The 141,013-nt window shown below is 48.8% G+C and overlaps 6 protein-coding genes across 12 annotated transcripts in view; 2 read left to right on the top strand and 4 right to left on the bottom strand.

Moving 5' to 3' along the window:
• Positions 1–1,606: 1,606 nt before the first annotated feature.
• On the bottom strand, positions 1,607–22,082 carry LOC115078332 (lens fiber membrane intrinsic protein-like). Its single transcript, XM_029581215.1, has 5 exons — positions 21,954–22,082; positions 15,179–15,388; positions 10,783–10,923; positions 8,996–9,130; positions 1,607–5,100 (listed from the first exon to the last, which is right to left on the bottom strand). The coding sequence occupies exons 2-5, from the start codon at positions 15,351–15,353 to the stop codon at positions 5,033–5,035; spliced, it is 519 nt and encodes a 172-aa protein (XP_029437075.1). The 5' UTR covers positions 15,354–15,388; positions 21,954–22,082; the 3' UTR covers positions 1,607–5,032.
• A 16,744-nt stretch (positions 22,083–38,826) lies between these two features.
• LOC115078331 (CD276 antigen-like) lies at positions 38,827–70,517 on the bottom strand. Of its 4 annotated transcripts, none has more exons than XM_029581211.1 (6): positions 70,388–70,517; positions 64,366–64,426; positions 52,538–52,680; positions 43,751–44,095; positions 40,127–40,483; positions 38,828–39,425 (listed from the first exon to the last, which is right to left on the bottom strand). In XM_029581211.1, exons 3-6 carry the CDS (start codon positions 52,635–52,637, stop codon positions 39,328–39,330), a joined length of 900 nt encoding a protein of 299 aa, XP_029437071.1. In that variant the 5' UTR covers positions 52,638–52,680; positions 64,366–64,426; positions 70,388–70,517; the 3' UTR covers positions 38,828–39,327. The 4 variants fall into 4 exon arrangements, with proteins under 4 accessions (XP_029437072.1, XP_029437071.1, XP_029437074.1 ...); XM_029581213.1 differs by having other exon boundaries at positions 38,832–39,425; positions 52,574–52,680; XM_029581212.1 differs by lacking the exon at positions 64,366–64,426 and having other exon boundaries at positions 38,827–39,425; positions 70,388–70,491.
• Positions 70,518–83,846: 13,329 nt separating this feature from the next.
• On the bottom strand, positions 83,847–100,574 carry LOC115078296 (V-type proton ATPase catalytic subunit A-like). 2 transcript variants are annotated; one of them, XM_029581153.1, is made up of 15 exons: positions 100,263–100,574; positions 97,297–97,389; positions 96,750–96,878; positions 96,086–96,300; positions 95,432–95,569; positions 93,847–93,998; positions 91,926–92,088; positions 90,469–90,577; positions 90,254–90,376; positions 88,993–89,107; positions 87,837–87,900; positions 87,309–87,512; positions 86,897–86,991; positions 85,102–85,273; positions 83,847–84,294 (listed from the first exon to the last, which is right to left on the bottom strand). In XM_029581153.1, the coding sequence occupies exons 2-15, from the start codon at positions 97,376–97,378 to the stop codon at positions 84,202–84,204; spliced, it is 1,854 nt and encodes a 617-aa protein (XP_029437013.1). In that variant the 5' UTR covers positions 97,379–97,389; positions 100,263–100,574; the 3' UTR covers positions 83,847–84,201. The 2 variants fall into 2 exon arrangements, with proteins under 2 accessions (XP_029437013.1, XP_029437012.1); XM_029581152.1 differs by lacking the exon at positions 100,263–100,574 and adding an exon at positions 99,034–99,056 and having other exon boundaries at positions 84,161–84,294.
• Positions 100,575–108,677: 8,103 nt separating this feature from the next.
• On the top strand, positions 108,678–120,842 carry KLHDC9 (kelch domain containing 9). 2 transcript variants are annotated; one of them, XM_029581127.1, is made up of 5 exons: positions 108,678–108,759; positions 111,882–112,404; positions 119,223–119,391; positions 119,671–119,869; positions 120,448–120,842. In XM_029581127.1, exons 2-5 carry the CDS (start codon positions 111,896–111,898, stop codon positions 120,612–120,614), a joined length of 1,044 nt encoding a protein of 347 aa, XP_029436987.1. In that variant the 5' UTR covers positions 108,678–108,759; positions 111,882–111,895; the 3' UTR covers positions 120,615–120,842. The 2 variants fall into 2 exon arrangements, with proteins under 2 accessions (XP_029436987.1, XP_029436986.1); XM_029581126.1 differs by lacking the exon at positions 108,678–108,759 and adding an exon at positions 108,799–109,208 and having other exon boundaries at positions 120,448–120,836.
• Positions 120,843–122,618: 1,776 nt separating this feature from the next.
• PFDN2 (prefoldin subunit 2) lies at positions 122,619–130,592 on the bottom strand. The gene is made up of 4 exons (XM_029580636.1): positions 130,268–130,592; positions 129,366–129,454; positions 127,987–128,110; positions 122,619–122,912 (listed from the first exon to the last, which is right to left on the bottom strand). Exons 1-4 carry the CDS (start codon positions 130,322–130,324, stop codon positions 122,733–122,735), a joined length of 450 nt encoding a protein of 149 aa, XP_029436496.1. The 5' UTR covers positions 130,325–130,592; the 3' UTR covers positions 122,619–122,732.
• A 42-nt stretch (positions 130,593–130,634) lies between these two features.
• NIT1 (nitrilase 1) overlaps positions 130,635–141,013 on the top strand; it is an 18,642-nt gene continuing 8,263 nt past the window's right edge. The window contains exons 1-3 of one of the 2 annotated variants that reach the window (XM_029580635.1): positions 130,674–130,786; positions 140,189–140,255; positions 140,654–140,758. In XM_029580635.1, the coding sequence (XP_029436495.1) occupies positions 140,694–140,758 (65 nt within the window). In that variant the 5' untranslated portion in view covers positions 130,674–130,786; positions 140,189–140,255; positions 140,654–140,693. Of the gene's footprint in view, positions 130,787–140,188; positions 140,256–140,653; positions 140,759–141,013 lie in introns of both variants that reach the window. The other variant, XM_029580634.1, reaches the window with a different exon arrangement.

Here is a 141,013-nt window from a genome sequence, read left to right on the forward strand (position 1 = left end):
GATGATTATTATATGTATTTTGTTATTTATTGCTTTTATTCCGGAAATCTCTTTGATTGTATGAAAAGGAAATGTACAAAAAATAAACTGAACTTAATCTTGTACCCTATTTTTTTTTTTTTTTTTAATACCCAGCAGCTCCTGCAAAGCCTTCTGGGATCTGGAGAGAATTTTCATGTTCTTGTTATTTGTTTCATATTGAAAACGTACCATAAACTCCATAAAGCTAGGGCCCTGGTGTCGTAAAACCAGGCAGCCTCCGCCATCCCCACGATCCCGCCCATCGGCCAAACAAAGACACGCTCCCTCCCTCCCCCGAGTCCCTGCAAACAGAAAAAATAACCTTTGCTATCATAGCTTTGCACAACTCGACTGTAAAGCTGCTCTTGTGTTAACAGGCAGCCCTGCATGGCTGGGCGGCTCGCCCCTGCTTCCCTGTGAGTTTGCCTGGGAGGATACCAGACTAGCAATTGGGTATAATTTGTGACCTCAGTGTTTAGAAGGCTGAGTACCTTTAACCACACTCACCCACAATATATACAGGGGCAGGGGTAGGCCACTCTGGGCCTCGCGTGCCACAACCAGGTTGGGTTTCAGGATACACACAATGAATATGCATGAGAGAGATTTGCATGCACTGCAACACAGTGATCCGGGAAACTACAGACTGGTAAGCCTGATGTCAGTACTGGAAAAAATAATCAAAAGGATTCCAAAGAACAAAATTACTGAAGATATAGTCATAGTTTAATGGGACAAAGTCAACATGGATTTAACCGTACGAAGTCTTACCTCACCAATCTGCTACAATGTTTTTGAGGGTATAAATAAACATGTGGATAAAGGTGAGCGAGCTGATATAGTGTACCTGGATTTCCAGAAAGCATTTGACAAAGTCTCTCATGAGAAGATGAAAGAAATACAAAATTCATGAGATAGGGTGCACTGTCCTATTGCGGATTGCAAACTGGTTAAAAGACAGAAAACAGAGAGCAGGGCTAAATGGTAAATTTTCCCAATGGAGAATGGTGCTTTTTAATATATTTATAAATGACCTGCAAATAGGAACAACAAGTGAGGTGATCAAATCCAAAGATGTTAATCAAAGAGGATTGTGAGAAACTGCAAGAGGACATTGCAAGACTGGGAGACTGGGCATGCAAACGGCAAATTAAATTTAATGTGGACAAGTGCAAAGTGATGCACTTAGGGAAGAGAAACCTAAATTATAGCTACACAATGCAAGGTTCCATATTAGGAGTCACCACTCAGAAAAAGAATCTAGGCGTCATCATTGAAAATATGTTGAAATCTTCTGCTCTGTGTGCAGCAACATCCAAGAAACCAAACAGAATGCTAGGGATTATTCGGAAAGAAATGGAGAATAAAGCAGAGAATATCATAATGCCTGTATGTCACTCCATGGTGCAACCTCATCTTGAGTATTGTGTGCAGTTCTGGTCACCACATCTCAAGAAAGATCTAGCAGAATTAGAAAAGGTACAGAAGGGGGTGAATAAAATAATAAAAGGGATGTAACGACTCCCCTATGAGGAAAAGCTAAGGAGGTTAGGACTCTTTAGTTTGGAGAAGAGACAGCTGAAGGGAGATATGATAGAGGTTTATAAACAATGAATGGAGCAGAACGGGTAGACACAGATCGGTTGTTTACTTTTTCCAAGAGTACAAAGACTAGGGGGACACACAATGAATTTGCGTTTAAGACAAATAGGAGAAAATATATTTTTTTACTCAGCACATAGTTAAACTCCGGAATTCATTGCCAGAGGAGGTGGTAAAAGGTTTAGACAAGTTTCTGAATGTTCATAATGCATTATTAAAGCAAACTTGGGGAAATCCATTGCTTATCCCTGGGAATAGAATCTATTGACCTTTTGGGATCCTGAAGGTATTTGTGACCTGGATTGGAAACAGGATACTGAGCTTGATGGACCTTTGATCTGACCTGGTATAACAAATCTTGTGTGTTCTCTTTCTCATACACATACACACATCTATGTGTTAATATGAAAAAGCACATTATATCATGCACATCAAAATCTGAGGCATGCTGGAGTTTCCTTTTTTTTGCTGTATTTTTTAACTTTAAAAAAAGGAGCTCTGTACCTGACCCAGGTCCACCCTGAGAGGTCTCTCCAGTCTTGGTTTTGCCCCATTGCATTTATGGTAGTTCCAGTTTGGCCAGGCAAGGCAGGATCACCCTATGCTTCTCAGGATGGACCTGGGTCGGAGGGCAACTCTGTTTATATATAGGGTTAACCAACTGGCTCCCTATTTTATTCAGGACAGACAGATCCAGTCCTGGTTTTACTCCAAATGCATGCTGGGACTTATAGTTCTGCTTTTCATGGGAAACATGAGCAAATCCATGCATGCACTGGGGCAAAACTAGGGCTGTCCAATCCTAGTTAGAAGCAGCATTTTAACATTCTTTAAATCACAAAACTATTTAACACATAATGACGATGAAAACAAATGATCGAACCAGGAAATGTGTCATGTCCAGGAACTAGAAGCTAAAACCCATCTAAAAACAGAACACCATTACAATACCCAGGAAATGAAAAATGCCCTTCAGCTGCAGCTGTTACTACTCACCACTAGAAGGGGTGCCTTACAACATCTGTAAAAACCAAAGTCAGCAATTGGGCAGAGAGCATCATGTGACCCTGCACCAAGGGCAAGGTGGAAGCCCATAGGTGCAATACTGGAGTGGGGCTAAAACCAGAACTAGCTCTGTTCCTTCCTTTTGATATGGAGCCACTAGGTTGTCCTACCCATCAGGAAAATCCTTTAATAATATGTAGTCTTAAGTAATTACTTAGCCTTTCACTTATTGGCTGCTGCTTCTTTTTTATTGTGGTCAATCGATACTATTTTAGGGTCTAGTCTTTTTTTAAAACTGGATTTAAAGAGAGATTTTCATGATTATTATGTATTTATCATTAGGCTTATTATTCTGTTGATGTGCAATTGTATTGTTTTAGTTTGCTTTTAAATACTATGTAGATTTTTTTTATGTTTAGAGAGATGTATTGAAAACAGATTGGGCCCAAATGTCCTGAAGGGTTTGTAGTTATTAACAGGGACAGGAGGAGGGATTATTGCCCAGAGAATAAGAATAATCACTGCTATGCACGCCTCAGTGCTTCTGTTATTCTAAAGAAATAATAGATTTGGATGTAAAAGGAAGGAGAAGTGGGAATAAGACAATCAGAAGACTGCACTGAGCTAAGAAGCAGCCAAATTGTTCACCACTGTAGCGCTAACAGTGTTGAGATACTAAATGGTTAGCAAAATGCTTTTCACCTACACCAACAGAAACTTTCTGCATCACGTTCCCAGTGGTTTGATTTGTATTTGTTATTTGGAGAGAACCTCTCTCGTTTCCTGTCTCTTCCTACTGTGCTCTGGGGTCGCCTGGCTTCATTCTCCATTTCTTCCCAACGGGTCTAACCCCGCATTTCCCACCCAAGGATTCCTGCGCTCATCGCTGCGGACCAGCCAGTAAGAGCTCATGTCCCTAATACAGGAAAAGCGTGGATTCAAGTGTCAAAACAATCTGAGATGCACTCTGGTGGCCCTATTTAAAGTAGATCCACAAATAAATAAAAACCGAGGCACGGTTGTTTCTTTATTTGCTCCCGGTTATGTGCAATTCGTTAACACTAAGTCGCTTCCATACCACATCCAGCGCATTGGCAGCCCACCCCACTCAAAGGTGGCTCCGTGCGTACCGGGTGCGGGGCTTTTATTGCCGTTACCGTAGGGCCACTGCAGGGTTAATGCCAGGAATATTCAATAAGACGCGAGTCTGAACGAATTAAATTAAACTAAAAGCTATTTCGCCCCAGAGGCCCTAAGAGGCGCGCAGTGCCCGGGGGGGGGAACCCGAGGTATCTCCCCTCTCTTTCGTTCTGACTGCAGCTAGTGAGGGCCATGGGACAAGGCTGCCGGAAGTTCCACCCGCCTGATCGCTGACGTCATCTCTCCGCGACCGACGCGAAAGGAGCGTGTCAAAGGGAGCTGCACCTTTATGAGAACCGAGGAGGAAGAGAAGGGGAAAGGGTTTCTTTTCTCTACTCTCCAGGGTTTCTAAGTATTGCTAGTTTGAGGTGCTAGGTTGCTGCAGGACAAAGTGTTTGTCTTTACCAAACTGGATTAGACACCATAAATCTCGCTCCCACGGTTTCATTGCAATTCCATTTCATCTTCTACATCCCCGTGGGTGGGGTGGATCAATGGGAGATCGATTGTGATCAATTGACAATGAACGCATGGCCACCATGTCCAGTCCCAGAGTATGAGGAAGGCCATGTAGGCTTCTGGTCTTGACAGCTGATTATATTTTGATCAAAGCATGCCGCGCCTGCTTCCGGGCTTGTTAACGGGCAAGTAGCCAGGACAGTCAGTATCGCACAAGAGTGCCTGTCTTTGACCTGGCACTGCTCTGGTTGGTGGATTGTGAGAAGATGCTCCTACCTCACTGTTTGAGGTGTGTTTATTCAGTAAGGGGGATCGGATCATTCTGTGTGATTGGGGGTCAAGTCTTGGTTTGCCCAGTTGCTTTCTGGGAGGTGTAGTCCTTACTCTTTTAGTTAAATATATATTTTTTTTTTTTAGGAGAGATTGTAACTACAAATTTGTATATGCAAGTAGGTGCAAACTCAGGCGTTGCGCTGCCTTTCCCAAATGACCTGGAGTCATTATGTAATCCTATCATTCCCAGCTCTCAATCTACCCTAGTTTCATGAGTGACACTACCCATCCCGGATCATGCTGGGGCTTGCCTTCGTCTCTGCTTTTAAAATGATACAGGAATGACTGGGAGTACCAGTATGCTGTATGGGAGTTAAGCAGCCACAGGAGGGGCTGATCTCAGTAAGGTTAGAAAAGAGCCTTGACTACAGACAAGCTTCCGGACAGAGAAGATTCATGAAATGAAAGGGGGGGCGGTAGTTGTCTCCAGGGAGGTCCACACTGTACACCTGGGCAGGGGTGATGGGGAACTTTAGCCATTGGAGGCAACAACAGTTTCTTGGGAATCGTTCCTGCTGAAGGCAAAGATGTGGAGAATGCCTAAGAAGGAGAGAAGAAGAAAGAAAGATGGATGAGTGACAGATTATGTAATATCGTGACAGCGTTAGATTAAAAAGGAGAATAGTGGGAGAAAGACTATGTGCTGAACAGAAAACAAGGTGTGCAGAATAGTTCCGGTTTATAGTCCCAGCTCCCCACATTACAGTCAGCAATTCCCTCTGTCTGACCCCAAACGATAGCTCCCTGTACCTCACACTACAGTTAGCACTCTCTGTGTCTGGCCCGAGTGATAACTCCTGTTACACTCACTGTGTCATTTGGTTTAAGACATAGGGAGTGCTGGCTGTTGTGTGTAGTACGAGGGATAGAGACCTGTCATTTGTGATGAGTCATAGGGACTGCTGACAAATGTGAGTGGTGAGGATCTGTCAGTCGATGTAAGACACAGGGGTTGCTGACTGTAGTGTCTGGGGTGGGAGCTATCTTTTGGCATAAAACATGTGACCCTTGAGATGACGCCATGTAATCTAGTGAGTCAAATTCCCATCACAGGAGCAGACAGAAGGATGCAGAGAGAGATGCGTTTAGGGCAGCTGGAGCTCAGCTCCCCAGAGTAATCTGCCAGGGCCTGGCACCAAGGTGTGTCTGAGGGCCCTGTTGTGTTTATGCTGGAGCCGAGCAGAGCTTGAACAATAAGCTGCTTCACAGGGTCGTGCCGCAGTGTTTTCGGCGGCCTGTGCTGTGACAATGGTGGATGTGTGGTGCTGCAGGAGGGGCTGCCTCCTGAGGTGGCGTTTCCTGAAAGATGGCGGGCCAGAGCCAGGGCTTGACTGTTAGCCTAGGAGCACTGCCAGACCAATGTTATTGCAGAGTTGGCTCCCAGGACCTGTTTCTAAGAATCCATGGGAACTGGCATGAAATAGAAGGGAAGGAAAGATGCTATAATTGGGAAAATGGTTATAAAATACAAATTAACGGAATGGAGGTAAAGAACAAGGGAGACAGAGCAAGAGAGGAATCCTATCGTGAGAAGTGATAGGAGGGGGAGAGGCCGCACGAGAGGGATCCTGGGGCAGAAGCAATGGGAGGGGGAGAGACAGCACGAGAGGGATTCAAGGGGGAGAAGGATCCCAAAGAGAGAAGCGATGGGAGGGGGAGAGACCGCACAAAAGGGATCTCAGGGAGAGAAGTGATGGGAGAGACCACGAGAGGGATCCCAGGGAGAGAAGGGATGGGAGGGGGAGAGACCACAGGAGAGGGATCCCAGGAGAGAAGCAATGGGAGGGGGAGAGACCGCACGAGAGGGATCCCAGGGAGAGAAGCGATGGGAGGGGGAGAGACCACAGGAGAGGGATCCCAGGAGAGAAGCAATGGGAGGAGGAGAGACCGCACGAGAGGGATCCCAGGGAGAGAAGGGATGGGAGGGGAGAGACCACAGGAGAGGGATCCCAGGAGAGAAGCAATGGGAGGGGGAGAAACCGCATGAGAGGGATCCCAGGGAGAGAAGCGATGGGAGGGGGAGAGACCGCACGAGAGGGATCCCAGGGAGAGAAGCGATGGAAGGGGGGAGAGACCGCACGAGAGGGTTCCCAGGGAGAGAAGGGATGGAAGGGGGAGAGACCGCACGAGAGGGATCCCAGGGAGAGAAGCGATGGAAGGGGGAGAGCCCGCATGAGAGGGATCCCAGGGAGAGAAGCGATGGGAGGGGGAGAGACCACAGGAGAGGGATCCCAGGAGAGAAGCAATGGGAGGGGGGGAGACCACAGGAGAGGGATCCCAGGAGAGAAGCAATGGGAGGGGGAGAGACCACAGGAGAGGGATCCCAGGAAAGAAGCGATGGGAGGGGGAGAGACCGCACAAAAGGGATCTCAGGGAGAGAAGTGATGGGAGAGACCACGAGAGGGATCCCAGGGAGATAAGCGATGGGAGGGGGAGAGACCACAGGAGAGGGATCCCAGGAGAGAAGCAATGGGAGGGGGGAGAGGACCGCACGAGAGGGATCCCAGGGAGAGAAGGGATGGGAGGGGGAGAGACCACAGGAGAGGGATCCCAGGAGAGAAGCAATGGGAGGAGGAGAGACCGCACGAGAGGGATCCCAGGGAGAGAAGGGATGGGAGGGGGAGAGACCACAGGAGAGGGATCCCAGGAGAGAAGCAATGGGAGGGGGAGAGACCGCACGAGAGGGATCCCAGGGAGAGAAGGGATGGGAGGGGAGAGAGACCACAGGAGAGGGATCCCAGGAGAGAAGGAATGGGAGGAGGAGAGACCGCACGAGAGGGATCCCAGGGAGAGAAGGGATGGGAGGGGGAGAGACCACAGGAGAGGGATCCCAGGAGAGAAGCAATGGGAGGAGGAGAGACCGCACGAGAGGGATCCCAGGGAGAGAAGCGATGGGAGGGGGAGAGACCACAGGAGAGGGATCCCAGGAGAGAAGCAATGGGAGGAGGAGAGGGCCGCACGAGAGGGATCCCAGGGAGAGAAGGGATGGGAGGGGGAGAGACCACAGGAGAGGGTTCCCAGGGAGAGAAGCGATGGAAGGGGGAGAGACCGCATGAGAGGGATCCCAGGGAGAGAAGCGATGGGAGGGGGGAGAGACCACAGGAGAGGGATCCCAGGAGAGAAGCAATGGGAGGGGGAGAGACCGCACGAGAGGGATCCCAGGGAGAGAAGGGATGGGAGGGGAGAGACCACAGGAGAGGGATCCCAGGAGAGAAGCAATGGGAGGGGGAGAAACCGCATGAGAGGGATCCCAGGGAGAGAAGCGATGGAAGGGGGAGAGACCACAGGAGAGGGATCCCAGGAGAGAAGCAATGGGAGGGGGAGAGACCGCACGAGAGGGATCCCAGGGAGAGAAGGGATGGGAGGGGGAGACCACAGGAGAGGGATCCCAGGAGAGAAGCAATGGGAGGGGGAGAAACCGCATGAGAGGGATCCCAGGGAGAGAAGCGATGGAAGGGGGAGATACCGCACGAGAGGGATCCCAGGGAGAGAAGCGATGGAAGGGGGGAGAGACCGCACGAGAGGGTTCCCAGGGAGAGAAGCGATGGAAGGGGGAGAGACCGCATGAGAGGGATCCCAGGGAGAGAAGCGATGGGAGGGGGAGAGACCACAGGAGAGAAGCAATGGGAGGAGGAGAGACCGCACGAGAGGGATCCCAGGGAGAGAAGCGATGGGAGGGGGAGAGACCACAGGAGAGGGATCCCAGGAGAGAAGCAATGGGAGGGGGAGAGACCGCACGAGAGAGATCCCAGGGAGAGAAGGGATGGGAGGGGAGAGACCACAGGAGAGGGATCCCAGGAGAGAAGCAATGGGAGGAGGAGAGACCGCACGAGAGGGATCCCAGGGAGAGAAGGGATGGGAGGGGGAGAGACCGCACGAGAGGGATCCCAGGGAGAGAAGGGATGGGAGGGGGAGAGACAGTACGAGAGGGATCCCAAGGAGAGAAGGGATGGGAGGGGGAGAGACAGTACGAGAGGGATCCCAGGGAGAGAAGCCATGGGAGGGGGAGAGACCACAGGAGAGGGATCCCAGGGAGAGAAGCGATGGGAGGGGGAGAGACCACAGGAGAGGGATCCCAGGGAGAGAAGGGATGGGAGGGGAGAGACCACAGGAGAGGGATCCCAGGAGAGAAGCAATGGGAGGGGGAGAGACCGCACGAGAGGGATCCCAGGGAGAGAAGCGATGGGAGGGGGAGAGACCACAGGAGAGGGATCCCAGGAGAGAAGCAATGGGAGGGGGAGAGACCGCACGAGAGGGATCCCAGGGAGAGAAGGGATGGGAGGGGAGAGACCACAGGAGAGGGATCCCAGGAGAGAAGCAATGGGAGGGGGAGAGACCGCACGAGAGGGATCCCAGGGAGAGAAGCGATGGGAGGGGGAGAGACCGCACGAGAGGGATCCCAGGGAGAGAAGCGGTGCTACGCAATTCAAGTCACCTGCAGCAGCAGTAAGTATCACCCCAATCCAGCCCAGGATATAGGACCAGGAAAAGCGCCAGTCAGCATAGCGTTTGCCAAAGAAATTCACAGTCACTCCCGTGTACACCGACACCGCCAGGAGAGCGAAGAAACCTGAAAGAGGAAAGTGTAGATTGCGCCTGGAAATCTCATCCTGCTAGTTTGGCTTTCAGCTCAGTCAGAACCGACCTTTATTGGGTTATGGTGCCGAGATTCATTTGCAGTGAGCCGGGGTTCCTCCCCTGCCATTGCAGCGATAGCCCTGGGACCAGGGGCCGTGCACCGTCCCTCCCCCTCCAGAACCCTGCAGTCATGAGCCCCATGTCCAGCCATTAGTGTCGGCAATGACTGGGACTCCCTCTTCACTCCTTTACCAGGGGCCATGAATGCTGCCTCTGCAGCATCCCCAGTCCCAGCTGACCTGGGAATCACATCCAGGGTCCTGCGAATGGTAGTACATGGCCACTGAAAGGCTGGGCTGAGACCCGGTGTAACTCATCTCGCTGATACAGCATGGAGGAGAGGGAAATGACTTGATCCAGGGAAGAGTTATCCGATCAGCCCCTACCCAGATCCTGAATCTCAGCACTTGGAACCACTAAATGAGGTGAAAAAACCATCCAAAGTAGAGAATGTTTTCAAACTGCAATCTCAGGTCACCTCACTGCTTTTCATAACTGCAATTACTGCAAACTGTGGAACACAGCAGCCTCGTCAATGCTGTGTGCACCTGAGCACCACTGTACCGTGTGAGAGGAGGAAGGATTATTGTGCGAAGGGGGAAGATCATCGATGCTGTGTGCGCCTCAACACTGCTGGGTAATGTAAGTAAGAATATTGTGGAAGGGATGAGGATCGTCAGTGCTGTGTGTTCCTCAGTGCTGCTTTATAGCTTGAGAGGAGGAGGAGGAGGAGGGAAGGGCACCTTAGCCTGTAGCCCAATAATAATCTCGGGCAAGGGATTAATAAGAGTCTGTTGGTAATGCCCTGACCAGGCTATTTCAGAAAGGCACTGAAGTAACCAGTGTGGAGCAGCAGTCTCAGCCCTAGCACAGCAGTGGTATGACCGCCTAAGGCTGCCAAAAAAAGGCGACAAGGCCTGGAATGGCCTATCAGCGAACCTGGATCTACGCACATAGGGTGTGAAACAGTTCCACCTTAAGTCGGCGCCACCCGCGTCTTTCTCCAGGTGTAGTCCCCACACTAGGTCACTGTGAGAATCGCCACTGGAGCCGGGAGCCAAGCTCCAGGGGCAGCACTGCCTTGCAAGCCTTGAACGTTTGCCTGGGGAGGGCAAGAAAGGGAAGGGCCTGGAACCAGCACTGAGTCGCTGCTTAGGGGCAAAAGCAGAGGAGAAAATCCATCCCTGCCTACAAGTAGAGATGGTGGAGGCCTTTACTGTTAACAGATTTTGGGCCTGCTTCGGTCAGATACTGCGGGCATCGCTAGGAAAGCGGGTGAGAGGCCTGGGAAAGGAACCTGGTGTTGGTTTAGATGTGAGAATTTATATGTGCAAAAGTGTAGGTCAGGGCGTCCCAAACCTGTCCTGGCAACCCCACAGGCAATCAGATGTTCAGGATCTCCACCGTGCATGTGCAGGAGACAAATTTGGGTCTTCAATGCATGCAGATTTATCTTCTGCATCTTCCCGGTGGAGATCCTGAAAACCCGACTGACCCTAGGTCAGTTTAGGGAAGCCCCCTGCTTTAGGCTAACAACGATGGACCCTCTGCACTTTCCGTGAGGCGACGGTGCCTCCTACTTACCAGCCACCAGCAGGGTGATACCCGCGGACCGCAGTCTTGGAGACTTCGCACCACCAGAGAAGGCTGTGAGTGCGAGGATGATGCTGGCAAAACAGGAGAGGATGGAGAGCAGCATGAAGGCCCGGGTGGCATCCCAGAAGGCTGGAAGGAGAGGAAAGAAGTCATGTAATGGGGGTCAGAGATAACAAGGAGTCTCTCAGGCTGTGCTTAAACTGTGTTCACGCCTAGAGCCAGAATGAGCTCACAATCCCTGAGCCAGGGTGATTCCTACTAGGCCACGGAGTTCTTCTACCAGCCAATTAAACAGATTTTGACTTGGACCTTGGGCACTCTTCCTTCTGCTAAGGAAACTCCCTCTCTGACCCAGTTGCACACGATCACAGTAAAAATCAAGCTTAGCGCCTCACTCTTCCAGCTGTGTTGCTTTGTTCTGTGCACGATACACATAGGCAACAGGAAGGCTGCTTAATACAGATTCTTCCAACACCGATCAGGTTGCTAGGACAGGTTTAAATTCCTATATGGAAAGCAGCCCCACCTTCTTTCTCCCTTTTCCAGTGTCATACCTGAGCTCTCTACCTTCCTCCTGCCCTCCACATCTGTCACAAGCGTATCCAAGCTCTGCGGAGGGCTGGCCTAGTGATGGGAGCAGCGGGCAGGGTTCAAATCGGAGTTGCGCAATGCCCGCTGCTGCACTGACAGGCCCACAGGACTCACGTCCAGGATATTATATGTAGGCCTCAGGGGTGAAGAATCCAACCGGGGTTAGGGTTGCCCACTGGCCTGCATCTGGCTGACCTGGCCGATTGTAATGAAGGAATGCCGGCAGCCAGCAGGACCTTTAAACCAGCAGTGTAAGTGCTATTATTCTGCCTGCTGGCTGTCCTCTCTCTCTCCTCCCTGACCCTCCCCCTGTGGAGCAGTTCTTAAAGCAAGGGGTCAGTCCAAAGTCCAACTGCAGTGGTGGTGACAGCAATAAGTGATGAAGACTTGCAGGCTTGGGACAGAGTCCACACAGGCTCCACCTTCAGGCCCCACAGCCGCTCTTTCCCCCTCTGGCTTCCCTGCAGGAGGGTGTGGTCTGGGACCGGAGCATGGGCTGCTTTTTCTGAGCGTGTGCAGGAAAGGTTTTCCTTTTTTTTTTTACTGTGGGATTTTGGGCTATTTTTTTTGGGGTGTGTGCATTTATTTTGGACTGCTTTCCAGAAGGGGGCTGTGGTAGCTGGAAGGCTTATTTCTAGTGGTGCTTTGTTGTGTCTTCCTGACAAACTGGTGCCAATTTGAAGCTTGAGGGTGAAATGGTGGGAGCTGCATCTGGCGGGAGGGGAAGGGGAAGTGAGTATCAGACAGCCTAAGTTTGCTCATTTTAAAAAGTCAGAGAGATGAATATTACAAGTGGACACTTCTCTATCCATCTTACTTCTCCCATCAAAAGAAAATAAAAGACTAAATATAGTCTATGGCTTATTCTAGAGAGACCTACAGATCGCTGTTGACTAAGGATCATCGATATCAAAGAGGGTGGCTTTTCGGTGCAGTGGCAGGTGGCTGTCTCTTGCAGTTCAGGCTTCCCTTTCTCATGTGAACTCCCTGAAAGGCTGCCAGGTATCCCTGGGTGAGAACCACTACCACCTGCAATGCCGTGTCCTATGGCAAAATAGTGCTGTTAGTTTCACTCAAAAATACAGCACTGTTTTCAGTGCTGAAGGGAACAGAGCTGTCAGTGCTAACGGTAGCACCTTATAAACGAGCCCCGGGCTATTCTATCCAAGGGTGATCCGCAGTGCCGGTATAGTGCAATAGCAAGCAATACAACTGCATTGGGCTCCGCCATTCCTGGGATCCCGAGTGGGCCGACTGCAAATTGCAGGAAGATACAGCTCCGAAGGCAACTTGCATCACTGTTCTGCTGCTACTTTCGCCCTGCCGGGGTCTTAAATGCTTTCTTTGCTCTGCCACCTCATTTCCACCCTGCGGGGCTTGAAGAAGGAAAGCTGCTTGTTTTACTACCCCTGAGCAGGAAGGGAACAGCAGTATTTAATGCCCTAGGGGGGGGTCAGGTCCCCAACCTGGGCTTGCTTCTAATACATCTCGATTGGCGCAGCTCTGCCCAGCTCTCAGATGAACCTTATGTTACGGCAACAGTGAACATGACAACCTTGATTTTTTAGACATTTCTAGCAATAGTTTCTCACTTTTTTTATATACATTGTTAATTTTGTAAATCTGTCTGCATGCAATGCAGGAATTTGTGTAAAATCGTGCATAATGAAAATTGTTTTTGCAACTTTTAAGTTCTGGGCTAGATTTGGTGATTGATTGGGCTCTAACCATTTTTGGCATCTGGCAACCCTGTGGCTAAGTCACTAGCGTGTGCTCCTTCATAGTCTGTGCTGCTGCTGCTGCCTGGGCAGTTGGACCTCAGACCAGCCCCCGTTTCAAGACCAAAAAGGTTCATGGGGATGGGGAAGCTGTGAAGGGGAGAACGTTAGGGCGGGGTTGGGAGGTTGCAAAGGGGGGAAAGGTTCAGCTGGAAGGGATGGGTGACGGAGAGAGGAGGACCTCCTGGCCATCTTTTAAATGTTTGAAAAAGTTGGCGACCCTAGCTGGGGGTCGAGGTCATTAACCTCCCTGCAGCTTACATAGACTGTGCAGGAAGCTTGGCTGCTCTGGATGCAGCCTGACAGAGATCCATCCGCTTCATATCCAATGTCTACCAGGGCTCTCCTGCCACCTACTGGAGCCCGCTGGGTACACTCCCTGCGACAGTATTATTGTGTACCAGCATGACCAGTAAGGGGGTTACATTCACGGACACACATCCCTGCCTTGCAGTACCAGGCACAGACATCCACGCTGCTACACACACAGTATCACCATCCTCCGGACCCACCCATAACAGCCCGTATCATCACCAGATGCTCACGGCCTATCACACACTCATACACAAACACCCAGTATCACCAGCACGCACTTACACACACAAATAATGCCTAGTATCACTAGCACACGTGCGCGCACACACACACAGAGTATCACAAACATGACAGCCACCCTCACATCGCACATACACAGTATCAGACACAATCCAATGTCATTGGCTTACACGCCCTCGTATCACAGAAACACATGTACAGTAACGCCCAGCCACCACCAGCCAGAGCTTTATTTAAACCCATGATCCTGGATCCTTACTCCCCTGTGCCTAGGTCCCTGAAATGAATGTCACACCTAACACCACCTGCCCCGCGTCCCGTCCCTGGAGATACCGTTTCCATTTCTTTTCCATTAACAGAAACTTTGGCCTGCATAATTTCAACAGGATGCTTGCCGAACAGTGACACCTTATATCATTTGCAAATTTTACTGCGGGCCAGGATTGGGAAGCTGCAGGAAGAGCATTCCTGATCCCTGGGATGGAGGAAGGTCCTGGATGTCATTTTGCAGCTAATCAGTGGTCAACCCTGAAAGTTCGATCCAGTTCTGGTTTTGCCCCAGTGCATCTATGGACGTGTAGTTCCCTGCCTACTACAGGAATTGGCACTACAAGTCCATAGATTCAATGAGGGTCAAACCCAGGAAATGCTCAGCCTGTCAGGGTTGATCTGGGTGAGGTGGCAGCCCTAGGTCCTTGGCTCCAATGAGAGCCTCGATCTGTCCTTGGCCACAGACCGTCACTGGAAAGGACAGGCTTTGAGCAGGAGGGGGATCTAAAGGAATTGGAAAGCCAGTAACTGTACATGAAGACTCATGGTCTTTGATATTAAAGGCTACTGGAGCCAGAAACACAGTACCGAGCCACAGTAGCCACTATTATATGCTGCTACCCCCACATGTAATTCCCCCAAATCCATGGAAACAACCTGGTCACAGATGACCTCATATAAAATGGAACCTGACATCACAGCCAGCATGGACCAATCAGATCTCGTGTATCTCTGTGGCTAACATGGCTGTCACCAGGGGGTCCGGGGTTGAGGGATAGAATCAGGGAGTGGACTGCTTAAGGCAGGGATGGCCAACTCCAGTCAGCGAGAGCCACAAACGGGCCACGTTTTCAGGACAGCCTCAATGAATAAGCATGAGCTACATCTGCATACAGTAAAGGCAGAATATGCAAATCTCCCTCATGCATATTCATTGTGGCTATCCTGAAAACTTGGCTTGTTTGTGGCTCTCGAGGACTGGGTCTGGTCACCCCGACTGAAGAAACTTGAATGATAAGAGCCTTGCAGGCAGGTTTTGAATTGCAGGAGGGTGACCGTTATCTTTTCCCACGTGTGCTCTGCGAAATGCGGCACAGAGCGGGGGCCGTGGTATTCTTTCCCCGGGTTTTCTGTGTGACCGCGGTGCGGCTCCCCCCCCCCCCTGGCGAGAGAGCGGCGTGGCTTCTTACCGATGGTGATGGTGTGGGCGTGGCACTTCCCAGCCACGCAGAACCGCCACAGCCCCTGGTTGCTCGGGCTGCCCGCGTGGCGGTACTGCATCCAGAAGTCGGTGGCCGTGGCGACAATGAGGAGGACCAGGCCGGAGACGGCGCACAGCAGCCCGCCTCCCATCAAAGCGTTCATCCTTGGCAGGGCTCCCAGGCAGAGCTGTCCCTTTCCTGAAAAGGAGAAGGCGGTCAGGGACCTTGTTAAAAGGCAGTGGCCCAGCAGTGCCAGCTCAGAGTCCTGGCAGGCAGCCACAGCCTGATTCAGAGTTCGGCATTCCTTTCTGCCAGGGAGGCCATCTGTAACCTTCCTGACACATTTTGGTGCCTTTATTGCCCTGCGGCCTCTTAAAAAGGGGCCATAGGGCCAAAACCCCTCTCGCTATTTCAATATTTTGAGTGTGGAAGAGGATTGAGGAAGGGTCCAACAAGGAACATCAACATTATTATCCTTCTATAGCCACTGAAATTGCACAGGGGAAATGCAATGCAAGACTGATGCGAGTCATGCAGGTGCAATAGGTAAGGCAGGTCCTTACCCCAGAGAGCTTATGATCTGATTGGAAAAGGCCAAGGCTAAGCAAATGCTAGGGAGGGACAAGGAAGTAAAACTCAGAGGTTTCCAAGAGATTAGTGTTAATAGAGCACTGATGGAAGGCTGGCTCCAAATTAGGATCCCAAAAAGTCTTTTTTCACTTATGCTTTGTTAAGACATTATATGCATTGTGTTGTTTGGATTATGAATCAGTAAAGACAAATGAATTGAAATATGTGTGACAATAATTGGAGTTTGATGCACACCCCTTCCCAACTCTTCTCTCACACACACACACTCCCAGCTTCCCCTCCACACACACACACATCCCCAGCTTCCCCTCCATACACACACACACACACACACACATCCCCAGCTTCCCCTCCACACACACACACACACACACACATCCCCAGCTTCCCCTCCACACACACACACACACATACACACACACCCAGCTTCCCCTCCACACACACACACACACACATCCCCAGCTTCCCCTCCACACACACACACACACACACACACACACATACACACACACCCAGCTTCCCCTCCACACACACACACATCCCCAGCTTCCCCTAACTCTTCCCCTCCACACACACACACTCCCAGCTCCCTGTGTTGTACAATTTCTCAATGTTCAGCCAAAAGGCAAGAATGGAGCATGCAGACCTCAGGGATCAGACCCTACTCTTGGAATTCATCCAAAAAGCCTGAGAAGCAATGCACAGCAAATCCAGAGCATAGCAGCAGAGAGCCTGTGGGAGGTGCAGGACCACCTCAGTGGCTGCCAGATTTCAGCTGTTTATTATTATTATTGTTATATACCAACAATGGATCTGTGATATCACACTGGTTTACATTCAAGTACTGGAAATATTTCCCTATCCCCAGAGGGCTTACAATCTAAGTTGTTGTACCTGAGGCAACGGAGGGTAAAGTGACTTGCCCAAGGTCACAAGGAACGACAGCAGGACTTGAACCCTGGACTCCTGGTTTGTAGTGCACTGCTCTAACCACTAGGCTATTCCTCCTCACTCTGTTTGGCTCCTGTTGTGAACTTCCACACCGTGGTAATTCACGCAGGCAGAAGCTGAGATGACAGACATATAAATACCTGCACAAGAGGCAGGCCTCTTTCAAAGGAGAGGAGGCCCTAGAACGAGAGTAAAAAGCAGGTAGCCTCAGCAGTAATTTTAGGAAATACTGCTTTATAGAGAGGGTGGTGGATGCGTGGGACAGCCTCCCAGTGCAGGTGCTGGAGACAGGAACGGTTATCTGGTTTCAGGAAAGCATAGCATACGCAGGGGGAATCTCCGAGGGCGTGGGAGGGATTGTAGAGTTGGCGTGGACGGTCTTTTCCTGCCGCCACGTTTCCGTGTTTCACTGAAGCAGGTCCTGGGAGCCTCGGCAACCCAAAGCCAGTCTCCGACCAGTTCCAAAAGGGGCATTGCGTGCGGCTTGCAGGCCATTCCTCATGCAGCTCTGAACTGGCTCCCCGGCTGCTTGGGTCAGAAAGCCACACGGGAAACCTCACTGGCAGAATCCCGAATGACAGAATTTAGACTGGAAAGTGCAGAATTCTGACTGAGGAGGTGCAAGGAGTGGCCATGACCACAGAATTCACTTACAAACTGACAGCAATGTCTTTATCCTCAATCAAACAGTTACTCACACATTTTAAACTAATATTAAACGTCAACAAAACGGAAGTCGTTCTTTTGGACAGAAGACCAACCATTGGTACGCCGCCACCCTTAAAACTTGAGAATCAATCAACTGCATTAACGCCAGTATCACATGTTCGCGACCTTGGGGGTCACCATTGACTGTGAACTAAATTTAAAAAAAAAAACACATTTCGCTGAGATTAAAAGAAGGATACCATAAAACTCAAACGCTAAAACGGTTAGACCCATCCGATTTTAGAATGGTCCTGCAGTTACTTAATTTTACCAGCATTGATTATTGTAATTCACTTCTGCTAGGCTTACCATCATCCACCATTCGGCCACTACAAATTCTACAGAATACTGCAGCCCGAATTTTAACAGGAACTAAGAAACATGACCACATAACTCCCACTTTAATTGTCACTGCATTGGCCACCAATAAAATATCCAATAGAGTTCAAGAGTCTATGCATTCTGCATAAGATCACATAGGGGAAACAAAGGGACTGGTTTTCGACTCCATACCCCCCCCCCCCAAAAGAAACCTTCGCTCTGCCAATAAAGGTCTCCTCTCTATCCCTTCCGTTCATACCGTCAAGTACGAGAACGCGCACTGTCACTGGCCGGACCTAAAATCTGGAACTCTCTCCCAACAGAGATACGTCCGTGGTCTGAGCTAAAAAATCATTTAGAAAAGAAGTGAAAACCTGGCTGAGCGAATCCTGATAGAAACAGTACTGGTGGTAGAGGGAGACAAGGAGGATTTCCCCACTGGGATCCTGCAAATGAGATCCAGAGGTACAGAGAAGGAAATGGGTATAACCAATGACTTTTGGGAGTGGTGCAAATTAGGGCAGGAACAGCAGATCCCATGTTGACAATACAAATTAACAAACAACCTTATACTTTTCTATTGGATTCAGGGGCAACCAAATCTGTGATTACCAGACTTCCCGAGGGTGTTGCATTGTCAGATGAAACTATCTGTACTATAGGATTTAATGGACAGAATAAGCTAGTACAGAGAACAGAAAAAACTAGTGTGCAGTTAGAAGGAAAAGAAGTGATGAGTCAGTTTTTGTATGCTCCAGATTGTCCAGTAAATTTGTTAGGAAGGGATTTGTTACAAGCCTTAGAAATATCATGAAGGCCTAGCAGGATGCAACATAACTCATAATCTGCATCGACCTATCTTTTTAACTTTACATGCCCTACAATTACCCTCGCTTTTACAGTACTATCTGAGTATACATTGTTTTAAGATGTATATATATTTTAGTTGTTGACTTTGATTGTTAGTATTTGCTTGTAAAGTATATTGTTTTTCTGTTTTCCTGTTTTTACAAACTTATGTAAAGCGTTGTGATGGTCCCGAACGAAGGTATATACAAAATTATTAAATAAATAAATGAGCTGAGCTGAGCTCTGGGCAACCTGTTCAGCCTTGCTCTGGCTTTCCCGGGCTGGCAGCTCATGTTACATAGCTGCGTTGTCCCAGTTTTTTCTAGGTTGCAGTCCACCTAACCATTAGCATGCTCTCCCCCTCCCCCATTTTCCCTGGCAGGGGGGGGGGGTTTCACTAACAAACCAGAAGCCATAGGGCTTCTTACGTCTTTCTGAGCAGCCGCAAGATGAAGGGGACAGGGTGAAGGTGAGGGTTTGCTGGCTCGTCCTCACAAGGTGACAGCCCTTCCTCTCCACGAACGTCTCTTATGATTCACTTATTGCAACCCCAGCACTGGTCAAGTCATTCTCTGCTTTTTCTTTTCTGACCTGAAGACGAGTGCATTGGCTCTGGAAAAGCTCGTCAAGGAAGAAGTTTGTCCCGTAAAAAACGGATCACCTGCTGCGCCGATATTTGTTTTTAATGTCAGTCTTTCATTTCTGTGCAGCCACAAGATGTCAGCACTGTCACAGCGAAGAGAACAGAATTACCCATTGGGAGGAAAGATTATCTTCTAAATACGGGTGTCCAGAGGTAATTTCTGGCATGCCCTTGGCTGCTTGTGCCAGGATGACCACTGGCTACCAGTTTGGAGGGGAGGTGGCCCAGGAAAGCCTCATGGTTTAGACATCTCCAGTTATAACCAGTGAAAGTTGCAAAAATCTTACTGGGAGACCTTCGGAATCTGCCAGGCTTACAGCTTTTTTATTTATTTATTTATTTTAAGTGACTAACACGGCTTCCTTCTGCTTCTTTGGGCTCAACCAGAACCAGCTACTGTGGTGCCACTCAACTTAACACACCAGGGGCTGTGGGTGCTGCCTCCGCAGCATTGCCAGCCAGTCCAGGGAACGGAAGAACTGGGCCAGGAATGGCCCGCGGGGCCACACGCAGGAATGGCCAAGCAGGCTGGCCCTGACTTGCAGGGGTCATCATTCATTAGGTTTACATAGGTATCCCTCTGTAGTCAGTGATGGCTTTTTTGTTAATTATGATTTCAGGAGCTGGTGCTTAGGCAGGCCAGGATGCCTGTTACACAGCTGCATGTAAGGGTCCCTAAATTTCCTCCCTGAACTTGGCGTCCTTTTTAACCAAAGACAGGTTAGGAATGGTACAATCCATTTGGTACGAGTAACCCCAGGGGAGGCGCCAGAATGGATCATGGCGAGAGCAATTAAGACACCCCCCAGAGTGTTCTGGAAAGTTCTGTCAGAGCGGGAGCCTACGACCTTGGGGGTAATGTCACCACCTGGGGTTAATTTTGCGCCCGGCTTGACTGGAATGACCCTCGCTCATAAATCGATATCTCGGCTTCAGGACGCCAAGTTTAGGGAGGGAATTTAGGGACCCTTACAGGCAGCGCGGCATCAGTGGTGTGTCCAGGGAGCAGCCACACGACCACAGGAAGGAGCTCGGGAGTGATGAGGAGAAGGCTGAATAGGTGTATTTGGTCCAAGCTGTAGTGGTGGACTGGAGCACAAGCAGATAGGGACTTTTCCCAGGGAGGAAAAAAAATCCTTCTGTTTGCTCCACCTTGGTTCTCCAGAAGGGGGCGCTGACAATCTGTCTCCACCTGCTGTGGTTTCGGTGCCGAGGAGTTTTCTCCCTTATTCAGTTAGGGGTGGATTTTATAAATCTACGCCCACGCGTACTTTTGTTCGCGCACCAGGCGTAAACAAAAGTATGTGGGATTTTATAAGATATGCGCAGCTACGCGCGTATCTTATAAAATCCGGGGTCGGCACGCGCAAGGGGGTGCACATTTGTGCACCTTGTGCGCGCCGCCCGTTCCCTCCGAGGCCGCTCCGAAATCCACCCCCCCCCCCCCCCCGCACCTTTCCCTCCCTAAACCCCCCCCCCCAGCCCTATCTAAATCCCCCTACCTGTGTTTTAAAAGTTACGCCTGCCGCGCCAGCGGGCTGCTGGCGCGTGATTCCCCAGCCTGGGACCTGTTTCAGAGACCTCGGGCACGCCCCGAATGTCGCGTCGGCCCTGACACGCCCCCCTATTGAAGCTCCGGGACATACGCGCGTCCCGGGGCTTGCGCGCATCGCCGAGCCTATGCAAAATAGGCTCAGCACGCGCAGGGGGGGGTTTTAAAAGGGTTACGCGCATTTCTGTGCAGCCACAGGATGTCAGCACTGTCACAGCGAAGAGAACAGAATTACCCTCGGGAGGTAAGATTATCTTCTAAATACGGCTGTCCAGAAGTGATTTCTGGCATGCCCTTGGCTGCTTGTGCCAGGATGACCACTGGCTACCAGTTTGGAGGGGAGGTGGCCCAGGAAAGACTCACGTTTACACATCTCCAGTTATAACCAGTGAAAGAGCCTGCCCCAGAGCACGCAGCAGCCCTACAGCCTGCCCACGAGGAGACCCTGGGTCAGGCAGCAACAGGATCCTGCGACCATGCAGTGTGCGGCTGTAACGCGCAAGAGGCACATTCATCTCCTAAGATGGGCACTGTGTGTCACATTAGCGCTACTGAAGAACTGGATTGTTGAGTAAATCTATTTAATGTAACCCCCCCCCCCTCTGCGAATCCAGAGTGATTTGTTCAGGTCCAGCTGTTAAACCCTCCCAAGGGACCCTAGAGCATGATCTCCCCCCCCCCCCCCGCTCGGGAGTAGACCCAGCACCTCAGCAAATCCCCCGTTTCCGGTCAGGACACAGTGGCGGTGGGGGGTGGGCCCACATCTCCCTTACGACTGAAACAAGATCGGGTTCACCAGCTTCAAACATCTTCTGCTGCTTTCCATGTTACATTCACTCAGGGCCTACGATCCCTCCTCAGTAACCTGCGTCCATTCTGCTCTATTTAAAGCCCCCCCCCCCCCCCCCCCGTGTGCTGCTGATGCTTGGTGGTGTTCCGGATGGACAGTTTGTAAAAATGATGCCGACGTCCCTCGAAGCTTAGGACCCAGCAGATGTTTCCAGGCGGCCACGGGTTTGCGCCAGCCTCAGACATCTTCCTGCGCCAATGATAGCAAACCCGTAAAAGAAATAATCACGGACGGACCCAGCTGGGGAGGGGGGAGGGAAGCCTACAGGAATGTGCATAAAACAACAACAACCACCCACCTTCACGGCGTGGAGGTGAAGCTGCCCATGGCCGAATGGAGAACTGGAACGAAAGGCAAGAAATCTGATTTGCAAGCTGGGACGTTCGTGAGACTCAGGAGTATGGAAGCCCGGGCTCAGGGGGCATTTTATATACTGCTGCCCTCCCCCCCGCCCGTTGGTGAGTGACCGGTGGAAACGTCCAGCGGCTTCAGGCCTCGTGCCTTCGCCGCTCTGATCTGCTGATGCAGGACGGGGCCCCTAGGCGACTTTGCGCTTTCATTGTCAGGGGAATTAAGCAAGGAAAGCAGATAGCAGGGGCCCGGGATTAACTCCCTCATTCTTCCCGCAGGCTACTGTTTTCCACCGCATCTGAACCAAATCCAAACCGGGGGGTGGGGGATAAAAGAATCGACACGAGGAGGTGAAGCACACACTGGCGGGGGGGAGGGGGGAACAGGGCCCACAGATTACATTGGAGGGACAGAGAGACAGGAGAAACAGCAACATCGGCGAACCTTTCTGTAGCGAGGGCTGATGGGCCCAGGGGTAGCTACCATGGCGGGGCAGAGCCGCCCCCCCCCCCCCCCCCCGGAGTGCAGAGGCTGGAGGGGGGTTGCCCTAACTCTGGCACGCCGTAGCTCACGGACGACCGCCCCTCCCACCCTTGACCACGCGACAACAGAGTAGGTAAGCCAAGATAACTTTTATTAAGTGGAAGAAACGGCCACAGCCAGCATTTAACATTATAACCTTATTACTTTATATTGCAGCAGCTTAAACAATTGGCATTAGCTAAATGCCACGCCCTCACCGGTACCTTGCTTGTTCTTCCCACCCCAATGCTTTTTTGGAGATGGCAGCCCTCCATCCTTCCGCTCCGTGAAGGTGGTACACCATTGGCACCCCGCTCCGTGAATGCCAATCCCGCCTTCCGCTCCGTGAAGGGGAACACCCGCCACTGGCATCCCGCTCCGTGAACGCCTCCGTGGCTACTGCCGCTCCGTGCAGTATCCTGCCGCCTCCTCCCACCCCTGGCCTTGCGGGCCGCGATTATTGCTTATGCCAGGCCTTCATTGGGCCACCCCCAGACCGGCCATTATCTCGGTCTCCGCCATGCTTAGTTATATCCATGCCCCCGCTTTCCCCCTATGCAAAGTCCTTGGTGCTGTGCTCCTCCCCCTCCCCCTCCCCCTCCCCCAACACCAAAAACTTCCCCCCTATGCAGCGACACATCCCCTTATGCTCCGGTGAGGGCACCCGCTGTTCCTTTTGTTATGGCTGTGACAACTTATCCCCCCAATCCCAGTATCCCCTTGCACTGTGGGGTGGTGGGAGGGTTGCTCTCGCTTCCAGGCTGCAAATGTGCTCCCCCCACCCCGCCCTACCTCTAAGTACCCGAGCTCGGAGACGCCGCCCTTCCTTGTCTCATTGGCTCATGCCCAGGTTTGAACTGGCCCCTAATCCCATTGTCCGCCCCTCTCCGCACCTAGGCTGTGCCCCCCTCCCCCCTCCCTCTTGCCTGCCGCACGTCTGCCCAGTTATACGGCCCATGCCTCGAGAGGCGGGCCTCCTTTATTCGTGATCTCCCCAAGGACAGTCCTATCTGTAGTGTCCTCAACCAAGGACGGCTACGATTCCTGATGAACAGCAAAAGCCTGCGCCGAAATCAGATTGGGTTCCTCTCAAAGCCATGAACCACAGATGAACAAACAAGGAAAAAAATAAAGCACCCCCTCAGGAAGAGTATCTAAATGACCTTGAAAAAAGCACCATCCCCTCAGGAAGAGTATCTAAATGACCTTGAAAAAAGCACCATCCCCTCAGGAAGAGTATCTAAATGACCTTGAAAAAAAGCACCATCCCCTCAGGAAGAGTATCTAAATGACCTTAAAAAAGCACCATCCCCTCAGGAAGAGTATCTAAATGACCTTAAAAAAGCACCCCCCCAGGAAGAGTATCTAAATGACCTTGAAAAAAGCACCATCCCCTCAGGAAGAATATCTAAATGACCTTGAAAAAAAGCACCATCCCCTCAGGAAGAGTATCTAAATGACCTTAAAAAAGCACCATCCCCTCAGGAAGAGTATCTAAATGACCTTAAAAAAGCACCCCCCCAGGAAGAGTATCTAAATGACCTTGAAAAAAGCACCATCCCCTCAGGAAGAATATCTAAATGACCTTGAAAAAAAGCACCATCCCCTCAGGAAGAGTATCTAAATGACCTTAAAAAAGCACCATCCCCTCAGGAAGAATATCTAAATGACCTTAAAAAAGCACCCCCCCAGGAAGAGTATCTAAATGACCTTGAAAAAAAGCACCATCCCCTCAGGAAGAGTATCTAAATGACCTTAAAAAAGCACCCCCCCAGGAAGAGTATCTAAATGACCTTGAAAAAAAGCACCATCCCCTCAGGAAGAATATCTAAATGACCTTAAAAAAGCACCCCCCAGGAAGAGTATCTAAATGACCTTGAAAAAAAGCACCATCCCCTCAGGAAGAGTATCTAAATGACCTTAAAAAAGCACCATCCCCTCAGGAAGAGTATCTAAATGACCTTAAAAAAGCACCCCCCAGGAAGAGTATCTAAATGACCTTGAAAAAAAGCACCATCCCCTCAGGAAGAATATCTAAATGACCTTGAAAAAAAGCACCATCCCCTCAGGAAGAGTATCTAAATGACCTTAAAAAAGCACCATCCCCTCAGGAAGAGTATCTAAATGACCTTAAAAAAGCACCCCCCCAGGAAGAGTATCTAAATGACCTTGAAAAAAAGCACCATCCCCTCAGGAAGAATATCTAAATGACCTTAAAAAAGCACCCCCCAGGAAGAGTATCTAAATGACCTTGAAAAAAAGCACCATCCCCTCAGGAAGAGTATCTAAATGACCTTTAAAAAAGCACCCCCCCAGGAAGAGTATCTAAATGACCTTGAAAAAAAGCACCATCCCCTCAGGAAGAGTATCTAAATGACCTTAAAAAATCACCCCCCCAGGAAGAGTATCTAAATGAACTTGAAAAAAAGCACCATCCCCTCAGGAAGAGTATCTAAATGACCTTAAAAAAGCACCCCCCCAGGAAGAGTATCTAAATGACCTTGAAAAAAGCACCATCCCCTCAGGAAGAGTATCTAAATGACCTTAAAAAAAAAGCACCATCCCCTCAGGAAGAGTATCTAAATGACCTTGAAAAAAAAGCACCATCCCCTCAGGAAGAGTATCTAAATGACCTTAAAAAAGCACCCCCCAGAAAGAGTATCTAAATGACCTTAAAAAAGCACCCCCCCAGGAAGAGTATCTAAATGACCTTGAAAAAAAGCACCATCCCCTCAGGAAGAGTATCTAAATGACCTTAAAAAAGCACCCCCCCAGGAAGAGTATCTAAATGACCTTGAAAAAAAGCACCATCCCCTCAGGAAGAGTATCTAAATGACCTTGAAAAAAAGCACCATCCCCTCAGGAAGAGTATCTAAATGACCTTAAAAAAAAAGCACCATCCCCTCAGGAAGAGTATCTAAATGACCTTGAAAAAAAAGCACCATCCCCTCAGGAAGAGTATCTAAATGACCTTAAAAAAGCACCCCCCCCAGAAAGAGTATCTAAATGACCTTAAAAAAGCACCCCCCCAGGAAGAGTATCTAAATGACCTTGAAAAAAAGCACCATCCCCTCAGGAAGAGTATCTAAATGACCTTAAAAAAGCACCCCCCCAGGAAGAGTATCTAAATGACCTTGAAAAAGCACACCCCCCCAGGAAGAGTATCTAAATGACCTTAAAAAAAAGCACCATCCCCTCAGGAAGAGTATCTAAATGACCTTAAAAAAGCACCCCCCCAGGAAGAGTATCTAAATTACCTTAAAAAAGCACCCCCCCAGGAAGAGTATCTAAATGACCTTGAAAAAAAGCACCATCCCAGGAAGAGTATCTAAATGACCTTGAAAAAAAGCACCATCCCCTCAGGAAGAGTATCTAAATGACCTTAAAAAAGCACCCCCCCCCCAGAAGGAGTATCTAAATGACCTTAAAAAAGCACCCCCCCAGGAAGAGTATCTAAATGACCTTGAAAAAAAAGCACCATCCCCTCAGGAAGAGTATCTAAATGACCTTAAAAAAGCACCCCCCCAGGAAGAGTATCTAAATGACCTTGAAAAAGCACCCCCCCCCAGGAAGAGTATCTAAATGACCTTAAAAAAAAGCACCATCCCCTCAGGAAGAGTATCTAAATGACCTTAAAAAAGCACCCCCCCAGGAAGAGTATCTAAATTACCTTAAAAAAGCACCCCCCCCAGGAAGAGTATCTAAATGACCTTAAGAAAAAGCACCCCCCCAGGAAGAGTATCTAAATGACCTTGAAAAAAAGCACCATCCCCTCAGGAAGAGTATCTAAATGACCTTGAAAAAAAGGCAGCCCAGCTTCAGCTATGAATTTGGGGAGAATTAAATCCCTGTATTCGCCCTCTAGGCAGACGGCATCAGAAGGAGTGAGGGGTGAAGGGGGTGGGGGGTTGTAGCCTGAGCTCCACCCCCTCTTCAAAGGCAGTACTACATACAATAAAGAAAGCCTTAGCCAGTAAAACTGCTATTTAGAATATTCAATAGCATCATTCAGCCAATTCTTCTGTAAAGGAATGTGAAGTTTGGGCCCATAATTATCCCCAAACAATACAGAATGGTGCAGAACGCCAAGAGTAATCCTATACCTCCAGTTCTGCAAACAGACAGACACTGCGTCCACAGAAACTCCCCCAACAATGGGTGAAGAGAGAAATCTATAACGTTTCCCCTTACTACTCACTGTACAATAAAAGGATATTCAAATTCTAGTGCCATCTCAGTGACAGCAACACAAACGCCCTCCACTACCAGGCTCTTTGTGATACAACCCAAAACCCTGCCAAAAATAAAACCACACACACTTGGCACTTCTGAGGCAAACCTGCCATACCAAAACAGCACTAATGGCCAGGACTCAAACAGCAACAACCCTAAGATAAGTCAGTGCTGCAGGTATTACGCTGGGCCCTAGTATGCCAACACCTCTTCTACTGGGAAAAGAGTCAGGCCGAGGCATTAAGGTGCATTCGGCTGACTGCACAGTTGTACCTGCATTGGAATGCACGTTTTGTGCGTGCAAGTCATACTGCGGATGCAAAATGCGCATGAAAGACTGCGTTCAGCTTAGCGTCCTCGCGTGGAAATCCCATTGCGAATAAGAATTTTAAAACATTACCCCCTCTCCCCTCCCCGTGCAGAGAGATGCGGGGCCTAACCCGGGTTTTGTTAGCACCAGAAAGGTTACTCCTGGTTCAGGGATGGAGTAAAGTTTCCTGCGCACAACAAAAGACCGGTTTTATTATTTTTTTTATGAGAGGAATCTCCCGGGGATGGGGGGAGACGTGTCTCCAGTTCCAGAGTCTTTTGGTGGAGCTCTGTTTTGTCTTTTGCTTTCCCAGAGAACCTGACACAATGGATAAAAAGAAGTCTGGGGTGAGATAGACATGAAAATGTAAAAAATTTTAATTAAAATACAAAAAAAAATTAAATTAAAAAAAAAAAAAAAGAGAACTGTGGTGCTGCAGCTCTCCTATTTCGCCATACCTTTGTGTGTGTGTTTCTCTCTCTCGTTGGACTGACTTCTCCCCTCTTACTTCTACATCTCTTCTGAGCTAAAATGTGCATTCAGGGCTCAGTTTGAACGCAGAGTTTTCTGCACCGGTCTGAGAAGGAGCCAGACTGCTGGAGATCCCTGCACAGAGGCGACACGCTACCCCTCACCTCAGTCGCCCGCGCGGAAACACAGACCGAAACCGAGCAGATTATAGACATGGAAATCTGCAGACACAAACTGAACGGGAAACTGCCAGGACTCCGCTTGCAGGGCAACAGTGGAGAAACAGAAAGAGAGAAGCCTTTCTCCCTGGACCGTGCAAAATACAGGAGGCAGACGAAAGGTGCACGTTTGCCGGAGCCGGCAGAGGACACCCAAGACTTCCCACAAACCAATGAGCAGCACAAGCTCCGTATAATCTTATAGAAACATAGAAATGCCGGCAGAAGAAGACCAAACGGCCCATCCAGTCTGCCCAGCAAGCTATGCACTTTTTTTTCTCTCTCTCATACTTATCTGTTACTCTTGGCCTTTAGTAACCTTTTTGGTTCTATTTCCCTTCCACCCCCACCATTAATGTAACTGTTTGGTTCTATTTCCCTTCCACCCCTGCCATTAATGTAGATAGCAGTGCTGGGACTGCTTCTAAGTGAAGTATTAACGTAACCTTTTAGTTCTATTTCCCTTCCACCCCCGCTATTAATGTAACCGTTTGGTTCTATTTCCCTTCCACCCCCACCATTAATGTAGAGAGCAGTGCTTGACTGCTTCTAAGTGAAGTATCTAGCTTAATTGGTTAGGGGTAGTAACCGCCGCAATAAGCAAGCTACTCCCACGCTTATTTGTTTAGCCAGCCTTTGCAATTCAGTCCTTGTTGGTTGTTGTCGGAATATAAAAATCATCTTTTCTTCATTCCCCCCTGCCGTTGAAGCAGAGAGCTTCTCTGGATATGTATTGAAAGTGAAGTATCAGGCTTAATTGATTCGGGTAGTAACTGCCGTAGAAAGCAAGCTACACCCATGCTTATTTGTTTACCCAGACTGTGGAATTCAGTCCTTGTTGGTTGTTGTCGGAATATAAAAATAATCTTTTCTTCATTCCCCCTGCCGTTGAAGCAGAGAGCAACACTGGATATGCATTGAAAATTATCTTTTCTTCATTCCTCCTGTTGTTGAAGCAGACAGCAACACTGGATATGCATTGAAAATCATCTTTTCTTCATTCCTCCCAGCTGTTGAAGCAGAGAGCTACACTGGATATGGATATGCATTGAAAGTGAAGCATCAGGCTTGTTTGGTTTGGGGTAGTAACCGCCGTAACAAGCAAGCTACACCCATGCTTATTTGTTTACCCAGACTATGTAAGTCAGTCCTTGTTGGTTGTTGTCTGAATATAAAATCATCTTTTCTTCATCCCCCCTGCCGTCGAAGCAGAGAGCTACACTGGATATGCATTGAATGTGAAGTATCAGGCTTATTTGGTTTGGGGTAGTAACCACCATAACAAGCAAGCTACTCCCCACATTTTTTGTGAATGCAAATCCTTTTTTTCACATTTCCTCTTGCCGCTGAAGCATAGAGCACTGTCGGCGTCGCATTTACCGTGTGAACATTTATTGAATAAGGGTATTAATAGGAGCTGTTCCATCCCCTTTATCATTTTGGTTGCCCTTCTCTGTACCTTCTCCATCGCAATTATTTTATTTATTTATTTATTTAAGGTTTTTTCTATACCGGCATTCATGATAAGATCATATCATGCCGGTTTACATATAACAGGGGGTGCGATCAGAACTGTACACAGTAGTCAAGGTGCGGTCTCACCATGGAGCGATCCAGAGGCATTATGACATTGTTTTATTCACCATTCCCTTCCTAATAATTCCCAACATTCTGTTTGCTTTTTTGACTGCTGCAGCACTCTGAGCCAACGATTTCAATGTATTATCCACTATGATGCCTAGATCTCTTTCCTGGGTAGTAGCTCCTAATATGGAACCTGACATCATATAACAACAGCATGAATTATTTTTCCCTATATGCAACACCTTGCACTTATCCACATTACATTTAATCTGCCATTTCGATGCCCAATTTTCCAGCCTCACAAGGTCTTCCTGCAATTTATCACAAACCGCTTATGATTTAACTACTCTGAATAATTTTGTATCATCCGCAAAATTGATTACCTCACTCGTCATATTCCTTTCCAGATCATTTATAAATATATTGAAAAGTAAGGGTCCCAAAACAGATCCCTGAGGCACTCCACTGCCCACTCCCTTCCACTGAGAAAATTGTCCATTTAATCCTGCTCTCTGTTTCCTGTCTTTTAACCAGTTTGTAATCCACAAAAGGACATCGCCTCCTATCCCATGACTTTTTAGTTTTCTGAGAAGCCTCTCATGAGGGACTTTGTCAAACACCTTCTGAAAATCCAAATACACTACATCTACCCGTCTACCGGGTCACCTTAATCCTCATGTTTATTAACCCCTTCAAAAAAGTGACGCAGATTTGTGAGGCGTGACTTGCCTTGGGTAAAGCCATGCTCACTTTGTTCCATTAAACCATATCTTTCTATATGTTCTGTGATTTTGATCTTTAGAACACTTTCCACTATTTTTCCCGGCACTGAAGTCAGGCTAACCGGTCTGTAGTTTCCTGGATCGCCCCTGGAGCCCTTGTCGAAAAGTTCCAGCTCTGCTCTTCTCCTGTGCCACTGCCCTCCCCCAAAATAACCATTGCTTCCCAACTATTCCTTGCAATTTATTCCATATAAGTAAAGTTTCTTGTGCCCTCCTATTATTAATCTGTTGCAAGGAGTTGGCAATCTGTTAGTAAAGCTCTGATGTTAAAGCTGGGAATTAGCAATCTGTTATAGAGCTCTGTTGTTAAAGCTGAGATAGCAATGTGTTATTAACGGAGTTGCTGGATATTGCACTCTGTTATTATTTAGAATAGTTGTGGGTGGAGCCTTGGACCAGTGGCAGGTGACCACGCCCTCAGGGGAATTCCCGAGAGGGGCCACTGGTCAGGCTTAGTGTAGGAGACAGACACACATTAGTTCTTTTATTAGACAGTATATTAAACCACCAGAGGTGGCAGTAGTGAGCTGGAAGCACCTGGCTGGGCTGTAGTCCCTCAAGTACTGGAACAGCGATCCCAAAGGGGCTGAGCTGTAGAGAAACTAAGAAAGTGAGTAGGCAAGACATGCACAGTTCAGGAACAAGTCCTTGATGGTAACACTCACACAATACTCTCTTGAGGCAGCCCAGGCAATAGTATGCATTAGGTCCTTGAGGAGCGAGTACCTGGTCCCAGGGAAAGCTCTGAGAGATAGATGGAAACTCACTAATGTTGTAAGCAGCGATGACTTCTTAGCAGAAGTGGCATTCAGGAGCTGGTCCGGGACGTGGGCCCTCGAGGAGCGAGTACTGGTTCCAGCCTGCGACCTGAGATGAAAAAGAGAAGGCGAGGCCCCCGAGGAGCGGGTACCTCTAGTGGCTAGGTTTGCAGAGAGCGAATCCCATCCGCAGCAACCTGGAGGAAGCAAACTCCTGACGTCATCTCAGGGGGACACCCCTGAGGTTCGCGCCAATGTCGGTCCATCAGTCGGGCCGTGCGCGCGCCCTTAGGAATCTGGTCAACATGGCGGCTTGCAGCGTCGAGCCGGTCCGGGAACGCCGGAGGAGAACGGCCATGAGATACCGCAGCAGCTAGCCTTCCATCAACCGCGCAGGGAGTTGCCAACGAGGTAAGGTGGGCGGAGCAGAGACATCGGACAGCGACAGACACAACACCTCCTAAGCTCCCGCGTCTCCCCTATGCCTTTCCTACGGGAAAATTCTCCACTTTGCCTCCCCCTCCAGTGCTCCCCCCCCCCCCCCCACCACTCACTCCCAAACTTTGACAACCAGAACGAGAACGTGTCCGCCCAGGACCCACACCCCCCCTCTGATTCAGCTCAGTCAATCCGTTCTAAAGTTATTAAAGGCGTAGGGGAGGAGGCAGACACACAAGCACGCAGACGTTCAGCGTCGTCCGATGCCCCCTCTCTTCAATCCCATCCCAGGATAAAAGAAAAATGTTCTAGAGCACCACACCTTTTCTTTAAAGCACACTAAAGTCACAGAAATGTTTGTACATTCACAGCTTTGCACAGGGCTAGACAGGTCATTACGCTTCCCCATGCCGGCGGCAGGTTGTATATTGGATGTACTGTTTGAGCCTTTCTACCGTCACTTGCTCCCTTTCCATAATTAAACTCAGCTTTCAGCATTTCTTCTGTACCCCACCCATATCAGGCCATACCGGTGCACCCGCAGCCATCCCTGGGCGCCATTCCAGTTCAATAGCGCCCTTGTGGGGGAGGGTGTGACACACGACCTAGTGCTCACTAACAGGGATAATGTCTCCCATGTCAGGGTAGGGACCCACCTGAGCACCAGCGATCAGACATTATGGTTCGATAACGCAAACAGCATACAGAGAAGGCACACCAAGCCCCGGGCTTTGAATTAAAAAAAAAAAGGACTTTGTCAAAATGGGGATGAACCTGGAGGAAGAACTGGAAGACTGGGAGAAACTTGGGCGGGTGATACCAAGATCTGCAATAGAGTAGACATGCCTGAAGGAGTAGGGAGAATGAAAAGTGATTTAAGAAAGCTTGAAGAATTGGTGAACACTTGGTAACTGGGATTTAATGTCAAGAAGTGCAGAGTCCTGGGGTGCAGTAATCTAAAAGAGTTGTATGTGATGAGGGATGAAAGACTAATGCGCACAGACTAGGAGAGGGACCTTGAGGTGATAGTGTCTGTGATCTGAAGATGGTGAGGCAATGTGACAAGGCGATAGCTAAAGTCAGAAGAATGCTGGGCTGCATAGAGAGAGGAATAACCAGCAGGAAAAAGGAGGTGGTGATGCCCTTGTACAGGTCCTTGGTGAGGCCTCACCTGGAGTACTGTGTTCAGTTCTGGAGCCCGTATCTCAAAAGGGATGGAGGTGGTCCAGAGAAGGGCGACCAAAATGGTGTGGGGGTCAGTATCGGAAGACCTATGAGGAGAGGCTGAAGGATCTGAATATGTACAGCCTGGAAGAGAGGAGGTGCAGGGGAGACGGGGTACAGATCGTCAGATACCTGAAAGGTTTTAATGGTGTACAAACATCAAACCTTTTCTGTTGGAAAGAAATCAGTAGAACTAGGGATCATGAAATGAAACTCCAGGGAGGACGACTCAGAACCAATGTCAGGAAATATTTCTTCACAGAGAGGGTGGTGGATGCTTGGAATGCCCTTCCGGAAGTGGTGGCGAGGACAAAAACAGTAAACAAATTTAAAAGAGCATGGGATAAATACTGTGGATCCCTAAAAGCTAGAGGTTGGAAATGAAGAAAAGGGTGCATGGGGGTAACCTGCATGGAGCGGCAGTTACTACCCTTAACCAATAAGCCTTGATGCTTTTAATGCAACTGCAATTTCACTCTCCACTTTGGCAGTGGGAGGGGTGGAAGGGGAATTGAATTCAGATGACAGCCAACATGACCCTGATTTATACAGTCAGGGGTACTGATACCCTGCCATTAGGGATAAAGCACATGACTGCTTCTACGGCCAAGTTCAAAAGCAAAGCACATTCAAGCAGCACTGTCTGAATTATCAAGAAGCTATTCACCTCGCAAAAATGTTACCAGCAGGAATTTTGTTATGGGTTTGACAGTTTTGATTGTAACTAGTACTACCCTTAACATAAGCCTTAGGGGGTAACCAGCAGGAAGCGGCAGTCACTACTATAAGCAACTTGCTGGTCAGACTGGATGGACCATTTGATCTTTTTGGGCCAACATTACTATGTTGTCCACAAGTCCCTCAGAAGGTGATACTTCACATCAATGTGCTTGGTGCAAGAATTCACCTCAGTTTGTGCCAAAGTTATGGTTCATACATGTTGACTCCCGCTGTCCGATAGTAATTGGCTTAGCCAAATTATTTCCCAACACTCTTGGGCTGCTGCAATGTATTCCGCTTTGGTGGATGAGAGTTGCCACTGTTGATAGCTCTTTGCTAGCCCAAGTGATGATTCCACCTGTGAACTGAAAAAATTGCCCGGTGGTAGACTTTCAGTCTGTTACATCACTAGCCCAGTCTGCATCCACCTAGCCAATGAGCTCTGGGTTCTTAGCTGCTGGCTCCTTTAACTTTTTGTGAATTGTGGCCTTTAGGTATCGCATAAGCCTTTCACTTTTCAACTTCATGTCTGGGCAAGGTCTCAATGTCCCAGGTCGAAGGTTCTGGTGTCTCTTGTTCTCGAGCCACATACGAGAGTCTGCGAGCTGGTACACTCTTTTGTTGTCTGGGTGGACCATCGGCATATGAACCCCTTCGCATCATCTGGACTGTTCAAAGTCTCCTTCACCACAGTCTCATCTGAATCCACATATTGCCTTATTTATGTGTACCATCTCTTTCGGGCTTGTAAGGGTCACGATGTTTGACAAGGACATCGCATTGAAGAACATGCTCCAGCTTACTGTCACCTTGTCCGTTCCAGCAATAGGATCCTATATCCCTTGGTCTGTTCACTGTATACCAACAGCATGCCCTATATAGCTCTGTCTACCATGTTGGAGCACTTCTCACTCAGGATATGCATATACGTTTTGCAGCCAAATGCCCTCAGCTGATGTACATGAGGTTTTCTGCCATGCTACATTTCGTGCAGTGTCACCTCATTTGCTTTTGTTGGCAGCAGGCTGTAGCTAATTTGCAGTCATCAGTGTCTCACTCCAGAACTTGTCAGGAAGGTTGGCATTCAGCAGCATGCTCCTTGCCAACTCCATCAGCGTGTGGTTCTTCCTCTTGGCTACACCATTCTGTTCAGGAGTGTAGGGCACTGTGGTCTGACACTTGATCCCTTGTCATTTGAGGTACATTTGAGTTGCCCTATTCATGTATTCTCCTCCAGTGTCTGTGCAGATGGTTCCATGTTTACTCTTGTCACTGCCACCTTAAGATTCTCCAGTGTTTAATTTTTGTTTGTCACGAGCTAAGTCTTTGTCTACTTGGAGCAATCATCAATGAAGGTCAGGAAATATCTGTTTCCAGAAGAGGTTGCTGTCTTCATTGGTCCACACAGATCACTGTGGATTAACTCCCGTGACTGACTTGCTCAGTGGTGACTTGTCCTCGGCAGCACTGCACGTGTCGCTTTGCTTTTGAAAATTGTTTGTCAGACGCTTCACTGATAATACACCTCCCTTTAAGTCTGGTATATACAGCACATCTTTCATGAGTTTTCTGTGCCTGTGCCCAGCACTGTAGTCAATGTCTGTGAAAAGAAATCTTTAGTACTTGTCATGTGGCTGGTTGCACCCAAATCAATACACCAATCTCCCACATTAACTTTCCTCTGAATTTAAAACTACAGCTCCACAGCTGAATAACCAGCAGGAAAAAAAAAAAAAAAGTGATAATGCCCTTGTACGGGTCCTTGGTGAGGCTTCACCTGGAGTACCGTGTTCAGTTCCAGCAGCCCGTATCTCAAAGGAGACAGGGATAGGATGGAGGTGGTCCAAAGAAGGGCGACCAAAATGGTGTGGGGGTCTGTTATCGGAAGACTTCATGAGGAGAGGCTGAAGGATCTGAATATGTACAGCCTGGAGGAGAGGAGGTGCAGGGGAGACAGGGTACAGACCTTCAGATACCTGAAAGGTTTTAATGATGTACGATCCTCGAACCTTTTCCATTGGAAAGCAAACAGTAGAACTAGAAGTCATGAAATGAAACTCCAGGAGGAACGACTCAGCTTCAGAATTACTTTTCACAGTTTTAATGATTTTCTTTGACTCTCTGGTTCTTCCAGGCTGACAATGGTGTGCAGTCAGGAGCTTCAAGGGATTCAGTGAATCCTTTAATACATCGGATCAGGCAAGGAACAGCCAAACCCTGCCTGATCTGATCCGTGACATCACACGTACCTTGACCTACATCACCCCCTCGTGGACAGCAGGAGTCACGTTTATCCAAGTGTCATCTCCTGCTGCTGAGGGACCAATCTTGCAGCCCTTACTGCGAGATCAGCCCTGCGGCAGCCAGAGATGACATTAGGGAAAAACATGACTCCTACTGCCACTTGCCTGACAATTCGGCAGGCCACCTCGGAGTTTGCCCTGTGGTGGCTGACGAGAAAGAGAGAGAGAGGATGCAGTGGCTGCCAGCAGACCTCATCCTGCTGGCGGCAGAAGGGAGGAGGAGAATCTAGTGCCACCAGATCTCTTCCTGCTGGTAGCTAAAGAACAGATCCAGGTCCTGTGTGTGTGGATGGTTGACTACCTGGGTGGGTGAGCTCCTGTGTATACGGGGGTGAGAGGCTGTGTGTAGGTGGAGGTTAAGAGCTTGTGTGGGTAGGTGGGTGTATGCATGGGTGGGTGGCAGGGTGAGGGCTTGAGTATGTATGAGGCTGGGTGAGATCCTGTGTGTGTGGGTGGGAGAGTATGTCTGACTGCTTATGGGTGTGGGTAGGTGATTGTGTTGGGGGAAGAGGGTAAAAGCCTGTGAGTGGGTGAGAGCCTGGGTGTGTGTTTGTAGATGGGTGAGAGCCTGTGTATGAGTAAGAGAGAGACTGTGTGTGTGTGTGTGGGGGGGGGATTTAAGAGCCTGTATGTGTGTGTGGGTGGGTGAGAGCCAGTATGTGTGTGTGCACGATAGAGAGAGAAGATAAAGTTTGTACAGCTTCCCTCCCCCAATCTACAACAATCTCAGAGAGGCTGGAAATTGAAACATCCCAGCTATGAAGAGGGGGAGATTTGTAACATGCTTTAGTTTTATTATTGGATATAAATTTGAATCTTATATTGGTATGTTGGGAAATTTTATAAACATTTTTTATGATGTTTTAATTATTGGATGTTCTATTGATCAGTTTTTAAATATTTATTCTTTTCATTAGTATGGATTTATTTACTCCTGGGGAATTCTGCACAAAAAAAATTTAAATTCTGCACACAAAAACCTACAATTCTGCAAAATTCTGCATACTTTTATTAGTCAACTAACACAATTTACATGACAGTCTTTAAGTAATTACATTTTAAAATACAGAAAAAAGTTATTACTTAAAGATGCAGAATTTTAAATATTTTGAGCAGAATTTCCCTAGAAATTCACTGTAAGTGTCCCTTCCACTCTCCCTACTCCCCTGGCCACATTGCCCTCTCAGGCCCCAACTCCTCCACCTGCCAGTATCTCTCCCCTCCACCTCTAGGCTCAACCCCTTCCACTCTATCACCAGTCCCAGAGTTTGACCCCGTTGTCAGTACTGCCCCTCACACAGGCTCCCTCTAATACACATATACACACCCTCATACAGGCTCCCTTACTCTCTCGCACACACATCCCCTCAAACAGGGCCCTCTCTCTTGCATACACACCCACACAAGCTCCCTTTCTCTCTCTCTCTCACACACACACACACACACACACACACATCCCCTCATACAGGGCCCTCTCTCTTGCATACATACCCACACAAGCTCCCTTTCTCTCTCTCTCTCACACACACACACACACACACACACACACATCCCCTCATACAGGGCCCTCTCTCTTGCATACACACCCACACAAGCTCCCTTTCTCTCTCTCTCTCACACACACACACACACATCCCCTCATACAGGGCCCTCTCTATTGCATACACACCCACCCACACAAGCTCCCTTTCTCTTTCACACATACATCCTCACATAAGCTACCTGTGTCTCTCTCTCACGCACTCCTTCACACAGGCTCTGTCTCACCCATACACAGTCCCTTCACACAGGCTAGCACCCTCACATACACATGATCCCTTTTTCATACACACGAGCTCCCGATCTCTCACATACATACACACTCCTTCATAATCCCCTCGTACAGGGCCCTCTCGCTTGCATACACAACCACACATGCTCCCATTCTCTCTCACACATACATCCTCACATAAGCTACCTATGTCTCTCTCACGTACCCCTTCACACAGGCTCTGTCACTTACACACACACACACATCCCTTCATACGGGGCCTTCTCTCTTGCATACACACCCACACAAGCTCCCTTTCTCTTTCACACATACATCCTCACACAGGCTACCTATGTCTCTCTCTCATGCACCTTTCACACAGGCTCTGTTTCACACAGGCTAGCACCCTCACATACACACGATCCCTTTTTCATACACACGAGCTCCCAATCTCTCACACAGATACACACTCCTTCACAATCTCCTCATATAGGCTCCCTCCTGCTCTCATCCCCACGCTTACCTCCCCTGGTCACTCTCACCTCATACTCACACCTCCTCCCCCTCACATACCCCCTCTGCTTCCTCTCTCTCTCTCTCTCTCACACTCCCCTCCCCCACCCACCTCTCTACACACATTCACTCTCACTGGGCCCTTCGTCATCGTTGCTGTGAGCGGAGCACATCCCGCAGCATGCCGGGGCCTTCATCTTCACTGCGAACGACACACACTTTGTTCGCGGCACGCTGGAGCCTTCATCTTCGCTGCGAATAGCGTGCACTCCGTTCGCGGCATGCCAGGACCTTCATCTTTGCCACAAACGGCGCTCAACACGTTCGCAGCATGCCGGGGTCTCCCCTGCAATTTTCTGTGCAGAATTTGGCAATTCTGCGCAGGGGGGGGGAATTCTGCACAAATTCCACGCTCCGCAGTAGTGCAGAATTTCCCCCAGGACTATATAATTGATGTTTTATATATTTTTTTTTTATTTTGTAGTTTGTTGGGCTCTTATTTTGTCCTTGGTAAGGTTCTGTATGTATGATTGAGGTGAGGAATGTTGCTGTGTATAGTTTCTGTGTAGGGATCTACAGCAGTCCGTCTTGTTCTGTTTTCAATAGGAGATGTATTGGTATTCTAAGGCCCGATGTAACATTTGCAGGGCGGATGCTATTTGAGGCCCAGGCGCTAGTGCTGTTTGGATATGGCAGATTTGTCACTTGGAGAAACTGTATTTTTGGCCCCTGTTCTTTCGAATGGATGTCTTAGCAAGAACAGGGATTTCTAACCCTTTTAGAGGATTCTACTCATAATATCCCAGCTAGAGCTACGTCGCTAGTTTCTCTCTCTCTTTAAAGCACGATAAGGATCTGGTTTTCTATAAATACTTTCAATGTAAAGATTTTTTCCTTCTGTGGTCAAAAAAAAAAAAAAAAAATCCAGATCTTCCCTGATGTTTCGCGGGCTCCTCAGGCCCATAGGAAACATTTTCGTTCTTTCAAGCAAAGGATTCTAGGGATTAGAGCAAGCTTTTCCCTCAAATTCCCATTGGTAACCTACCAAAATAATTAATTTACTTTTCCGGATCCATTACATCTAGGTCGTTTCTTAAGTGATAAGATGCTGGGTGCGTATGCAGTCCTAAGCAACGATAAGTAAGAGAATGAGCTGATTTCCTCGTGGTTCTATAATAATTATCGCTTCGATATTGTTATCTTTTGGGGGGTTTTTTCTTTGAATGCGCTTTTCCCAAATAATGTGGGCTGACACGATTGGAGATTTTTTTTTTTTGTATTTTCATATTACTTACTGTTATTTTAATTCTTTTTTTTTTCTTCCTATCATTGTAGGTAAAAAAGACATATAATCAATAAAAAACACACAACAGAAGATGATGGAGGCGTTGGCACGGGTTCCTCTCTCTGGAGAAAAGGTGCTTCTCGGTAACAGAGCCCGCCCTGTGCCTTCCCCCGTTGGGTTGCGGTGGTGGATGTCAGCGTGCGGGGGGCGTTACTTGCATCCGATAATCAGGAGGACGATGAAGCACAGTAGCCAACCCCCCAGGGTGACAGAGAGTATAATGCCTTTGTGAGCTTGGGGGCTGGGCTCTGAAAAACAAGCGGGGGAAAAAACCCAACACGGAATCACTAATCATCCCTGTCCTTTTCTTCCTGCTTCAGATAACGGCGTAAATAAAATGTAACTGGGTGGAGCAGCCTCATGAAGTTGACAGAAACATGAGCCATGTTGGGCCAGTTTGATATCCTAGCTGCATATACTCTGCTACAATAAGAACTACTGCACTGCCTGGGTACTGGTAATATAACCTGGTTTAAAATATTGAAATTTTGAAAATGCCAAATAATTTTTAAAAAAATTTTGCTGCAGAGAAACCGATAATTAAAACATCTGTGACGGTCCGAATACTTACCTGTGACTGCACACTTATATAATTGGCAATTGAGGCTAATGGAATAAAGCCCGCCATTTGTTTATGAGGTTTTCTCTGTCTCTCTCTATATATCTATAAGACTACATGGTATCAGCTATTCTTTATTGTTATCAAATATGATGCTGTTTTGAATTCAAGGTGATTCATTTGTGACATGCTGAACTGTGGGAGAACCTGGCCACAGGACACACCAAAGCGATCCTCTCTTCTTTTCCGCGGGGCCGCAGATCCTAAAAGCCCCACCCACTTCCGTAAAAGCTGTGGGGCTATTCTGAAACCACAGACCCGTCTCAGAAAAAAAAACGGCTAAATGCAGCGCCGATATTTCACAGAGAGCTCTCCAGAAGTCGCACGTACCGTGCAGGCCACATGCCACGCAGACTTGCTTCATAGTCACGTCTCCGTCCGGGGCTGCACAGTCGCTGCTGAGGTGAGCTCTCAGGACCTCCTTCGCTTGCCGATTCTCCAGCGTGCACTCAGCCTGCCGGATGAACCGGGCCGGGATCACCAGCTGACTCTGAACGGAGAAGGTCTGGTCCGGTCCCCGGGTGGTGTCCCCTCCCGATTCAGGTACCGAGGTTCCGTTGATGCTCCACTTCAGCTGGGGCCTGGGGTATCCTCGCAGCGCCTGGCACAGCAGGGTCACGTTATCGCCTGGGCTGGTAAGATTCCAGTGAAGGGGCAGGCAGGTCACACTGATCTTCTTATAGAGAACTAGAGAGAAGAGAGAGAGAGAGAAAATGATGTCATTTTGAGCAATTAGAGGAGAAGAGGAAGTGACAGGCCGACGGCACAGAGAAGAGGGCAGTACTCCAGGGTGCAGCTGCAGGCAGGGTCATTGCACACCTCAGGAGGGACCTAGGAGACCTCCTGCCTGACCCACTCCTCCTTCCAGTCCCTGAAAAGATCATAAGATGCGCCACGCAGGGTCAGAACGATGGTCCATCCAGCCCAGCAACTTGTCGAACAGGAAAGTCCACTCCACATGGTTCATTCCCAGAATTTAAGCGGTGGAGACATCTATCTGGCTAATAATTATTTATGGACCTGGCCAAATGAAAAAAAAAGTGAGCCTCCTCTGTCACCACCACCCCCCCCCCCCCATCAACATCCCCCAGTGCATCCCCTCCCCCCCCTAGCCACAACCATCCTACATCTCCCTCCCGCCCTCCCCCCCCCGGCCAAAACCAAACAAACATCGCCCCTCCTCCGCCAGCCACCCCACCCTGTGCCCCTCTCTCTACAACCAATAACCGCTTCCCCTTCAAACATACCATCCTTATCTTCTAGAGGGCCTCCCGCCCCCCAACATAGGGAGTGAAACCGTGTAACATAGTAGGTGATGGCAGATAAAGACCAAAATGATCCTTCCTTTTTGGTTTTTTTTTTTTTTAGTAGCAGTTGCTGCTCCATGCAGGCTACCCTCCAGGGTAATAGCAGCTGCTGCTCTGCGCAGGCCATCCCCCCCCCCCAAGCCTTCTCTTACGGCGAGTAGCAGCTGCGACAAGGCAACGGCTCGGACCAGAGACATGATGGGATGCGGAGGGTGAGGCAGAACCAGCAGAACGTAGGATTGTAATCATGCCGCTGGCGAGATCTCTCCTAGAATAGTGTGTCCCACGTATATCTAGCAAACCTGTCGTGCCAAAAAAACAGCACTGACTCCCAGGACTCAAACAGCAACAGGCCTAGCTGTGAAAAAGGGAGCTCAACAAATATTACACCAGGCCCTAAAAACACCCAAGTACATATGCCTCCCAAAAGGGAAAAAACACAAACGGCACTGCAACAGATACTTTCACAGAAACTACTCGCTAGCAGAATCCCTCAACACGGTCGCATGCTCCCTAACCAAAACAGAGAATAAGGGATCGCAAATGTTAAAGGTTCAGATAAAAACTGAAATGGGAACCCCGAAGAAGCATGCAGTGCACTTCTGAAGAAATACAAATAGCATAGTCTGGGTAAACAAATAAGCATGGGTGTAGCTTGCTTGTTACGGCAGTTACTACCCCTGAATCAATTAAGCCTGCTACTTCACTTGCAATACATATCCAGTGCAGCACACTGCTTCAATGGCAGGGGGAATGAAGAAAAGATGATTTATATTCAAACAACCAACAAGGACTGAATGGCACAGGCTGGGTAAACAAATATGCATGGGAGTAGCTTGCTTATTGCGGCGGTTACTACCCCTAACCAATTAAGCCTGCTACTTCACTTAGAAGCAGTCAAGCACTGCTCTCTACATCAATGGTGGGGGTGGAAGGGAACTAGAACCAAAAAGTTATTAATAAGGGCCAAGAGTAGCAGATAAGTACGAGAGAAAAATAACTGTGGAAGCTTGCTGGGCAGACTGGATGGGCCATCTTCTGCCGTCATTTCTATGTAACTGCACTCTCTCCTGCACGGAGCAAAGCAGAAATATTAAGAGAATGCACATTCCCAAAGCTGGCTTCATCCAGTCACTAAAGGGAAAATGAAATGTTTTATTCTACCTTTCCTGTCTGGTCATTTTATTTTTCTAAACGTCTCTATTTTTCTGCTTTCCTTTCGTTATCCTCCTCTAATTCCTTTTCCAGGGTTCTTTTTCTATTTCTCCTCACTCAGTCTTCTTCATTTCCTCCCTACATTTGTCTGACATTGATCTTTCCCTTCTCATTTTGCTTCAGTTCCTCTCTGCTCTGCCTTTTTCTCTCATCTTCGCTATCCACCGATACATTTCACCCCTCCCCCTCTCTCATCCTTCAGTTCTCCCCTCATTTCCCCCTCTAGCTCTCCACCTCCACCTCATTGCTTAATCACCAATCCCTCCCCATCTCCTCACTCCCCCCCTCCTTCCAGCATCTCTCTCCCTTTTCTTGTACCCTGCAGCATCTCCCCCACTACCTATCTCCCCCTCTTCCCCACAATTTCTGTCCTCTCCCCCCCCCCCCCCATCATCTCTCCTCCACCCTCCCCCTTTTCCAATCATTTATCTCCACTCCCTCCCCTAGCATTTCCCTTCCTCTGCGTTCCTCCACATCCCTCTACTCAGTATCCCTTCAGGGCCTGGGTCCTCCTCCCAGCACGCCTCTGAGGTGGGGGGGGGGGGGAGACCAGGCCCGAACTGGCCTTCTGATTTTCTTCTTTCCCATGGTCCAGGACACCCCTGCTCTCTCCCTCCTGCCAGCAATCCTTTTATTTGAATAATCGCAAGGTGCTCCAAGTCTTATAGCTGCAGAGACTGCACTGGAATGAAGCAGTGAAGGCACAGAAGGATGGGAGAGAGTCTGCACATGCTCTGCTTCCAGGACCCGCCCCCTTCCTGGTGGGAGGCGGGGCCTGCAAGGAGAGCGTGCTCAGACTCTCTCCCGTCCTTCAGCGCCTTCACCGCTTCATTCCGGTGCAGTTCCTGCCGCGGAAGGACTCCGAGCAGCTTGCGGTTATTTGAGCTGAAGGCCTGCCAGCAGGGGAGAAGAAACAGAGGCTGCAGCACCACCAGCGTCTACGACCGTGGCCATATTGGCCATAGCCTAGCCTCGGCACTGAGCTATACTGCAAGACCAGAGCAGATGTTCCTGCAGCCGTCCCCATAACCTGGAGCTGACAAGCCACGGCAAAGGATGTCAAGGTCTCAACCTCCAATGCACCGGGGGTGGGGTGGAAGAGACACTCCCAAGAATGAATGCAGAAGCGGGGGTGCGACTGCAGCATTGAAACTCAAGACAGTGCAACGGCTGCTGAGGATCCACTGCTAGAAGGTGCAAAGGTCTCACAGAGCATTGTGGACCCTCAAACCCACTGAACAGAGGTGATGGAAAGTCACATGAAGAGGAAGAGGGATAACCCCGTGTTGTCTACCAAAGAAGATCCAGGAGAATTCTGATTCAAAAGCTGAGCAGCATTGGACTCAGACATCACTGAGCAGTTAGCAATGGGCAACCCAAAGGCTTGTTTAGTTTTTTAGCCACGTGAGGACTCCTTGAGCCCTGGTCTTACCCACTACATGCATCGCCACGTTTCCATCTCCTCGGTCCAGGCTGTTACTCACAAAGCAGTTGTAATTGCCTTCGTCGGAGACACTGATGTTGCTGAGAACCAGGCTGGCATTGCCCTCAGGTAGCCCCGAGGCATTGAACCATGTCCTAGCCTGGAACTGGGAGCCCTGGTGCTCCAGCTCCTCCTTTCCCTTGCTGTACAGGTAGACGTTTGTCTGCCCCAGGAAGTTCCACTGGACAATCAAGTCATCAGTTGCCTCGGCAAAGAAGTGGCAAGGCAAAGTGATTTTGTCTCCAGCGTGGGCCACCAGTGGGCTATCTCCAGTGTCCACCTTAAACAGCTGCCCTGCTCAAGAAAAAAAAACACAAGAAGATGGGGGGGGGCCGGGGGGGGGTCAGTGTCAATTTGATTGCAATGAGAAACTGGGAGACTTTGCTCATTGGAAAGGAACCTCAGAGGAGGATAGGAAGAGCAGAAGATGTGGAGGGGGCATAGCACATGGTTTAACCCAATGATTTTCCTTATTCTTTACAATTTTCAGTAACTTTCAAGGCTCCCTGACAACTTCCTAGATGGGAAATAAAGGTTGAAAGGAGGAGGAGGAGGAGGAGGAGATGGTAGTAGGGGACAGTGAGGCAAGATCACGCCAACATTTTATCCTGGTGTTAAGGGGGGGTTACACCTCCCTCTGGCGTAAGGGGACCCTCTTCCTTCTGAACCAGGACTGACCCAATGCCTCAGCACGGTGTTAAGAAGTCACTCTTCCCTCTGAGCCTGTGCTGACCCACTGCCCCTAGCATGGTGTTAGGGGATATATTCTCCTCTGACTCAATGTTCCAGCACGGTGTAGGGGGACAATCTTCCCTTTGACCCAATACTGACTCCAATTTATTTATTTATTTTTAAATTCTTTTATATACCGAAGTATAGCTGAAAAGCCTTCACCCCGGTTTACATTGTAACAAATTCATACAAGAAACAAAGTTTTAACTTGTAACTAAGTACATAAAGATATGATTATAACAACTCAGCATAGGCAGAGTATAACATGTAAACAGTATACAAATTACACCTAAATTCAGGAGATATTTATTACTGAAGTATTAGCGTTCAAGATGAGGATTGAGGTTATTCGAAACAGTCTGTGAATGATTGTCTAAACAACCAAGTTTTTAATTCTTTTTTGAAAGTTTTGGAATCTCTGATAGAACTTAGGTAGTTTGGCATAGAATTCCATTCTATGGGGCCTGCTATCGAGAAGGCTCTATTTCTAGTAGCAGATAGTTTCGCAGATGACAGGGGGGGAATGATTAGTTGTAATTTTTCAGTAGACCTTGAAGAATGGGGTGATTTGTGAATTGCGATCATTATCTAGAGATGTCCCAATATGGTGTTTGGTGACACTATACTGCTAGTGATGCCAGATTTAGACAGTTAAAGAAAGGAAGTGGATCCAGTTAACCTCACATTCAGAGATACAAGCAATAATAAAGCGAGGTGCAAACAAGTTTAAAAAAAAACAAAAAACGAACTACACAAGCTGGAAGAGAGAATGAATGTTACATTTACTGCCGAGGCCCTGAATGTCTCCTTGAACCACCGCGCAGCAGGATGCCGTGGCAATACTACCCTCTCTTCCTAGGCGTGCCAGCCTTAGGGTCATGCGCGCCTTAAAGGCCCCAAGACAGGAAACTTAATGGCCAGTACCACATGACGACATCACGCAGCTGGGTATTAAAACCCAGCCGTGGCTCCAGCAAGTTACCTTCGCAACAGGTCTCCTACCTTAATTGGTTGTGCTGCAGTGGTCCTGTTCCAGCCTACCCTCATCCATCCTTCCAGCCTTGCCTCATCCAGTCTTGCCTTATCTTGTTCAGTCTCACCTTGCCCAGTACCTGCCCTATCTCTGTTGCCTCACCCTGTCAACCTGCCTTATCAGTGTCTCGCCTTGTCTCCTCCTGCTTTCATCCTTTGTGTCTTGTCCATCTTGGCTTGATTCCCTGGTTCTGACCTCAGCTTCAGATCTTGACTACTCCTTTTCTCGCCACCTCGATCTAACCTTGCCTCGTACTCTGACTTCACCCTGCCTGCCTTGACTTTTGGCCGGACTCTGGACTCTCTCTTGGATTACCCCTGGGATCCACCTAAATCCTGCTGCAGGTTGAACCCAAGGGCTCAGCCTGTAGGGAACGGGGGTTGGTTCAGGCGAAGTTCCAGCTTGTTTCAGTCCAGGTGTTCGCCAGCTGTCGGCGGAGGCCTAGTAGGTTTGCATACTAGGCTGCATCAACCTTGCCACAGCACAAGGGCTCACAACCCTTACAGAATGTATCTTTTATTCAGAATTCAATAATCACGGTCAGCGAAAGACAGTCCCCCAACACGATTGTGTTTCGCAAGCAGGATACTGTAATTAAAATACAGAAAGAAATAAAGATCTTCAGATACAAGCCCAGCAAGGGATTTAATAACCATAATACCAGCCGCCCAGGAAAAGGTCAAACAAATACCCGAAAAGAAAAGAAAGAAGTTTAACAAATAGCTGACTGCTGATAATTACAGTAGAATATCGGAAATGCTAAAGAAAGTTGAAAAGGTCGCCAAAATAGGTCACATGAGTATGTAGAGCCAATAGCAGCTGGTCACATGAGTAGATAGAGCCAATAGCAACAGGGGGAAGGGCTAACAGGTAAGTGAGAAGGAAGGAGGGCAGGAAGGAAGGCAGAGAAACCAATGTATCAGTATAATACAGTCCCATAAATGAGCAGTGACGGTTCACCCAATAAAAAGAAATCGCACGGAGATCATGTGATGTGGAGAACCTGGGAGGAGGTTGCTCTGCGGGCTTCTGGTGCCATCCCTTCCTTTGCCTGAATATCTACTACATCCTCGCTCCCCGAAACTATTATTAAGTTAGAGGGGTGAGAAAGCTTTATGAACACAGACAGGTATGTGTTGAAATCTCCTTCTGGCATGCCAGTTAAGTCTGACAAAAAGGAAGGACAGGCCTATTGAGAGCAAAATGGTGTTGACAATGGGCAGCTCTTCGCAAGCTGTTATTGATGAGGCGGCAGTGAAGGCCTATTAAGACAGCCATTACGGAAGCGATTAAAGATAAAACTAGAGGAGATTTCAGTGCAAATTTCAGGAATAAAAGATTCCATCAGCGAATGTGGACCATGGTTGGAAGCACTGGAAAGACGAGTCTTGATGGCGCAAGGCGAGTCGCTGGCGCTTGCGAGTAAAGCACGAAAGCTGGAGAATCGGGCAGAAACGCGTAAAGGTAAAATAGATGAATTAGAAAATAGAAGGAGCCGCAATAACTTGCATTTCCTGGGTTTTCCGGAGGAGCTGGAAAAACACCAAGCCCTGCCACAATTCCAACGGCTCCCAGAAGTCCTAGGTCTGTCAGACCTAAAAGAGGCTTTGGCTATTGAACGGGGGCCACAGACTGCGACAGAGAAAAGCTGGCGAGCACAGGCTCGCGCGTTGGAACCGGGACCACAGGCAGGTGATTTGGCGCGCCTCAAGAAAGCAAGCTGCATGGAAGTAGCCCAATAAGGCTCTTTTGGGATTTTTACGTGCAGGTGGCTTCCAAAGAGGAGGCGTTCGGGCCCGTTTGTGCGCGGCTGGTGGCGAAACGGGTACGCCTCGCGCTACAATTTTCTGCCAAACTTCATGTCTGGAAAGATGGATCCGAGTCGGCGCAGAAATTTGTGGATTCGTTGCCTGCAAGCTGGAAGTCTTTGCTGGAGCGACACCAGATCCTCAGGGTAACCGGCTGTTCCAAATGAAATCGAGAGCAAGGTCATAAAGTTGGGAAGTTCTCTCTCTGTTCCATGAATCCCGCATTTCATTTCTGGTGTGCAACGCTTGGAAGTTGTAGATAAAGGATAAAACAAAAAAAACAAACCCCAAAAATCCAGTTGGCTGTCCAAGAGGAGGCCATACTATTGTTAACTCTTATAGATTATACTCGAAATGAAGGCAGCTTCCTTGGTTTGTTTTCCCTTTTTTTTGGCTCTGGTTGATTGCAGTGAGGTCGGAGATGTAGATGCATCGGTCTCACCAGAGGAGGCTGACCTTTTGTTACAGGACGTTTCGTTAGTTCGGAATAATCAGTACAGAAGCTCTGCTTTTGGTTTTGTGGAAAGCTTTGGGACGGCCGGGGTGTTTTCAGAGTCCATTTTATATTTGGGCTTTTTGGGGGATTATGTTAATGCTTAGACATGGGGGGAGGGGTGCACCGGGTCGCACTTAGTGTGACTCTAGCTCTTAGATACAGAGCATGGGGCAAATTTGGAAGCAGAAGGGGAGCTAATCGCTAAGCAGATTTCCTTGGTCTGTGTCGGGAGGAATAATTATTTGAAAGAGTATCTCTACGGAGGGTTAGATAAAATGGGCACGAACGTGGGGCAAGGCCGGTGCCCTCCCACGTGGATTTGGAGATTTGAGTTTCTGATTTTGCAAAGGAGCCAGGACAATGGGTGAGGTTTCTAGACTTCTGCCTTGGAATGTAAATAGGATCAGGCTCCCCAGGAAAAAAAAAAGACAAAAAAGGTGGTGCAATTGCTCAACAGGAACAAAGCTTCAATACAAGAAAGGCACCTTTCTGAAACCGAAAGTAAAGAACTGGTTTGGGAACGGGGAGCTCATGTGATTTCTCTGCAGCTAAAGGCAGGGAAGCGGGGGGCCATTCTTATTAATAAGTCTACAAATTTGCTGTTTGAAAAGATAAACTTCAAGACCCGGAGGGCAGGCTCTTAATCAATGGGAACGTGATCACTGCTGGTAATCTTTATGCGCCTAATGAATATGTTCGGGATTTTGTCTGTCCACATTCTAAATTTACTGGTGATCCCTGTACCAAAGTTTTTTATTTTTGGCCGGGGATTTTAATTGCGTTCAGGGTCGTTTGCCTGCTGGGAGAACTCCCAGCAGGCAAAGCCTGGGGAATAGAAAGGGGAAGGGAGTATCCCTCTTGTGCCAAAAGCTCCAAGTTTCAGATATTTGGAGGGTCCTTAATCCGGGGGTAGAGGATTTCGCTCGTCTCGAAGGCCCGCGCCTCCCTGGTCCCAAAATCGATTCTATTCCAGTCTCCCAAGAAGCTTTTCCTAATGGGTACTTTCGGTGGAAACCAGTTCCCCCGCAGTATCAGACCTTGCTTCCATCTGGGTGGATTTTAAACTAATCTTGAGGGGAAGAGGGGAGAAAGTATTTGGAAATTCCCGAGTTCTTTACAGAAGGATATTGATTTTCCATCCTTAAGAACATAAGAATATAAGAAGATAAGAACATGCCATACTGGGTCAGACCAAGGGTCCATCAAGCCCAGCATCCTGTTTCCAACAGTGGCCAATCCAGGCCATAAGAACCTGGCAATACCCAAAAACTAAGTCTATTCCATGTAACCATTGCTAATGGCAGTGGCTGTTCTCTAAGTGAACTTAATAGCAGGAAATGGACTTCCTTGAGAATAAATGCAAGGAATTTGTTCTACATAGTAAACCGCATAGGGAGACGCCACACTTGCTCTGGGGAAGTAGGAAAGATGTTTTAAGGGGAGAAATAATATCTTAGTAAGACTGGAAGGAATATCCGTATGAACAAGAATATTCCAGAATTAGGAAATAGATTCAAACAGGCTGATACAGTAAGGAGCGGTAGGGAGAGCTGCGTTAGTGCCCGGCGCACCCGCGGTTGCCGCACGCACAGTCTGGTTCACCTACCGCTCGATACTGTATGTAAATAGCTTGCAAATGCAAGCTGCGTCTAAGAAGCGTCCGTGAAGCGTTAGGCCCGCGCAACCCATTTTACTGTATAGAGCGCTATACAGCGCCTATACAGTATCCTGGGTGCGCTGGCCTAACGCTTCACGGACATGCCGGTATCTCATTTCAAATGACATTTCAAATGACAGGTACCAGGAAGTGGACGGTTCTCCTACGCTCGGGATTGCCAGTCCTCTCTCCCCTCCTCCCGAAGCAAGGCGCGAAAAGCAGCCTTGCTTCGGGAGGAGGGGAGAGAGGACTGGCAGTGTAAAGCAACGAAGCGACTTACTTTTTTTGCAGCCCTCGTCCGGAGACGGACATCGGCGACGAGGGACCGCGGCTCCCCTGCCTCCAGCTGCCTGCGAAGATGGATGCCTGCACGGGTGAAAGCGGTTTTTGCAATTGGCCGCTCAAGACGTGACGTCACATGCCGTGATGCCAAACGTCGTGACGTCACATCTTGAGCGGCCCAATTGCCGCCCGTGCGATGCGTCCATCTTCGTGGGCAGCTGGAGGCAGGGGAGCCGCGGTCCCTCCTCGCCGATGTCCGTCTCCGGAGGGGGGCTGCAAAAAAAGTAAGTCGCTTCGTTGCTTTTCACTGCCAGTCCTCTCTCCCCTCCTCCTGAAGCAAGGCTGCTTTTCGCGCCTTGCTTCGGGAGGAGGGGAGAGAGGACTGGCAATCCCGAGCGTAGGATTGCCCGTCCTCTCTCCCCTCTCTCTCTTGCTACTTTTTTTTTTTCTCTTTTTTTTTTTTTTCTCTTCGCTTTTTCGCTTTTTTCCGCTTTCGTTGCTTCGGGAGGAGGGGAGAGGACTGGGGCTGTCCCGGAGACCAGCACCCATGGACGCGGCCAGGGCTGGGGGAAAGTTACCACCTACCCTTACCCCTGCCTCTAACGCAGGGGTAAGGGTAGGCGGTAAATTAGCAGGTTAAACGCGGGGCAAAACGGCAGGGTAAAAAAGCGATAGTCGGGGCGCGCGTTACTGTATGGGAGGGAATAGCTAATTCGCTCGTTTACATCTGATATACATGCCGCGGGCGGAAGGGGTTACCCGGTGATTTAAGAACGCGGTAAGAGTAGGTTAAAGGAGATAGTGGATCGCGGGTTGGACTAACGCGGCCAAAAAGTGGGTAGAAAGCGGGTTAGGAGCAGGGTAACCGCGGCCGCACTTTACTGGATTGACCTGTAAGAGAGCATCCGAAAACGGATGGGGAGGGGTCGGACAGGGGAAGGGGCAAAGGATGGGCACAGAGGAGCGCAGCAGCCTCTTCCATAAACATTCAAAAGCTTGGCGATCTCACGGATAGATGGCGAAAGGGAGGAGGCAGCGGTCAAACAGTTTCACGTATAAGAACAGGACACGTTAAGGTCCATATCTTAAAAAACGCAGAGGGGACAGAAGAGGAAACGAAGCCGAGTCAGTACAAAGGGGACCAGGCAGGGTCTGGATTACGATTGCGGGGAAAAAAGTCCGGTGCTGTTCGCGCCGCAGCAAGAGGGTCATCGTAGCGGCGGCAGGATGACCGCAGCGGTCGGCCCTTTGTTACATTCCCTTCCGTTCGGACACGCGTTTGGCCTGTTCGTGGTTATTAAGTCCCTCGCTTGGTCTGGTATCTGAAAATCTTTATTTCTTTTTCTATTTCAAAATTACGGCATCCTGGCCCCTCCCGCAGTGCAGCTCGCATGCAAAACGCGATCGTCTTCTGGGGGAGAGACGTTCGCTGAAAGAAATGCGTTGTACAAATGGATCGCTGACCCCGATTATCAATTTCTGAAGAAAAGAGACGTAGTCACGCACCCTGCCAGCTTGTGCAGTTCAACCTGTCCACACCTCTGCCTGACTCTGCTATCGCTTGCGGATTTAGACATTAAACAGAGGTGCTTTGTAGCCTGTGGACATTAGGGACCAAAGGGGATTTTTTTTCTGTTTTTCTTTTTAGAGCAGAAGGAAAATCCTGGTGTCTTAAGCTAATTTCTAACACAGGGTTGTGCAATCTGGCACCTGCCGACTTCCTCCCTGGGAGAGGAGTTTCTGTAATTCTAGAAGTCTAAATCCACACTTGAATCTGCTGAATAATTTCCTGTGAAAAGCATTCACAATGGACTAAACTCTTCCCTGTACTCAGGGCTTATCTAAGCCTGGGGAGTTTGTTCACTCCCTGCGCATTCTGCCATAAAACGGCCTGGACTTTGTATCTGGGATCGGACGCAGAAGGGCCCTGCTGCCGTTCCCTGCGGGACTCTGGCTGGTGGAAACATCCGTGCAAGGGAGCAGGAAATGAACTTCTGCAAAAAGGCCACACAGAGGGATGTGGTGGGCTCTGCGCCGGCAGAGTTGAAATTACTAGGGCAACTGCTGCTACCTAGCACTTCTATAGAGCTACTAGCATTATACGGATGGCACGGGTCCCTGCTCCATGGAGCTCACGGTCCAGCCAAGGATTCAGAAAAGTTTACTTCTTACAATAAACCAGGTTGCCAGAATAGGGACAAACACCTGGTTGGAGTCTGTTTGGTACCAGAGCACGTGCAGTGCCGCCAACAACCCAGGCTGAAGCACTGCTGTTCTAATCGTATACCAGTTATTACCTCCGAAATCTGTTTTTGCATTGTTGTTTGGGGTGATAACTTGAAAATGCAGGACAAGAAGCTACGGAGGAAGGGAGAAGAAGAACAGAGGAAGGGAAAAGAAGAACAGAGGAAGGGGAACATCCTGGACCAGTCAAGGACCAACACTCGCACGGAGGCAACCAGGACAGGGAGAAAGGAGACAGAGAGAAGGAGACCAAGAAAAAGTGGATCAAAGGCTTCAGGGAGGCCATGACAGCAGGGCAGCAAGACCTGAGCCCAGAAAGGGTCCAGGAGGGCCATCTGTGGGGTAATCAGCAGGCTCTAACCGAGCACAGACACGGACACACACACCCCTCTGGGGGCTCTATTGCTGAATTTAGCTTTCTGGCAGGGGCAGCAAGGAGCAGAAGAAACTTGAGACATCCCCTGACCACTCAAACAAATCTCACCTGCAAGATATGAAGGACAAAATAACAACAATGCACCTGAATGGATGAGAAGTGCAAGCAGGTAACCAAGGCTCCCAGCAACGTGCCACAGGCCTGGCATTGCGGCCCCATCTTAGATCCAGGACGGCATTCTCCCCGCAGACCTACAACACAGCAAGAAGAAACCATGAACGGGAAAATCATCCCCACCACTTTCTCCTAGGAGACAGGAATCTTATCTTCTCCCACAGGAAGAAGTACAGAAACCAAATGGTTTGTAATTAGTAGAGAATAAAGAGTTAACTCTAGGACTGGAGGGCTCAGGGGATGGGAGCAGGGATACAGAGCCTGTCACCTCTAGGACTGGAGGGCTCAGGGGATGGGAGCAGGGATACAGAGCCTGTCACCTCTAGGACTGGAGGGCTCAGGGGATGGACGCAGGGATACAGAGCCTGTCACCTCTAGGGCTGGAGGGCTCAGGGGATGGACGCAGGGATACAGAGCCTGTCACCTCTAGGGCTGGAGGGCACAGGGATACAGAGCCTGTCACCTCTAGGGCTGGAGGGCACAGGGATACAGAGCCTGTCACCTCTAGGCCTGGAGGGCTCAGGGGATGGGAGAAGGGATACAGAGCCTGTCACCTCTAGGCCTGGAGGGCTCAGGGGATGGGAGAAGGGATACAGAGCCTGTCACCTCTAGGCCTGGAGGGCTCAGGGGATGGGAGAAGGGATACAGAGCCTGTCACCTCTAGGCCTGGAGGGCTCAGGGGATGGGCGCAGGGATACAGAGCCTGTCACCTCTAGGCCTGGAGGGCTCAGGGGATGGGAGCAGGGATACAGAGCCTGTCACCTCTAGGCCTGGAGGGCTCGGGGGATGGGTGCAGGGATACAGAGCCTGTCACCTCTAGGACTGGAGGGATCAGGGGATGGGAGCAGGGATACAGAGCCTGTCACCTCTAGGACTGGAAGGCTCAGGGGATGGGCGCAGGGATACAGAGCAGGGACTGTAATAACACTCCAGTTTGTGGACCATGACTATAAAGGTCAATCCTGGCTTTTTGATGCCCCATCCTAATGTGCTGCATTATCTGCAGTGTTAGCATTAAACTGAAAGAACCAGGACTACAAATCCTACAATGCACTGGGAGCAAGCTAAAGGTCTCCTTCTAGCCCAGGGGTAGGCAGTTCCGGTCCTTGAGTGCCAAAAGCTGTGCACACTGAATGTTCCCGAGATGCACCTGTGAATATCCTGAAAACCTGACCAGTGCTTGGCACGCAAGGACCAGAGTCCTAGGGACAGAAGAGACTTGGCCTTTCACCTTTGTGCCTCACAAAAGGGCGAGGTCAGCTGATGAATCCACGTCCCCGAGGGCAGCCTGAGCCGCCCCTGGTTTCATACCTTGCACCAGTACCTGAATTGTAAGTGGGCCTGGACGCGGGATTTGGAAAAGGCGAGTAACTAAATCCTGACCTGAAGTTGGCCCGAGAGAGAGAGGGAGATTGTTTTCCTTAAAGCTAGAAAGCCTACCAGGAAGAAGAGATTAATTAAATCCGAGGCCGGGAACATTTCCTACATGAGGCAAAATCCCTGGAAGGGTAGGAACGTTTGCCCCGGCGAGGAGGGAACTGAGGGATCGCCGGTTGATTGTAACTCAGAAGGTCAATGAGTGCACCCGAGAGTCACAATACAGAAAGAGAAGGGACATCCAGCCTGAGCGGGACCCTGCGAGACCCCCTTGTAATGCTCGCAGTGGGGTCCGTGACCCAGTTATGAAGGATTTCTCTAGTAACATGAACAGGGTTAATTTGCTGCTACTAATAGGGGGGGGGGGGGAGGGGTTGTAAAAGAAATTCTGTCTGAAGGAGGTGTTTGCAAGGCACTTACCCCCATACAGGCTGATACAGTAAAGCGCGCCCAGCTGTGCGCACCGCCTAACACGCCCGGCCACAACCCCTTATATCATAAGGGTTTTAGGGCGCCCAAACCCCCTCCCGGAAACCAATAGCGCTCATCGCATGCAAATGCACCTTGATGAGGCTATTAGGTGCTCACCCCAAATACAAAAAAAAAAACAAACCCCGTGAGCCCGACCCTCACATTTGCACGCTCAGAAATTAACACCAGCCCAGAGCAGGCGTTAAGTTTCTGAGCGGCCCGGCAAAGTGTCCAGAAAAGCAGAAAATACTCCTGTTCTGTACACCCGCCGGCTTAATATCGTGGCGATACTAAGTCGGGGGAACCAAAAGGTTAATTTAAAAAAAAAAAAAAAAGTGCGGCGGTGAGGTTAGGAAAAGGAATGCTCAGTTAACGAGCGTCCGTTTTCCTATCCCGCTGACAGCCGCCTCCTTCCGGGTGCCTGAGGCGGCTCTAGGGGTGCGCAATTGTCCCTGGCACCTCCTTTTAGCGCGACCCCCCTCATTTAAATATCGTATCACGCGCCCGGGGGGAGGTGGCTGTCAGCGGGTTAGGACGGTGGGTGCTGGACACCGAGCGCCCGTTTTCCGCGTGACTTTGCCGTCTTGGCCTGTTACTGCTGCAGTAACATTCACCACCAAGCCCCTGGGCCTGCCGGAGCTACAGGATGAGAGCGCATGTGCTCTCCGGGTCGCTCGGGGCAGGCTGATCCAGGCCTGCTTTTACTCCCCAAGACAGGCACTACATTGCCACAGATCAGGATTGAATTCATGTATTTAAAGATTCTTATAGTTTGCTTCTGGTGTGTTCCTTAGACCCTTTATCACATTTTGCCCCGTTTCTAGGGGGGGGGGGGGGTGCGAATTTTGGTCCTGAAGTCTCACCCCTAAGCCCATGCACCGATCCGGCAGCCTGCCTTCCTGCTCTCAGAGGCGTGGCCTGCAGGACTAGGGCAATATTCCAGGCGAGGCGTGACCAAGGAGTCGCGGGGAGACCTTAGAAGAGCTGCACGCTTACGTGCAGGGAGCAGGTTCTGCAGGGGTTAATCTGCTTCGAAGTCAATAAATCAGAACAGAATGAAAAACCTCCAGACGGTCAGCTGGGGCTTACAGTTTCCTGGTTCCTGGGAACCCTGGCTCACGCCCTCCCTTGCCTTTTTCACGGTAAAGCGAAGGACCTCTGTACCTGCACATCGACTCCCAGACCCAGACGGATCGATGCCAAGATCCGCCTGTCCTCGCTTCGCCAGCCTCCACCAGGCAGACAGAGTGCCCATGGAGAGGACTGGTGAAGCACTAAAAGCCCTACCAGTCTCTCTTCTGAGCTCTGGTGTCTCAGTTCAGGCTCCTGAAGGAGTTCTCGGGATCTCTTTTACCCAATGGACAAAAACGGACAGCCCAGAGCCGGATTTCAGAAGATGGTGTCGATAAGCAATGGGGGAGCGAGGGTGCCAATCCGCATCAGCAGCTACCAGAAAAAAAAAAAAAAAAAACAAAATTCAGAGCAGGATCCGGGAGGCCTGCTGCGCAGATGGGCCCAGCAGGACCCCGCTGTTCTCTTGCATGGCTTTCCGCGCAAGGGATAGGAGCACCACTGGGCCTGTCTGAGTGTGAGGGTTTCTGGATCACACCTGACCCCGTGCTGAATCCTTTTCGAGTACCCGCTGAGGCAGGGTGGCGCCCCGGGCGGGCGGGAGCAGGCCTGCATAGAGGCAATGCTCCAGCGCCTATGAAGATTTGGCACCAGAGGCAGCTGCCTAGGCCGCCTGTGCCCATTGCATGAACTCGCAGGGCTCTGCCAAAGCAACTCTGTTGGTTCAATCTCAGGCAGCAGAGAAGAGCCCTCTGTTTCTTGCTTCAGCCCTTCCCCTCCTAGGTGGAGTGCAGCTGAGCCTGGAGCAAAGAGAGCACAAAGCACGGCAAAGCAGAGCCACTTTACCCTCTAATCCTGTCCCACTCTTTCTGTCACTCGGGGATGAGAAACTGAGCCTATAGCAGTGTTTCTCAACCTTTTCAAACCCAAGGCACATACATCTATAGTACCAAAGAGAGTTGTGTGTGGCACGCCAGCCTCCACCAGGCAGACAGAGTGCCCATGGAGAGGACTGGTGAAGCACTGAAAGCCTTACCGGTCTCTCTTCTGAGACCACCCATGAACCCGTCAGGATGGGCCCAGCTCCCTCTACGTAACAAATGCAGGAGAAGGGAGACGTCAGTGGCTCCCAGAGCTCCCAGCAGAGGGCGACTCACATCCAGTCCTCAGTGCATGCTCGCCCCCATCTCACCAAGCCTGGGGATTGGACAGAGGCCGGGAGGATGCAAACGGAGGGAGCTCAGGAGGAGGAACATAAGGAGGTGCTGTGTGGAGAGGGCAGGCTAAATAAAGCGGGGCCCGGTTATCCAGGCCCTGCAGGCTGCCAGTTAATTACCGCACTCCGACTCCAGGACTCGTGCTGTGGCTCGGAAGAAAAGGCAAGCATGATCACACGTATTCTCAGAAAGAGCTACCGCTGGTGTCTCTCGCTGCTGAGAGCTGCAGAGAGCAGAGCCCAAGGTGATGGTCTGGATCTGAGCATCAGGCAGTGGAGACTTTTCCATAGCACACCCGTGGGGACACAGTAACATTAACACAGTAATGATGCAGAAAAGGACCACATGCTCCATCCAGTCCGCCCAGCAAGCTTCTTATGGTGGTATCTGCCCCACCGTGCAGGTTCCCCCGATGTTTCTCTTAAGGGTACCAACTGTCGTTCCATGCAGTTATCCCCAAGCCTTACGATAACTCATAAAAAATTACTGCTGGCAACATTTTTACTGGGTGAGGAGCCTTCTTGAAAATTCAGGCAGTGCTGCTTGATGTGCTTTGCTTACGGGCTTGGCCCTAGAAGCCGTCCTGTGGTTTTTCCCTTATGTCTGCGTATCAGTACCCCAGAACGTAAATGTCAGGGCCCATGATGGTTGTTGTCAGAATCCAATCCCCTTTTCCTCCTGCCATCAAAACAGAGAGCAATGTTGCAGTTGCGTTAAAAGCATCAAGCATGTTTGTTAGGCTTTTTACAATATGCATAGCTAAGGGCAGTAATCCCTATGCACATTGTTAAGGGTTAGTAACTGCCACCGAGCAGCTTATTTCCATGCACTCTGTTCTTCATTTCCGACCTTCAGCCTTTAGGGATCCACAGGGTTTATCCCAGGCTCCTTTGAATTCTTTCACTGTTTTTGTGCCTCCATCTCTCCGTGAAGAAATATTTCCTAATGTTGGTTCTGAGTCTTCTCCCTTGGAGTTTCATTTCTTAACCCCTAGCTCTAGTGTTTCCTTTCCAAATAAAAAGGTTCAAAGTTTGTGCATCATTGATTCCTTTCAGGAATCTGAAGGTCTGTATCCTATCTCCCCTGCACCTCCTCTCCTCCAGGCTTTACATATTCAGATCCTTCAGCCTCTCCTCATGAAGTCTTCCGATAACAGACCCCACACCATTTTGGTTGCCCTTCTGTTGACCACCTCCATCCTGTCTCTGTCTCCTTTGAGATACGGGCTCCAGTACTGAAAGCAGTACTCCAGGTAAGGCCTCACCAAGGACCTGCACAAGGGGATTATCTCCTTTTTCTTACTGGTTATTCCTCTCTCTATGCAGCCCAGCATTCTTCTGGCTTTAGCTATGGCCTTGTCACATTGCTAGAAACTATCACCCTGGAATAATTTAGCTCTAAAAAGGAAAGCAGATCAAAATCTTTTCAGATATGGTGCATCTCGCGGTGTCAAGACAACCTAGTTTTTGTTCAATAACTACTTGGTTAAGAGCCACGCTCTAAATGCTTTTCGGCCATTTCAGATCCAATCGTGAGTAAACAAATGTGGGATATACCCTCCACTTTAGATAAGAGGGTTTTTTTTTTAAGATGATAGACATATGAATGTATAGAAGAGATGCACAAATGGACAGTAGCAAGGGTTGAAGCCTTGATGAATGTCCCTGTTTAGCTAAGGAGCCACCTTCGGAAGTTGCAGAGCATCAACCAGCTTCGTACAACTCTGAAATCAGGATTCTCCCATTGCAGACAACTAAAGCTGTAAGACACAGCCTCTTGAATGAAAGGCCCCACACAGTAGGGTTGTGTTCCAAAACAACACATGCTTTTAGTGAAGACAAAATATTGTCCCCCAGGCCTCCGACCCATCTCCCCTTCTCGAAGCCCTCTCCACCTTGCCAGTAGATCTTTCAAAAACTATCACTGGAGATTTCAACCTTCACCTAAATTCCTCCCATCCCCATCCATCCGCATCGTCTTTTCCGGTTGCTATGGAAGGCCTTGGTTGGAAACAACTGATTACCTCTCCCACCCACAAATTAGGCCGTTCCCTCGACCTAGTGTTCTGCAACCCCTGCTTTATCTCTCTCCCACCGACCCTACTCTTTAAACAACCTGTACCCTAGTCAGAGCATTCACTCATTCGCATCTCGATTAACACCAAAGATGCCATCACTTCTTTCATTTCCACTAAGGAAAAAAAGATCCTATCTGAAAAGGAAAAAATTCACTTCAGAAACCTTTGCCGAAGCCTTTCTACCAAATATGCCCAAAACGACCTGTTCCAGTATTAATAGTGCTGTATCCTCGTGGAACTCTGCAAGTGACACCACTCTCAGTGCCATAGCCCCCTTTATCCCTTACACTGCCAAATCTAAGCCTTCTGTTCCCTGGTTCTCCGCATCTCTACGCGCATTGAAATCTACCCTTAGACGTCACGACTGCCACTGGCGCAAACTTCACACTACCTCCTCCAAAAACTCCGTTTTCTGCTGTCTACATAAATATAAAAGAGAAACAGAATTGCTAAAAAAATCTTTTTACTCTTAGAAAGTAATGGCAGCAAACAGGAACCCATCCACCCTCTTCAATATTGTAAAAAGCCTAACAAATATTCCTCAGTCCTCTGTCTGGGACATTGGACAATGCAATCGCATTGTCATCCATTTTCAAGACAAGATCCTTAGCATTATCAACGGCCTCCCACAAATCATTTATCATAAACCAGCTCTTCCACCTCCGGTTTACTCCTGGTCGGTATTCTCTCATGTAGATTCGTCATCAATTACTCATATTCTACATAAAACCAAAATCTCTAGCTCACCATTCAACCCCTGCCCTGGTCACCTATTAAAAGCCCTAGGTGAACTTGCCAGCCCGTTCCTATCCCAACTCGTAAACCAATCTCCAGATTCTGGCATCTTTCCTGACCTGCTTAAACAGATTTCCATTCGCCCTATTCCAAAGAAAAAAAAAATGAGAATATAAGCAATCTCTCCAACCTACGTCCTATTTCATCTCTTACCTCACTAGCAAAATTACTAGAATCAGTAGTCCTACATCAACTCACAAGTTACCTATCCAAAAATGCCATACTGCACCCAAACCAACATGGATTTTGTAAAGGCCATAGCACAGAAACACTACTCGTCTTCATTCAACACCCTAATAAGAGGCTTTGATGCCAATACCGATTACATTCTTGTCCTTCTTCATATCTCAGCCACCTTTGATACTTTGGACCACCAAATTCTCCTCCATCCGCTCAAATCTATTGGTATAGTAGACACTGTTTTGAAATGGTTCCATTCCTACTTATCGAATCGCTCTTATCAGATTAATAGTCGGTCCCTACTCATCTGACTGGGTCTTCCCCCTTCTCAGGTGTCCCACAAGACTCATCACTATCTGCCATTCTGTTTAACATTTACCTAATACCTCTATGTCACCTTCTCAACATTCAATTCAAAATTTATACTGATGACATTCATTTTTTTGTGCCGTATTCATGCTCATGGTCTTCTACTCTTGCTACAGTCTGCTTTTACATCAAAACTATTAACTCTTGGCTATCCCATAATCACCTGAAATTAAACAGAAATTCACCCTCTCTCTTCTATTCCCAACTCTGCCTGTAGCCCCCCTACGCATCTGAATATAGACAATGTCTCTATCCCCATTGTATCTAAAGCACGAAATCTTGGAGTAATCATTGATTCAAGCCTCTCCATGTCTGCTCATATTTCCGACACTGTCAAGAATTCTCTCTTTAAACTTTAGATGTTAAAACATCTCCACCCTCTTCTTTTTGCTGACGACTTTCGAACTGTCTTACAATCTCTCATTTTCTCTGGTCTAGACTACTGCAATACCCTTTATCTCGGTCTTCATGATAACACTCTTTGTCCATCTGTTACAACTTATTCAAAACACCGCTTCCCGCCTGCTGACTGGTATCTCTCGTAAGGAACATATTGCCCGATTATTTGCTCACCACACTGGCTTCAGTTCACTACAGAATCCAATTCAAAGTCCTGTCCATTTTACAGAATCTAATATAGAATGACTCGACAACTTGGCTTTGTTCTTTTCTTCGTATCTACAAACCAAGCAGACAATTACGGTCCCTACACAAAAACCTCCTGGAAATTGCATCAGTACGCTTAGCACGGCTAGAAATTACCAGAAGACGCGCTCTCTCAGTAGCCAGCCCCACACTCTCGAAACTCTATCCCAGATCACCTGAGACAAATAACTGCACACAAGGAATTTAAATGCAACCTAAAGACCTATTTAATCTCATTGGCTTTCAGATCCCTCTCTGTTTCAGGGCATGTCACTTTTTACATAACTCCGTCTATTTATCTAGCTCCAAACCTTTCCCCTGCCCCCTCTTTCAGAAATTTCTTTATACTTTATACTATGTTTTTATGTGTATTCGGTAAAAGCGGTATATAAACCTTTTAAAATAAATAAATACATAAAATACATACAAAAGACAGGTGAGAAGATCAACAATCCATAAATATAAAAGGACAGTGTCTCATGCTGCGTGAGTAAATTAGTAGACAGACCAGGATCTCCTCTAGTTCTTCATAATACCCTCCCTCTTTTTGAACCCACGACTGAACTAGAAGCTCCTCCCAATTAGCAAGATACGTTCTCAAATGGGTTTTGCTGGTGAACACTATGGCAAGGATAAGCATTCTATCCCAAGACCTGGGAATATTCACCCTCCTAGGCAGAGAACTCCTTCCAACTGATGGTGAGAGCAAAGGCAAACGCCCCTTCCCCTCTCGGACGGTGGAAAGGCACCTCACTTGCTGCATCTCCTTAGCTCCCGCTAGTGCTTTATGTGGTCACCTTTATAGGATGTGGACACAGATCCGCCCTGTAGGGGATGGACCCCAACAATCACCCAAAAAGAACTTACGCACCCAGGGAGCCTCCCGATGCTGGACGTTTCCACGTTCTATAGAAATGGTGAAGCCTTGTGGGCTTTACAACGAATGAGCGCATGGGATGATGGGAGGCGGAAGACCTGACCAAACATGGAACCGAGATATGCGCTGGTGGCTAGGACTGGAGGGCAGGAGAGAGGATAAAAGAGGAGAGAGTGGAAAGCCAAGAGCACTCTGGGGCGACAACATTACATAATGGTTAAGATCTGGAGACACCGGCAAAACCAAGAGGAAAGCTCAGCACCGACAGAACTGGTGCCCCGATGACACCAGAGGATGAGGAAGGTGCATTGAGGTCTGTGGGGACGAAGGCACTGCGTTGTAGAATGTGGGCTACAAAAAATCTTAAAATAAATGTTTCTTATTCAATGGATTGCTAATCAGTTATTCAAGTGCCAGCAAAGATTCCTATAAAGCGGGCTGAGAAGCAATGAGACCCCCCCCATTATCCACCCACTGCTGAAGGACAGGGAAAATACAGCGGGCACGGAGCGTCTGTACCCATTAAGTACGCACAATGAAATACTGAGCTCAAGCTACTTCTTGTGTTGTAAAACAAACTTTCCACAGGAAAGCAGCAAAGGAGAGAATAAATATTGCATAACCATTTCTAGACAATTAGAAACTTGTCTAGTGCTACAGTTAATCCAGGTTTCACTGGCACTCTTTGTCCGTAGAGCACGAAGGCGCTGCGTCACAGGCAAGAGCAGGGTTGGGTACATCAGTGGTTCCCAATCCCAACTCTCTCCCCTCCCCCTTCCTTGTTCCTCATGAGTTGGATTCAGGTGCTTACACGCAAATGGGGGGGTATGTCTACTGGTGAGGCCAGGATAGGCCAAGCTAGTTCTGATTTTCCCTCCAGTGCATGCTGGGATATGTGGCTCCTGCCTTTCATAGGGGACTTCAGGTCCATGCATGCAATGGGGCAAAACCAGGACTGGGTCAGTGTATCAGTAGGACATGAAGCCACCCATTCACCTCACTTCCCCCTATTAAAAGGAACTGCATTACAACAGCTGTTCGGTTCAATAAGTGCCTCCATTTTTGAAGTATCACTTTTAGCTAACATTGAATTTCCATGTGCAAGGTCCTCCTGGAGCCCAGCGCTGGGGTTTTGGAAGCTCTGCCGACTCGGCCACTCCCGCCATGCAGGAATAGTCTCCCGCCTCCTCCTTGGAGAACAGGAGATGGAGGGATGGGATGCACCTGCGGGGCCAGGGCAGAAACTAGAGTGGGCCGGGACAGTGCCAGACGCCCTGAAGCTCTGGGCTCAGGGTCATCATCGCTCAGCTTTGCCAAGGAGGTTCCTCCCGGAGCTGGGGCCCCAAGCAATAGGCCCGACTGCTCAATGTACGTGAGCAGCTGGGAACCCATCGCCACAGACCAGAACCACCGATCCCTGGCTCAAGGCAGGCACGCTTTTGTCCTGCTTTCAGCTTCCCTTTCACTCACTGCACAGTTTCACAGGCGCTTTGGGCCTGTTCCTGCTTCCAAATTGTGCCGTCAGCCAAACGCGAAGTGTGCCCGAGGACCTGATACAGGTTCTTGGCTCTGCCAGGGCCTGCAACATCTACTTTGCTCACCCAAGGCAAACAACTTAAAAGGTATTTACCTTGGGATTAGATGCAAAAGTACATTGACACTACAGCGAGGGAAATCTGCCGTGCAATTAAGGAAGAGTCGTTATAGTGCCTGCATTTGGACAATGTCAGAACAGTTAAAAACATTCAAGCCCTAGTTACTTTTGCCAGAAAAATATAATCCAGCACAGTTAATCCCAGGAAAAAAAAAAATATATATATAGCCTACTAATTACCCTGGGCAGAAAACATTTTACCTCCCATACTGACTGTCAGAAACCTGTAACTGATTAATCGCTAGCCACAAATATAATAAGTCTGTCCCATTAAAAAAAGATCTCCGCAGTGCCTTCTTTGCCTGTTTTATTTCTGGCTACAGATCAATACAATCCTGCCTACCAGAAAAAGACCAGGGGAGGAGTTAATGGGGCTTAGGGACGTGTTTAAGGATTCAATAACACTAAATCATTTTTTTCTATTCTGCCTTTTGTGGCACGTCAAAATGGACTGCATTCGGAGCGACCCCAGGGGAAGTTAAAACGCAGATCTCATGCCATGCTAGGTCCTACTGACTGTACCGGCTGCCTCCAGCTCCTGGCTTTACTCCTCCCCTCATTTTTGGACTGCACTGATGGGAAGAGATTCTGTGTCTTTATCTTCCATTGCCTCAGGCACTCGCTTAAGACTGTAAGCTCTTCAGGGAAGGGACTTCGTGGACGGCGGCTCTATAGGAATGATAAAAGTGTTGCTATCGTGAGGGCCTGACTCAGGTCTGTCGCGCTGTGACAGAGGCACGTCGCCTCCAGAGTAACACAAAGCTTTCTTTACACCATTCATTCGGCCAGGAAGGTTCAGCTTTCGTGGCAAAGGCAGCAGGCCTGAAGCCACACCTGGGGGGGGAAAGAAATGCATTTGAGGCAAAGAGTCTGCACTTTGCACAGTGTTGAAACGGCAGCATCTTTTGCCCAGGGGTTTAATTCGTTAATTTATTTTTTTAAAAATGTATATTCTGCTTCTCTTAGAGCACTTACGAGGAAGCGGATTACAATAAACCCTAAACATTAAAATGGAGACGTAATACATACCCAAGACTAACAAAACCGACCGGCCACGAACCCGAGCAGCTTCAGGAAGAGAGAGAAAATCCTGCAGGAAAACAAAAGGGGCTGAATGTAAGAACTGGGCAAGAAAAGTCCCACCTGGAATGGTTTATTTGATTTGGGGTTTTTTTGCATAAGTATTTTGCTGGCAGGGTTATTTTCTGTGGCAATTTCTTTTTCCGTTCCAGAAGCTGCAAGTTATGAAATAAGAAGTATTCTGTGATAAAATGGTCCACACCGGGACCTGCTCCTGTCCCCGGGGCAGTACAGCTTGCAGCAGATCTGGGGAAGAGAACGGCCTCCCTCAGACCACAGAAAGCCCGAGCAGTAGCCAGGGCCATTTTAACCACATTCGTGGATGCCCCCCCTTAATTTTATTGACCACCACCTTCCTCTCCTTCCCAACCCCACCAGCCTCGCTCCCCCACCTGCTGTTAAGGGCCTTGTGCATGGCTGGTATAAAGGTATTAGGAACCCTATGTGAAATGTCAGCTTTAGTGCCCCCCTCTCCTGCATAGACCCCTCTCTGAGATTTTGATAATTGAACCCATCATTATGACCTCACCACCACCCCTCTCAGAGCAATCCTGTAAAAAAAACACATCTACCTTTGAATATTAAACTTTTGTTTCGTAAATATATGCTAGGAAAGTTCAGGCAGTTTTTTGTGTTTGCATTTGGCCGAATTTCATTTCGGGGGCCTTTTCATGTTTTATTTTCGGTTATTCGTTTCAACAAATAGTACATGCATTTGCTATTTGTCAAAATGAATAAACATTTTTGGGTTTTTTGGAAGCATGATGCATTCATTTTGAGTAAAGTGAATCAAACGAAAATGGGCTATTTCGGTTTGGATTCCCCATTCGTTTTAAAATATATGCATATGCCTAATAAATACATAATATAAATATAATTCAGAAATCATGTCATTGCCTGAATGTGTCAACTTTGATTTTTGGAAGTAGAATACAAGACAAATAGAATCAAGTAATGCATGTTTGCATACAAAAAATGTGCACACAGCCACATGTCAGAATGTGTGAACAAAACAGCACTTTCCTTATGCAAATCACATATTAATGATGACATTAGCAGAGACCTACGTAGGCTTAACCCATGTTTTCTTAACACTCAAAATATTTATTTATTTATTTTATTTATTTAAGGTTTTTATATACCGGCAATCATGAAAACATATCTTGCTGGTTTACATGGAACGGGAGTGCATTAAATACATCAATTCGAACTGTGGTGACCGAAGGAGCAGTTACAAATAACAAGGGTAGCAGAACTTGGAGAAGAAGAAAGAGATAGGAAAGAATAAACGGTTAAACGGTATAAATAAATAAATTAAATGCTATGTACAAAAGGCATGATTAGTGGTTGAGAGTTTTGTGGAGTCCTTGGAATGTGTCCTTCACTTGTGTTATTAGATTGTGTCTTGGAAAGCTTGCTTGAATAACCAAGTCTTAAGTCTTTTCCTAAAAGTTAAGAGGCAGGGTTCCAGTCTGAGGTCTGTAGGAATGGAATTCCACAGGGAAGGGCCAGCTGTGGAGGTGGCACGATCTCTTAGGGTAATGTGTCTGGTCATTTTCGCAGGGGGAACTTTGAGGGCGCCTCTGTGAACATCTCTGGTCGGTCTTGTCAAGTTGTATACTTGGAGGGGGATTTGTAGATCGAGGGAGATGTGCTGATGAATAGTTTTGAAGATGATGCATATGGCTTTGTACATGATACGGAAGTGTACGGGTAGCCAATGTAGCTCTTTCAGAATGGGAGATATGTGGTCTCTCTTTCTTGCGCCTGTTAGTAGTCGGGCTGCTGAGTTTTGAACCATCTGTAATGGTTTGGAATAGGAAGAAGGCAGACCTAGCAATAGGGAATTGCAATAGTCTATTTTTGAAAAAATGACTGCTTGAATGATTGATCTGAAGTCTTGAGCATGGAAAAGAGGTCTTATCCTCTTCAGAACCTGGAGTTTATAGAAGCAGTCTTTGGTTGTTTTGTTGATATGTGCCTTGAAGTTTAGCCGGTTGTCAATTATCACTCCTAAGTCTCTAACTTGTGTGGTAGGTAGGTTGGTAGGAAAAGTAGTATTAGTGATATTGTTTTCAGGAGAGATGAGTAGGATTTCAGTCTTGGATGAGTTTAAGATGAGGTGTAAGCTGTTTAGTAATTGTTTGATTTTCTGGTGGCATGATTCCCAGTAGTCAAGAGTTTTAGAGTATGTGTCTTTGATGGGGATGATAATTTGGATATCATCTGCGTAAAGGAAATACTTTAGATTGAGGTCGGTGAGAAGTTGGCAGAGAGAAGTTGGTCAGAGGTGGAGTAATGTTCTTGTGGCCAATGGTTGCCTATGGGGCTGAACCTGGAGTTTGTGGTGCAGGAATCTTGTACATGGGAATGTGCAGGAAGCTGGATTTGTGCACAAACCGTGTTCTCTGTGCATAACATTGTTTGGGGTTTTTTTTAAACTATATACAGACAAGAGAGGACACGGGGGTAGATTTTAAAAGGTGCGTGCGCGTGTCCGTGTGCGCGCGGTTTTTATAATACGCACGTGCCGGTGCGCACATGTTATAAAATCCGTGGGCCATGTGCACATGCGCGATGGCGTTTATAATCCGTGCGGGCGGTGCACATAAGGGGGGAATTTTATCAAATTATGCCTGGCAACGCAATCGGGCCTCCCCCAGTTCCCTCCCAGTCCGCTCCAATTAAGGAGTAGACTGGGAGGGAGCTTCCCTACCCGCCTGCTTAACCTTTCTTCCCTTTCCCCTCTCCACCCTGACCCCTAACCCCTACCTAAGTAAAAGACATTTTTTTATTTTACTTACTGCGCGCGTCGGCCGACTGCCGGCGCCGCTTTCCCGGGATAGCAGCTATTGGCCGCTGTCCCGCCCCTCCCCACCCTCCCCTTTCTCAGGACCCGGCGCTTACGCACGTGGCCGGTTTAAACTTCAGCCGTATGTGTGTAGAAAACATGGCTCATGCTCACATATATCTTACATGCACAGTAAGGGCCAGATTTTAAAAAGCATTTACATGCGTAAATCTGGGTTTTACGCATGTAAATGCACTTTACTCGAGTAAGTGGGCTTTTGAAAATTGCTACAATATATGCCATTGAATCGTCCATAGGATTTATTCGCATAAGTGCACTTTACGTGAGTAAATGGCTTTTGAAAATTGCTACAATAGTAGTTACATTTATGCGCGTAACTCCTTTGAAAATTATCCCCCTAAGCAAGGGGGTCATTTTCAAAAGGAGTTGTGTGTAAACGTAGCATATATCATAGCAATTTTCAAAAGTGCATTTAAGTGTGTAATACCCAGTTTACAGTGCGTAAATCCTTTTGAAAATGACCCCCATTTGCCTTTCTGTGCACATTATGGGGTTAGTTCACTTTAAATTCTGATGCATCAGCAGGACATTAGGTAAGTGCATCGGGAGAGGTCTTTTACGAGCGCAGCGCCAGCGTTCAGAGCACGCTGTTCACTCAGCTCTCATTATGTCGGCCGCCAAGTTTGTACCAGAGGCAACGGAGGGCAAAATAACTTGCCCAAGGTCATAAGGAGTATCACCAGGATTCGAACCCTGGCTTGCAGTCCTACTGCTTTAACCACTAGGCAACTCCTCCAGGTGGAACCTGGACCCTCACCAAGTACTGAACAAAAGATCACAAATTCGAAACACAGCCATGCAGACAAAAAAACAGAAATAGTCTTTGCTCTGCTGCCTTCTCCAGGCTCACCCCTCTCCTCCCATTCCTTGCAGATGCCCGAGGGGGAAGGGACTGGAGCAGGAAGCAGTGGGCCCTCCTCCATTACCTGGGATCCAAGCCATTGGCCGACAGAATCACCAGGCACAGCCCTGTGCGCTGGCTCGTGCAATGGGCCCCCTGCCAGGCCAGAGGGACCAGGCGGTGCTCAGCGTTCACTGGCACATGGAGCACTCGTGCACACGCACAGAAACCTGCACCGGCATCGTCCGTCCGAGCGGGAAACGCAGCTCGAAGGGGCTGAACCTGCTACAAGAATAACACTGTTCACGATGAAGCACGTGTGTGTGTGTGTTACAACCTTACCATTAACGTAAAAACTAAACTGAACTTCCTCTGGCTATCTGCTTTCCTGACTGGGGGAATTCACTAAAGCTGTTAAGGACACAAGTATTGATATCTGCCAACAATATTGCATGCAATAATCACATAGGCACATTAGAAGGCCCTTCCTATCTGTAGGTAACTTGGCTTCTACTCAAGCAAATTCAGTCGCCTCTCTCTTTTAATCATAGGTCCTTCAATCCAATGTATAGGAAGTGTTTTAGCTATTTAAATCATAAAATGCACTAAAATAGTCCATCACATCAAAACAGTCTGCAAATCCAAACTTTCTTAGGACTGTAGCTTATAATCAATCAAAAACAGCATGTGGAGGTGAAGGGTGTACGAATAAAGTGTCCTAAAATTTGTCATCTTGAATATCCCACGTTCCTCTGGAAGAGATTGGTCCTTATTAACCACTGGAAAAGAACAGCACTGCACGTCTAAAGGATGCATGCAACCCGCACAATCACACCCCATTCGGCCAACTCCGGTCACCAGGCCTCTACTCAGCCAATTTCAAAACCTTGGGCGCTGTCCTTCAAGACCCAAAGAGCAGCTGGACCTCTTTATGTGACCAAAAAGCTCTCCTACCACTTTCCCTCAGAACCGCTAAGATCATCACTGGGTACCCGCAGGACAACTCCGTCAACAAAAGGAGATCAAAAGCACAGACACCCGGTGGAGGATCCTTCTCGGGAGGGCACCCACCCTACAGAACTCCCTACCAGAGGGGCTCTGGACAAACGCACGGGCCATTCCCGTTTCAGGAAACTCGTGAATGCCTGGCCCTTCAGCGCAGAACCGTAACCGCCTCCACCCTCGAAAGCAGCAAAGCAGGGGGAATTGAGCCCCATAATGATAAAGAAACCGAGGAATGACATTTCCAGTGGCTTAAAATGCTGCTAAGACCTCTTTGCCTGCTGAGATGATGTATCATTTATTTACCCTTTCAAATTGTAAGAGGACTGGGGGACACCAGGAAACTAGCAGTCAGATTATGTGGATTCAATACTGGTCTTTTGGAATATGAAATTCCCTCAAGGTAAAGCCTGGGATAAGCACAGAGGATCCTTAGCTATGGGATGAGTGAGGGGTAAAGCCTGGGATAAGCACAGAGGATCCTTAGCTGTGGGGGAGTGAGGGGTAAAGCCTGGGATAAGCACAGAGGATCCTTAGCTGTGGGGGAGTGAGAGGGGTAAAGCCTGGGATAAGCACAGATGATCCTTAGCTGTGGGGGCGTGAGGGGTAAAGCCTGGGATAAGCACGGAGGATCCTTAGCATTGGGGGAGTGAGGGGTAAAGCCCGGGATAAGCACAGAAGAACGCTTGCTCTTAGCTCAGGAATGAAAGAAAAATCTGAGATAAATGGGGGTCCTTAAGGATTTGAGGCACCAGATGTGGGATAGGGCCCCTTCCTCGCTGCAAACAGCTGTATCCCAGACTTTCCTGTCATTCTGTCCTGCTTGCTGGGGAGGGGGGTTCAGTTTGCTCTTGACTTTCTACCTCTGTATCTGGCCACTGTCTGCTGAAATTTGGAAGCTTGCAAAAACTGTAGTACAAGGAAACCAATCTGGATGTTCCTCCCCCCCCCCCCGCTGGACCCGAGTAGCACTTTTTTCAGTTGCAGCCTAAGAGGAGATGGCAAAGGTCAGACATCTCCAGGTATTCGGGCATTTTGTGACCTTGAGGTCTCTTTCCCTCATCATCTTTTTTTTTAATCTTTCTTTTATTTTCTAATCATTTTTTCTCTCTTTCTGTATCTTGCTGTGCACTCTTTACATCTCTCTCTATTAAGGCTCTGGTCCTCTCTCTCCCCCCTTTTTTCCCTCTATCCCTTCTGGATCCTCCTTTCAGCTGAGCCGCCTGACAGTCTCCCCCCGCGAGGCTTCTCCTTACCTTTCTCCACCTTGGTGGGGGCTTCCTGGAGGAGGTGCCTGCCTCAGCCGGTCCCAGGGCTTCCGAGGAAAAGAAGTGAATGGCAAGCTCTTCGCCAAAGTCCAGAGCCCGTCTCCTCCCCCCTCATCACTGAGAAAAAGGGTGTGACCAGCTCAGGAGGGCTTAAAGCAGCAGTACACGTTTCAGCAATGTCTCATTCAGCATTTGGGAATAGGACCCCCCCCCTCCCCCCGGCACCGACCCTCTCAGGGTCGGGGCGTCCATTAGGCAAACTAGAGAGTCGCCAAGAGCGACAAACTTTGGAGGGGCGGCAGAATCCCAGAGCCAATAGCAAGAAAGGCAGGAATTCTGTGCCGGAGGCCCTGCCACTGGTAGGAGGGAATATAAATTGGGAGCAGGGGTTGTGAATGATCAAAGGTTTGCCTAGGGCAGGGGTGGCCAACTCCGGTCCTCCAGAGCCACTAACAGGCCAGGTTCTCAGGAGAACCACACTGAATACGCAGGAGATAGATTTGCATACAATGGAGGTATGCAAATCTCTCTCATGCATATTCATTGTGCAAATCCTGAAAACCTGGCCTGTTAGTGGCTCTCGAGGGCAAGGAGTTGGCCACCAAATAACTCTTGCACCAGCCCTGCCCTTTCTCACCGTGGGCTGAATTTAGTTTTTCTGCTTATGAGAACCCCCTAGTGGTAAATTTTGATAACTGCAGCTGCTAACCTGAGTGTCAGGGAGGTCCCTTCTGATGCCTTTGGACTTCAGACACTTGGGGTGGGTTTTTCACCTTGATGCCAGCCAGGTAACCCCCACCTCAAGGAGGAAGCTTTTCAACAAAAATGCACTGTGGGATTTGTAGTTCCTGCTCTGCACATTTTGAAATCAGCACTACAGGTACTGGAATGCACCGGGATGGGGGCTGCCCTCGTGGCTCAGGTGGTGAGTGCTGTGCACTGTCCTGTGTGTGAAGCCCCTGGTTCAATCTCTAGGCCGGGTCTTCTGCTGTCTGGGTCAGCTGGAGCTCGAGTTGCTGCAGAGGTAGCACTCTCAGCTCCCTCACGGTCATTGCTCAAGAGTGACACCCAGTGGCGGGATTCAAGGCTCATGCGTGCAGGGTTCTTGAAGGTGGCCTGGCCCAGGACCATTGCAACAATCATCAGACTAGGGATGCTGGAGGGTGGGAGCTGGGGGGAGGGGGAGAGTCCATAAAAAACAAGGGAGAAATTCCCCAGGTAGCTGTGATTCCAGCCTTGGTTCTCAGGAAGAAAACTGCTGGGACAAAAGATAAAAATTGAAAGTCAGGATTGGCCTAAAATCACCAAGTTGAACTGTTGTCTCCTCCCCTGAGGTCTCTCCTCAGCTGTCTGTGCTGTAGTCATACTTTGGGGTGTCTCAGGGCTCTCCTTTCTCCCCCCCTGAGGTCTCTCCTCAGCTGTCTGTGCTGTAGTCATACTTTGGGGGTGTCTCAGGGCTCTCCTTTCTCCCCCCTCCTCCAGGTCTCTCCTCAGCTGTCTGTGCTGTATTCATACTTTGGGGTGTCTCAGGGCTTTCTCCCCTGAGGTCTCTCCTCAGCTGTCAGTGCTGTATTCATACTTTGGGGTGTCTCAGGGCTCTCCTTTATCCCCTGAGGTCTCTCCTCAGCTGTCAGTGCTGTATTCATACTTTGGGGTGTCTCAGGGCTCTCCTTTCTCCTCCCCTGAAGTCTCTGTGCTGTATTCATACTTTGGTGGTGTCTCAGGGCTCTCCTTTCTCCCCCCCACCCCCAGGTCTCTCCTCAGCTGTCTGTGCTGTATTCATACTATGGGGGTGTCTCAGGGCTCTCCTTTCTCCCCCCTCCTCCAGGTCTCTCCTCAGCTGTCTGTGCTGTATTCATACTTTGGGGGTGTCTCAGGGCTCTCCTTTCTCCCCCCTCCTCCAGGTCTCTCCTCAGCTGTCTGTGCTGTATTCATACTTTGGGGTGTCTCAGGGCTTTCTCCCCTGAGGTCTCTCCTCAGCTGTCAGTGCTGTATTCATACTTTGGGGTGTCTCAGGGCTCTCCTTTCTCCCCTGAGGTCTCTCCTCAGCTGTCTGTGCTGTATTCATACTTTGGGGTGTCTCAGGGCTCTCCTTTCTCCCCTGAGGTCTCTCCTCAGCTGTCTGTGCTGTATTCATACATTGCGGATGTCTCAGGGCTCTCCTTTCTCCCCTGAGGTCTCTCCTCAGCTGTCTGTGCTGTATTCATACTTTGGGGTATCTCAGGGTTCTCCTTTCTCCCCCGAGATCTCTCCTCAGCTGTCTGTGCTGTATTCATACTTTGGGGTGTCTCAGGGCTCTCCTTTCTCCCCCCCTGAGGTCTCTCCTCAGCTGTCTGTGCTGTATTCATACTTTGGGGTATCTCAGGGTTCTCCTTTCTCCCCTGAGGTCTCTCCTCAGCTGTCTGTGCTGTATTCATACTTTGGGGGTGTCTCAGGGCTCTCCTTTCTCCCCCCCCCCCTTCCAGGTCTCTCCTCAGCTGTCTGTGCTGTATTCATACTTTGGGGTATCTCAGGGTTCTCCTTTCTCCCCTGAGGTCTCTCTTCAGCTGTCTGTGCTGTATTCATACTTTGGGGTGTCTCAGGGCTCTCCTTTCTCCCCCCCTGAGGTCTCTCCTCAGCTGTCTGTGCTGTATTCATACTTTGGGGTATCTCAGGGTTCCCCTTTCTCCCCTGAGGTCTCTCCTCAGCTGTCTGTGCTGTATTCATACTTTGGGGTGTCTCAGGGCTCTCCTTTCTCCCCCCCTGAGGTCTCTCCTCAGCTGTCTGTGCTGTATTCATACTTTGGGGTATCTCAGGGTTCTCCTTTCTCCCCTGAGGTCTCTCTTCAGCTGTCTGTGCTGTATTCATACTTTGGGGTGTCTCAGGGCTCTCCTTTCTCCCCCCCTGAGGTCTCTCCTCAGCTGCCTGTGCTGTATTCATACTTTGGGGTATCTCAGGGTTCTCCTTTCTCCCCTGAGGTCTCTCTTCAGCTGTCTGTGCTGTATTCATACTTTGGGCGTGTCTCAGGGCTCTCCTTTCTCCCCCCTGAGGTCTCTCCTCAGCTGTCTGTGCTGTATTCATACTTTGGGGTGTCTCAGGGCTCTCCTTTCTCCCCCCTGAGGTCTCTCCTCAGCTGTCTGTGCTGTATTCATACTTTGGGGGTGTCAGAGTGCCGATGTCTCTCACCAGTGATCCCTGCAGTATTTTATGCGTCCTGTGGTGCCGTTAGTGATAAAGCGTGGAGTTTTTCGATGCTTTGAAATTTGCTGCCACCAGAAGTATTTACAATTCTGGAAAAGGATAAAAACCTTTTTTTTGTTGTTGTTGTTATTTTTTTAAATCGTGTATCGGCGTATGGCACTTCTTCCCATTACAGGTCCGGTGGTGCTTAGGTAAACCTCACCTACTTAAACGCTTCGTTTTATAGCCTCGTGTAATCCGCTCTGAGGCTTCCATCAAGCTAACCTGGAGACTGCATAAATACATAAATGAGACCTCGGGCCTCCTTTCTGCAAGCGATGGGTGCCCTGGGGTCTCGGAGCACCCGCTGTCTGCTCCCCCTCAGATCAAACTGGGGATTTTGTGAGGAGCTCTCCGATGCTCCTGATATTGGAAAGCGATGCTAAACTCTGCGATCCCCCCCTAACTAGTCTTGTTTCTAATGTCTACACCGCTCAACCTCTGCCGGAAAAGGCCTTGGGACCCCCCACGTGTGGCCCCCGCTCAGCGGCTCCCAGGACCTGCTCAGCTTTTCTAGCGGAAGCCAAGTTTTCTGCCCCGGCTACTGCGGAGCGGCAGCGGATTGCGAGGCTCAGGCTGTGCTCTCCCGGCTTGCTTTGCCCTTATCCAGGGGTGATCACTGGTGGCCTTTGGGGATGTCGGGGGCCCCTTAGAGACTTATGGGGGTGCATTTCCCTGGAGTCACGCGCGTCAATCCTAGCGCGTCCACGCGTGGGTCGCATCTACTCGCGCACGCGCCACTTCCTAAACACCAGACAGGCGCACGTATTTTCGCTTTCATGTGCGCATATACGCACGGAAAAAGGAGATGATCTGGGGGCATTAAGAACATAAGAACATAAGAAATTGCCATACTGAGACAGACCAAGGGTCCATCAAGCCCAGCATCCTGTTTCCAACAGAGGCCAAACCAGGCCACAAGAACCTGGCAGGATCCCAAACACTAAGTAGATCCCATGCTACTGATGCAATTAATAGCAGTGGCTATTCCCTAAGTAAACTTGATTAATAGCAGTTAATGGACTTCTCTTCCAAGAACTTATCCAAACCTTTTTTAAACCCAGCTACACTAACTACACTAACGAAATCCTCTGGCAACAAATTCCAGAGCTTTATTGTGCGTTGAGTGAAAAAGAATTTTCTCCAATTAGTCTTAAATGTGCTACTTGCTAACTTCATGGAATGCCCCCTAGTCCTTCTATTATTCGAAAGTGTAAATAACCGATTCACATCTACTCATTCAAGACCTCTCATGATTTTAAACATCTCTATCATATCCCCACTCAGCTGTCTCTTCTCCAAGCTGAACAGCCCTAACCTCTTCAGCCTTTCCTCATAGGGGAGCTGTTCCATCCCCTTTATCATTTTGGGGCAAAATTTTACAGGCATTAAGTAGCTATTTTAAAAGCGTGATTTTACAGCTGCCGTTAAAACTGGTAATTCCACTTACGCGCACTCGTTTTAAAACAGACCGATTCATGCGAGCCGGTCCTGTTTTTTGTTTTTGTTTTTTTTGCAAGCAAGATACACGGGAATCTGATTACGCACAGGTTATAATACGGTCGTAAATCCGCGCGGCCACGTACGCGCACATTCACCACCGCGTGCCCTCGTTTTGAAAGTTACCCTCTTGCCTCTGATGACCGATAAAACAAGTCGGACATTTTTGGTTTCGGTTTCTCTTTGCCCTAGCCAGGAAGCAGCGACACCTACTGACCGTGGACAGAAGATAACAACTGCCGAAGCATAACGAGGGCCGCGGGCTCAATATGAGATCACCAGTCGCCCACCGTAAACCCTGCACATCTGCAGGAAACGGGATGCAGGAATTCATGTGGCAAGCATCCCAGTAATGTTCTTCCTTGCCGTAACATGCACATCAATTTAAACAGAGGCGAAAGTGTTTTAGAAATGTTCACATCACAATATTTAGCAGGGCACTTGCAGAGAGCACCCTACACATTAGCCAAGCCTTTCACACACAGCTGCTGTTAGAGGGCAAAACACAAAAAACTCGGTGTGTGTGCTGAAATAAATATTAATCTACCACACTTCTATCAGGAATCATTTAATTATTCTCTGAGGGAATTGGATAAATATTTAAAGGTTAAAATGCAAATAGAACCTCTTCCAAAATTTTAAGAGTCCCTAAATTCTGGGGCTCTTGGTGGTCACCTGGGCCACTGCTGAAGTGACCACTTGCCTCAGGGTAATAAGGGAGACTTGAGAGTTTTCATGATCAGCCGGAGCTGAAAACCCAGGAGCAAAGCACCTGGTCCTGATGATCCAGAGGTCTCCTAGATGTTTCCTAATATGGCAATGAGCCAGGAGTCTACAGCCTGAACAGTACAAGCATCTTCCACCCAGCAGTGACCGAGATGAGTACAGCGGTTCTGTTTAGAGCAGAGGCAGAGATGGGACCCAGAGGCACCTCATTTACACACAGTAACGTTGGAGTAACTGTGGAGGTATTTTTTTTTTTTTTTTTTAATTTAAATTTTTATTGGCAAACATTGAAAAACCTATACACAATCCGCTAGGTACAGAACAAATCAAATGGAAAACACAATCATCAATGTAAGCATTCTGTAACAATAAAAGGTGCCATTATAGGTTTAGAATCCCCGATCACCCCCCCTCCCCCCATAAAGGTGTGCGAACAACTCCAGAAAGCAACATGAAATGGAAACCGTAAGGGTGTACTAGGAATAAGTCACCTCACAAAGGTAGAGCTCACCAGACCCATCAAGTGCAGCGGCCCCCAGTCCTCCAGTATGTATTGAGAACCCCAAATAGTCTGTACCTGCTCCCTCTCCCTGTTTAGAAATGGTTTCCAAGATGGTAAGATAGGTAGTCATCCAGAGTGGGCCTGGAGCCATCGTTCATATGGTCCCCATATCTTATAAAAGTTGAAAAGAGATTTGTTCTTATATGCTGTAATGCGTCCCAAGCTGTACACATTTCTCACCGAGGCTTGTACCATCTGTAAGGTGGGGACCCTGGTATCCTTCCAGTGGAGTGCTATAAGACATCTCGTTGCTGTGACCACAAATTTAATAAAATAGTCATGAAATCTGAAACCATCTTTCCTGTTATCATTTAGCAGCGCTTGCGATGGAGTCAACTGAATTTGAATGTTCAAGATTGTTGTAATCCAGGTAGAAACTATTGTCCACAGCTGGGCAATCCTGGGACACGTCCACCAAAGGTGGAAGAAAGTGCCTCGTCCCTGACATTGCTTCCAACAGAGGCCATTGGAGCCCGGCACCATGTGCTGTATTTGAGTGGGAGTGATGTACCACCTAAAAAACAGTTTATAGCCATTCTCGATGTGTTGGGCAGATATTAGCCCTTTCCGTAACCCCTGAAATATGCGCAGCCAGTCCTCCCCAGTCCAATCACATTGTAAATCGGATTGCCAAGCTTTTATATGGGATGCCAATATGTTAAATCTACCACTTAACAAACTATATAAGTTAGAGATATGTTTGTCAACTTTGTCAGCATGGCGGCACATATTTTCAAATGTAGGGATACCCTTTGCCAGTTCACTTTCCACTTGAGATCTTTGTACAAAGTGTCTGACCTGTAGATATTTAAAGTGATCCACCGTAGAGAGCTGGAATCTATCTCTGAGAATGGGAAAGGGGGTCAACCCTCCCGGCGCCCATATATGTGCAAATTGTGTAATACCCTGCCGGATCCAATGTGAGAAAGCCTGTGGATGACCCGCTGGCCTGAAGGCTTTATTATGAAATAAATATGTGCTTTGGAAAGTGTTTTGTGTGCCCACCAGGGTTGTTTTCCATTGACTCCATGTGGAAAGAGTGACCTCCACTGGCTCGGGGAATGTGGCCTCTGGCATCCAGGTAGCCCTCTTTTGCCATAACAAAGCTCCTATAGGTAACTTCCCCAGAAGCGCTTGCTCCATTTGAACCCAGGGCTGACAGTGCTTAGTACGATGCCAATCAACAGCCGCTTTGAATTGAGCAGCCCCTAGATACCGAGCAAGGTGAGGCACACCCAGACCCCCCTGTAGCCGTGGTAAATATAGGGTCTCTTTGGCAATCCTAGATTTCTTGCCCTTCCATAAGTATTTGTTCAACCGCTTTTGCCATTTGTCCAGGAGCTTAGTGGGAATTGCAATGGGTAGTGTTTGAAATAAATATAGTAACCTGGGCAAAATATTCATTTTTAGGACCGCTAGCCTCCCCAACCAGGAGATATGATAACGGTCCCATTCTTCTAGGTCTTTATATATTTTAGCCAACAATGGCGGGTAATTTAATTGAAACAAATCAGTGTCCACCCCCAAGTGTACTCCCAGGTATTTAAGCTGATGTTTGGCCCAGCGAAATGGGAATTGCTGCGTAATCTGGGCGACCATCCCAGGGGACAAGGATATATTTAGAAGTTCAGATTTTCCCCAGTTAATAGTAAAACCGGAAACTGCACTGAAAGCGTGGAGTTCCGTGGATATCGCCCGTAATGTAGTCATCGGGTCAGTAATGGTAAACAGCAAGTCGTCCGCAAAAAGTGACAATTTAGAGGAAAACTCCCCAACCTGGACCCCCAGAATGCTGGGGTTATGCCTGATCCTATAGGTGAAGGGTTCCAAGAAAAGGGCAAATAAGAGAGGTGATAGAGGACACCCCTGCCGCGTCCCCCGTTGGACGGCAAAAGAGGGAGAGTATCCCCCATTTATTTTTAAGCTGGCTGTGGGCGCCTCATATAGTTTCGAAATCCACCGAATATATTTGTCCCCTAACTTAAACTTTCTCAGGACTTGGAATAAGAAAGGCCAGTGTACCAGGTCAAAAGCCTTTTCGGCGTCGACTGCGAGAAGTGTCATAGGGATGCACTGTGATCTCGCCCACCACATGGCGTCCACTGCCTTACGGACATTGTCGGAGGCCATCCGGCCTGGTATAAAGCCCGACTGATCCGGATTAACTAACTCAGGAAGGAAGGCGTTAAGCCTTTGAGCTAAGATTTTCGCCAAAAGTTTCAAGTCCAGGTTGATCAAGGAGATGGGGCGGTATGAACCGCAGACAGTGGGATCACGCCCAGGCTTAACTATCAGGGTCACGCCTGCCAAATTGGCCTCCTTGGACAAGGAACACTGATCCGGTAGCGCATTGAACAACTGCACTAGGGGTGGGACTAGAATGGCAGCAAATTTTTTATAAAAAACAGCATTAAACCCGTCCAAGCCAGGGGATTTGCCCACCTTTAGTGATTTAATCGCCCACAGGACCTCTGCAGCAGTGATATCCCTTGTTAAAAATTTTTGGTCTGCCATTGAGACCTGCGGTAGCGGAATGGGTAGTAAGTACTCATCTATCGCTTCTGAGCATATCTGGGAATTAGAGGCATAGAGTTCAGAATAAAATCTCGTAAATCGTTGTCTTATGTCCGTATTGGAAATAAGAATTTCCCCCCGTTCATCTTTCACCTTGACTATATTAAGTTGGGCTTGCCTAGCCTTCAACTTGCGGGCCAAATTGCGCCCCGCCTTATTCCCACCTTCATAGAAAAGCTGTTTCGCTCGTTCTAACTGAAATGCTACCTGCGCCGCCTCAATGTCCACCAAGTGCATACGTAGTTGATCCATTTGCTGCAAAGTGCCAGGGTCTCCCGTTCGGGAGTGAATAAGCGCCAGCCTCTGTAGTTGCTGGATGGTCTCCATTTTATCCCTCTGCTTTTGCTTTTTAATATGTGCCCCTCTAGCTATGAGTTTGCCCCTTATAACAGCCTTAAGGCAATCCCAAAGTGTAGTCGGGGAAACGTCTGGGGTGTCATTAATTAGTAAATATTCCTGAATATCGGAATATAAAAGAGCACAGAAATCTTCATCCTCTAACAGGCTATCATTAATCTTCCAGTAACGGAGGCCTTTATCATATGCCAAAACAGCCATCTGTAACGATACTGGGCCATGGTCCGACCATGTAATAGCCCCAATAACCGGTTGGGTAACCTGATTTGCGCAGCCTCTATCAACTAGCAGATAATCAATTCTAGAATATTTCTTATGTGCTCTAGAATAAAAAGTATAACTTCTCTGCTTCGGGTGCCATACCCTCCAGGTATCAATCAAGTTGTAACGTCTGAGGAAGCTATGAAAACTTAGGCGCACCTTCTTCTTAATTTGGGTGCTCCCATTGGAGTTATCCAACCGAGGGTTAATAGTTAAATTGAAGTCCCCTCCTATTATGAGGTGACCCTCAGCACTTTGATCAATAAACTGAGATAAGCGGTCCAGAAAAATATCCTGGGCGGCATTAGGAGCATAAACACTGAGTAAAGAGTATTTTACCCCAGCAATGACCACGATCACCATAACATATCTACCCTCGGGGTCTGAGTAATCAGCTATATATTCATAATGGAGGTCTTTGTGGATGAGGATACCCACCCCCAGGTATTTGTGCGCTAGCGGCCTTGCAGCCCAGTACTGCCCAGGAAAATTACTAGTTCGGAGCAAGCGCTCATATCGTTTTTTAAGATGCGTTTCCTGTAACAGTGCAATCGTGATCTTGCGCTGGCCCAAATCTGAAAATAGGGACTGCCGCTTTAAGGGAGTGTTAAGCCCCTTAACATTAAGGGACTGGATAGTGATGGTTGTCATAGCGAGACACTATTACACTTAAATTGAGCTGACATGCAACATAACAAGGATGTATATGAGCCCACCTTATAAAGAAATATCTCCCAGTTCCCCAGCTATAAAACCCTGGACATTGTGAGCCCACCTCCATATCCCCTCCCCGCTTTTCCACCCCCCTTACAGCATGTACCTTATCCAAGGTCCATACCATATATATGTGGGAGGACAAGGTCATTCCAGCAGAAGTCTGCCCCCTCCGACAGGTAACAATCCAGATTATATTGTTAAAGTAAGCATTCAAGCACTCTTGAATAGGGTAAATCAACTAACTCGAGCCTAACTCCCCCAAGGCAGCCCCACCATGTACTAAAAAACAAAAACACAGAATAGAACATGAGGAAAGCTGCCCCTTCAAAACCAGTAGCATAGGCAGTAAAACTGTAACAACAGATGAGCACAGCGCTAATCAAGCACTGCACCGGGAACGCCGCTTTCTGCCCCGTTAGGGCTTAGGACTGTAGTACAGTGTCCCGCTTGGGTACTCTCAGCCCTGCAGATCTTTGTCCGGGTTCCGCCGCAGCCTCTTGTCCCCGCGATTCACCCTCTGCCATCTGGGGGGGTCATCCCGGTGCGCAGAAGGCTTGGGGGGTGCCGGAAGCCCCGCGATCACGCCGTAGCCCGCCTCCTGTAAAACTTGAGAAGCCTCTGTGGGGGTTTTCACCCGATGCGAGTCCCCCTTTACTGTGAAAGATATCCCAAAGGGGAACAACCATCGATATCGGATATCTTCCCGCCGCAGAAGCTCCGTTACTGGCTTGAAGTCCCTCCGTTTTTTAATGGTCATCGGCGAGAGATCTATAAAGATCATTATCTCGTGCCCCTGCCATTGCCATTTATTTTGTTTTCGAGCGATACCAGCTAACTTATCTTTAAGAGCAAAGTCCTGAAAGCAGGCAATGATGTCTCTGGGTAAATTGTTAACCCGCGGGCCCAGAGCGCGGTGCGCCCGAACTAGCTTGACCTCTTCCTCTCTCACCTGCGTCTGGGCCGTCTCCCCTGCGGTAAGCAGCATGGCGCTGATTTGAGCCACCACTGCTCTGCAATCTAAGTATTCCGCTAGTTCTGGCACTCCTCGAAACCGGAGATTGTTTCGTCGTGATCTGTTTTCGAGGTCTTCGATCTTCTCTTGTAACTGGTCCACTTCAGAGTGCATTTGAGTTAGCGTGGCTCGATTAACTTTGACCTCCTCACTATTGGCTTCCGCCCTGGTCTCTACTTCAAATAATCGCCGACCATTCTCGGCAATGTCCCCTTTAAGTTCCTCGATAGAGGAGCGGAGATCAGCTGTATTAGCGGCCAGGTCAAGTTTCAAGTCTTCAAACCATCGTTTCATATCCGCTTTGGTGGGTAGCTCAGAATTGTCAAACTGCTCGTCCGCCAGCTCCTCCACCGAATTTGCACTTTCCTCTGTTCCGGCCGCCATGTTGTTTCCCAGCGAGTCGCCAGCCTCCGCGAGTTTATGGTAAGAATATTTCTTGAAATCAAGCGGTTTTCTCCGACTCGACATCAGTGAGGTCTTAAGGTGTTCCGTAAGCTTTTGGGCACCGATTAATGCCTGTTTGAGTGCTCGATGCAGGTAGATGCTGTCTCGAGGTGGAGGAGACACAGTTCTAGGCTGCCATCTGCATGGATGACGTCACTTCCTCCCACTGTGGAGGTATTTTGATGTGTTCCTGGAGCGCACGCCAGGTACACAGAATCTAGGTGGGTCAGTTCACATCTGACCTGCTTTCTCAGAAAGGCCCAGGGAGAGAGTTGTTAACCTGTTGCACACTTGCCGGCTGACCCATCCAGGTCATCGTTGCAACCATGGGGCAGTCCTGGGTTATTCCTCCAATCTTAGTACTCTGGGAATTTGGAGTGGATGCACATTTCTGCAAGAGATGGATTTGTGCATCAAGTGCACTTATTATATTATTGTAAATGAGTGGAACCTTCACAAGTAGATCAGCAGCTCCTCTACTGTTTGATCCCAGCTAGAGCAGCAGCTTCTCTCTTATTATAACCATTATACTGACATCCCATGGCTTCTGCTGGTACTGCAGCCTCTGATTAATCATCATACTGACACCCCGTGATCATTCTTGGTATTGCAGCATCTGATTTATCTGTTATATTGATACTTTGGAGCTGCTATTGGCATTGCAGCTTCCTTGGGGGAGGGGGGGGAACAGGATAGTGTATATGGGTGAATGGTCGGCAATTTCCTCCTCCTGTAGTTTTCCAGCTCAGTTGGAACTGGGGCTGGGATCCAGTGATATCAGCCTTTATTCACAACTATAGGGGTATTTTCCCCCCCTATTTTATAATCCCAAATCAATCCAACCATCACAGCAACAGACCAGGGGTCACACATCAGAGCTCCCTCCAGAACCCTGGAATAATGGGCTCTAAATTCAGCCAACAGAGGTCATTGTTGCGCAATGATGGGATCTCCCTTCCCTCAGAAGCTGTGAAGCTGCCATCAAAGCTTCCCCAGCCAACTGGGGGATTGGAAAACCTGAAACAGGAATCAAAACCAGATTATCCTCATTGCGGTATAGGGATGGCCCCTATACTGCACCCTCTGATTAATCTGTTATACTGATACCCTGTGGTCACTGCTAGTATTGCAGACTAGTAATTTGTTTTACTGACACTTTGTGACCACTGCTGGCGCTACAGCCTCTAACTAATCTGTTATATGAATATACTAAAGGCACTGATGGTACAGTAGCCTCTAACTAATCCTTTATACTGAAACCATGTGATTCATGCTGGTATTGCATCGATTAATCTGTTATACTGACCCTGTGATTACTGCTAGTATTGCACTCTTTTAATTTGTTATACTAACACCTTGTGGGCACTGATAATATTGCAGCCTCCAATTAATCTCATAAACCTGTAGTTGCTGCTACGATTGCAGCCTAGGTAATTTGTTATACTGACACCTTGTTGGTACTACAGCCTCTGATTATATTAACATATTGCAGGCACTGATGGTATGGACTTCTCTAATTCCTTATACTGACAACATGTGGTTGGTGCTGGTATTGCAGCCTTTGATTAATCATTTATACTAACACCTTGTGGCCACTCACTGGCCACTCATTCACCCAGACGGATAGTATATACATGCACAGATAGGAGTAGGCATTTTTGGTCCTGGGGTGCCACCAACAGGTCTGCTTTTTATGATATTCATAATGAATATGCATGAGGTACATCTGCATGCAAATCTAACTCATGCATATTCATTGTGGACATCCTGAAAAACAGACCTGTTGGTGTCACACCAGTAGCAAAGCTGCCTAACCCTGCCCTAAGATAAGCAAAGAAAGAGTACCACTGAGCAGCTAAAGCAGCATTACCTCATGACTCCCAGGTTCTCGAGGACAAGCTGAGCTGGTCCTGCTTTTGCAAAATGGCATGATGGACTTTTAATTCCGGGGGGGTTTAGACAAAGCAGGAACTACAAATCCCTTGATGCACTTGGGCTAAGAACAGCTTAGCTGTTCTTGATGATCTGGAGACCAGCACTTCTCAGAGTCAGTGTGAAGGAAGCCCCCAGCAAGTCCCCAAAGAAAATCCTTTTAAGACGCAAGCAGGCTTTATTTCTCTCAATACTGCGGAATGCTTAGATATTCCTCTCAATTGTATTCATTCCTAGACCACACTACATGGCCAAGTTATGCAAGCTGGGTGTTAGCGCTATCTATAAAGGTCCTTCTAGTGCTATTGTCTCTATTTTTCTTGTTGAAAAAAAAAAAAAACAAGTCCTCCATACACTACAAATTAAAAAATTTAAAAAAAAACTTTTTCTGCCCGGTGTCCGGCTCGGGAAATGAGCACGCTTTACATCAGAGGTTCGGTGGCAGGGCACCTGGAAACCCCCATTAGTGGGAGGATCCCCCTCCTGTCGTCTGCGCACTCAGTCCTCCAGGCTACGGAAAGCGTTCTGCATCTCCTCGTGCAGCTGGGCATAGTCGGCTTTGATCTTGGCTTCTCCGTCCTTCACTGGATCCTTTACCAGGCAAAGAAATTTCAAAAGAAAGAGAAATGCGTTACCCGGGACAGACTGCAGCACGGTGTGGCCCGCAGGGGCCTCTCGGCCTTCCCGGTCTGGCCAGCACTCCCTCCTGCTACCGGCGTCACCACAGACCCTATGCCATCTTCACTGACTGCCCCTCTTCTTACCAGCAGGGGAGGGGGATCTGGGCGGGAATTAGTGAGGTAGGTGGTGTCAGGGAGATGGTGTGTGCAGTGGGATATCAGAGATGTTTGTGTGTGTGTGGTCGTATGAGATGGGTGCGAGGGCATTGGGAAGAGACGGTGTGTGGGGGGTATTGGGGAGAGGTAGAGATGTGTGGTAGTGGAGGGGGGGGGGGTCGGCCTGTGTGATCGGCTCAGATTATGGCTTAAGATCACTTTTTATGAATTTGGATGCCGCAGAGCAGAACTGAATTCGGAAGCTGGAGCTGGGCCTTGTCTGATCCAGCATCATCCCCTACCTTCCTTTTTATTTTAGTTTTGGGAGTTTTCATTTGCCCAGTGAGTTGGTTTCCAAACAGTTGGATGCTCCCGTATGCCAGGAAATCAAAAACCACAAGTCCCTGCATGCAATGGGGCAAAACTAGGCCTGGATCAATATGCGCTGGGAAAGGGGTGGGAAAACGCAAACCAGATACCCTTATGCACCTCCCAATCCCCTGCCACTTTCCATCTTGAAAAATCTTTTGTTAACCCCTGGAGTGAATTCCTGCATCATTTGGGGGGACCTGCGGGAGCCCTCGGCCGTCCCTCACATTCGGGCACTCGGAAGGAACCTTACCTTGAACTTCATGGATGTCAGCTTGTACATGATGCCTCCCAGCTGCTCCCGGATCACCGCCCACGTGATCTTGTTCTCGGCCTGTGCCGTGGCTTCCACCGCGTGCCGCGCCATGTCGTAGAAAGAGATCATGTTCTGCAGCATGCCCACAGTCTTATAAAAGGGGCAGAACCTGGCCAGGCATAAGAACATAAGAAATTACCCAGCATCCTGTTTCCAACAGAGGCCAAACCAGGCCACAAGAACCTGGCAAGTACCCAAACACTAAGAAGATCCCATGCTACTGATGCAATTAATAGCAGTGGCAATTCCCTAAGTAAAATTGATTAATAGCCATTAATGGACTTCTCCTCCAAGAATTTATGCAAACCTTTTTTGAACCCAGCTACACTAACTGCACTAACCACATTCTCTGGCAAAGAATTCCAGAGTTTAATTGTGCGTTGAGTGAAAAAGAACTTTCTCTGATTAGTCTTAAATGTGCTACTTGCTAACTTCATGGAGTGCCCCCTAGTCCTTCTATTATTCAAAAGTGTAAATAACTGATTCACATCTACTCGTTCAAGACCTCTCATGATTTTAAAGACCTCTATCATATCCCCCCTCAGCCGTCTCTTCTCCAACCTGAACAGCCCTAACCTCTTCAGCCTTTCCTCATAGGGGAGCTGTTCCATCCATGCTTTATTCTATTTTTTTCTGATGGATCCTTCTTCCAATTTTTGAATGAAGATTTTTTGGCTAAAACAGTCTCTTTCCCCTCACTTTTTAACCATGCAGGCAATCATTTGGCCTTCCTTCCACCTTTCTTAATGCATCTGGACTGCGCTTCTAAAACGGTATTTTTTTTTAACAATGGCCACGTCTTTTGCATGCCTAACCCTTGTAGTTTCACCTTTCAGGTTTTTGGGTTGGTTTTTTTTTTTTGGGGGGGGGGTAATTATTTTTCTCATTTTCTCAGTTTCCCTTTTGAAAGTTTAGTGCTGGAGCAGTAGATTTACTCACTCAAAAGACTAAATAATGCCCTTACATAATGAAGAGAATTTTTTACCACCCTCCTCAGCCATCATAAAGAGAAAGAAGCTGAGGCAGAGGGGTGAAGGGACTTCCCTACGCACAAGACAGCCCCCCATCTCCTCTCTTCCCACCGCTTCCCCACCGCGCTGCCGCCATCGCTGCGGTAAAAGAGGCCCCATAAAAGCCATTCCTTCCAGCTGCTGGCGTCCATCCCAAAAGTGTAATGAGGCACCCGGTGCCTGTGACAGTCTCGCCAAACCCAACTGAAAAGCAGCTAGGGAACGACCCCCCCTTTGGATGTTAAAACAATAAAAATAACATTAAAAGCAGAAGCTAAATATTTTGCCTTAGAAAAAGCAAACTGAGGATCGGGCATGAAGGTGGGGAGATGCCGAAAATCCGGGGACCGCAGATTGTCGCCCACGCGGCTCGACGCCAGGAAGTATCAACCTCAGGGTCCCGAGAAGAAGGGAGGCGGGAGGGGACTCAAGGTGGAAAAAAAAAATATTAGCAAGGCAGTGCAAGGTGGACTCGATCGTTGCCCAGCAGCGCCACAAAATCACGGGAGAACCCAGAAGCACGGCGGATCCTCCCGGGCGCACCGAGGGCTGGCAGAACGCGGGAGTGCAGGCAAGCACTTTACCCTGGCAGAGAGCAGCGGGGCACTTTACTCGCTGCTGTCTGGAAGTGGCACCCCCCTTCCCATCCCCCCCTCTCTAACCTCAACCACCAAACGCAGTCCGTGGCAGAGACGTGGGCAGGGGCCAGGCCCCGGCATTACCTGTCGTAGGCCGAGTAGCCGTTCTGCTGCAGGAAGTCGTCTTTGATCAGTTTGGCCACCTCCAGGGTGATCTTGTCAGATTCCGCTAAGGAGGCCTGAGAAGGGGGGGGGGGGGGGAGACGCAAAAGGGGGAAGGTTACAGAGCTGAAAAGGCGGCCCTGCCGGCAGCACGACAGGATCTGCGGCCCCGGCGGCTCGATCCGTTTTGGGGCGATGCGCTGTCATTGGACGCTCGCTCTTATGCCGCCAAGAGCTGCCTCGTATGCTGCGGAGTTGCCCCGATGCCAGGGGACTATGCCCTCGGCGCACACAGGGGGGGGGTCTCACTTAACACCGCTCACGCCTAACCCTGAATGTCATGAGCACCTCCGGAGGACCATCTCTCAGCCAGGCTACCCGGGGGCTCCCTCACCTTCCCCACCAGCTGCACGATTTCAGCCAGGTCCTCCTCCTCCTGCAGAATCTCCTTGGCTTTTGTTCTCAGGGGCACCAGCTCCGGGAAGTGGCGGTCGTAGTACTCATCCAGGGCCCTCATGTACTTGCTGTAACTGATCAGCCAGTTCACGGACGGGAAGTGCTTCCGCTGGGCGAGCTTCTTATCCAGGCCCCAGAACACCTAAGAGACAGGCGGACGGGGAGCGAGAGGGGGGGGTTCCTTATCTGGAAAACAGACCGGGGTACGCTGGCAGAGCTGTGGAGGGGAGGGGGGGGGGGTGCTCGGGACTGGAAGAGCACGGGCGGGAGCCGCAGGGCAGGAGCGAGGCGCAATGGCAGGAGGCCCTCTCAGTTCTGGCACAGGAAGGGGGCGCTACAGGGCCCCTGACCTGAGGTGCAGATTTGTCTTCGGATCTCAGCAGCACAGACCAGAGACCGATGGAGCAGGCTGGAAGCAGGGGGAGGCGTGCGCAGGAACGTTTCGCGGGCCAGCAGAAATCCTTACCTGGACGATGCCCAGCGTGGCGGACGTCACAGGATCCGAGAAGTCACCTCCAGGAGGAGACACCCTGAAACACAAGAGAGCCGGGGGGACACACCGCGTCACTTCCAACAGCTCCACGCGCGATGCCCGGCGTGAGCCACACTGGAGCGTCACGCGATGCCCGGCGTGAGCCACACTGGAGCGTCACGCGATGCCCGGCGTGAGCCACACTGGAGCGTCGCGCGGCAGGGCCCGGCTGCACTTCTGCAGTAAGGCGGTCGAAAGTGCGCTCACTCGCTTTGAGGTGAACCTGGCACATCCCGTGCTGAAGCGGACAGGGTCCAGGACTTTTGATTCGTGGTTCTAGAGGACTGGATTTTACCCCTTTCTTTCCAGAAGACAGCTGGAGGTACTCTACAACCCGCTTACAGAGAGAGTGGAAACCTCTGACCAGCCCCACAAAAACCCAGGTCACCCAGCACGAGAAATAAGCTTGAGCACATGTATGGCATTTGTAGGAATTAACTTTTTTTCGTAAAGCTGAAAGTAAGTCTTACACACACACGAGGAATTCTCCTTTAATGCTCTCAGGGGCCACCTGGGGTTTCTTAGCACCGGGGGGGGGGGGGGGGGGGGAACGGAGGATGTGGCAGCTTCTCCTGACACTTCCCAGGCTTTCTGTGGCCCTCCAGTACTTGCTGTGGCCCTGGGGGCTAGGATGGCCACCTCACCTCCAGATCCACCAAACAGGGCGATCCACTCCTGGTTTTGCCCCGTAGCAGGCACGCAGGTCCTGGTTCCGATTGGTCCATGGATTTCCCGGCATAACTAGAAATTCCTGCACGCGATGGGGCAAACCCAGGGCTTGGTCGGCCTGTTCGGTGGACCTGGGGTGAGGTGGCGACCCTGGCACCGGCGCTCACGCTCCCCGCGCCTGGGGTTTCCAGCAGAGCAGTCATAGCCCTAACTCCAGTCCCTAGGACCGCCTCCCCTCCTCAGACCACACATGGTTCCTAGCCCCTGGGTATGCAAATATAGCTCATGCATATTCATTAGGGATGGCCCGGGAGCGGGGTGAGTTCTAAGGACTGGGTTTGCGTCTCTAATGCTGCCGGTCTGAAAGGGCGGGCGGACAGACGGAGCAATAGCACGGGCAGGTGCTGGCGGGGACACTCACGCTCCGACGATGCTGACGCTGCCTTCTCTGTCGGGGCTGCCAAGGCATCGCACCCGCCCCGCCCGCTCGTAGAAGGACGCCAGGCGGGCACCGAGGTAGGCTGGGTATCCACTGTCTGGAAAGCAAGGAAAGGCCCGTGAGCGCCATGAGGGGATGCCGACTGCGGCAGCACGAGAACGTGACGGGCCCCCCGGTGACCTGAGGGCTGACCGCCTGCCCGGGGTGCTCGGCCTGCTTCAGAGTTAGCACTTCCAGGGACAGAGAGGCTTCACCTTTCAGCCAGGCCACCTACTTAACTCTAGGACACCGAGAGTCAGTTTTCAACCAGATGGTTCATGAGGAGTTGGAATTCAGGTCCCTGCCCCAGAGGGCTTACAATCCAAGGGCCTCATATACCAAGCATTTTTCCCATAGACACAGAATGGGAGAAAAGCCTTGGTAAATCAGGCCCAAAGTTTGCACCTGAGGCAGTGGAGGGTGAAGCGACTGGCTAAGGTCACAAGGAGCAGCGGTGGGATTTGAACCCTGGCTTCCTTGATTCTCAGCCCGCTGCTCCAATCACTTGCCACTCCTCCACCCCGTCCCAAACCTCTCTCCCCACCCCCACCCACCCCCAGCCAGTTGTGTGCCAGCTCCACTCGCTAGTCAGGCTGCATCTGAAAATCTCCCTAAACCCAATTTAAGCCCCTTATCCATGCACAAGGGCCCAGTCGGCTAAGTTTCCCCCTTACTCCCCCTCCCGCAGTCTCCGGGAATGCCCGCATTGTGAGGCACCCAGTGAACACAGAGAGCCGTCCTCGGCTGCCCTGATGGAGCACATTTCCAAAACCTGGAGCCTACCCAGCTGATTCACGACGTCAGCCAGCTGGACGGGTCTGAAAACCTGCCCCAGGATTCTCACATTTTATCTATGTCTTTTTTTTTTCCGGGGGGGGGGGGGGCCAATTCTCTACCTTTGCTTCCAGTTGTTGAAGTGGACAGTCTCCTTTTTTTTTTATTCATGGAGACAGGCAGAGAGCACAGCCACAACAATGCGCCAGTCCCTGGTATATGCCCATCCTGACCACTAGGTGTCACTGCTGCGCAGTGGCTGAAGCTCCCTCTGCCTCCATGGCGTCCCTGGGGCTGGCCCCTGTTACATCGGCAAGTGTGACCGACACAGACTATCAGAACTGGGGAAAAGACGATGGGGCTAAGAGTGGGCGAGAGTCGAAGGCCATGCGGGGGGGAAGAAAGGGAGAATGACAGGGGACGGACTTACCGGCTGGCATTTCTGCCAGGCGCCCGGAGATTTCTCGGAGGGCCTCGGCCCATCTGGAGGTGGAGTCCGCCATCATGCTGACGTTGTAGCCCATGTCCCGGAAGTACTCGGAGAGCGTGATCCCTTCGGAGAAAGAGCCACAGAAACGTTACTCCTTAGGGTGAGCGGACGAGAGCCCGGGCGCAGGGGCTCCTGGCTTCTCCTCTGACCCTCACCTGTGTAGATGGAGGCCTCTCTCGCTGCCACGGGCATGTTGGACGTGTTTGCCACCAGGGTTGTCCTTTTCATGATGGTCTCCGTTTTCCCGTCCACCTCCATCGTGAGCTGAAAAAAACCAAGGGGCTCCATTCACTGAGAATTCAAAGGCTTTGATGTGTCAGGAAAAGCCAAGATATTAAGAAGAATTAAAGAAAGTAAATCAATCGATCAGCGCCTTGACATTTTCACGAACAGGAGTGGGACGCCGGTGGGAAACACTGAGGGGGGAAGGTTTTACGGTGAATTCAACCATGAGGGACGGTAAGAAGTGAGGGCCGGGCTGGACGGCATGGCTGGCTGGATTCATGTCGAGCTGGGGACCCTCTCAGCCTGGGCAATCCAATTTAGCAGTGACAAGACAGCTCTCCATGCCAAAGCTGCTCATACTGGCGTCAACCGTGACAATATTACAGATGCCCTCCTCCCCCCCCCAAAAAAAAAAAATCTAAACGCATGGGGATATGTGGATACTAACTTCCTTTCCTCTTGGCAGGCTATGGATGTCTCGATCGGAAGAGGCAGGAAAAACAATTATACAGTTTAAGAATCTATTATAATAATAAGCTTGTGGACTCTGTCTGTGGAGGTTTATTCCAGCAGTGGCCACAAGGTGACAGTATCCTATTATCATAATAGCAGGTAGTAGGATTCTGACACCTTTTGGCCACTGTCAGTACTGCAGCCTCTTGTGTTTCTTGGACAGAGAAAAGTTTTATCACCATTGAAGACTGAGAGATTCATCCTAAATAGGTTTGCTGGCAATTATGGACAAAGGTTTTCAGTGAAGGTTGTCACACATGTGCTGGCAGCAGTTTAGCTGCATCGGAGCCAAAGGCAATGGTTTGGGAACCAGAGGTGAAAGCCACCGGGCCAGAGGCATTGGCAGCATGGGCTGTACTTAGGCTGAGCATGATGGCAAGACGGAAGAGGGCAGCAAGCCAAGGCTGAGGCAGCAGAGGGTAGCAATTGCCCTTGTGGTAATGGTGAGGGAGACAGTAGTGAGAAAGGGGCAAAGAGATGAAATATGGGAAGGAGGTGCGAGGGAGGGAAGAGGTATAGGGGAAGAGAAAGAAGAGGTGAGATGGATGAAGAGGCAAGAGAGGAAGGGGAAGAGAGGGATAGAGGAAAGGAGTAAGGAAAAAGAGGGGGAGTGCAGAGCACCCTGGGATTTGTAGTCCTGCTCTGCCATCCTAGGAACAGGCAAGAGCTGCTCCAGTGAGAGGCTCTTTGGGACTTTTTTTTTTTAACTCGGATTACAGAGCATGCTGGGATTTGTAGTCCTGCCTGCCACCACTCCTCCAGAGGCACGGCAGGAGCGGGCTGGTGCCCCTCTCCCGGGCACTTTCGTACGGTCTGAAATAGGCCAGAGGCACGGCAGGAAGGAGGGAAAGACCACGGGAACTCGATTCCTCACCTCTGGGAAATCCCTCAGCACCTCTGACATCTCGTTGCCGCGTTCCCCGCACCCGACGTACACGATGACGTCGCTGTTGGAGTACTTGGAGAGTGACTGAGAGATCACCGTCTTTCCACAACCGAACGCCCCCGGGATGGCCGTGGTCCCTCCTTGCACGCAGCTGAAAAGGAAGCATCAGGAAGAGAGAAGGATGGAGACTGGGTATGGGGGTCATTAAAACTGCTCTGCCAGCAGGGATCACAACTGAAGAATAAGACTGGTAGCAGGGTTATCCCATGGCACTTGCCACCGGAGATTGGGGGGGGGGGGGGGGGGCGCGATTCAGGGCCTGGCTTTGCCCCGTTGCATGCATGGATTTGTAGTTCTCATTCGCTTAAGGGAAATAAATGGGAACATTAAGAAACTACAAATCCATGCATGCCAAACCAGGACCGGACTGACTTGACCCTCATGACATGGAGCCAGGTTGCAACCCTCACCGCTCGCATTCGCTCCGATTTGGAGAAGGCTGTGCCTGCTTCTGTTACCCTTATGACCGATAACGCTTCTCCTAATACATTGATTGCTTCATTTGATGTGATAACAACTAAGGAAATACAAGGAATTTTGGCCAAAGCAAAAATCAGGTCATTGTAACCCAGATCCACACCCAACGTTTTTTGATTAAGGAAGGAATCAGCATCTTTTTTTTTTTATAACTTTTATAGTGAATGCAGCACTTCAGATCTGGAGTTTTCCCTCTAATTTGAAATAAACGTTAATTCATCCATTAAGTTTTCATGTTTTGATTTTTTAAATGTTCTTTTATTGCCGGTTATGCGTTTGCCCAGAGCTCTTGCTAGAGAGGCAGTTTTATAAATGGACTTTATTAATAAATGAATCAGGAATGAGGTGCCTGGACCTTACGTTAATGTCTACCCAAACTCAGCCGCTCGGGGCCCACAGGATAGAACCAAGGTCCCACTTTCACATCAGTGGACACACTCGCTCTTATCTTCCTTCCCCCGCCCTGGCCCCCATGTCAAGCTACATAATGGCCCTACAGAGTAAAGACAGTGACCTTGATAAGAAAACAATTACTCCAGCCCTTTCAGTAAACTTAACTGTGAGCTATGGTAACTGTTCCTACATGACTCCCAAGCAGCCGGGATTGCAGGAGCTGTCAGCTCTGTCATAGCCAATACTCTTGCACCATTCCCTACAGCGCCTCCTGCTGGGAGAGGTTGGAATAACAGGAGCTGTGAGCTCCCTGTTCCTTACAGTGCCTCCTACTGTAAGGGACTGCAGGAGCTGTGCGCACTCCCCACTCCTCCCCTCCCCACCACAGCTGTGCGAACTCCCCGCTCCTCCCCTCCCCACCACAGCCAGCATCCCTGTACCATTCCCTACAGTACGTCCTGCTGGGAGAGGCTGGGAACAGGAGCTCTCCCCACACAGCCACAGCACCATTCCCTACAGCACCACCTGCTGGGAGAGGCTTGGACTGCAGGAGCTATGAGCTCTGTCACAGCCAGCACTCCTGCACCATTCCCCCTCCTGCTGGGAGAGGCTGGGAACAGGAGCTCTCCCCACACAGCCACGGCACCATTCCCTACAGCACCACCTGCTGGGAGAGGCTTGGACTGCAGGAGCTATGAGCTCTGTCACAGCCAGCACTCCTGCACCATTCCCCCTCCTGCTGGGAGAGGCTGGGAACAGGAGCTCTCCCCACACAGCCACGGCACCATGCCCTACAGCACCACCTGCTGGGAGAGGCTTGGACTGCAGGAGCTGTGAGGTCCCCCACAGTTAGCACCTCGGCACCATTCCCCACAGCCCCTTCTGCTGAGTCTGCCTCAGCAGACGATTAATGCTGCGGTCTTCGTTCTCCCTCCAGGCACCCGGAGATCTCTCCCTGTAAAAGGCCCGAGGAACTCACGGGAAGAGGGCGTCCAGGACTCGCTGGCCTGTCAGTAGCGGGAAGTTGGCAGGGAGCTTCTCTGTCGTGGGGCGGATCTGACGCACCGGCCACACGTGGACCATGGAGAGTTTCTCCTTGACCCCTTCGAAATCTAACTCCAGCACCACATCCTGTGAAAAAGGTGGATAGAGGGAGGGGGGTGGGGGGGGGAGGTGGGCAGGTGAGGAAGAGGAAAAAGAGATAAAGAAAGGAAACAAAACAGCATCAGCGAAGGCGTTTGTAGGGAACATAACTGAAGAGGAGCTCCGAGTGAGGCTCCTCTTATGGTACATGGTGTTTCTGGATGGGCAAGAGAACTGTAAAACTCAGTATTTATGGAGCTGACACAACGTGCGATACCGGGCCTTGTATCCCCGTTCTGAGCCTATGGAAGAAATTCTTGACTAAGAGTTTGTATCTCTCATGCCTCATCCCATAAGGCACTTAAACAAATCCTCTGCCACTTTGTGCCTTATTGGGAATTAAATCTCTTAACAGAAAAATATGGGGCCGAGCAGCCTCCTCCTGGCATCTTTGGACTTCTAGTGGGGCTGGGGGTGAACGCTGCCTCTCCGGCATCCCAGCTCCTCCACTCCAGCCCTTCATTTCAGTAACGCCTGGACACCGCTGCTGTAACTGGCTAAGGGACGCTGCGACAGAGGACTCCGGGTTGGTTTTTAGTGTTCCCCGTCACGAGTGCTACCAGAGGGAGCGTGTAGTTCGTAATAAGGTAATTCAGATGGGTTTTAAGGCTTCCAGGAAGGTGGCCCCTAGCTTGCTCCGTCTCCCGGTTTCAGCTCAGGCGCTCCCACGTCCTTGTGCCTTTTCAAATAATCCCTTGCGCTGAAAATTCCTCGACTAAACCAGGCTAGGGTAAAGTATTAAATCACCCGAAGCATAAAGTCACCTCTGCCGAGACTGGAAATGTATCCTGGATCGTACTTGGACTGGGGATCCGACCACACCCCTTATAAAAGCCTTTCTAAAGCAGCAATACTAGGCAGGAATAAAACAGATGTTTTTTCCTTTCTTTTAGATAATACAGTTGGTGATCAGTGTTATGATTCTCCTTTCCGTCTTATTATTTCAGGTTGGTCTGAACTTTTCTTCCCCACAATGAACAGAAGGAGCAGACTGTTCTTCCCTACATAAAAACGAGGGGCAGACCCCTCCTCCCTTCCTACCCCAGTCCAGAGTAGCTGCACCCAGGTCATCAGGGTTGGGTTGAATCGGTCCAGGCTTTAACCCAGCAGCACTCAACCAGTGCATCTAGGGACTTGTAGCGCTGATTTAAGATCAGCAGGGAACACAAGGCCACGGAAGTTATGCGGGAGGAGGACCTGGCTGAGGAGGCAACATAGGTGGGTCAGAAGGAGCAGGGGTGGGGGGAGGTGGACGGAAGGAAGGTGCCAGATTCCAGTGGGACCCCCCCCCAGCTGCTCTCTAATTTCCAGGAGGAAGCCCCCCCTCCCGCCTCTGGTGCTCTGCCTATGGGGGCCATGACCTCGCCCTGAGTGGATGCCCCCCTCCCTCTGACCTCATCATGGCAGGGAATGCCGGTTACCGAGATGTCGTAGCTCCCCGGCGGGGCGACGTACGTCACGGTGCCGCGGCTCCGGGGAGGCACCATGATCTTGTGTTTGATGAGAGAGTTCTCGGGCACGATGCCGTAGATGTCGCCCCCGGTGACATGACTCCCAGCCTGGAGGAAAGGGGGAAAAACCCACAAGGAGCAGTGACTTCCTGCATTCCTGTCACCTTGCACCCCCTGCCATGGATTTATCGTGTTTCCTTTCACTTTTCATGCTTTCTATGGTTTGTTTGTTTTTCTCTTTTGCTCTCTCATTATCACCTGCCTTCCTCCCCTTATGCCTCTCTCCTATCCTGCTCTCTGTGCGACCCCGTCAGTATCTCCCACCTGCCTTTCCTTTTTCTGTTCTTGGTTTCTCCCATCTCTCACACACTTTATCTTTTTCTATGTTCTCTATCCTTCAGGCTTTCCTTTTTGACACCCTTTATCCTACCAACCTCTTCTCTGCCTCTCCAGCTCTCTCTCTTTCCCTCCCCTGTCACTCTCCTGCTTATTTTGTTTCTCGCTGCATCTTTTTTTTTTTTATCTCTTTCTCACACTTAGCCTCTCTCTCTGCTTCTCCTTCTCTCTCTCCCTCCCCCCCTTCTGTGCTCGAGTTCTTTTCCGCCCTCAGAGGTCAAGACTCACCCGGATGTTTTTGTCTGGCATGAAATCCCACTTCAGGTCCCGAGACAGCGAGCTGATGTTGATGCCACGGGGGATGTAGATGCTCTTCGTCAGGTCCGTGATGTCCTTCAGCGGGCGCTGAATACCGTCAAAGATGTTACCCATGATGCCAGGGCCCAGCTCCACCGAAAGGGGTTTCCCGGTCCGCAGCACAGGGTCGCCCACAGACACACCAGCTGGAAGAGCAGCGCTCAGGGAAAAAAAAAAATGCCCGTAGAGATTCCAGCACAAGAAAATAACATTTAAGAATTGGACTTATGAGTTATATAATGCCATCAGTGTTCTACAGTAGTGTATGAAATAACTCACAGAGGACGAGTTTATGTTTGTATGCCAAGAAGGTTCCAGAACAAGGCCCAGAGCTAGAGTATTTAAGCACCTATTAGGTGACTTGTCCAAGGTCACGACCCAGTGAATACCGTACCAAAGAAAGCCAGGTGGAAGCCAGAATGAGCCTGTCCCAAAAGCGTGGAGCGTAAGTGGTAACCTCACTTGGACATCAGCTAATACACTGCTTAAACCAGCGATTCCCAAACGCATACTCATTGTAGATAACCTAAAAGCCTGATTGGTTGGGGGTATCCCAGGAAAGGTTTGGGAACCTCTGGCTTGAATGAAAGGATACAAGTCTCCTCGTAGACCTGAATGGTGGCCAGGTCCCCCTCCAGGCGAATGATCTCTCCCACCAGCTCCGAGTGCCCCACACGCACCAGTTCATACATGGCCGCCCCCGCCATGTTAGAGGCTATGACCACTGGGAAGGGAGAGGTGGCAAACATCAGTGGAGGCAGCTCAGTAGTAAAGGAAACATTGCTTTGACACTGTATGGTTGGGTGGAGGGAGTAAGTAATTAATATTTCCAGGTTGTGGGGGGGGGTTTTTTGTGTGTGTGTGTGTTAACTATCTGGTTCTTGTGGGTCAGGGATTTCTTTCACTAATTGTATTGGGATAATTCAGGAATGAGAAATTTTTTTTTTATTTGCCCCAAACAAAGATGGCTGCCAACAGCCTCACAATCTGTGACAATTATCAGCCCTTTAGAGAGGGTAAAGCCAAAGGTCAAGTAAGATCTGTTGTTAAGGCTACAACCTCAACTCAACCAAACAGTGCAGATCTAGGCCTGGTTTTGCCCCTTCCCCTGCATGGAGTTGTGGTTTTCTTAGGAAGCCTACCTGGTCCGGAGACGCCATGGACAAACCCCAGCATGCTCTCCTGCTCCTCATTCTCAATCGTGGGAAGCTTGGAGAAATCCATGGTCGCTGCCTCTGCAAGGAGTCAAAGTTACGCATAACGAACAGAAGAACATGCCATGCTGGGTCAGACCAAGGGTCCATCCAGTTTCCAATCCAGGCCACAAGTAGCTACCTAAAATCCTAAATTTGGCTTCCAGAACCTTCCTCCCACATTTTCCTCCGTCGTCGGTGCCCACATGTACCACGACAGCCGGCTCCTCCCCAGCACTCTCTATAAGCCTATCTAGGTGACGCGAGTGGTCCACCACCTTCGCACCAGGCAGGCATGTTACCAGGCGATCCTCACGCCCACCAGCCACCCTGCAATCTAGGAGGGGTTGGTAACCTGTAAATGCCTGCGTGCAACAGCCCAGCTCACGTCTCCTCAATTTACCCATCAAAACATTTATTTTTCACACTCAGTTACTGCACGGTGAAAATGGAATAGGAAGCTCAGGCTGTGTTTCTTTGTGTACAGACATATTGAAAATAATATTTCTGGTTTGACATAATACTTCCATATGAAATACTTTGGGTTTTTTTCAGAGAGATTTGGTTTTGAAGGTTTTTTTTTTGGTCTGGCAATTTCCTCTTGCTTATTTGGGCTTTGAACTCAATCAGAACCAGCCTCAGAGGGCGCTACGGTGCCATAAGTCATCCTTCACAATTACCCAGTTTTTTTTCGCTCAAATATCTTAACCCTCACTCCTCCCCCACTCCTGTCTATCCCAGCCATTACTTTGCCAGCCCTCTGGAGTCCGGTACACTTGTACCCCAAGTCTGGCCCCCCAGATATCACCGCCGAGCAAGGATGGGCTCTCCCTTCCCCCTATCCATCCCAAGGGCTGTGACCACTGCGTCCACAGTATCCCCAGCCAACCCGGAGAGCAGAAACCAGGCTCAGGGCCCAAGCCCGGGTCTCCGGTACAGGAGTGCGCAGCAGCAGCACCACTGAACCTCTCCCTTTAGCGATCGTTAGCATTCTCCAGTCAGACGTGGGGATCGTTCCCTCTCTGCTGAAGGGCGAAACAGCGGGGAGCCCCAGGTCTTTGCAGACGTTGAAGGGCCGGGTACCCAGAGATCCAATGGAGCTGCTCCCCCGTCTAACGCCATCACTCCACCGATTAACTTCAGCAGGATCTGCCAGGAACGAAGGGGGCTGAGTCTTCCTGCAACACAGGACTGTGCCGAAGGGCTGAGTGCGCCTGTCTTATGTCTGCCAGGAAAGGCTGCACACCGGAGGCTCAGAGGCAGTGCTGTCACGCAGGGGGGGGGGGGGGGGGGGGACTGTCTTCAACACCCAGACCAGCACTGAGCCCCCCAAGCTGGGGATGAAGTGGAGGCAGCGGTCACAAAATCCCAACCCCCACCCCAGCGGGGAGGGAGGCCCTGGACATCACGCCACAGCGACACCTAGTGGTGAGACCCGGGATCCGCGTTTCCATGCTCCTGATGGAACCTGGGTCTGGGCCCAGCTGAGAACCGTCGCTGCTCTGACTTGGAAGGGGGACATCAGTTAGGGAGCATATAAACCTGGCTTAGCTGCAAATGAAGGATCCTGGCCCCCCTGCCCATAAGAGACTGGTTTCGACTGAGCTGAAAAAAGGCAGGAGGAAACCCACCGGATTGAAAACCGAAGGAAAAAAAAAATAAAAGTGCTATTTCCCTACGACGTACGAGAGAGGCTGAATCCTCTCTGCTTGTATTCCCTTCCCTCCTTCAGGTCCGGGCCACATTTAGCAGGGCAAGTCCAGTCTGGCTCGTACGGGCTCAGCAGGAATTTGTCCCTGGCAGAGAAAGAAAGGTCGTGTTTTGGTGTAAAGATTTAACCAGAACGCAGGAACGAGAGAGAAGGAGGAATCTGTGTATCTTTGACAAGAGTCAGACAAGAAGAAGCAGTGACAGATTCCCTGATGAGAGCCAGACAGCATGAATAAGAGGAGAGGCTGCGGACAGTAGCTCCCTGATAAGATCCAGACGAGGAAGGGTCAGACTAGAAACCGGGCATGGTAATGACTCCCCTGATAAGAGCAGGATGGGTAAGAGTAACAGGAGAGGCTGCAGGTGAAATCTCCCTGATGAGAGCCAGACAGGTCAGTGGGTCACCGTCAGGGGGTGCAGGGTAGCAGACCATGAACAAAGGTTGAATTTCCTATCCTAGCAGGACCCCAGCACTAGGCAGAGCCTGGAATAAAGTCAGTTCAACAAGCAGCACCGGGACCCAAAAGCCAGCGGCACCAGTAACCAATCCCTGAAGCAGCAAAACAACAGGTCACAAAGGAACGGGCGAAAATATTCCCAGCCTATGAACGACTTTGCAGATCTTCAGAAAGTCCTTAAAATTCCAATTACAAAGACAGAATAACAGCTTAAGGCAGATTTCACCTCTTTTCTGGTTGTCAGATTTTGGGATATTACGCCCTTACTATATATATATATATTTTTTTTTTTTGTATGCTTTGAATTCCAAACCAAACCAAGCTAGGAGCCCACAATGGAAATCCTTACTGAAGCCCCCATCACATACCGTACCAAGCTGGGATTTAAAAAAAAAAAAAAAAAAAGTGATCCGCTTATTATTTTAATAAATAACGGGTGACAACTTTCCAGCACCACGAGCGGAACCAAGAGATCGACAAAACTGCACGGAGAAACGCAAGGCGATACCTTCTTACTGGCCCTGCTTCCCAACGCTTACTGGACCAGCTTTGGGGAGTTAACTTTCCCTTTCCTCGGGCATCAACTCCCCAAAAGCCAGTCATATAATGTATTAGGTGAGCCCAATAGATAGGGATCGCCTTTTTGCGTTTTGTTTTTTTTCTTTCCGTGCATTCAAGTGGATTAACCCAGCAACCACACAAAAAGTGAGAAATATTATCCGACTGCTAAGGGAGAGTGGTACCTACCTGCTTCCTCCTCCTCCTCGCTCAGTCTGGCTGCCTCCCCCACCCCGGGGTGGTTCTCCGCTGCGCCCTGGGTGGCAGGGTAGGCGAGGCTTGCACACCTGAGCCCCAGCCGGTTCCAGCGAGGGGGCCGAGGTCAGATGAAGGAGACTCCATGGCAAAGCCGGTTTGAGCTTCAGCCCTTGTGTACAGTAAATAACAACCCTCCGCCCTCGCATTTCTCCTTCACCTGCCCGAGTGGGCTCTGCTTCAGCTGGAAGTGGTTTCCAGTCCGGCCCTGTCTGGGTGTTGCGTCGCTTGTGGTTTCAGGGTGCGTTTGGGTCGGGGGGGGGGGGTCTATAATCACCTGGCCAGGGGGCAGCTCGGGAGATCCGGAGTGGAATTCCCGAGCCTTAGTTGTGCTCCTCAGGCCGGGCCAGGGCAGGGATATTATGGGGGAAGAGTACAGCATCCCCATTGGGGGGGGAGGGGAGGCGTGGGTGGAGCAAATCTGTACCATCGCTCAAAAAGGGACCCGGACTGTCCAGACTCCTCGGGGTGCACATGCACGGGCTCCTCGGGGTCCAGCCCGGCTGAAGATTGTTGCTGCAGTGACTGGGCCAGATGGAGATATAGGGTTAATGGGGGGGGAGGAAAGCCCATGCAGCTCTGAATAAAGGCTGATGGTACTGCAGGCCCACTACAGGTCTCTTCTCATTGAACTGGAAACCCAAAGGAGCAGAGCATGCAGACCCCTCTGAGCTTGTTTTTGGTGCAGGGACTGCATAGCGGATTCCTAAGGAGTAAGAAAACAGAGTTAGTGAGGCCCAGGGAGATTTATTCGTGTTTATTGCGGTTAGGGACGGGTCACCCGACAGACGCTCGGCTAGCCCTGTGCCCCCCACCTTCTCTGGGCCTGGTTATTGGGATAGTGAGACCTGGACCGGCCCAGCAGAGGGCGCTGTGCACTGCCACGCAGAGAGCTCCGTCCCTCCGGCCGGCTGCAGCCGGGGATCCTGCGGAGGAAGCGCTCACGGCCTTCCCTCAAGGGGGACACCTAACGGCCAGACTCAGGGTCTGCATTATCCTGTTCCCCCCGGGACCCCTGGTCGGTGGCTCCTGTGGCTGAGACAGCCGAGCTGAGTAAATTGGGAAGGAATATAAAATGATGCTCATGGCATCTTAACTACATCAAGGCTCCCCAAACCTGTCCTGGGACCCCTCTATGGCTATATATATACCAAAAAAGGACATCATAAAACAACTATTAATACTCAATTTCAAGCGGCATATAATAATTTAAATTCAATATAAAAAATTAATATAACAATTCCTTCAAAAAAATATAAAAATTCCTTTAAAAAATTATTTAAGCATTTTTTTTAGAAAGACGTTTGTCTGCTCTATTTGTGGATTGGCAATTGAGTATTAATAGTCATTTTATGATTTTCTTTTTTGGTATATTGAGTTGTGGTGGAAATCGGATTGGCTCTTTTTTTGATACCCCTCTATGGCTGCCATGTATGAAAATTCATCTCATGTTTATTCATTGTGGATATCCTGAAACTCTGACTGGCTGTGGGGTCAGAGGAAGCCCCCCCCAATACTCTTACTCTCCTCCCCTTTCTACTGCCTGCCGCCAATACTACCACCCTCTTCCTTCCACACTCCCCACACCCTTCCCTCCATCCTCCCACTCTCTCCCTTTTACACACTCCCCACTTCCCGTTCCCCATATTCCCAATGCCCATTCTTTCTCTGCCTCATACCCCACTCCCTGCTCTCCACACTACCAGTCCTCTCCCCTCTCTGCATATTCCTCACGCCCTGACCCCTTACTATCACTCCCCCTCTCTCTTTGTCACACTTCCCACTTCCTATCCCTCACAATATCACTGCCCCTTTTCCTCCATTGCCCGTCCCTATGTCTGCGCCTGTGACATCTCCCACCTCTACCGCTCTCTAACCACCCCCTCTCCTTCCGTCTCCCTTTTTTATCTTCGCCACGCCCCCCCCCCCCCAACACTTCTTCCTTCCCCCATATTCCCTCAGTCTCCCTATCTTTCAGCCTCTCAGTACCCTGGCAGCTGCCCAGTGATCCAGTCTCTAGATTAGAGGAGGGCAAACATTTGTACCCATGGGCCATGTATTAGGGGAGGCTGGGATGGAGGATTAATGAGGAGTCCAAGGGGAGGTCCCGAGCTTCTGCTGAGGAGTGAGGGGTGGAGGAGGGAGGACCCAGGAGCAGAGGACCAGGAATAATCGATTTATTTCCTGGATTCATTACTCGCCTTTCGAAATACGATATTCACCCAATGGCGGTTCACAGCATATTGGAATAGCAGCGCACAAACAGAAATCAGTTGTCGCTTCCCGATAAGAAAGCGGTACAACAGAGAGTGAATGGCAGCAAACAATTGCATTACAATTTGTCAACAAAAGATGGTGTCCCTAGGACTAATTCTAGTTAGATCAATAAACACGGACTAAGCTCTACCAATAACATAGCAGAAACACTAGTGACTAACTCCCAAATAAATACACCGTGGTCAAACATTAGTGATGTCAGGTGGTTTCTGTCCAACTGTACATGAGTTAAGATCACTTGTGGGCTGCGGACGGAGGTCACTTCTGGCCCTTGTCACCAGCATGGGCAGGATGGCAACCTCCTGTGGGCTTTGCAGTGCTTCTCAAGGCAGTCCTTGGTGGCACACCTAGCCAGTCAGGTTTTCTGGATATCCACAATGAATATGTATGAGAGAGATTTGCATACAGTGAAAACAGTACATGCAAATCTATCTCATGCATAGTCGCCGTGCATAACCAGAAAACCTGACTGGCTAGGTGTGCCACCAAGGACCAGGGTGAGAAGCACTGGCTTAGGGTTCCCAACTGGCTACAGAATCTCCCGCCAGGGTTGATCCATTTCTGGGTTTACCCCATTGCATTCAGGGAATTTGTAGCTCTGATCTCCCTATTGCTCTCCTTAAGGGAAGACTACCAAGTCCCTGCATGCAACAGAGCAAACCCAGAACTGGATCAATTCTGGAGGGAGAATCTGAAATCACTGGCAACCCCAGCGGGCTGCAGTTTGCCCTCCTCTCTTCTAGATGAAGACTTGTGGTCAGTCCTAGCTTGTGAAAAAGAGCAGTAGTGCTTCAGTTGTGCACTCTCTGTGCAATTTATAGGAAAACTGGTTCTTACCTGCTAATTTTCGTTCCTGTAGTACCAACGGATCAGTCCAGACTGCTGGGTTTTGCCTTCCCTCCAGCAGATGGAGACAGAGAAAAACTTGAAGAGCACCCCCTCCTAGAGTGGTGTTGTACCTGCAACCCTTCAGTATTAATCTTACCAAAGCAGAATAACCAATATAAAACCAAAAGTTAGATCAAGCAAGAACCAGAATAATGAACAATAGTAAACCATTTACAGGCAAGGAGAAATATTGGAGTAATCCATTTTCTTCTCACATGTCCTTACGTTTAGTCTAGACAGAAACTGCTGTGAATAGAAAACATTCGAGTGGACTCTCAATCATGAACACCCCCCCCCCCCCCCCACACACACACACAATGGGCAGGCCTCTGGACTGATCTGTGGTACTACAGGAATGAATATTAGCAGGTAAGAACCAATTTTCTTTTCCCTGTATGTACCCAGATCAGTCCAGGACAGCTGGGATGTACCTAAGCTTCCCCTAATTGGGGTGAGGCCTGGAAAGTCCCGCTCGAATGACACTGCTCCCAAAACCTTCAACATCCGATGCCTGGACATCCAAATGATAAATGTCTGGCAAAAGTATGCAGAGACTTCCAAGTCGCTGCCCTGCAGATTTCTTGAGGCGAAACTAACTGACTCTCTGCCCAGGAAGCAGCTTGTGACCGGAGCGAATGAGCTTTCAGACCATCCGGAACTGATCGTCCGCAGCAAATGGACAAGGAAGCGATAGCCTCTTTCAACCACCAGGCAATGGTAGCTTTAGACGCCTTGTGTCCTTTCTTAGGACCGCTCCAGAGAACAAAAAGATGATCCGAAACCCGAAAAGCATTGGTGACCTCAAGGTAATACACGAGAATCCGCTTGACATCCAGGCGCCGCAACTCTCTAGCATGAGGGGAATCTTGCTCTAGATTCGGAAAAGCTGGAAGTTCCACTGACTGATTCACGTGAAAAGCGGATATCACCTTCGGTAGAAAGGATGAAATCGTTCTTAGCGATACCCCGGAATCTGAAACTAATAGAAAAGGTTCCTGACAGGAGAGGGCTTGAAGCTCAGAGACCCTCCTAGCTGAACATATAGCCACCAAAAACACCATCTTGAGGGTTAAATCCTTCAAGGTAGCCTTGTTGAGGGGCTCAAAAGGAGGTTCACACAACACCCTGAGCACCAAGTTTAGACTCCAAGAAGGACAAATAGAACGTACGGGTGGGTTCAATTGCCTTGCTCCTTTCAGGAAACGGACTACATCAGGGTGTGCTGCCATAGATGCTCCCTCGACCTTGCTTCGGAGACACCCCAAAGCTGCAACCTGTACCTGGAGAGAACTAAAGGATAACCCCTTACTGAGGCCCCTCTGTAAAAAGGCAAGGATCTGAGGAACTAAAGTCAGACGCGGGGGTACCCCCTATTTGCTACACCAAAAATCAAAAACCTTCCATACCCGGACATAAATAAGAGAAGTAGAAGTCTTCCGCACCCGCAACAAAGTGGATATAACATCCTCAGGGTACCCCTTCTTTCTCAATTGCCTCCTCTCATAAGCCAGGCCGCTAGACAAAACCAATCCACCTGATCGAAAAATACCGGACCCTGACTCAGCAGGTGTGGAAGATGACTTAGGCATAGAGGACCGTCCACCACCAGGTTGACTAGGTCTGCAAACCACGGTCTCCGGGGCCACTCCGGAGCTATGAGGATCACCATCCCTGGATGAGCCTCTATTCTTCTCAGAATCTTGCCCACGAGGGGCCACAGAGGAAACACGTAAAGCAGTACATCGCGGGGCCAAGGAAGCACCAGGGCATCTACTCCTTCTGATCCATGCTCCCTTCTTTGACTGTAGAAGTGTGGCGCCTTTGCATTCCTCTGAGTTGCCATCAAGTCCACGTGGGGAGTGCCCCACCGATGAGAGATGAGCGTCATTGCTTCCAAAGACAACTCCCACTCTCCGGGGTCTAGACACTGACAACTTAGATAGTCCGCTTGTATGTTGTCAACCCTGGCTATGTGTGAGGCCGCCAGCTGGGCTAGATGTTGTTCCACCCAGGCCATCAGCTTTTCCGCTTCCAAGGCTACCGGATGACTCTTCATGCCTCCTTGACGGTTGGATGTAGGCCACCAACGTCGCATTGTCCGACAAGATTCGTACCGCCCGATGGTGGATGAGAGGAAGAAATCTCTGCAACGCCAAGCGCACCACCCTTGTTTCTGTTATGGTTATTGATGTTTGGGTGGATCCATGGACACTGTGGAAGCTGACCACGCCCACGGGGGCAGTCCCGTGAGGGACCACAGTGTCAGGCTAGCTCTGGACACACAAACACAGATTTGAATCTTTTATTAAACAGTTTTGGAAACCACCAGAGGTGGCAGTAGTGAGTAGTAGATGTTAAGCCCGACTGGGCAGGTCTCCCACAGATTGCTGGAACAGCGTATCCTCTGCTAGGTTGTGCTGTAGTGGAAAGAGACTGAGAATTATGAGTACACGATAAGAAGCATTCAGAGTCCCAGGTAGAATTAGGAGAAAATCCGAGACAGGGAGAGCAGGCTCTCGAGGAGCGAGTACCTGATCCCTTAGAGCAGAGAGACTCAGTTGTATTGTACTCACGTAGCAGTAACAGAGATTGCACTAGACGAAAGGCCTGGCACCGGAACAGAGGACAGGCCCTCGAGGAGTGAGTACCTGGTTCCAGTGAAGCAGTACTGTGGAATAGATGGTAGTTGTACTCACAGATGGAAACTGTTAGTGAAGTCTTCCAAGTAGAAAGGTTTGAAGATGCAGGCAGCGACTCAGGGAACATGGGCCCTCAAGGAGCGAGTACAGGTTTCCTGATAGCACCTGAAAGAAGCAGAAGAGGCCCCCGAGAAGCGGGTACCCTATTAGCAATAAGAGTTCCAGATAGCGCTGGAGTGGCAGAGCAGCTTCGGTACAGAGTGAATCCCATCCATAGAGTTACCGTTGCTAACTCAATGAGCTAGCAAATACTGTAGGCTTAAATATCTGGGCAGCGTGATGTCATATCAGGGGGACGCCCCTGAGGTTCACACCAACGTGGAAATAAAGATGAGGGCAGGGTGTGCGCGTGCGCCCTAAGGTACCTTGGAGGAGCATGGCGGGAGGCAGCACCAAAGCCGGTCCGGGGACGCTGGAGAGGACGGCAAACAGACGCCGCGGCAGCCAGTAGTCAGAGGTGAGCAGGAGGAAGCGCAAGTAGTGAGAGGTAGGCGGGGCGAAGCCGAAGACCGACGGTCGCAACAGTTTCCAGGTGATTGATGGACCATCGTGCCTCCCTCTGTGACCACTGGCCCTGGACCGACTGAGATTGGCACACAGCCCCCCAACCAGAGAGGTTGGCATCCATAGTCACGATTACCCACTGAGGTACTTCCAGATCCACACCCCTCTTCAAGTGGTCGAGGACCAGCTACCATGTAAGACTGGATCTGGCGGACTCTGTGAGTGGCAAAGACTTCTGGAAGTCTTCCAACACTGGATCCCAGAGGGAAAGCAAAGCTCTCTGTAAAGGCCTCATATGAGCGAAAGCCCAGGAGACCAGTTCGAGAGTGGACGCCATAGAGCCAAGAACCTGCAAGTAATCCCAGGTCCTGGGTACTGGCAGTGACATGAGAAGCTGTGCCTGAGCCATCAGCTTGACAATCCGTTCCTGCATGAGGAAAACCTTGCCGACCCGAGTATCGAATCTTGCCCCCAAGAAGTCCAAAACCTGGGAAGGAATCAGATGGCTCTTGGAATGTTTGACGACCCAACCGAGAGAGTGTAGGCAATGCAACACCTTGCGTACTGCCAGCCTGCAAAGGTCTTCCGACTTCGCCTGAATGAGCCAATCATCCAGATCTGGATGAACCAGAATCCCCTCCTGCCGGAGAGCTGCCGCCACCACCACCATTACCTTTGTGAAGGTATGAGGAGCTGTAGCCAGCCCGAAACTGAAAATGGACTGAGGATCATAAAGCGGAGAATCCTTTGGTGATCCTTGTGGATTCCAATATGCAGATAGCCCTCCGTCAAATCCAGAGAAGCCAAAACGCGTGTCCAACCCCCCCCCCCCCCCGAAACTAATAGCGCCCGCAACATGCAAATGCATGTTGATGGCCCTATTAGTTATTCCCGCACGATTCAGTAAGTAAAATGTGCAGCCAAGCCGCACATTTTACTTTCAGAAATTAGCGCCTACCCAAAGGCAGGCATTAATTTCTGTCGGCACCGGGAAAGTGCACAGAAAAGCAGTAAAAACTGCTTTTCTGTACACCCTCTGACTTAATATCATGGCGATATTAAGTTGGAGGTCCCAAAAGTTAAAAATAATTAAAAATTAAAAAAAAAAACATTTAAAATCGGCCCGCAGCTCACAGGTTGAAAACCGGACGCTCAATTTTGCAGGCGTCTGGTTTCCAAACCCTTGGTTGTCAGCGTGTTTGAGAACCGACGCCAACAAACTTGATCGTCGGCTGTCAAACTTGCTGACAGCCACCGCTCCTGTCAAAAAAGAGGTGCTAGGGGAGAGCTAGTGTCCCTAGCGCCTCTTTTTAATGCGGGCCCTCATTTGCATGCGGGCCGATACTAAATCGCGCGCACAGGAGAGTGGACTGTGCGCTCGCCTGCTCTCCCGCGGTGCTCTTCAAATTTTTTTCTGTCTCCATCTGCTGGAAGGGAGGCAAATCCCAGCAGTCTGGACTGATCTGAGTACGTACAAGGAATTGTGTTTTTTAGTAATTTATTTGTGTGGACACTTTATTCCAGGGCCTCCCCTGCCTGTCCTGTTAATCCCCACAGCCACAATAATAAATATGCATAAGATAAGATTCCCATACATGGAAGACCCAGAGGATGCAAATATATCTCATGCATATTCATTGTGGGTATTCTGAAAACCAGGCTAGCTATGAGCGGGTGGGGGTCACCAAGCCCTGCTTTCTTCCCTCTACCTTCCCCAGGTCCTTCCAAAGAAACTCATCCACTTCTGGTTTTGCCTCTAGTGTAGGCAGGGAGATGCAGACCCCAGTTCTCTATGGAAAGTAGGATCTGCATTTCCCTGCATGCAATGGGGCAAAACCAGGACTGGAGCATGAGGTGGAAACTCTTGCCTCTGCTCCTGTAAAAGCAGAAGGCTTAGAAGGGTTTGATTTTTTTCCCAGCATAACCATTACCACGCTGAGAAGCACTTTCTGGCAGGCCCCAGCGCTTTACCGCAGCCTCAGCAGTTGCCAGGCCGCGGTGCTTGGTTGCCATGGGCTACAGGTTGCTAGGTAACAGGACTGCGCATGGAAGACTTTGATCAGGTGGGGCTAGGTCTCTCCCTTTCCCCTGCTGGGAGCTGGTCCTGGCTGTTTCTTTTTTTTTTTGTCAATAAGGAGTGGTGGCCGGCGCTTAACTTCATCTTTTTTCCTAGACCAGATCTCTCTTTCTCGGGCTGAGAGAGAACAGGCGTTCAGCCGATCGCACATTTTGCGAGCGGAAACCTCCCTGCCGATGCAGCAAGGAGTTTTGCACGCAGAGAATGCGCCGCCCTGACCTGGAGTCCTGCCCGGTGTCCTCGCATGGGAATCCAGTGCACCCGAGGGCACTGAGCGCTGGGAACTTAACTCCTGGGCCAGAAATGTGCGGACAGATAAAGTCACAAAAAGAAAAAATAAAAAGAACTCTGTCCCACGCTGCCGCCACTTAGCTAGATAAGGTCATACTTAGACGCTAAATGGCGGGGGCTAGCCGCGGCCAAAGAGACAGATAAGTATGATTTATGGTTTTATTACTTTCATCTGTCTCTTCCCCAGTCCCCGCCCCCCCGCATGTACATTTTAGCTCAGTCCAAGCACTTTTTAACTCCCGATGCATTTAGCCTATCATTAGTTTGCTGCATTGGGAGTTAAAAAAAAAAAATAATCTGGCGTTAAAACCGTGCACTGAAATTCCAAATGCACAGTTGAATGTATCCGCCTGTCTGTTCTTGGCTTTCCCGGCGAGGTGGTGCAGCGGGAGCTCTTGCACTACTGATCTGTGTAATATGAATGAGATATTGCAAGCAGGGGCCAAGCAACATCCGGTCTTCATGGCCACCGCGCCGCTCACGTTTCCAGACTACCGGTAGCTGAAATCAATCAGGCCCATACAGTAAAAACCGCAGGAGAGCGAGTTTGACAGCCGACACCGGTTCTCAAACCCGCTGACAGCCACTGGCCCATTTTAAATTTTTTTTTTTTTTTTATTATTTTAAACTTTAGGGACCTCCGACTTAATATCGCCATGATATTAAGTTGGAGGGTGTACAGAAAAGCTGTTTTTACTGCTTTTCTGTGCACTTTCCCAGCGCCGAGAGAAATTAACGCCTACCTTGGGGTAGGCGCTAATTTCTGAAAGTAAAATGTGCGGCTTGGCTGCACATTTTACTTACTGAATCGCGTGGGAATAACTAATAGGGCCATCAACATGCATTTGCATGTTGCGAGCGCTATTAGTTTCCGGGGGGTGGACGAGCGTTTGACGCACTATTACCCCTTACTGAATAAGGGGTAAAGCTAGTGCGTCGAAAACGCGCATTCAAATGCAGGTTAACAGTGCGCTCCGATACAGTACAGTGCGCTCCGGAGCGCACTGTACTGTATCGGCCTGAATGTGCCTGAGATAATTTTGCTTGCAAACAGCTTCAATCGTATGCATTGGGAATAGATCGAAAATCTGAGCAGACTGACATCTATAAGGTCTGGAGGTGGCCTCCCACTAATCAGAATAACTGGGATGCAAGTTCGAATGCGGGCAGTGCCTCTGACTGACTCTGCTTGTGATCCTGAGGCCTTGTCTCCCTGTGCTGCAGTTCTATTGAGCTTTCATTTGCAACTATCTGAGTACTTATTTATTTATCGAGTTTTATATACTCTCGTTCAGTTTCGCCATCACAACGGTTTACAAAGTTTCAATGTTTAACAGAGTTTCCAAAGAATCATGTGATTGTCAATATAAATATTGTAGGCTTTATAAACGTAGATTGTTGTGTTTCAGTTAAGTTTGTATAACGTGCTTGCATTGGTTCCATAAGTTTGCATAGGGCTGGAAGGAGTAAGGTAAATATCTGAGAGCCATTGGGTGTTTTGGTAGACTTTGGTAAACATCCAGGTTTTTCTCCCATATTCTCTCCCTCCTGCTGATCCTAGTCTGGGCATGGTAGTGACGGTCCTGAGGCCAGCAGCCCTGGCTTGGGGGTTCCTTCTAGAACTCGGTATCAAGAGCTTTAACTCTAGCCACCAGGTGCCATGACTCCACCTCTTCCCACAGGCATCAAACACTACCTTCTCTAGCACCCCCAGCTCCAGCCAACCTGGGTCAGGCTAGAGGGACTTCCGCATGATGGCGCACAACATTGCCCATGAGGCACTGGGGGTCCCTCTATGCCTCAGGTCTAATCACAGCTCTGCCAGCAACGGTGTGGTTTTAGGCCAAGTCACTTTATCTTCCTAGGCCTCAGCTTGCCAGTGCTCTAGTGGGTTGGTTTTTTTTTTTTTCCTGTCCTGCTTCTCTTGGAAAAGCTTTAATTCAGTCTGAGTGCCTGAAGCATGCTGCCAGCGCCTCCACCCCAGAGGTGGCCGCATGTGTGCGTGTGTTAAATCAGATGATTGTTATTTTCTACTCTTTCGCTGGGATCACCTTCAGCAGAAGCAAATTTTGCAAGGCTTTTCTTTTTACTCAATTTTTAGAACAGGGGCACAGAATCCCAGTCCTTGAGTACCATATGCAAAGCACATTTTCATAGTGATAGGCAATCAGGATGTTAAACAAAATATTCACAATCACAGATCACGAGCATTCATGGTGGATAACTCGAAAACTTAGATAGGTTTGCATCCTTCCCAAATCCAGTTCTCAATGGTCACAAACTAGTCTGGTTTTCAGGATTTCCATAATGAATATGCATTAGACATATATTTGCATGCCTTGCCTCCATGGCATACAAATATACAGCATGCATATTCACTGTGGAGATCCTGCCAAAGAGAACATTTTGTAGTTCTCCAGGACCAGATCTGAGGATCTCTGGCTTGGCAGGAGGGAACATCAACCAGCCCCTCAGCTGCCACATCAGACCCAAGTCAAGGAAGGAGACTGTTAGACAGGCCTCTTTTTGTTGAACTTACATCCCAGTGCATTGTGGGAGTTGTAGTCCCTGCCTCAGCCACTTCTGGTACTGAATGCATCAGAATTGTGGATGTTAGAAATCCAGGAATAGTCTAAAATATCCCTCCTTGAACAGGCCAGTTGCTATCTCTGCAGGCCTAATTGTGGGGTCCTCCAGATGTGGGAATCGCTGCTCAGTGGCCAAAATCAATGGCATATTAGGTCAGGTGAGGGTGACTTAGCTAATCAAGAGACTTGTTACAACTGACAAAGGTTTCTTACCTTTCTTGTGGTATAGTTGCAGGAAAGGATATGACGACAGCCAACAGCTGCTGGACGTGGAAGCCCGTGGCACAAGATGATCTTTTTGCAAGAGCGTTTCACACGTGCACCGTGGTGAAGGACAAACTCTACCTCTATGGAGGCCTGAAATCCATGGACCCTAGGCAACCCCCTCTTGGGGATGTGGTGACCTTCGACCCAGCTCAGCAGGCAGCACAGAGAGTGGCGATGGACGGCGACCACTGCCGCAGCCACCATGCCACGGTGCTGCTGGGGGAGCGCTGGCTCTGCGTGTCTGGAGGATGGGATGGGAACAGGAGGGTCTCCTCTGTGATGGGCTTCGACACAGAGCGGGGGCAGTGGGACAAGTGGGCAGAGGGTCCCTCCAATGACCCCCCTGTGGGGCTCAGCAGCCACACTTGCACCAAAATAACAGACCACGAGCTCCGCATTGTGGGCAGGGAAGGCGGGCTGCGCACCCAGAGACGCTATGCCAGCGTGTACACCCTACGTGTCAATGCCAACACCAAAACCTACTGGTAAGCTTTTCTCACAACAGAGACCGCCAACTCCGCTTCTGAAGGGTGGGCCACAAATGAGTCGCCACAATTAATTTTTATGCACTAAATTTTTCCTATACTCAGTCTCTAGCTCAGGTTACACTGACCACCAGACTCATTTGTGGTCTCCAAGAACTGCAGTCTGGCCATCCCGTCTGTCTCAGCTCACACTGTTACTTCCTGCTTCTTGTCTTTTCTGGGAAGTGCTGAAAAGTTCAACCTACAAGATCAGCCATGTTTGCGCCAAGCATGTGGGGATTACATAAAGTAATGAATGGATGTCCCATGCCAGATACCCAATGCTTTGACCCATAAGATCGTCTGCAGGCTTCTTGCTATAAGTGGAAATGCCAGGTATTTGGGATAGGAGAACCATTTCTTACTTTTTTATGCTTCCCAACCACTGGAAAGCAATTATATAAAAGGGATCTATTTCTGTCCATCCAGCTGCAGGCAAAATAACTCTCCAATAAAGGGACAGAAAGCCACCACAAGAAAATAGAAACAGTTCAGATAAGTTGAAAAGGCTGAGGCCTGTATTTTCTGAGCCCCCAAAAACCCCCCATGACGTTATTATGCGAGGCAAGCGCTCCCATTCCCTAAGCCCTCTCCCAACGCTCTTCTAATCTCTCCAGCCAGCACAAGCCCTTCTGCTGTAAATTCAGACTTTAGAAAGCAAGCATGGAAGGGCGGGCTGTGCGCACACAGACAGCCGAGCGGTTTTTCCCCCACTTGTTGCAGCTAAACTGAACCATAGCATCAGAAGGAAAAAACAAAAAAAAGAATAGGGAAAGCACACAGAGCCTCAACTTTGGAAATTCCTTTCAATCCCTGCCATGCCTAGGGACCTTCGTTTTGCCAGGAATTTATTCATGTTTATTATAACGAACAACATTGGGAGAATAATCGGTAGGAAAAAGTGACACTTTTTTTTTTTTTTTTTTTACATAGTTTGCCCCATTTTGTTGTGATAAACACTGAGAAAACAGAAAACGAAGGTCCCTGGCCATGCCTCAGTGAGGAATGAAAGGGACCCTAGGAGGTCTCTGTCACACGTTCTAAATTAGAAAATATTCCCAAAGCCACGCCTTCTCATGTTTTCCCCACATTACGGGCTAGGACGGCCTGGAGGCATCCATACATTTGTCTTTAATCTGTCTTTGCAGCCCCAGAGCATCCACTATAATGCAGCATGTCTGTCTATCCGTCCGTCCCCGTCCCCCCCCTGAAGGCATACCTAACTGGTCTGGTTTTAAGGATATCGGTAATGAAAAGGAATTTTCTCATGCATCTTTAATGCAGCGATCCTGGAAATCAGACTGGGTAGGCATGCTTCCAGGACTGGGTTGGGAAACTATATTATATAGCAATAAAAAGCGGTACTCAAAACCTCTCCTTCTAACTACAAGCCAGCGTGGTTTTCCTGGATTTAACACCTCTCACTTCTGTAGCACTGTTGGATGTACAGTGGTAATAAGTATTCAGGTATATTAAGTCCCTGGCCTAAAGAGCTTACACTCTTAAGTAAGTATCTGAAGCTATATGAGAAAGTGACTTGTCCAAGCTGACAAGGAGAATCAGTGGGGAAAAAAAAAAAAGGCACGATTTGAACCCCTGGTTCCAAGCCAATTACTCTAAGCACTGGCTGCTTCTCCTTCGTTGACAGGTATGCATACATTGTATGGAAATAGATCTCCTGTATATTCTTTGTGGATATCGTGCAAGCTCAACGGCCTGCGAGGAAACCAGGATAGGTTTGGGAATCACTCGGTGAAGGGCTCCATCTCTGTAAAAAATACAAAACCCCCCCCAAAAAAACAGCTGCAGGAATGGCTAGTCCAAGATCAAGGCTGCCAATGCCAGTGCATGTCAACAAGAGGTGATAGTCTGATCCTAGCTTTCCATCAGCCACCCCAACGTGCTCTGGTGCTTGCAGTCCTGCAGGAAGCATCCGGCTAGGAGTTGGGAAACCACTGGTTTAGCAGTACCTAGATTTTCCAGACTCTTGGGTTTTGCCTCCCCTCCAGCAGATGGAGACAAAGTTTTACTGATGCTGACAGTTAACCCGAGGTGCCACCTGCAGTCCCTCAGTATTTCTCTGCCTAGCAGATGGTGGAGGTGCAAAACCTGCAGTGTGAGATTAGTTTAAAAAGAAAATAAAAGTCTAAAAGAATAAGAAGTATTGCCTCCCAGGGGGTTGCTAGGTCCTGGTGGGGTTATCCCCCCCTGGTCTTTGAGGCGGACGAGTGGGGGGGGGGTTGGAGACCCTTTATCGCTCGATCCTTCTTTGCCGGAAAGGGCAGAAAACGGGTGGTCCCAGTTCCCTTGCCCTGGAAGTCTGACAGAGCCTGATGCCAGTCTTCTGTTTTTACAGGGAAGTGGTTTTGTTGCCTTTTCTTTAGCCTGATTAAAGTTTGCAAAAAAAAGAAAAGAGGGGGGTATTGTTATGGGTCAGCAAGCCCTTAATCCAACTCCTCCTTACAGACAATCGGGCAGCTCTGCCTTTACTTTCCGGTCCCTCTGGCAGCTGATAAATTGTTGCGGCTTGGCACCCATTTGTAATGCTACACAGGTAGAGCTGCACTGTTTGTGGGGACGCACGTGCGTCTCTTGGGGCAATGACCGATGCTCCCGGTGCCTCTCTGGCGGGGGGAGGGGGGGCGGCTCTTTGTTGACAGTCGCAGCAGCTTTGGCCAAGCACCATGAGCCTGGGAGGCTCTCTCCAGTGATGCAACCTGTGGTCGACTCCTTCCTGATAAGTGCGGAACAGCAGCCATTTTGTCCACATTTGTGGCTGCTTCGTCAGCCACAGAGGGGGAGGAGGATTTCCCTCCTCCTTTATCCCCGGTGGTTAAACCTCCGGGGGAGGTCAAGATACTGAGGGGCCTCAGTCAGGAGGATCTCCTGGAGAGATGACACTTCCACTTTTTCTTCTGATTTTGTCCTGTTGCTACACAGGGCTTACAAGGCCAGGAAAGCCACAGGGTGGCATAGGGCTGAGCAGGGGGCATTGGTGCGACCAAGGCTGGCAGAGAGGGTTAGACTTTCTTAGGCTGCAGGGGCTATGAGAGTTCGGCGAGTCCCAGGGGCCCCAGCACCAACGACTGCTGTGGAGAGCTCCTCTGAGGGTTCAGAAGGTGAGGATCCATAGGTGCAGGATCTGCCAGAGTTGGATCCAGTTTTGACAGATCAGGTTCTGGAAACAGGTGTGGGCATAGAACCCAGCTGTAGAAGGGGATGATCCCAAGGTGATTATGGCTGTTCCACAAGGAAGAGCTGGGTCCCCTGATACTCACTGTTCTGGAAGAATTGGGTAGAAAGATCCCTCAAGAGGAACTGGATCAGGAAGTGGACCCAGTCATGGATGGCCTCCGATGTCCCTCAAGGTCTTTTCTCTTCCACATGTCAGCAAGTTGTTTTTTAGTGAGTGGGAAACTCCCGAGACCTGCTTGCAGGTTGACAGGGCCATGAATAAGTTGTATCCTTTGGCAGAGGATACGCTTGAGCTCCTTAGGGTCCCTAAAGTGGATGCATCGGTTTCGGCTGTTGCTAAGAAAACGACCATTCTGGTGACCAGTTCTACAGCTTTGAAGGACCTTCAGGATAGGAAGCTGGAAGTGCACCTCAAGAATATCTTCGAGGTGTCAGCCCTTGGCATTCGAGCGACCGTGTGTAGCAGTTTTATGCTGAGGGCGGGCCTGTGCTGGGTGCAGCAGTTGCAACTGGATAAGTCCTTGTCTGAATATCTAAGGCGGAGCAACTGGAAGCTATGGTGGCCTATGGAGCTGATGCGTTATATGACCTCATCAGGACTTTGTTCAGGACCATGATGTCAGTGGTTTCAGCCCAGAGACTCTTCTGGTTGAGGACTTGGTCGGCGGATGTTTCATCCAAGTCTCAGTTGGGAGCGTTACCTTTTAAGGGGAAGCTACCTTTTGGTTAGGACTCAGAGGAGATGATCAAAGTTCTCGGGGAGAATAAGGGTCATAAATTGCCTGAAGATAAGCCGAAAGGGTATTTTCCTTCATGCTCTCGTTTCAGAGGGAATAGGTGGTTTCGGCCTCTCAAGGCTTCAGGTGGTGTCCAGAGACAGTCCGCGGGAAGGCAACAGTCCTGGAACCAGTCCTTTCAAGAGCAAAAGCTGGGTAGAAATGGCTCCTCCCAGGGTGGCGGTGGAGCCAAATCTACCCAATGAAGCAAGGCCAGTCCACTCCTTGGTCCCGGTTGCAGGGGGTTGGTTGGCTCTTTTTTTTTTTTTTTTTTTTTTTTACAAGGAGTGGGTCAAGATAATGTCAGACCAGTGGATCTTAAGTGTGAGAAGACAAGGTTACGCTTTAGAATTTGCTCAGCCGGTAAGAGATTTGTTCATGGTCTCCCCGTGTACTTATGAGGAAAAGAAGTTAGCAGTGCAGGAAACCATCTGTCATCTTCGCATGCTGGGAGCCATTGTTCCTGTCCACCTGGAGGAAAGGGGACAGGCCGTTATCTCATTTATTTCATAGTCCCCAAGAGGGGGGCACATTCCATCCAATCCTGGACTTAAAAAAGGGGAAACATGGCTCTCAAGGTTCCTCGGGTTTGGATGGAAACCCTGTATCCAGTGACTGGCAGTGCACAAGGTAGAGTGCCTTGCGTCTCTGGATTTGACCGACACGTACTTGCACATAGGAATCTGGCCTGATCATCAGATTCATGGTTCTGGGAGAGCATTTTCAGTTTTGCGCCATGCCCTTCGGTCTGCAACAGCGCTCAGGACTTTCACCAAGGTGATGGTCGTGCTGGCAGCGGCTCTCCTGAGGGACGGCTGGCTGATTTGAGCAAAGTCAGAGGTCCTTTGCTAGGAGGCAGTGGACTGAGTCCTCTGGCGCCTGACATCATTGGGATGAATAGTCAATCTCAGGTATTGGAATTTCTGGGGGCGTTTCGATACCAAGGTGGGGAAGGTATTACTCAACGAAGAGCAAATTTCCAAATTGCAAGCTCGAGTCTGCAGATTGTTGGAGAAGCAGGTGCCCATACTCTGGGATTTCTTGCAGGTCCTTGGGTCTATGGCTTCAATGGGCATTTGCTCACATGAGACCTCTATAGTCGGCTTTACTCTCCCACTGGGATCCTTTGTCGGAGCAGTTTCAGCTGCCACTGCCTCTTTCGGAGTTTGCCAGGCCCAGTTTCTCATGGTAGTTCGTTCCGCACAAGTTGAGACAAGGTGTGGAGGTCCTAGGTCTGGACGACTGTAACCACCGCTTCCAGTCTTTCTGTAGGGGGAGTGGTGTGTCAGGACCATCTGTATAGGGGCAGTGGTCGATGGAGGAAGCCTCGTAGTCCATCAGTCGCTTAGAGATGAGCGCATTGTGTTTAGCACTGCAGGCGTTTCTGCCCTTGTTGAGCGGGAAGCCTCTGAGAGTCTTGTCAGACAATATGACGCTGGTGGCTTACATCAACGGACAGGGAGAGTCGGGCGGTGGCTCAAGAAGCCTGGGAACTAATCAGCTGGGCAGAGCAGCATCTGGCGCTGTTAGTGGCTTCTCACTTACAGGCCAACTCAGTAATTTTACCAGCGTCTGTGCTGGCAGGAGTTATTCTGAGAGTAAAATGTGCGGCTGTTTAAAGCGGACAGCTTTCTACCCGACAGTCAATTCATGGGGCATTGGGAGACTTAGAAAGCGACATCTAACACGATTCTCTCCTGTGGGACTTTAGGCATAGTTGGCACAGCATTTTATATGTTCCCCAAATGACTATTTTGGGGTTTTGCTGATTTCATATGTAGTTTGTGGTCCCCTGAAGGAGGATGAAATTAGATCTTCCAACACATTGCAATGTCGGGCATTTCAACGATAAGGCAGTGGAACCTCTTTAAACAGCACCCCTAACACTTTGGGAAGCCACTTTATAGATAAGTGCTTTTTTGAGCTATACACAAAGGGAAGATTATATTGCACATGGCTTTTGAATGTGTGTTACACAGATTCAGACTGACTGATGACTAAAACCCATGCACTTTAAAAGGGCAGCTCTTCGAGCCCTGATGATACTCATCATACAGTGCAATATGGTCATTCTGTCCAATTTAAAACAAATTCTGTCACACCTCTTCATTTGTTCGAGTGAGATCAGTTGTTTTTGTTTACCTCATGTTATGTGGCAGTGTCAATAAAACTGTCTACATCTGCTGGAGGGGAGGCAAAACCCAGGAGTCTGAACTGATCTGTGATACTACAGGAACAAAAATTAGCAGGTAAGAACCAATTTTCCTGTACTCCCCAACATATATCTTATGCTATTATATACCAAAGCCTGTCTTTTGCTGTATTTGGTATTAGACTGAGCCTTCGGCTCTTCCTTGAAAGTAACATTCCCAATTAAAAGAACCTGTCGGGCTCAGGCAAAGTTCAGCAGTCAATCCTAGGACATCAAGGACAACCCAATCAATCCTGATTTTCAACTCTGATCCTTGGGCACGCAGAGGTCCAATGCTGTCTTTCCCTAGGTGACACAGGACTACAAATCCCAGAATGCAAAAGGACTGAAAACAGGATTTGTTTCAGCCTCACTGGTAGTCAGGAGTCTGTGGTAACTTTGCAGTGATTCTCCAGTGAATCCATGATCACCATAAGGAACTAGGACTCAAGAAGTTCACTGCATTAGGGAACTCGTGAGAACAGGGATCCACCATCTAGAAATATTTATATTTAACTTTCATCAGCCCAGTAGAGAACCTTGTAGGCCTGAATTAGGTTATGGGGCAAGGAGATCACATGGCAATGATTCTGTGAAGAGCTTCTCTCTCTTCCCAGGTATCGAGAGGAGGCATCTCGCACAGCCTCCAGGGCGGGCCACTCCGCAATGCTGCTGCAGGACCGGGGTAAAGACGGGAAGAGCATTGGGTACAAGCTGCTGGTGTTCGGGGGTCGGGAGTCTTCAGAGTCCGATGTCGCCGGACGCTGGAGCAAAGAAAAGCTTCATGTGAGTTCCCACAGATGCATGGGACTCCCAGGCAGTCTTCCATCAGACATTCCTGCCATATACCATTCTCTACAGCACTTTCTGCTGAGAGGCTGGATCTGCAGGAGCTGTGAGCTCCTCCACACAGCTGGGAAGAGTGGACATAAAATGACTGAGAACTGCACTGCTACTGCACATTGCCTATAGTCCTGTAATAGACAAGAAATTGCTCCCAGCTGCGTCTTGCATCTCTTCTTTAGCCACACTAACCCCATCTTGTGTGCATTTCTTCCTCTCCAGGTGGGGACAGTCCATGCTCCAAAGCTGATCGAGAAGCTCTCGCGTTTGATTGGCTCAGAGCAGGCGTCACAGGGTGCCCCGAAAAGCCTGAGGCATCAGTCGTGCACGGAGGTCGGCCCGTTTGCCATTGCGTTCGGCGGAGAGACGTTAACGAGGGGCCGAGATTCCGTCTGCAACGATCTGTACATCCACGATACCAGTAAGAAATTCTAAACCAGGAACCTCACAAATGAGCAAGAAAAAGGGGAATGGGAGAAGACAAGGAAAGCTGCTTTCCAGTGAGCAAGAAAGAGACAAAAGTGGGAAGAAATGGAAGAGAAGAGAAAAAATGTACAAGGAAGGGAAGAGACAAAGGACATAAAAGGAAGCTTGAGTTAAGAATAAGGAGATCAAAAGAAGAGTAATAGCAATGAGAGCAGGAGGAGAGGAAAGGGAAGAGATTATCTTGAAAGAGTTTTAGGGCTGTAATAAATCCGGAAAGCTACAACCACAGAAATTGAATAAAATAGAGAGAGGGAATGCTGTGAATTAATGTAAAACATTTATGAAGCGACCAAGCTGTTGCCTTTTGGAGTATGAGAATTTTGTTTGGGGCGCTGTCTCTTCCCGCCACTTGATTTCTCATGGCGTACTTTGGTTGATGTTCCAAATTCTAGGGAGAAAGACGCACCATGGGAAGTTAACGCTGAAATGAGCTCAGGAGGGAACAGCTCTAGGGCAGGGTTAAATGCCAATCTGCTGCCTACTGAAACTCACCGTTTCCATTGTATTTTTAAGGAGGCTCTCCAGCAGCCTGGTTCCGCGTCCCCAGCTTGGACCCCGGCCAGAAGCGAGTCGGGCATCAGACCTGCCTCCTGAATGATGAGCTGTACCTGGTCGGGGGGTTTGGAGCAGATGGCAAGACCCCGTGTGCAGAGATTTGCATCCTGGACATTTCCTTGTAAAAGACCAGCAATAATCTGGCGCCGACTCTGGCTAGTGATTAAATTCAGTCATGTGAAATGTATACTCCCTTCCTTACATGAACATGAGCCAATGTGATACAGGAATAGGTTACCAACTACAAAATCTACTTCCTTCTCCTGTTTGCACTTTGTTTTTGCCTCAGTAGGTCTCTTCCAGTTCAATCAGAACGGACCTCTATTGGGTTACGACACTATGAGCCTTTGTTTGCACTAGGACTGGATTTATATATTGGGTACCCATGGAGGGAAGGGGGTTCAACTCCCATCCCTTATCTCAGACAGCAGTACAGAAGGAGAAAGGGCAAAGGTTCCCCCCCCCCCCCAATTGCCTTCATCTATTTCCTCTCGATTTCTCAGGTCAACCCTCTTACCTCCAAGCCGCAGTGGCACTCACCTCCAGCAGTAGCAGCAACAGCTTTAAAAAGAAAATTCAATGTGGGTCCTCCAGCCATCACTCGTGCTCTCAAGGCCTTGTGGTGCCCTGCCATCATCTCCCTCACTGGTTTCCTGTTACTATGGAAACCTGTGCAAGAGGTGCAGCTACCACAGGGCCTTCAGAGCATGAGTGGTGGCTGGAGGATCCACGTTGAATTTTGTCTAGTTGGGTTGTGGCATGCCAATGTGGCTCAGAAGCAGAGCCAGATAAGAGACAAAGGAGCAGTGGCAATACTCTTGATGCCTATATTACCTGTGCCTAGTTTGCGCCTATCTTGGGGAAGGAGGGAGAATCTATTTCTATAAACCACCCCTCTTCCCCACAGAGCTCAGCTACTGCAGTGAAAAGTCCTTGGCCAGAGCTCACAAGTCGGTCAGCACGTTGGTGTTTAGGGACAGGGATACTCCTGACACAGGCCTGAAGGTCAGCAGAGCCATGGATAAGTTGTATCCTTTGCCAGAGGATACACTGGAGCTCCTGAAGGTCCCAAAGGTGGATGCATCCATTTCGGCGATTACCAAGGTGACTATTCCAGTTGCCGGTTCTACAGCCCTGAAGGACATTCGGGATAGAAGGTCAGAAGTGCACCTCAAGATTTTTGAGGTATCTGCTCTTGGCATTTGAGTGGCTGTGTGTAGCAGTTTCACGTTGAGGGTGGGCTTGCACTAGGTTTAGCAGTTGCAAACCAGCAGGTCCTTGTCTGAACCTGAGACTTAGCAGGTAGAGCGGCTGGAAGCTGTGGTGGCCTATGGCACTGATGCGTTATATGATCTCATTAGGACCTCCTCCGGGACAATGATGTTGGATGCCTCATCAAAGTCTCAGGAGCCTTGCCTTTCAAAGGGAAATGGCTCCGTCCTGTGCACTGCTTGCGTTGTCTCCACGGCACTATACAAAGATACTTACCTCCTCCACTTGTCAGTGCGGTGGTTCCTCCATTTGTGGCCTGGAAGCCCAAGTCTGTGGCTCCTCTCTTTAGCCCCAGCCACTAAAATTTAGATTCACCCAGAATTCTTCCATACTTGACAAGGCAACCATGAATATCACAATCTTTGGCAATTTACAACTTTCTTTTGTTTTAAAGAATGTATTAAGTTAGTCCAGTAAAAAGGTATCAGCAGTCTGTTGGCCCTTAATTCCATGCATCCAAGTGGACTAACAACAATTCTTTCAGTAAGCAGAAGCAAATTCCCCCGCTCATACATTCGTGGAACTGTCCATTCCTCGCTGCTCTGCTCAGTGGACTCCGTTGCCTTCCAATACATTAAGGCAAGGCGCAGTCAGGATAAAACTGCCCGAGTATTCAGAGATCTAGTAACCAGATTAGGGGAAAGCCTTCTGTAGTCTTGTGATTTAGGCTACATAGGACTTCCTCTTCACCGACCCACCAAATTTAAAAATGCAAGACATTACAAAAGGTAGCCAACATGCCAAACTACAAACTAACACAGCCGGTCTTTTAAGCTTTCCTATTGTTTCTTGCTACAGCCGCCCTGTTGGCCATTGTAAATGAGCAGTGCGCGGACAGATGTGAAGTAGCCAATAGGCATGTTTCTAATATATTTATTTAACAAAAATAATACAAGTAACACCCCCCCCCCCCAAAAAAAAAAATAAAACTGAATAAAGTTAGTGGTGCTGTGAGTTGGGGGACCAGGGACTCAGGAGACCAGGACACCAGCAGAGCTGGGTTTGCTGCCCGGCCCATCTCCGCTCTCCTTGGGGGCCTGTTTCTGCTCCTCCTCTCCCATGAGCCTGATGTTGTGCTTCTCACGGAACTCGTTCAGTTCCCGGCCCTTAGTTTGAAGCTGCGTGTTCAGGGACTCGATGATTTTATTTATCTACAACAGACAGCAGAGGAGACATGGTTTACAATTCAAATGGGGACGGGGGGAGAAAGCAGAGTTGCCTACCTGTGATAGGTGTTCTCCGAGGACAGCAGGATGGTAGGCCTCACACATGGGTGACATCATCAGATGGAGCCCGGCACGGAACTTTGATCGCAAAGAATCTAGAACTTTTAAAGATGCCCGACTGAGCATGTGCAGCTGTAGTCATCACCCTGCCCCCTAGGCAGAGTCCCTCAGGTCATGATATAGCTAACACGTGGAGAAACCAACTTGCAGGGGAGGCAGGAGGGTTTCGTGAGGACTACCATCCTGCTGTTCTCGGAGAGCACCTGCTTTAAATAAGTAATTCTGCTTTCTCCGAGGACAAGCACGATAGAAGTCCTCACACATGGGTGAATCCTAAGCTACAGGCTGTCCGAACAGGACAAAGCAGGAAACTGCACCGTACTAAAAGCACCACCTCTTCCCCTGGTGAGGCAGCCGACCTACAAAGGGGTCTAGCCAGCAAGGGTTGGGTCTATAAAGAGAAAACCATAGATATGACAGATACAAAACCCCAATGCATAGCAGGGGCACCTTAAGCAGAGGAGTGATGCAAATGCCAGCAAGAAACATACTCCACATCACGGAAAACATTAGAAGCAGAGTTTTGGATCAGGAAACCCTGACGACAGGAGGTCTAGAACCTCCTGGATACAGGAAAAAGTTTAGAGATGTTAACAAGAGAAGGACTCTTGGATGAAGACCTTGTCGTTTCCTTCGGTGTTTCAAGACATTCCTCCTCCTCACTGAGGTAGGGTCCTGCAGGTGAGAATGATTGATGAGGAGCACTATTGCAAAAAAACACCCATTGAGCTCAGCAGGTATCAAAGGTGACTCCTGGACAGGAGAAGCCCAGGGAACTACTCTAGAAAGGCTCCCTTGCGAACTAGATCTACTGTGCCTTAAGTTGACCTAAGGAGAGCACTACTGCTCGACTGGCTCCCGGATCCCACGAGGAACCTAGAGCGACTGCCAGTCAGAAGCAGTGACATGCTTTCGTTGGTAAACTGAGAACCAGGCGTCCAGTTGAATCCCCCCTTCCTGAAGGGACAGGAAAGCAGCAGGAATTGGGGGCCTCCTGATCCCAAAAAAGCTGTCAACTCTCCAGCTGAGACAATCATTGATCGCTGAGGTTCAGAAGTGACCAATCTGTCACTGGCAGCCAACCTCGGATGGGTAAGGCCATCACTGTAATCAACGTAGGGGCCTCAGCAAAAATGGTCAGATGACTGCTGCTGCTATCTCCCGGCCCTGATCTACAAGGAGATGGAGCCTTGATTCTTTGAATCGGTGCAAGTCAGCAATAAACCTGCCAGGGACAGAGCGCCAGGAACTTTCCCACAAAGGGGATTTGTGGGAGGCGTCGGAAGACATATTCCTCTTCTTAGGAAGGAGAAGACTCCTGACACTATCCTCCTAGTGTCTACTCCCCTAAGGGTTCAACTGGGAATGCAATCTTAGGTCATTCCTTTGGTGCTCACCCCAAGGTAAGCACACACATACACATCCAACTGGAGAATAGTGCCCCCCTCTGTAAAAGCTCGCTGACCAATACTCATACAGTGGTATCCTATCCTATGGATGGCAGCACACCTAAGACACCACTCGCCATGCTTGTGGGTAGAATCCCACGGCACAGCAAGGACCGAGCAGCACTTGGTAGATTCCATGGCTACGCACTGCCAAAGGCAATCACAGAGGTGTGATGACGCCTTCCTCGCCATTCCTCCCCAGCACTTTGTGGTGCAGAACTGCAGAGGAAGCTGAGCCCTTGCTGTAACAATGGCAGAACCCTGGCATGGCTGAGAACTGCACAAACAGAGAGAATGCCATCTTCCTTCGTCCGAGGCACTTTGAGTACATGCCTTGCCGTACCCGACCGTGCATGCTGCGCTCCACTATCACAGTAACTCCTAGTGGAGTGCATAGGAACAGTGTGACAACGGCATCTCTAGTACCACCTGGGGCTCTGTGTATGGCATAGTGGTGGGTGGCATTCTATGGCATCACCCCCTCCAGTAACTGATAATGCTGGACACAACCCTTGAAACTGCGTCGGGAATGTATTATCACCGTTATCCCTCATGGAACAGCAGCAAAGTCCATGGCGAACAACAGTGCCCACGGGGTTCTGTGGTCATGTCATGCGGCATATGACCGTGTCCACTGGTGCTCACAGTAATGTCAGCGCCTGTAGGACTCATAGCGCTTTCACACTCATCAATGATGGATCACATCAAGGGCATCAAATGACACTGCTCCCAGGGCTTTGACTGCGCTTGACCAAATCTTGATCACTTCGATGGTATACAGTGTGATCCCCAGCGCCATAGGCGCCCGCAGATCTCAACAGCCCGGCACCCAAAGGCATCGATGGACCAGCAGTCCAGAGGAACCGATGACTGCCAGCACCATCGAATGTTCTCTTCAGCTCATCTATCCATCCGAGGACGTTGATGCTGCTAGCTCGAAGGCGTCCTTGCCAGCAGCTATGGCTGACGATAGCCTTACTAGCACTCATTAACACCGATGGTGCACAAATCCAGGCGGGGCTTCCGATGCTCCCCGCCCCCCCCTAGCTGCTCAGGGCCCCTGAGATCATCGGCATCCATGGTGCCAAATAGCTGTAGGCCAGTGATGGGACAGGACAATGCCCCTCAGTGCCCCATCGGGGCACTGCCAAGGAGCCTCGAGGGCACCAGACCACTGCACCTGGATGCTTCAGTGTACCAGGGTGTCTTGAGTAAATGGCAACCCCGGCACTCGATCCATTCAAGGCCGAAATCCCTGTCGCTCAAGGACTTCAGTAGCACTCGAGGGCTCTCAAGAGCTGCGACGGTCAGCGGCCTCGGGGATGACCAGGGCACTTAATGGTGGTGCTCGACATTGTCGAGAGCGGCAACGAAAGGCATTGGTGGCCAACATGCCCGATGACCTCCATGGTGGCCCCGCACCACAATGGCATCGAGGGCGTCAATGGTATTGGGGCAGCTCCACACCGTGATTGCAGATGCCATGCACCTTGATAGCGGCCACTCACGCACCTCGACAGCACCTAGGGCATAGACATCAAGGGTGGCTCCAATGGCATCGAGGGGGACCATGGCGCTTGATGGCAGACCCGGTCCTCGATACTAGAGGTTGGTGCTACTACTCTGCCACATTGAGACCCAAGGCACTTGACTCCAGTGCATTGAGACTCCTTGTCAACAGACGCCTATGGCACAAAAGGACCGTCATGCATCCTGATGGCATCGACAGCATCAAGGGTGACCATGGTGCTGCATGGCTTTCCCGGTCCCCGATGTGGTCCTGACATCAATGTGTCACATCAACAGTGCGCTGGTCACAGATGTGCACGGGCAACCATTACTGGGCATGGCACCGAAGATATGGCAGCAAGCTGCTTTCCCAGGCTCCTGCTCACCCTTTTTTACAAGGAGACTGCACTGCCATCACCAGCAAGCAGGAGGGGAGACTACATCATCCAGGCCTCCTGCCCATACAGACTACGTTTCTCTGAATGTGGGGAGGATGATATCTCCCCCCTCCCAGGAACAGTGTGGCCCTCGATCTCTGCACTGTCCAAACCTCCATCGATGCCGATCGATCGGTGAAACATGGATCTCCTGCCCGGGTAGAACTCAGGCGAGTCCCCCGGCTCAGTAGCCAACACGGATTACCCACGGACTGCATTCAGTCAGTCCTGCCAGTACCTGACAAAGGTACAGACAGAGCAAGGAGAAGACACAGATACTAAATTGCCGGTGCAGCACTTTTTTTTTTTTTTTTTAAGTAAGGGGTAGAAATAGACTCTGCCAGACTGTATAGACAAAGGAAAGAAGAAGACAGGGAAAAGAAATAAAGCTACCATAAGGTAAAGGAAAGAAAACAGCTGTAGCTCTAGAAAAAAATCACTTGCAAAAACTGTGAGGAGTGAGCAAAGCTGAATACCGAGACACACATAGCTCTGCCTAGGGAGCAAGGTGGTGACTATAGCTGCACATGCTCAGAAGAGCATGTTTGAACATTCTAGATTCTTTGAGGTCAAAGTTCCGTGCCGGACTCCATCTGATGATGTCACCCATGTGTGAGGACTACCATCCTGTTTGTCCTCTGAGAAAACGCAGCTCATCAACTGTGAAACCCAAACCAGTAGGGTTTTTCCATGCTACAGCCTGCCCATTTTCCCCACCTACTGCAGCACCACAGACTGACATCTGGCTTTACCCATCATTTCCTTGAAGCTAAGGATCCTCAGTGCTTATCCCAGGCCTCCAACAATTCTATGGATTTGGCCTCCACCACCTCCAATGGGAGGCTATTTCATGCATCCACCTCCCTTTCAGTGAAGAAATATTTGCTAATGTTACTCCTGAATTTACCCCCTCCAGCCTCATAGCACCATCCCTTGTTCTAGAACAGGAGTGGTTGACAATTTTGGAAATATGACCCAAAACAAATCACCTTCTTTGGACACGGTAGCATGCCAAGTCCTGCTTTTGGGAGAGGGCAGTCCTGCTGCCAAAAAAACAGAACTCCACTACTCAGCAAGATGGTCCTCCCCATTCCTCTGCCAGCCTGACACAAGGCTTGCTCTTTAATACCAGCAGGCTGTACTGCTAATCTGCATCCATAAGGTCAGCACAGCCCGCCTGCAAATTATGCAATAAACCAGTATCGGCGTTTGGCATATGTGCCAAGGATTGCCAGCACCTGTTCTAGAACATCCACAGATGATATCACCACAAGAGCAGGCAATCAGATGCTTCAGGATAGTAGGGCCCCCTTCCCTCAGGCACTGGCCCCCGGTAGCTGCTGAGAGTCATTTTTTGGGAGTGTGCACCTCTTTAACTCTTTAAATGTCAGTACGAGATATCAAAAAGCACAACCATTTATCCTACAAACTCATGCCATATACTGAAACCCAAAGGCAGTGTGACATTCACTGATGAGGAATGGGCCTGTAGAAGTTGTCACCATTGGAAAGGATTCCTTGCATGAAGTCCTTGGCAGGCGTTACCTGTTCCTTGTTATTCTCCAAGGCCGGGAGAACCTCTTTCACAGTTCGCTCCACCAGCACACCTCCAACCATACGGTAGCATTTTCTGTTCTGGTCTACCTCTTTCAGTGTGTCGATAACAAGACTAGAGAAAAGGGAAGGCGTGATCAGAATAGAAGTTACATTACCTCCCATAACTGAATTCACCTTGCATGGTGCTTCAGATATCTGTGTTTGAACGCATTTTCAACCCCTTGAAATGAGTTATACTCAGAGAAAGCTGTTTGCTGGTAGTGTAGCACCTCACAGGAACTGCCAGGAGGGGCTTATGCAAGAATAATGGTTGCCGACGACAACGCTCTACTATTATCTGGCATTATAAAGGAGCATCTTTCTCTCTGGAGTTGCTTAAGTGCTCCAGGCTACAAAGGATCACACAGCTAGTTTGCCCAGTATTTTAAACTCATATTGCAACAAGCAGAAACCTGCATTACTAAATTATTTAGAAATGGGATGAGACAGCCTCTAGAAGGAAGGATATCCCCGCTTTTGCACAACAGTGACACCTAGCAGCTAGACCGAGAGGGTAAACGTACTAGGGTCTGGCCAGAGACTGCTACTGCAATAGCTGGGCTCAAAGGAGGGATCTGGGGAGGGGCCACAGGTTATACAATACTGGAAAATACTCCAGGTATTTGCAAATGACGTGAAGGCTCATGGTTTCCTAGCTCGGAGGCCAGTTCTGATTGGATGCCCAATGGAGCAGGAGGAAACTGCGCTGCCCCAACCCCCACACAAATAAAGGGGATGATTTTTTGATCCCAGTCAGTTATTTCTTTCAGGAAGCTTTTATTAAACATGATTATGGCCTCTCAGATCCCTCCCAGCTCAATTGAAACCAGGGCCGGGATCTGGCACCAGGAGCCTTCGTTTGGAGATTTCTTCCCTTATTTTATAACCTCTTGGCTCGGCATACAGAGTCTGGTCACTGCAGTGATGGTCCTGGGCCTGAGGCCACGCGCCAGGACTCCTTCCAGAATCCCAACATCACAGGCCCTGAATCCAGCCACCAATCGTCACCTGAAGCAATGACCACGACTGCCGACTGCCCTCCCCCCTCAGGGGCTGCTAATGCTGCCGTATTCCCAGCCCACCAGAGGATTAGAAGACCCAAAGTGAAGTGGCAGTGCATATCATTTGCCACCTGAGCAGGCTCAAATCACGATTTGATTTTAGTGACAAAAAGAACACAAAACAAAACATTTGAAGGTGGCCTTGACGTTTTGGATTGTAGTTATTAAAATTCAAACTTCAGCCCAGCTCTAGAACTACTACTCCACCCAGCCCGTGTGGATCCCCTTATAATCCAGTGCTTTGCTGCTTGCTCGCAATATCCTCACGTGTGTTCGTTCAGCTCCATCTCTAGCTCAGCGGCTTTCGAAGCCATGCCCCTCTGCTCCTGCCGCAGCCGATTAAATCCCGCGACCACCTGAGACAGAAGGAAAAACAGACCCACTCATGCTAGGAGAACAGCATCTATGTCCAGGATGAACCCCCTTCTTACCAAACATGAATACATCAGAAATACCAAGCTGGGTCTGACCAAGGTCCATTGAGCCCAGCATCCTCTCTCTGACAGTGGTTAGTCTGGATCACAAGTATCCAGCAGACTGCAAAAAAAATAGACCTATTTCCTATAACTCTGAGGGATACTAACTAATTAGACTAAATGTAGCTATCTAGCTAATAATTTATGGATTTTTCCTCCAGGAATATGTCCAAATTTCTTTTCAACCCCACTATGCTAGTCACCTTGATCACATATTCTGGCAACGATTTCACAGCTTGATTGTGTGCCGAGTGAAAAAATACTCTCTGTGACAAGTTTTAAGTCTGTTGCTTGTTAGTTTCATGGAGTGTTCCCTTGTTTTAGTATTATTTACCTCTTCCACCTCACTCAGGATTTTATAAATGTCTGTCATGTCCCCTCTCAGCTGAAGAGATCTAACCTGTTTACCCTTTCTTCGTAGAGGAGCTGCATATCGTTTGCCACCTGAGCAGACTCAAATCACAATTTGATTTTAGTGCACAAAAAATGTATGCATAAAATTGTGCATATTGGTTAGCACCCTCCCAATGCTAATGCAGGCATCAGTATGACACAGGTAAAACGTGAATACAGCACGGACAGCTGAAGCATAGATCTTCCTCAGAGCCCCGTGTAGACATCTCGCTAACATATTAGGGCCTCATACAGCCATTACATTAATACTAGATCGCAGCTCGCTACTACCCCTGGTACCTGCTCGGCGGTGAGCGGTTTCCCAGTCCCACTCACTGCGATGTTCGTAGCCGCCATCTTGCCCCCACCGCTGAAGCCAAACCGTTGGCGCTTCCACTACGCGTCACTTCCGTCGTAAAAAAATAACGCACGAGTATAAGCACTTGCTTGCCAAGAGGTTTTCTCGTTAAATTGCACTTCTTTTAAAGGTATAAGAAGAATTTCTCTTTTTTTGTTTGTCGACAATCAGCCACTACTCTTCCTTCTGGCTTCCGTGAGCTCTAGCTGACGCCACGAAAAGGCGAGAGCCAGCGGCAATGAAACGCCCATTTCCGATCCCACAGAGACCAACGTTGCGCGTGCGCCTTGCGAGTTGCCTTTGCTTCCGGTCTCGCGCGGATTAATAATATTGCGCATGCGCCTAGTTAGCTGTATAGCTGAAGTCTCCAGTGCAGGGCAGCAGTCTTTCCTGGGTGTGGATCGGACATGAGTTTTCTGGTTTTAAGCATCGCTGGGTTCAGATAAAGTAACTTGAGGGTGGTAAGAAGTATTTAAGCATTGTTATTGGAGATAGTGTTATAGATTGTTTTTTTTTAATGTCACGAGCATGGGGAGACAGGGCTGATCAGGAGAGGCTCCCCCTTCCTCAATCGCTGGAGGCAAGGGGGACTGGGCAGTTCCTTTTTCTTCACACCGGTGAATTGAGGAGGGGCCTTGCCATACAGACAGTACCTCTTGGCCCCAGAGATGGCAGGTGCCGCTAAAATTCCCCGTAGTCCTCCTGCTTCCAAATCTCATCCCTGAGCCCCCATCAGGCCCCACCCCCAGCACGCAGCTAATATCGCTGTCTCCTACTTGAAGGCTACATCTCTGCTTCCCTCCTCGGCGAGAGAACGAGGCTAGCTGGTGGGTCTAGTCTTTCTTATCCCGCGGTTGCTGGGAGGGGGCTCTTCTCCCTCCCCTGCCGGTCAGATCAGCTGATTGAAGGATGGGAGACTAGAGGAATCGGAGGCAGCAGGAGTAGGCTTGACCTGTTGGTCCCACTGTCCTGGCTGGGCTGTAGATGACGTGATGTTAACCAGTTATTTTCCCAGCATGGCCTATGCAGCAGGAAGGAGGAACAGTTGCTGCGTGGAAGAGGGTGTAATGACGATATCACACTAACTGGCGGGGACTTAGGTAGTGGCAAGGGACCCTTGCAAGTGGAGGCCTAGCACACTCACCTGAATTCTACAATATTAAGACAAAACTCTTCTTTTGAGCAACAATCACGTGACATAGGGGACATACATGGACTGTAAGGTTTAAAGATTAGAGAATACTCCATCTACCACTGAACAGCGCATGGAAAAGCATAGTAGAACTTATACAACGGGAATGACAAAATTAAAACATGGTCAATTGAACTCTAAGGAAGAATCATGAACTGCCACTAGATTTTTACAAAAATACTTAGAATAGTTGGTTTCTTAAATAATGGTTTGGTTCACATCTCTGAAGATCAAAGTTGGTGTGAAGTACTGTAAACATTTAACAGGTTGGAATTATGGATTGTATCAAAAGACCAGGAACATAATGTAAGAGACTTATCAAAATAGGCATAAATCATAGATGAAAGAAATGTGCCCATAAGTCATATTAACCACCAACAACCACAAGAAAATTGTGAACAAATTAAATAATGGACCACCTTGAATACTGTGTACAATTCTGGTCACCGCATCTCAAAAAAGATATAGTTGCGATGGAAAAGGTACAGAGAAGGGCAACCAAAATGATAAAGGGGATGGAACAGCTCCCCTATGAGGAAAGACTAAAGAGGTTAGGGCTGTTCAGCTTGGAGAAGAGACGGCTGAGGGGGGATATGATAGAGGTCTTTAAGATCATGAGAGGTCTTGAACGAGTAGATGTGACTCGGTTATTTTCACTTTCGAATAATAGAAGGACTAGGGGGCATTCCATGAAGTTAGCAAGTAACACATTTAAGACTAATTGGAGAAAATTCTTTTTCACTCAACGCACAATTAAACTCTGGAATTTGTTGCCAGAGGATGTGGTTACTGCAGTTAGTGTAGCTGGGTTCAAAAAAGGTTTGGATAAGTTCTTGGAGGAGAAGTCCATTAATGGCTATTAATCAATTTTACTTAGGGAATAGCCACTGCTATTAATTGCATCAGTAGCATGGGATCTTCTTAGTGTTTGGGTAATTGCCAGGTTCTTGTGGCCTGGTTTTGGCCTCTGTTGGAAACAGGATGCTGGGCTTGATGGACCCTTGGTCTGACCCAGCATGGCAATTTCTTATGTTCTTATGTTCATAATAAGCACTAAGGGTTACAAGACCTTCATCCGTCCAAACGTTTTAGAACCTATTGTGTGAAACTTTTTAGCCTTTTTTTTTTTTAGGATTTCAAGGGACACCTATGTTATTCCTATAAGTCATTACATAAAGTGATGTCTTTACATGATGCCAAAAATTATGCCTATGGGAAAAGTTGGTGTTTCGTTATCTTCCAAAGTGTAACTAGCACTCAATACAAGCAGGCTGATGCAATATCGGATCATGATTGAGCACCCGCTCTCTTAATGTGCACCGATCCATCTCTCTCAGGCACCTGATTATTTAAGTGGGCTGCTGCTGCAGAAAGGAGATGCTAGGGAAAATTTTGCGTTCCTAGCACCTCCTCAGCATCGGGCGCCCAGGAAAGGTGGCTGTCAGCGGGTTAGGAAAACAGACACTCACTATCAGGCCAATACAGTAAAGTGCTCTCTGGGTTTGGCTGCACGTTTTTGACGCACTAGCTTTACCCCTTATACAGTCGAAAACGTGCGTCCAACCCCCCCCCCCCCCCCCGAAACTAATAGCGCCCGCAACATGCAAATGCATATTGATGGCCCAATTAGTTATTCCCGCGCGATTCACTAAGTAAAATGTGCAGACAAGCTTCACATTTTACTTTCAGAAATTAGCTCCAGCCCAAAGGCAGGCGTTAGTTTCTCTGGGCACCGGGAAAGTGCACAGAAAAGCAGTAAAAACTGCTTTTCTGTGCACCCTCCGACTTAATATCATGGCGATATTAAGTCGGAGGACCCAAAAGTAAAAAATAAAAAATCAGCCAGCAGGTCTGAAGACGGATGCTCAATTATGCCGGCGTCCATTTTCCAAACCCATGGCTGTCAGCAGGTTTGAGAACTGACGCTGGAAAAATTGAGTGTCGGCTGTCAAACTCGCTGACAGCCGCCGTTCCTGTCAAAAAGGAGGCGCTAGGGACGTGCTAGTGTCCCTAGCGCCTCCTTTTACCGCGAGCCCTAATTTGCATAGGCCACCCTCCTGAATCGCGCACTCAGGAGAGTGGCCTATGTGTGCGCCGGGAGAGTGGGCACTCGCGGACTCTCCCGTGCGTTTGTCTATATCGGCCTGTTTATGAGCGTTCGTTTTCCTAACCTGACCATGCACTCTTTTTTTTTTTTTTGTTCTGACTAAATATTGCCACAATATTAAGTCGGAGGAACTACATAAAAGTATTTTCTGCTTTTCTGTAAACGTTTGGGCTGCTCAAGAATTAACGCCTGCTCTGGGGCAAGCGTTAATTTCTGAGAGTAAAAATGTGCACTTTTTTTTTTTTTGTGTCGGGGGGGGGGGAGGGGGAGTAATAGATAATAGCCTCATCAACATGAATTTACATGTGACGAGCGCTATTAGCTATGTGCTCAACTGGAAGTGCATTTTGGATGCATTGACCCTCGTTTTGCATCGAGGGGTTATGGGCGTGTGTCCAGTCGCGTGTTGGGCCATGCGCTGGCTGCAGCCCGAGGAAAGTGAAGGCATGGCTGTTCCCTTGCAGAAGGGTATAGGTTGTCTTTATGACGATTAGTTTATTCTGACACAGTTAAGGTGAGGATGGTTCTCAGGCACTGTTGGTGGGGAAATGAAGGGTTTTTTTTTTACTTTTAATTGCCATTTGATTTTATATTGATGTGATATTGTATTTTTAGGTTGACACCACTCTGATCAGGTCTGCTATAAGAATTTAGAAATACATTAAATATTGCTTTTTCAGCAAACACAAAGTGAGATAAATGTTGAGAGAAAGCAGATGTTACTAATAATTTACAAAGTTAAATAAAAATAAACCAACCAATCTTCAGGGTAAAGGAAGCAAAATTATAACTTTATTCCCTTTAACTTTGTCAAAACGGAATCCTCTTGTATTTGTGCAATAAAGGCATTGATTCAAATAATGTGGATCAGCTCTTCATGGGCTTTGACTGAATTTAGCTGAGAGAGGAAATCTTTTTCAACTATTGCCACTCCATCTCCTACTAAAAAAAGATCTTTTTCTAACTATCAAATGACTTTGTCCGTCAGTCTCTGTGGCATTCAAGGTTCACGGAACTCTTTACCAACTCTGTCAATAATTATCTTTGCTATACTCTGCCCCACAAAACTTCAGAAGTGCTTCTGTTACACTCAGCCGTTTGCCTTTTGTAACTGACGCCAGCAGCGATCATTTATTACATTTTGTTCTTGGCGCATCTGTTCTCTCATAAATCAAACTGTTTCATTTGTCATTGGTTCTCTTCAAACCTAAAAACAGGGCTCTCCTCTTCACAACTTTCGTCTCTCATTTTGTAATCTTTGATGAATAATACAGACTTGTAGATGAGAAAATATATATCCGGTGGGCCTGGCTGGCCCATGCCCTCCCCTCCCTCCCCCCTTAGAGTCAGACGCACCCAAGGATCCGTTTCTTGCAGGAAAAGGGGGGTTGCCTGGGGTGCTCCTCCCATATCTACCGGTATCTACCCTAGTGTCTGCGGTTGCAGGGAAGATCTTCTAGATGCTGAGCTCCATCCTCTCGTGCGTGGTTCTTCTGTGTGAACCACACAGCGCTCGTTCTCTGGGACCCTGCACGCCTCAAACAGGAGAGCGTTGAACCACATTGGGGGGAGCGGGGGGCAGGGAGCACACTGGGACATAAGAAACTGCCATGCTGGGTCAGACTGACGGAGATGGGTGCAGAATTTTCGGGATGCACCTCCTGGTCCCGACACGGCGGATGCAGATCGCGTGGAGGCGTCGGTCGCAAATGTAGCGGATGCGCCGTACGACTTGGTACGTTCGCTCTCGCGTGTCATGAGTTCGGCAGTCGCAGCCAGACGGTTACTTTGGCTCCGTCACTGGTTGGCGGATGTTTCTTCTAAGGCCCGGTTAGGTTCTTTGCCTTTCAGGGGTTTTCTCTTGTTTGGGGAGCAGCTAGAACGGCTCATCAAGCAGATGAGTGAGACAAAGGTACATAAGCTGCCGGAGGACAAGCCAAGGAATCGCCCGGCATTTCAATCCAGATCCCGTGGGTCCAGCAAGCCCAGCATCCTGTTTCCAACAGTGGCCTATCCAGGCTGCAAGTACCCAAACATTAAATAGATCCCATGCTATCAATGTAGGAATTGCTTGTTTTATTGTGTGTAGTACTGTATTCCACCCTGGACAAATCTTCTATTTGGAAGATGCGGAATGTTTTTAAATGTAAAAAAATAAATAAATGATGCCAGTAATAGCAGTGGCTATTCCCTGAGTCAACTTGATTAATAGTAATTTATGGACTTCTCCAATAACATAGCCAAATCCTTTTTAAACCCAGTTACACTAAATGCTGTAACCACATCCCCTGGAAACAAATTCCAGAGCTTAATTGTTCATTGAGTGAAAAATAATTTTCTACAATTTGTTTTAAATGTGCTACTTGCTAACTTCATGAAGTGCCCCCTGTTCCTTCTATTATCTGAAAGTGTAAATAACCGATTTCACATCTGCTCGTTCAAGACCTCTCATGATCTTAAAAACCTCTATCATATCCCCCCTCAGCCGTCTCTTCTCCAAGCTGAACAGCCCTAACCTCTTCAGCCTTTCCTCATAGCGGAGCTGTTTCATGCCCCTTTATCATTTTGGTCGCCCTTCTCTGTAAGTCTCTAGTGCAAATATATCTTTTTTTTTTGAGATGCGGCGACCAGAATTGCACACAGTATTCAAGGTGTGGTCTCACCATGGAGTGATATAGAGGCATTATGACATCTACCATTTTATTCACCCTTCTCTTCGTAATATTTCCTATCATTCTGTTTGCTTTTTTGACTGCTGCAGCACACTGAGCCGACGATTTTAAAGTATTATCCACTATGATGCCTAGATCTTTTTCCTGGGTGGTAGCTCCAAATATGGAACCTAACATCGTGTAGCAAGGGTTATTTTTCCCTATATGCATCACCTTGCACTTATCCACATTAAATTTCATCTGCAATTTGGATGCTCAAACTTTCAGTCTCACAAGGTGGTTCTGCAATTTATCACAATCCGCTTGTGATTTAACTATTCTGAATAATTTTGTGTTGTGCAAATTTGATCACCTCGCTCTTGTTCCTTTCCAGATCATTTATAAATATATTGAAAAGCACCAGTTTAAATACAGATCCCTAAGGCACTCCACTGAAAAAAAACTAACAATTTAATCTTAGTCTCTATTTCTTGTCTTTTAACCAGTTTGCAATCCACAAAAGGACATTGCCTTGTATCCCATGACTTTTTAGTTTTCTTAGAAGCCTATCATGAGGAACCTTGTCAAATGCATTCTGAAAATCCCAATACATTACATCTACTGGTTCTCCTTTATCCACATGTTTATTGACCCGTTCAAAAAAATATAGCAGATTTGAGACAAGACTTCCTTTGGGTAAATCCATGCTGGCTGTGTCCCATTAAACCATGTCTTTCTATAATGTCTGTGATTTTACTCTTTATAACAGTTTCAGTGATTATTCCCAGCACTGAAGTCAGGCTCACTGGTCTATAATTATCTGGATCACCCCAAAGCCCTTTTTAAATATCTGGGTTACATTGGCCACCTTCCACTTTTCAGGTACAATGGACAATTTTAATGATAGTTTTCAGACCTATTAGTAATTATTTGTAATTTAATTTTTCAGTTCTTTCAGAACCTTGGGATGCATACCATCCGGTCCAGATGATTTGCTACTCTTAGTTTGTCAGTCTGGCCTACTACATCTTCCAAGTTCACCGTGACTGGGTTCAGTTCAGCCAAATCATCACCCTTGAAAACCATCTCCAGAACTGGTATCTCCCCAACATCCTCATCAGTAAACACAGAAGAATTCATTTAGTCTTTCTGCAATGGCCTTATCTTCCCTAAGAGCCCCTTTAACCCCTCGATCATCTAACGGTCCAACTGACTCCCTCACAGGTTTCCTGCTTCGGATATATTTTGAAAAGTTGTTTTTTTTTATTATGAGTTTTTGCCTCTATGGCCAACTTCATTTCAAATTCTCTTAGCCTGTCTTATCAGTATTTTACACTTAACTTGACAATGCTTATGTTTTATTCTATTCAGCATCAGCCGTTTTAGCACTCTACTGTAATCATTTTGACGTTCTCATGTATAACAAACACCTCATAATCCTTTTAATCAATAACAATTTTAATATATCCCAAAAATCTTTTTATCATATATTATATATTATTCTAAAAATACTTAGCTCCCACTGTAGCGTTCCAAACACTGCCCAACATGGACCATGTTTCGGCTGTCACCAGCCTTCGTCGGGGGACACCTTGTATGTGCAAATCATCAAGACGCCTTGCCTAATATTTCATTCATCTGTAACAGGATTATGAGGTGTTTGTTATACATGAGAACGTCAAATGATTACAGTGCCAAAATGGCTGATGCTGTTTGTGGCCCATTGCGTGGCGAGAGACAGTGGATTAAAATCAATTGCACTGGTGTCTGATGATCATGTTCTCTTATTTAAATAATTGTTGATTTTTTTTCTATAACAAGTGATTTGTTTCCTCTCTCTTGTTTGGACATTATAGTAAAAGAAACATTTACTGGCACTGGAGAAGATTGCTTAAAAATGTATAACCAGAAAACCATAAACCTTTCCCTTTTTCACAGTTCTAGCAAATTGAAAAGCAGTTCCTCCAATCCTCATCTAAATTCTGGCTCGAGCATTAGCTTATGCTTCGGTTCAAGCTCACGTGATTGCCAAATCCATTGACTCAAATTGCAGGAGGAATGAGTAATCTATGGTGCCTTCTGGTGCTCCAGATGCATCCAGCAATCAGCTTGCCTCATGGTAATAATGTCATGAAAACGTTGCCAAAAGGAAATAGAAATTCCCTTTCTATTCCCCAAAAAATCCCAACAGATCTTCCGATTATTCCCTGTAGCTCAGTTTGCCTAATAATAATTACAATATAAGCAACTATCCTAGTACTATTCAGCTAGCTGGAAATAATTTTTAAGATAACTCTCTTTGATTTTATTTTGCCCTTTCTACAAAACAACACAAGACAATATTTTGTTTTAGTTCCTTGCACTCAAGACTCATCTCTACTCTGATAAGGGATTTCTGGACATGTTGATGCACTAAAAAAAACCAACCTCCTACAGAAAAACTCCTTTTCCCCCCATTTTTTTTTTCTCAGCCCAAAACCAGAATGCAGGTAATGTATTACCTCCTGACTGTCTGCTTGTCTCTAAAACAAAGACAGACCTCTGCTTTTAGTTGTAATTAGTTAAGACATCTCATAGGTATTTGGTCTCCTGCCGCTTATTGGCTTCAAAGAGATGTATTGATAACTAAGCTCTGATGCAAAGCACGGCTGTTTCAGAGGCAGATAATTTTATATCTCCCCCCTAACAAATAGGGGTACATGTAAAAAAAAAAAAAAAAAAGTGCGAGCGCGTCCTTTTGTTCGCGTACCAGGCGCAAACAAAAGTGCGCCGGATTTATCGCGCATATCTTTTAAAATGCGTGGTCGGCGTGCGCAAGTGTGCACTTTGCGCGCCCCGAGCCCGTGCACTTTGCGCGCTGCCCATTCCCTCTGCCTCCCCCCACCTTCCCCTCCCTTCCCCTCCCTAAACCCCTCCTACCTTTATCGCAAAAGTTACGCCTGCCCGAAGCAGGCGTAACTCGTGCGCGCCATCACCCAACCCGGAGGCCTCGGCCACACCCCCCGACAAGCCCCCTAGCAAAGCCCCGGCACTTACGCGCGGCCCGGGGCTTGCGCGCGCCGCCGATCCTATGCAAAATAGGCTCGGCGTGCGCAGGGGTTTTTTTTAAGGGTTACGCGAGTAACCCTTTTAAAATCCGCCCCATAGTGTTCACATGGTGTCACTGTTGGCCAGAAAATGGCTTCCAGCCAATGTGATCACTCAGTTCTGAGTCTGAATTTACCAGGCAACAAGTTTCTTTCCTCTATACTTCAAGGAAGAATACTGGCCTCAGTATACCACCATAAACAAAAATGGCTTACACTTTTGTCTTCCAAAATCACATTTGTTCTGCTCTACAATTTGGCATTTCCTGATATCAAAAGAAGTGGATAGAAGCTGTCTCCTTTTGTTACTTTGAATTACACCTTAGCTAAGAAGGGGGGAAAAAAAACCTATTTAAATTAATAAACGTGCCTAAGCAATCGACTTATACTTAGCTGATGATGCTATCCAACACAATGCATTCTTTGCACAAATTCCTACCTTTTACCTCTGTCTATTGTAACCAGAGTGGAATTACATTTATGCATCTTTTTTTTATAGCCCCCTTGCTCAGTAATGAAAGAAGTCTATTTATAGTTCAGACCTCCTTATCTTAAATTAAGATGTTCCCAGGTCTCCAGCCTTCAAGGTCAGAGCACTGGTATTTATCTCTTTGACTCGCAGAGGCCTGGAACTGTACCATTTTCTATCAGTTTTGCGTTTTGGAGAGGGAGGAAGAGACAGACTTGGTCTAAAAAGTCAGAAATTCCAGCCATTGCCATCAGGAGAGACCTCAGGAATGTTCCGGTGTGTCTTGGGTTGCATTTCTTTATATAAGTAAACAGCACAAAATCTTTCATAGAACATCATTTATTTTTATTTATTCTAGTAACAAGACTTCTGCTGCAGTTCAAATGAGGCGAAAAGCCTGAGAATAAAATTTTGCCCTCTTAACAGTAAGAATTCAGGGAACATTTTAACCGGAGTTTGCTTGCTTGAGGTGCTTCTATGAATTGTTTGCATTTCTATAGCTTTGTTCTGTTTTGTGTGCATGGGAGCAATGCTGAATACATCTGTGCTCTTTTTATTATTTTTTTTAAGCACACAACTGTTAATATATTATTTGAGCTGGAAAATGTGGGGGTGGTCCTGTAAGAGGTTCACCAACAATGCACGTAACGTATTGTAAGAGATTGTGTTTTTTTTACTAGCCATGTTTCACGCTGCAGTTGTCATTGACTTTTGGACGCATTCACATATTCTTGGGTGCCTTAATATTTGGAAGACGCTCGGCGATTCTTGCATTTTTTTTTTTTTTTCACCAGTTCACTGTTCTGTGTCCCTTCTGTCCTAGGCTAGGCACAAGGACCCAGAATCTTATCCAGGTCTTGGACATGCTCTTTTATCGAGCCGCAGCAGGGTGGCTAACAAGGGTCCGAGGTCCTACAATCCGCTGCAGGTATCTTAACATCAGTGTGCAGTTTCCCTGTAAAGCCATAGTCCCTTCACTCAGTTGCCCACGAGCATAATATCAGTTCTATTGCAAGTAAACCTCAGACAAACGCAGTTCCAATCAACAACCATAAAGCAGTTAGAAATATTAACAATTAAACCAATGTAGCCCTCTCTAGAATGGCTGGGGATATTTGCTTCCTGTTCCTGCTGCCTCTCTCTTAGTTCTGTTTTGTGAAGGGCACCCTAATGCTTTGGTTTA

This window comes from Rhinatrema bivittatum, chromosome 16 (genome assembly GCF_901001135.1).
Source record: "Rhinatrema bivittatum chromosome 16, aRhiBiv1.1, whole genome shotgun sequence".
Classification (NCBI taxonomy): domain Eukaryota; kingdom Metazoa; phylum Chordata; class Amphibia; order Gymnophiona; family Rhinatrematidae; genus Rhinatrema; species Rhinatrema bivittatum.

Coding starts and splice junctions, on each gene's coding strand:
- LOC115078332 (XM_029581215.1), bottom strand. CDS start 15,353: ATGAACGCTTTGATGGGAGGCGGGCTGCTGTGCGCCGTCTCCGGCCTG. Junction 9,131..10,782: donor TATCACCCTGCTGGTGGCTG/GTAAGTAGGAGG, acceptor TTCCTCTTTCAG/GTTTCTTCGCTCTCCTGGCG. Junction 5,101..8,995: donor GATACTTACTGCTGCTGCAG/GTGACTTGAATT, acceptor TCTCCTTCTTAG/GCATTCTCCACATCTTTGCC.
- LOC115078331 (XM_029581212.1), bottom strand. CDS start 52,637: ATGCCAGGCCTGTGGCACGTTGCTGGGAGCCTTGGTTACCTGCTTGCA. Junction 44,096..52,537: donor TTGTCCTTCATATCTTGCAG/GTGAGATTTGTT, acceptor TTTCTTGAGCAG/GGCAGCTGTTTAAGGTGGAC. Junction 39,426..40,126: donor CGTGGCATGTGGCCTGCACG/GTACGTGCGACT, acceptor CTTGTTTTTCAG/AGCCCAGCCCCCAAGCTCAC.
- KLHDC9 (XM_029581127.1), top strand. CDS start 111,896: ATGACGACAGCCAACAGCTGCTGGACGTGGAAGCCCGTGGCACAAGAT. Junction 119,392..119,670: donor GGAGCAAAGAAAAGCTTCAT/GTGAGTTCCCAC, acceptor CTTCCTCTCCAG/GTGGGGACAGTCCATGCTCC. Junction 119,870..120,447: donor TCTGTACATCCACGATACCA/GTAAGAAATTCT, acceptor TGTATTTTTAAG/GAGGCTCTCCAGCAGCCTGG.
- LOC115078296 (XM_029581153.1), bottom strand. CDS start 97,378: ATGGATTTCTCCAAGCTTCCCACGATTGAGAATGAGGAGCAGGAGAGC. Junction 93,999..95,431: donor CGGGGAGCTACGACATCTCG/GTAACCGGCATT, acceptor CCTTTTTCACAG/GATGTGGTGCTGGAGTTAGA. Junction 86,992..87,308: donor TCGTGCAGCTGGTGGGGAAG/GTGAGGGAGCCC, acceptor CCCCCTTCTCAG/GCCTCCTTAGCGGAATCTGA.
- PFDN2 (XM_029580636.1), bottom strand. CDS start 130,324: ATGGCGGCTACGAACATCGCAGTGAGTGGGACTGGGAAACCGCTCACC. Junction 128,111..129,365: donor ATGGAGCTGAACGAACACAC/GTGAGGATATTG, acceptor CCTTTTCTCTAG/TCTTGTTATCGACACACTGA. Junction 122,913..127,986: donor TGGAGAATAACAAGGAACAG/GTAACGCCTGCC, acceptor TGTCTGTTGTAG/ATAAATAAAATCATCGAGTC.